Genomic DNA, 144,179 nt, shown 5'->3' with positions numbered 1-144,179 from the left:
AGAGAGACTTAAACATCTCTTTAATCACCAGAAAAAAACTGGTGAATATTTTAAATTGTTATTTTTTTGTTGTTGTTGCTAATTGTGCTGTTTTCATTACAGCTTAAGAAATCTCTTAGGCCTTATCCTTTTCAGACAGTTTCAGGGATTAAAAAAAAAAATCTAAAAATACTTGTGCTGCAAATTAGAATTTCAAACTCATTTGATACTGACCTCTGAAACCCTGTGACATGACATTTATTTGAATTTACATAATCTCATGGATGTAACAGTAAACCTGTTCAGCTCAGAGATGAAGACTAAGCTGTGATGCAAGCAGAACTATTTCACAAATGCTTATAGGTTAATGAAATCATAACAAAACACTTTTAAATTATTTAAGGATTTGGTAACACTTTAAAATAATGTCTCAATTGTTAACATTAGTAAATGCATTGGTAACACTTCATAATAGCTGCACTCCTTAGCTAAGCATTAGTAAATAGTCAGTTCATGCTTTATATAGACTTCTCCCAAAATTTATATTTTAGTAAGCATTTTATAAATACAGCTATAATTAAATTGTTCATGGTTTATATGCACATTTATTTTGAGGAGATTAAAGGCTGTAATCTTCCTAAAATTAAAAAAGATAATAATAATAAATAAATAAACACAGAACTATTTAATATTTATTTCAAGAAATATTTATTTCAAGATGCAATAAAAGAAAACTGTACACTTGAATTTATATATATATATATATATATATATATATATATATACAACTGCATAAGTTTATATTTATTTATTTTTTATCAAGTGTACAGCTAATAATAATAATAGTAATAATAATAATAATACTAATAATGCATTTTATTTAGTTTTAGCTACAGACACCAAACTTGGTACATAAATAGTTCTTATCAAGACGGACAACTTTCTAATTCACAGTCATAAGCTACAACCAACAGGAAGTCCGCTATTTTGATTTAAATATGGATTTTTGGGAAAATTATTTTGTGAATTAATGCATACACCAAACTTTGTCTACATGTTGCAAAAACATTGAGGAACTTAAATTGCGAATGGATTTTGGTTAGCTTGAACGGTTTTGTCGTGGTGATTTTTTGAAATGACAGTGAAAAGGGAATCATTAATTGGCTTGTATTTTTAAATTGCAGCTTCCAAACATTTCAAAGCATTTTTTCATACAGAGATCAAATCATTTTGAGGAAATTTGCATAGTTTCATGACTTTACAACACTGTATGGACAACAGAAAATTAAAAAACTGTCAGACTTCTTAACTGACATGATCTCACTCTGGCCACTCTGTCTGTGTGAGGGAAGGTAGGGGGAGAGGGAGAGGGAGGGGGAGTGTGAGGGGGTTGGTGACTGACTGAATTTTTGGTGACTGACAGTGTGTGTGAATTGTAGGGAGGGGAGGGGCTATCTGGCAGAGAGAGAGACAGAGAGAGAGAGAGACCTAATCATCTCTTTAATCATCGGGGGGAAAAATCAGTATTTTAAATGTTTATTGTTTTTGTTGTTGCCAATGGTGGTGTTTTTTTCCCCCTTTAATTGCAGCCTAAGAAATATCTTAGGCCTTATCCTTTTCTGACAGTTTTAGGGATTTAAAAACATCCTAAGAATCCTTATTTGTACTGCAAATAATAATTTCAAACTCATTTGATACTGACCTACGACATCCTGTGACATGACATGACATTTATCTGAACTTAAGAGTTATGCATCTACATCCGTCTGCTTGGACTCTTGTTTGTAGGTGTTCTAAACTTGCTTACTCCTATTATCAATGGCAACGGCATTGGAAAGCCAGTACATTATATATATATATATATATATATATATATATATATATATATATATATATATATATATATATATATATAAATATATTGCATTTGTTTATATTTCATTTTTGTAAATAACTTAATTTATAAATGATAAAAAGATCCTTAAAAAAGTATGAAAATACAATGATTGAACTTTATAGATGTGCTCAAGAACAAAACATTTATAGCTGTATTTATTAAATACTTAATAATGCCTATGAAAGGAGTGCTATTATGCTGTTTCACACTTTCAACTTTAGTTAGTCTGTAATGTTGTTGTTTCAGCATAAAAAAGTTCTGCAAAGATTCAAAGCTCAAAGTCCAATTCAATAGGAGAAATTTTATTTAACAAAAATCACATTTTAGAAAATAACAAAGAACAACTTGTTTGGACTACAACAAATATTTTCCAGAATTTGTGATATCACAAATACGGACGAATGGGATGTAAATTGGTTGAGCTGCACTAGAGAAGGCAACGAGTGTGATATATACGTAGTTGACAATGAAGACTGGAAAAGAAAAAAACTCCTTATATTCAGGTGTGAAGAATTATTAGGCATTTTTCCATTACTGATAAAATGAGCCAAAAAATGAGCTGAAAATCCAAAATTATTAGATCCCCATGAGAAATATTCAAAATAAGTACAGTACAGTAATTGCAGAGTTAAGACATGACCACTGGACAGCAAAATGCTTACTGGGTCACAGGGGTCAGAAAAAAAACAAGTGGAGAAGAACAGAAACACATTAACTGGAAAATAATTAATAATTAAAGTGAAGAATTAGATGTAAAACTATCAGGGAGCATTTAGTCTACAGTACCACAATTTTTCAGAGCTGCAACTTTCCTGGAGTCTCCAGAATTACAAGGTGTCAGGTTCTGAGAGACTTAAAAGATCCCAAAAATGACTTAATTAGAATAGCATGAAGTATTGTGAAATACTATATATTGAGACTTTATATATAGGCTTTATGAACAGATGGGTTCTGAGTGACTCTTTTACGACACTTTGAGGAATATATCTTCCAGAATCTGGCATTAGATTTAGGAGCTTATTTTTTATTCCATCTCCTATCCTGAAAGGTCTGTCTTGCAGAATTGACTAAAAATTAATCTTCACATTAATTCTTAATTCTTTTGCAATTCTTTTTGTCATTTCTTCACTGTTTTTTTTTTCTTCTGCCCCCGTGACCCAGTCACCATTTTTTGTCCAATGGTCAAGTCTTAACCTAATTATTGTTAATTATCTTAAAATAATTATTGTTCATGTTAACATAGTTAATGTTTATGAATGAAATATTATTGTAAAGTGTTATTAAAGTTATATATATGGTTCTGTGAATGTGATTTCAAAGTCTAGATGATTCGGATTAACCCTTTAACTGCCGTATCCCTTAAAATCTGACTGCCAGAAGGCTATTGTGAATGCATGTGCCCGCTGAGCACAATTTACCTGGTGGCGTTGCACTGATGGCTTGAGCCCGCCATCGCTGCTTGCAGCTATATTTGTAATTATTGTCTATCAGTGAGGACATTAATACAGTCATCAATTCAGTTATTGTTTATGTCAGTTGTCGGTGATCGATTAATTGTTGTTAAGAGATGCAATCGATTAAAGCTATTGATAGTCGGTTAACATATTTAATGTTGGGCTGAGTGCGTCTAATGCTCAAAACGTGCAAACGGTTGTGATTGAAGTTGACCATATATAAATGCATCATCATATGTTCATATTGTACAAATTACGCTTTAAATGTGATTTAAACTTAAAAAGTACTTTAAAATAGAAACAACACAAAGTTCTTAAACATGGAAACAATATAAATGTAGCAAATACAGTACAGAACAAAAGTTTGGAAACATTACTATTTTTTTATGTTTTTGAAAGATGTTTCTTGTGCTCATCAAGCCTGCATTTATTTGATCAAAAATACAGAAAAAATTTAATATTGTGATATTATTACAATTTAAAATAATTGTTTTTACATTTATTATACTTTAAATTATCATTTATTTCTGTGATGCAAAGCTTAATTTTTAGGGTCATTATCACATAATCCTTTAGAAATTTCTAATTTGATGATTCATTATCAAAGTCGGAAACAGTTCTGCTGCTTAATATTTTTTTCAGAACATGTGATACTTTTTTAGGATACTTCGATTAATAAAAAGTAAAAAAAAAAAAAAAAAGAAGCTTTGTTTTTAAAATATAAATATTTTGTAATAACAAAATACACTTCTGATCAGTAATTTGTGGTCAGTATTTTTTTTCTTTCTTTCTTTTAAATAAAATCAATACTTTTATTCAGCAAGGATGTTTTAAATTGATAAAAAGTGATAATAAAGAAAATATATTATTAGAATATATATTATTAGAATTTTATTGAATAAATGCAGTTCTTTTTAACCTTTTCTTCTTCCTTCTTTCTTTAATGATGCTGAAAATTCAGCGTTGCATCACAGGAATAAATTATGTTTTTAGAGTATATTCAAATAGAAAACTATTATTTTAAGTTGTAATAATATTTCACAATATTACTGTTTTTTCTGTATTTTTGATCAAATAAATACAGGCTTAATGAGCAGAAGAAACTTCTTTCAAAAACATTAAAAATAGTAATGTTTCCAAACTTTTGGTCTGTACTGTATGTAATTTCACCAGATAATTATTTAATATTGAGCAGGATAAAGTGACAGGACATTCCTACAACTTGTTAATTCGTTCCAACAACTTATTAATTTGTATCAACTGTTCATGTTTCATTTAAGTGAATTGAGGGAATAAATTAATAATTCTAACAAATTCTTAATTCATGAAAAAATGGGATGCTTATAAAAGCATAAGTAATAGGCCTAAAATAAAATAAAAATGTTTTCCTCCTCCTATTTGTTTGCTTTATTTTATAAATCTTCTGTTTTTATTGATAGTGTGCACAAATAAAAGTAAAAACTCTTGCGGATTACATCTTACTCATCATTACATCTTACATCTTACTTAAATATCTTTAATTTTTATGTCTCAGCTGTTCAATATTCTAGCAATTAAAACTTAAATCAAAGTCTGTTTATTATCAAAATAAAATACAGTCAAACAAACATATTAAAGGTTACACTTCTCAGTTTAAATAGACCGTAGTATTACGATCATCTCTGCTGTTATGCCAAGGACATTTTTGGTCATGTGAAGAGTATGATCTTTTCTGTCTATATGCGAATGTGTGTAAAGGTCAAGCCTAGTAGTTAAAATTATAAATAATAGTTTAACATGCAAATGCATTGTCAGTATGGAAACATTTGGATTTGTGGCAAATGAGACAAGAGCAATAACCTCCAAAATATATCCAGCCAAACCTGTGCTCGCTCCATCCTTGTAGGCCACCACGATCTAGTTTGTGTGATTAATTTAATTTGAGTGAGAAACGCATTTTGGGGAGGGGGTTTGGCGTGGTTCAGTGGGTTTTGCACATCCTGTCATACCAGTGACCACTACGATAGATGCATTTTGCAGCATTAGGGTTCAAGATTAATCGATTAATTGATCATGGAAATGATCGAAAATTTACATCCCTAGTGTGGACACTAATACAATTATTGTTATAGTTATTTTCCATCAGTGTGAATAATACAGTTGTTATAGTTACTGTTTGTTGATGTGGACGCTTATTTAATTAGTGTTTTAGTTACTGTCCATTGGTGTAGACACTTATACATATTTCATTATAGAAATCATCCTTTGGCACTGCTGTTAATGTAGTTATTTTTATAGTTTTTGCCCTTTTGCATTGACACTAATACAGTTATCGTTTTAGTTATTCTTAGTTGTGGATGCTAATAGATTTGGGTGTAAGATTATTGATACCATTTTGACTGGATCAGATAAAAGATCACAGCAATGCCATTCACTGGACCAGAAAGAAGATCGAAGCAAGGAACTTTTACGAGAATCAACACCTAGATTATGTCTCGCAAGCTTAGACCAACGCACCCAACTGAGAGATAAACAAACGGCCCACACTAAATGCATAACCCTCCACCTTCACTCCCTTTACCCCCCCCTCCCCTAATTTACTATCCAAACACAGGACACTAAAGAAGTCACTGAATTACCTTTCTTAATCAGTTTATAACAATGCAACAATTCGTGTGTCATGTTGTTTTAAAAAAGGTCTCTGTGTGTCTGGTAAAGAGGTCTCATTCTCTTAACAATAGAACAGGTAACCATAAATCATAAACCATAAATATTCAGTGTTTGGAATAACAGCGTTTAAAAGAACGGCGTTAGGTAACGACGTTATTTTTTCAGTAACGGGGTAATCTAACTGATTACTTTTCCCGTCGTTACAACGCCATTAACGTTACTGAACGTTAAATGCGGTGCGTTACTATGCCTTGATTTAATAAACTATGCAATCCGAGCGCACCCCTGGCTCACACAGCGAGTGAGCAGGTGGGTTAATAACAAGATAAGCGATTATGATTGGCTAAGGCAGAGTCATGTGTTTCATGGTAGCCAATCAGAGCCAGTGTTTTTACACACATGCCGGCACATGCACCAGCGGCGCCAAACACACACACACACGCATCAGCTACACAGAGATTCGCAGGGGCAGCAGAAATGGCGAGTCAAGGGCAATCAGATGAAAAGTTGCTATTTTCAAGGTGGAGATATAAGCACTACTTCAAATTCATTGTGGTCAAAGGCAAGAACGTGCATGTAATGTGAACATGAAATGTGTGACACGCATCTATAAAGCTAGTGGCCAAAAACACTTTTTTTTTTACAAAGATAATACTTGAAGTGCAGGATAAAACTCTTGCTGTCTGTTGACGTGCAATAAATATCGAAAGTTATGTACGAACACCTGTCTATTATACTCATTTCAACTGACTCGTTAAAACTGGTCAAAAAATACAAATTCTTTGACATATAGCAACTTTTTTTTTTTTTACTTTCTCTGGTAATGAGTTACTTATATTATAGAGTAATTCAGTTAATAACTCTTAGTTAGTTACTTTTTGGAACAAGTAGTGAGTAACTATAACTAATTACTTTTTTAAAGTAACGTTCCCAACAGTGTAAATATTGTAAACAGACTACTCCCAGGTTTTTCACACAAATTACCCCCTGTATGTAAATACAGCCTCCCCTAGAAACCACAGTATTTTTGATTATCTGATTATCAGATAACATTTATACATTCTTTCACTTTGATATTATTGAATGTTTTTATGATTGATTAGTGTTTTTTATATTGTTTGAATTGAATTATTACTTTGATTACCAGATTAATAAATTGTTATTGTTGAATTTATTCTGGTTGTTATGAAATTATTAGTTCTAGTAGATTAAACCGTATCCTTGTTACCGCATTTCTGCATCAGGTTAGTAACAGACATTTAGTTGAAATGGAGCATAGGGCACACCAATTATATTTTTAGAGCTCTGGCTAACTTTTGGCATTAGTTCAAGTGTACTTAAGACTGTAAGGGCTAAAAGGGAATTTCCGTTTAGGTCAACTGGATGTTGTTCGACCAACCTAAATAGGGTGAGCTTAACCTCTGTTTATTGTAATATTATTCTAGTCAAGTATACATGTGAAATCATGGCATGGCCATACCAAAACTACTATTAGGGAAAGCAATATTGGTCGGCTTATGTCTATAGCAGTGGTCGTGACCTCTGACTAATAATAATACTACTTTATTCAAGTGTGTACGAATCTAAGGGGACTAAACAAAAATACTATTAGAATGAGCAAGCATAGGTGCGGCCATCTAAAGTATTAGCTAGTAATTACCTACGGTATGTCTAATAATCAAAGCTGGTGATTATGTAATCGTCGGATACGCTAACGGCCGATGCGATACCCCTGAAAGACTTGAGCATCCAAATAAAAAATAAAAAAATAAACAGATAAATCAAAATCTTTCAAACATTTATCTAAATGTAAATACATTCGTGAATATCACTAAAGGCCTTATTCATTTTTTGGAGTCAGATGAACTGAAATACCTATAAGGAAATGTATTTATTTTAATGAGGTTGTGATGAATAACAGGAAAGACAGCAACGCGCAAGGATCCTTCTGCCGGATCATTGGCTACCGTCATTGGACCAGTGGGTGGACCTTACAGTTGGTAAAGTAAGACCATTTCTGGTTTTGTTTCCAGTTCCAGTTTTGCTAAACGATTCCTGGTTTCTATACCATTTAAATTAACTTTTTTTTTTTCACTATTTTACCTTCATTGCATGTAGTGTTGCTGTAAGGCTGACTGGGTGACCAAATAGTCCCTTAAAGAGGCAGGGTGGCATTTCTGTTATTTGGTTTGTGACATACTTTACAGAAACACCGGAGCAAGGCTGCTTACAGCGCTTCGTCATGAGTTCCTCATGTTCTTAAAAAAAAAAAACGGTTCTGGTGCCCAACCCTAGACGCTAATATAATTATAGTTATTGTCTGTTGTTGTGGATGCTAATATAGTTATCGTTATAATTACTGGCATCTGTTGTGGATGCCAATATAGTTATAATTATTGTCTACTTGAGAGGACATTAATATAAATAGAAAGTCCACTAACGTAACATTTGTCGTACCTGAACATGAGTGACAGAGCTTGCTAATGTCCAAATGTTGAGTCTGGTTGATGATGGGATTGTTGATCACACAGCTGTAACTGTTTTTATCCTGATATTCCACCTCCAGAGGTAGAGAGAGACTGATGCTGAGATCAGACACACTGATGCTGGACAATAAACTGTTTCCTTTGTACCAGGAGAGAGTCACATGACTCACATTCACCACTGAACACAACAGTGAACAGTTTGGAGATGATGAAGAAGAACATTGCGAGGGGTCTCTGCTGATTACAGGAACTGGCAGGTAAGCAACATTTTTTCCCGAAGTATCTGTATAAACAGACATTTCAGATTTATTCAAAACTGTTAAACTAAACTAAAATACAAAATTAATCTGTAACCCACCAATGACAGTAACATTGAATCTCTTGTATGATGTTTTTCCAAGGTTGATGACTGTTAGATCATAAAGTCCACAGTTTTCAGTTCTGATGTTTCTGATGGTCAGAGAACCAGTCTTTTCTTCAAGTATGAAATGTTCTTTACTATCAAACATATAGACGACCTGCTTATGGATTTCAGCAATTAGATTGTCTTTTGATCCAAATGTCCACAGTATCAGGTCATCTCTCTGTACTTCAGTAACATCGGTGTGTAAAGTGAGAGAATCTCCCCTCATCACTGATATGGATTGGATTTCATCAGTATCGGCAGCACCAAACACACCTGAAAATCATTTTGAGCACATTCTCAAGTACATATGATAAAGATTATGCACTTTTAACACTTAACAATACACTGTAATAAAATGTGTGAAGAACCGTTCACACCAAGAACGATAAGTGTTCACACCTATGCACTTTCCACCGCTTTAAATGATTGAGCTCTTAAGCAGGTTGGATTCTGACAGCTCTCATTGTTTGTAAAAAAATGTATCAGCTGAAAAAAAAAGGTCTGAAAGTAATTCAAAAAGTTTAAGCATTAACTGCTATTCTTTTAAATTTAGAATGATTTTAGGTTTTAAAGGTTAAACGCCCTTGGTGTGAACAGGCCTTAAAACTAATTGTTAACTGTTTCATTTAATACAAAAGCATCTGATAAGACATCCAATTAACTATATTTTTTCAGTGACTCACCTGAAAAGATGAAGAAGATAAGCGTAAACAGAACGAAGAAAATCATCCTGACCGTTTTGCAGCCTGTTTATCTCAAGAAGTGCCTTTGCGGATGTAAGTAAGTACACCTCACCCACACACTGTGCTTCAAACATACAGCGTACCAAGAAGATTAAACCACAGGCATAAGTTTATAGGTCCCCGGTTTACTGACCTCATTAACAATTCAGACTTAGCATTTTAGCGCATTTGTATCTATTCAGGGGTGCGTTTCCTAAAGCATTGTAAGCTAACTATGGTTGTTAGTTCCAACTCTATTGATAACGAAAGAACTTGCGACCATAGTTGCTTTTGGAAAATGCACCCCTGGCCAGTGTAAACTGCAGAAGGTTTTCTGCAGTTTACACTGGCCAGGGGTGCATTTTGGCTACAACACCACCACTAATCCAGCAAGATTAATCCAGAGAGACAATGATGGAAGAAACAATAACTTGTTAAAGTTTGGTTTCCTAATCACTAATGCATGAGCTCATGAGCACTCTTTAAACAATTAGAAATCTCTTTAAACGATTCAGTAAATGTTCAGATTCAAAGGAGTCATTTGTTCGTGAATCAAACAAAATGACTCAGCAGGACATAAAAAGCAGCGAGATTTAATTTAAACGAGCATGACATTCTAACCTGTAAAATCTAGAACTTACCTCGTTGGATGAGTGATTTTTTTTTTCTTTTTTTTTTCTCTACATTTTACTTACATCACCACGGACAGCGAGGGATATATGTAGAGCATAGTTACGCCTTTATTGGTCCCAAGCGTGCCTCTGTGATGGTGTCCACCTCCAGTCTGCAGGCGGCGAGTGCAAAAGCAGCGATAAACTCCATCAGGAACGTCCAGCGTGCGATAAACACCCGCACAACCACACTCAAACCAACTATGGCTTTTGTTGCTCAATAATCTTTGTACAACTATATTCAGTATATGCATTTTAAATGCACACTACTTAGTGTATGTATTTTTAATCTGCATTTCTTTCTTATAATAAATTATTAATATATGCGTGTGAAATGAATGGTTTTAAATGTAATTTAGGTATTTTAACTTGGGCCTAAATCTACAATGTTTAAAGTGATTGTTCGCTTTGGCTCCCTCTGTTGGGCGAGGTTGAATCTCATTGTTCATACTGATCTATTGTTTCTGTCATTTTTGTACAAGCTTGTCTTTTGTGATTGTAATAGGTGTTAATACAAACATAGCAAGAACAGAACAGATATTCAAAAATCTGAAGATCTGAAATGCAATGCAAACCAGTTTGGTGGGACAGATGCGCCCCAGCAGGAACATGAGGAGGTCTTGCACACATGGACTTCAGGCCTCGTTGGCGCAGTAGGCAGCGCGTCAGTCTCATAATCTGAAGGTCGTGAGTTCGAGCCTCACACGGGGCAAAATCTTTTGGTTTTTGCTGGAGATTTTCAAATCATTGATGCTGTTAAATCTGTGGAAGGATAGTTTACACACTTTTTACTCTTTGCAGTAAGTATTGTTTTATATAGTCTTTTAGAAGTGCTGCCACCTGGTGGGTGTTTTGCAAATGTCATCATCATTAACTGCAACCATTAAAAATATTTTACTTAAAATAAGTGTTAACTGAAATTATATTATACTTAAAATCACTGAATGCATAAAGACGTGCTGCATGGGGTATGAAATCTCGGTGCTCTCTGGTTGTATGGGATAGTATATATTTAAGGACAAGAACTCCAAGCCACTCGAATTGTATAGTGAAAAGTTAAAAAGCCTTTATTGCATCACTGGCTTTATACGTTAAAACTCTTTTGGTGAGAGGATATATTATATTTATTTTATTTTAGCTAGCAGATTTTTTTCATAGCTAAAAATAAAATAATATATATAACTTTACATATCTTAAAAGGGCAAAAACAAATAATATTGACAAAAAAAACTTGTGAAATTGAAAAGAAAATGGAACATAAAATAGTTTAAAACATCAATTTAAACTATAACTTTGAGTAGACCCAGGGAAAATAAAAAAAAATTACAAAAACAAAAATGTATAAAAGTAAATTATTAAACTTTTATCTAAAATTGAAATCAAACTAAATCTAATTTAAAATATTTAAATTATAAAATTTCTTTGTGAAATATTTAATATTTGAAACATATTTAATTTATTTAAAACATTAAAATAAAATCCAACCCAAAAAAATCTTTAGGTATAGCATTATACCAGTTGGGGGGGTGAATATATTATAATAATTACTGACAAGTTAGTTACACTTGTGTCATTTGTAAACAATCGATGACAACATGCGACACTGTTAACTAACTATAAACAGCACTTCGACATCAATTATTAATCTTGTTCATTTCAAGATTTACTAATATATTTTTAAATACCCAAGTTCTATTTTAACATTAGCAAATGAAACATGAACAAAAATAAAATAATTGTTTTTGTTTTTCAAGATTAACAAAGACTCCATTAAACTTTTTATTTGAACAAAAATAGAGACCTGTTTGTCAACTACATTTTTAAACACTCTACTAATGAGATGTTTTGTCTTATTTTAAGATAAAACAAGTATGTTATTCACAGGCGATCTTTATATCTTACATCAGGAGTCTATAAATGAGTTTTCCTGTGAACACAAAGGGAGAAAAAAAGCATTTTCTCCCCGTCGGGGAATCGAACCCCGGTCTCCCGCGTGACAGGCGGGGATACTTACCACTATACTAACGAGGAGTGAGGGCACACACATTGTTGTATCTATTTCCTGCTACGCCCGACTCACTGTGTGTCGTTTGATCTTAAAAACAAGAGGAACTACAAAACAGGTTTTGTAGCATTGCAGTAACAACAAATCACTGTTTAACTCATATCTTACCCTCATCTTGTATTGCGGTGATTATATCATGGTCTCCAGATGAGTTTATGTTGTATCGCTCAATTACACACAGGGTCTAAAATCAACACCCAAACAGAGCAGTTAGCACAATACTGAACTGAAATATGCTTTGTTGACCGTCAAACTCATTTAAGATCTGTAAATGTAAAGAGACCTTAATAGAAACACCTTACAGTGACGTGTGTTTGGTGAATGAACGAACATTGATGGTGATTCTATCTTAAAGGGATCCCCGAGTATTAAGACTTGTTTAGCTTAAAACATAAATGATGTCCTTACTAAAAATATGTAGTGGAAAACCCATTAAAGATTTGTTTATGTTTAAAAAGTCATAGATTTATACATATTTTGGACTATGGGGGCGCCATTATTCTGATGACGTCAAATGGTTGCACTCCGTGAGCTGCTGCTGAATGTTTGTGGTCTATCACATTTTGTAAATCTTTTAAGCTGTAAAAAATCTTTTGTCGTGTACCCAGCTTTATGTTGCTTCTCTTGTAGCCCTCCAACTGAAAATTACAACCCAAAGCCACACAATGTGGTATCATATCAGTACTTTATGAGTTCTGTCGCGGTCAAAAGTGCCAGAAGCTCACTGAGTGCAACCATTTAACATTATCAACGGAGAATGTACTGAGCACATAAAATAATGCCCCCCCCCCTCATAGTGTAAAAAACGAATGAGATTTTTTAAAAATAACTTACATCTTTCGTGGGTTTTCTATTACACATTTTAATACGAGACATCATTTACGTTATATTAAGCTAAACATGTTTTGATACCCGGGGATCCCTTTAAAAAGTTAGGTTTGCTTCCTGTTGGTAGATCACTTCATAACAAAAGTATTGGTGCTTCAGTGTGTAAAATATGTTGAAAAGAAGTTGTTGCATTGGCCGGGAATCGAACCCGGGCCTCCCGCGTGGCAGGCGAGAATTCTACCACTGAACCACCAATGCTCACATGACTGCATTTCCCGCTCAGGAATTTTTGTGATGTCACAACCATCAGTATCCTCTTTAAAACATTGAAAATAGACTAATAAACTAAATAGTCATCCATTCAAAAGGCGGACTAACCCTAAAAATACTCACTTTTAACAGACACCTCGACGTCACAACGAGCCGCTTCCTCTTTGAACAGAGAAAGAAAAACATGAACAAAGGTGAACATCAAACATATAAAGCACAACTGAAACAGCATTAAATATCTACTGACTTAAACTCTGTAGTCCCAGAACTACAAACAGCTATTAAAACTGTAAAAGTGAACTTATATTTGGAGAAAAATAAAAAAAACATTTTTGGACTGAGGGTTTAATATTTAATCAACCACTAGGTGGCGCACCATGTCTAACATTTAACATTATATGCCACACTTCTAATGATTATCATACTACCAATTACATTTGGTTTCAAATTATATATATATATATATACTTCATATGAGTAGTTTTCACACACCAGGGTTCCCACTCTTTCATGAACCCCAGATTCATGGACTGTTAAGGACTTTTTTTTCATAAAAAGATATAATATCTTAAGCATGAGCACTGAGAGAGTTGTGAGTGCACAGGACACAGGTTGAGCGAGAGGAGACAAGTTTCAATGAAAAGCGTGTATCTCTGAGCCTTATACAGTCTATGATCTGAGCACGCGCATCTGGTTTTGTTAACAGAGCAAAGAAAATCTGTGCGAACGGATAGATTTGCGCTCGCGCATTATTGTAATGTGCTTTTGCAGTACAATAATGCGCTCTAGTTGCTGTTTCTGAACCGCGCACACATAACTTAATGTATACGAACTGCAGACAGAGAACGTGTGAACCTTGGGCAATAAATATATTGAGCAAAACATATAACAACTGAGGCACCGCTACAGTGAGCTCTATGACCAATGCATGGCAAAAAATAAAAATCCTTGGACATGGGTTTTATTTTTGTATTATTATTATAATTTTTTGCCATATGTCTAGATATTTTGTTTGACATCTTTACATAAAAATTTATTAAAAAAGGGTCCCTTCTAATACGATGTCACACGTGACTCAAGTGATTTACAGGGGAGTTTTTTTTTTCCTTTGAAATGATTTATACAGATGGGGCACAGAAGAACACAAAAGTGGACTGTAAGTTCCTTTTTTGATGTTTAATGGTGGGATGAGTGTAAATAAATTCACACATTAATGTGGAGGTTAGTTCGCCATTAATTATAATATATTTATAATTATATTGTATAACCACAATCCTGTGCAAATTCAAGTCCTGTTCTGTTTTCTCTGCTCATAACCCATCTGTGAATTATATCGTAAAAAGTTAGGTTTGCTTCCTGTTTGTAGTATTGATGATTCAGTGTGTAAAATATGTTGAAAAGAAGTTGTTGCATTGGCCGGGAATCGAACCCGGGCCTCCCGCGTGGCAGGCGAGAATTCTACCACTGAACCACCAATGCTCACATGACTGCATTTCCCGCTCAGGAATTTTTGTGATGTCACAACCATCAGTATCCTCTTAAATGCATTGAAAATAGACTACTTTATAATAAAAGTATTGGTGCTTCAGTGTGTAAAATCTGTTGAAAAGAAGTTGTTGCATTGGCCGGGAATCGAACCCGGGCCTCCCGCGTGGCAGGCGAGAATTCTACCACTGAACCACCAATGCTCACATGACTGCGTTTCCCGCTCAGGAATTTTTGTGATGTCACAACCATCAGTATCCTCTTTAAAACATTGAAAATAGACTAATAAACTAAATAGTCATCCATTCAAAAGGCGTACTAACCCTAAAAATACTCACTTTTAACAGACCCCTGGACGTCCCAACGAGCCACTTCCTCTTTGAACAAAGAAAGAAAAACATGAACAAATAAGTGAACATCAAACATATAAAGCACAACTGAAACAGCATTAAATATCTACTGACTTAAACTCTGGACTCCCAGAACTACAAACAGCTATTAAAACTGTAAAAGTGAACTTATATTTGGAGAAAAATAAAAAAATCATTTTTGGACTGAGGTTTTAATATTTAATCAACCACTAGGTGGCGCACCACGTCTAACATTTAACATATTCCACACTTCTAATGATTATCATACTACCAATTATATTTGGTTTCAATTGTATATATTTGGTTTTGCATAATAGAACCTTTTCAAAAATATTCATAAGTTTTGTTCCTAATGACTTTGTTCCAATCAGAATTATATTCAAAATGGTCCTTGCTCTTCCAAGTCTTCATTGGGGGTAAGGGGGTGTTTCGTTGTCAACAGTTTAGAAGACATCAAATAAAGAACATTACACATCTAAACTAATCCACGTTCAGCTAAGTAACACATATTCAAAAATCAAATAAAACAAACCAATATAACATTTTATTCATGGGGATGAACACATAAACTAGCTTCATTATGAAGCCTCTTATTGAATGGATGTAAACATGTCCATCATCTCTAAAGGCTGGAATACACTACAGGACTTTGGCTCCGAATTTCCACTGATTTACACTCTAGAGAAGTTGACACAAGACGCCAAAGATCAGAGCCAGTCTGCTGATTTGAGTTGACAGAATCTATAGAAAATTAATTAACTTAAGTGATAACCATCAGTTCATATTTCAGTTATGTTTATGAAGTATTTACATAGATGTTCAATGTGGACGAGCTTAAAGAGAGCACACTGAGCATAATGGGAACAGAAACCATTTTTTTTATAAGTTTCATTATAAAACTTCATTTTAAAAGTTTCATTCAATTGGGAGTCTATAAATGAAATTGTGACCATTTTAGTTGCTAAATTTAATGTGTGCCACCTCAAAATTTATTTGAGAGCATTTTTTGCAAGCGCAAATAATTGTAGAGGTGTGACCTGTTTTCATTTCTCTACAATTGCTGCACAGTATGTCCCTGCTGTGAGCTTACAGGCTCTCGACATTAATAGGTGAGTTTTTATTTTTATAACATATGATACAATAAAGTAACATTTACACAACCAAGAATGCTGTTTTCCTGAATATCCCGAATAAAACTATCAAGACTACAAATGTGACGCTGATTTCATAAAACAGTTCAGTAAGCTGTAAAAAGTAGCTAAAATTAAATGGCTAACATTTCATACGCAGTATTATGTTTTTGTTCTGTTTCAGCAGCGAGAATAATTCCAAACTAAGATCAAAGCAGAACTATGGCGCATTTCAAAAGAAAACAATCGTGCTTCATTATTGAATGATTCAGTACATGTACAAACTGTATCCAGTTGATTGCTGGAACAATCGTTATCGGCAGAAATCCATGCCGATAGTTCTCCGCGTTTTGTCCCTTGCTGGAGCGGTTAATAGTTTCCTGAGTTGAGTCCGTTGCTGCAGTGGCTGAAAAGGCTCTGTTTTCATTATAAAGTGCGAGAGCGGTCTCTAGTGACTGACATCACTGACATCTGTTTTTTTAAGCCCTTTCCGTTTTTTTTTAAACATTGAACTTCAAACTTATCTTTGACTCATTGTTCATTCTTGAAGTCAACTTGTGTCCGTTATTGAATAAATAAACTATTTTAGATCGCTGCTCGAGTTGAACACGACGCGTCTGGAGTGTGTGAGTTCTGCTAGACTCAGCACTGCTCTTTTATTTTGATTAGATAGTGTGACGAGTCCCTCGTTACTTCCACTAAGACCGGTCAGTGGGTGTGGTTGGAAGGCTCGTCAACGGAATTGTGTACACCTGTTCCTTCCCTATATAGTGTCAGCTCTGTTTGGTGTGGATGGTGAACTCCCGGTTGTTTGGTTTTGCTTTGGCTATTTTGAGGTTATGATTAGTTTAACTCGGTTCTGTTGGATGCTTGGAGCATTCGTTTGTTTGAAGGAATCGTGTTTTGGTTTGTTGATTTCTTATTTTATGTTCTTTATTTATATTAATAAATATCTTTGTTGCAACATACCAACCTGACTATGTCCTCCTTCCCATTTGTCACGGCTTTGAGCCGGTCGTGACAAATGTGGGGGCTCGTCCTTAAATTTAAGTGATTTGTTTGGTAAAAATATTACTCAGTTTTATTGATTTGATGATTGATTTGTTAAATTAATATTTCTGTTTGCTCTTTTGGTAATGTTTAATATTTGGTTCTACATATTCTGGAGGATATAGTGGTTGGTTTGTTTGTTTTGTTGCTCTGCGGGAGTTCAGGTTTGTTAAGTATTGGCTACTCTTTGTATATATTTAGAGGGGAAGTTTATTATTGGATTTGCTTTTCCCTGGTTAGGCTTAGCAGGGTATCCTTAACGGGATACTCTGATCTTTTTTATTTTAGTTTATTTTTTTTGTATGGTGAAAGCAGTCAGAGCAGTTGTCTCGGGAACACATCCGTGTTTTGTGGTAGTGACTCGTTAATCGGTTGCTATTGCAAACACTGGTTTATGGTGTATAAGAACCCACTGCAAGTAACTGTATGAAGATTAGGGATGAGTTTATGTAGTTTTGAAGTTTAGTTAGAGGGAATTGCTTATCCAAATTCTACCCCTCAAATATGTTTGGAAAAATTAAGTAGCCAATTTGTTGTTTGACCATGGCCTCAAAAATTGGGGAGTTTATTAGTGCTCCATCTGAAAGTCTGTTGAATAATTTAACTAAGGATCAATTGGTGGAACTTGCAGGTCACTATGAAATTAACTTGGTAAGCCAAGATAAACGTTTAAAAGATAACATTAAATTATTGATAAAAACGGAACTAATTGAACGTGGAATTTTAGACCTTCAGTCTCCAGAAGGTGCTTCAGATTTTGTTGATGCGTCTACAATGTCTCATTTAACGTTTGAGCAACAAAAACAACTCTTGTTAATTCAGAATGAGATGAAAGGGAAGATGTTAGAAGCTCAAAATCGCGTGGAGATGTCTAAAATTCAATTACAACAACAGCAACTTGATCTTGAACGTTTTCGTTTAGATCTGATAAGAGAAGGAAAACTTGGGGTAATGGGAGGTGTAGACCGTGACTCGACTTCGTGTAAATTTGATGTAGTGACTAATATGAGATTGATCCCTAGGTTTGACGAGAAAGATGTCGAACGCTTCTTTTTGTTGTTTGAGCGTGTGGCAGATGCAAGAAAGTGGCCTGATGAGGAACGTACACTTATGTTGCAGTCTGTTTTTACAGGCAAAGCTCAAGAAGCGTATGCATCTCTTGGTGTAGAAGATGCTAATGATTATTTGACCGTTAAGAATGCAGTGTTGAGGGCATATGAATTGGTTCCAGAGGCCTACAGGCAAAAATTTAGGTCCTGGAAAAAAGAAGATAGCCAAACGCATGTTGAGTTTGTACATGATATTTCAGTTTACTTCAGTCGTTGGTGTACTGCTTCTGACGTGAAGACGTTAGATAATTTGAAGGACTTGATGTTGCTTGAACAGTTTAAAAACTCAGTTTCACAAAGAGTAGCAACATATATCAGTGAGAAAAAACCCGCCACCGCATATGAGGCAGCTATTATGGCTGATGATTTTTTTCTGATTCATAAAACCTCTTTTGTTTACAAAAATGTAGGAGAAAGTGTTCAGAAAGAATCTTATGATCCTAGCAGGTCTTCTAAAATTGTGCGTGCTTCATCTGATCGACTACGTATTTTCTCCGTTGGAGAGAAAGATCGAGAAAACCAGTGTAATTATTGCCGTGCGTTTGGTCACTGGAAGAATGAGTGTCCGTCTTTAAAAGCAAAAGATGATGCTTTATCGCGTATTCATATAGTCTAATATTATAGGATTTGTCCTATTTCCTTGTCTTTATCTCTATTCTTTTCTTAAATTGCTTCCTAGGCGCCAGGTTGCTGGAAGGAGTTGGAGAGATAAGACTGCTGGAGTTTTGCGATCTGGATTGAATCTTATTTTATTTTTTTGGACTGAAGCTTTGTGGAGTTATGATTTGTGTAAACTACTTTGTTCCTTTTTTTTAGGGGGGGTGTGTGACGAGTCCCTCGTTACTTCCACTAAGACCGGTCAGTGGGTGTGGTTGGAAGGCTCGTCAACGGAATTGTGTACACCTGTTCCTTCCCTATATAGTGTCAGCTCTGTTTGGTGTGGATGGTGAACTCCCGGTTGTTTGGTTTTGCTTTGGCTATTTTGAGGTTATGATTAGTTTAACTCTGTTCTGTTGGATGCTTGGAGCATTCGTTTGTTTGAAGGAATCGTGTTTTGGTTTGTTGATTTCTTATTTTATGTTCTTTATTTATATTAATAAATATCTTTGTTGCAACATACCAACCTGACTATGTCCTCCTTCCCATTTGTCACGGCTTTGAGCCGGTCGTGACAATAGTCACCTGAATGTTCAATAATAGAAGCAGTTCAAGTGCGAGAGTACACATTGTGCTGGTATAATTGTAGTTCTGTTTTCCGCGATGCAGAAAAACGCGGACTACATTCATAAAAACAGAATTCACTCGGGTGATTTCACCATCTGTCATCTCACTAGAAGATGATGAGAGTCACTTAATGAGCATTTGACCATTTGATTTGAGCAAAGCATCATATCACATGCACAGAACACGGCATCCCGTCAAAATAAAAGTCTGTTTTTTTTAAGTCTATTGTTCAGTAGAATGCTACTACTATAATGAAACCATCATCATTTTTTAAGGATTATTCACACAACATTTCTTCCATGTTTGATTTTGAATAGGAAATCCCCTTTGTTTGCCGAAAAAGGGTTTGCTTAATTTTCAGTAATTAAAAGACAAATAAAATTGATATTGTGACTGACTGATTAACAATAAAAATGTAAATACACACAAAATATAAGGGGGAAAATCATTAGGCTTCTTTAAGAAAAAATAAATTAAGTCGTTTTATGCATTCAAATAAAACAGAATCTGGTAACAATAAAAAAAAAATATGGTGAGAAAAAAAAACATTTCATAGGGCCCTAATCATGTAATTTTTGTTAAACTTTTATTAAATTGATTTGAAAATGTATAAGTTTCATGATTTTAATTAATTAGACTTGCTTTATTATAAAAAAACTTTAATTTAACTATTAAAAAGGAGTGGAGTAAAAATAATAATAAAAAAACAGATTCCAGAAAAATTAAATAGCATATTTTGGAAATAAATAAAAATGGAATTCAGGAAAAGATTAAAGGGATTTCATAGGGCCCTATAAGAGCGTGGTAATTTCAACATTTACTATTACTTTTATGGTTAATATTTTTATTACTACTACTGCTAATAGTTTTGATCCATACTGGGTTTTTTGTTCAGTATCCATTTGAAAAACTATCGGTTAATTAATCTGTATCGGTCAGTGTGGCTCAACCTAGCTATCGGTATCTGCAAATCCAATATCGGTCGACCTCTAAAACAATAAGGCTACAAAATGTGTCTATTGCATGAACGCAGTCACCGGTATGACACGGTGTGTCTAAACCTCATTCAGCACAAATCCAAAATGTCAGTTTTCGGTACCGATACCAGTTAAAATCCATGGTTCTCGGGACCAATTTCGGTAACAGCAAAACATAAAAGTATGCTAATTAAAAAAAAACACATTTTTTTAATCCATCCATCCATTCATAATTTTCCGCTTATCCGGGACCGGGTCGCGGGGGCAACAGTCTAAACAGAGACGCCCAGACTTCCCTCTCCCTAGCCACTTCCTCCAGCTCTTCCTGGGGGACCCCGAGGCGTTCCCAGGCCAGCCGGGAGACATAGTCCCTCCATCGTGTCCTAGGTCTTCCCCGGGGCCTCCTCCCGGTGGCATCCGAAATAGAAGCCTAAGCCACCTCAGCTGGCTCCTCTCGATGTGGAGGAGTAACGGCTCTACTCTGAGCTCCTCCCGAGTGACCGAGCTTCTCACCCTATCTCTAAGAGAGCGCCCAGCCACCCTGCGGATAAAGTTTATTTCGGCTGCCTGTATCCGGGATCTTGTCCTTTCGGTCATGACCCACAGCTCATGACCATAGGTGAGAGTAGGAATGTAGATTGACCAGTAAATCGAGAGCTTTGCCTTACAGCTCAATCTACCGTTCCATCCTTCCCTCACCCGTGAACAAGACCCCAAGATACCTGGACTCCTCCACTTGAGGCAGGAACTCTCCACCAACCTGAAGTGGGCAATCCACCCTTTTCCAACTGAGAACCATGGCCTCGGACTTGGAGGTGCTGATTCTCATCCCAGCCGATTCACACTCGGCTGCAAACCGTCCCAGTGCACGCTGAAGGTCCTGGTCTGAGGAGGCCAACACGAAAACATCATCCGTAAAAAGCAGCGATGAAATCGTATGGTCCCCAAACCGGACACTCTCCGGCACTTGGCTGCGCCTAGAAATTCTGTCCATAAAAATTCTGAACAGAACCGGTGACAAAGGGCAGCCCTGCCGGAGTCTAACATGCACCAGGAACAGGTCTGACTTACTGCCGGCAATGCGAACCAAGCTCTTGCTCCGGTCATACAGGGAGCGAACAGCCCTAAGCAGGGGGCCGCCGACCCTATACTCCCAGAGCACCCTCCACAGGATGCCACGAGGAACACGGTCAAATGCCTTTTCCAAATCCACAAAACACATGTGGACTGGTTGGGCAAACTCCCATGAACCCTCCAGCACCCTGGAAAGGATATAGAGCTGGTCAAGTGTTCCATGAATTGGATGAAAACCACATTGTTCCTCCTGAATCCGAGGTTCCACTATCGGCCGAATTCTCCTCTCCAGTACCCAGTCATAGACTTTCCCGGGGAGGCTGAAAAGTGTGATCCCCCTATAGTTGGAACACACTCTCCGGTCCCCCTTCTTAAAAGAGGGACCACCACCCCGGTCTGCCAGTCCAGAGATACTGTCCCCAACCACCATGCAATGTTGCAGAGACGTGTCAGCCAAGACAGCCCAACAACATCCAGAGACTTGAGGTACTCAGGGCGGATCTCATCCACCCCCGGTGCCTTGCCACCGAGGAGCTTTTTAACTACCTCGATGACTTCAGCCCGGGTGATGGACAAGTTTTCCTCCGAGTCCCCAGCCACTGCCTCCTCAACCGAAGACAAGTTGGTGGGATAGAGGAGATCCTCGAAGTATTCCTTCCACCGCCCGACGATATCCCAAGTTGAGGTCAACAGGTGCCCATCTCCACTGTAAACAGTGTTGGTAGGGCACTGCTTCCCCCTCCTGAGGCATCGAACGGTTTGCCAGAATCTCTGAGGCCAACCATTAGTCTTTCTCCATGGCCTCACCGAACTCCTCCCAGACCCGATTTTTTGCCTCCATGACAACCCGGGCTGCAGTCCGCTTGGCCTGTCGGTACCTGTCAGCTGCCTCCAGAGTCCCACAAGCCATCCAGGCCCGATAGGACTCCTTCTTCAGTTTGACGGCATCCTTTACTTCCGGTTTCCACCACCGGCTTCAGGGATTGCCTCCTTGACAGGCACCGGAGACCTTACGGCCACAGCTCCGAGCAGCCGCTTTTTTTTTACTGTGTACTCAAACAGAAACTCCTAAAGTTGGGATATTTTCTTTAGAAAGTTTTGTCTTGGTGTTTTACACTTCCAAATAAATTTTGTTTACATATACCATTCCCCAAGCAAGTTATAGTAATTTATTACAATATTGTTATCGACGCTTTTAAGTGAAAAACAGGCCTATTTCGTTAATTAACAATAGAGGCGTGTCCAAAAACATTTCCATGAGTAAAGAAAATGGAAAGAGTGTTATATAATAACAAAACCAAACAAAACAAGTTTTTTTCTTCTTCTGAGAAATATATTTTCAATCTGAATATGAACAATAAACACAAACTATGCAGCATATAGTAAAAACAACTGCACAAATTTTCTTTAACAATACAGTGAAAATGATTCACAAACTACACACAAAATTACTGAAATATTCAGAGTGCATCAGAAAAAAATTATGCAAACTATCTTTATGAACTATATAATTATATAAACATAATATGCATAATATAAATGATAGATCCGCTGACTGTAATCTGCATCAGCATCGATTTTACCGGGACATCGCCTAGCGACCCAAGACTTAAGTCCCAGTGCTTTATCAGATATGTACCACTGTTTCAGCCTTGGCTTTGATTGGTTTTATGTCAAAGTACTCTGTCGTGTGTTGTTTTGTGCTTTTTCAGAGAGTTTTCTCATGCAAATGTTTTATTTTGTGTTTGTTTTCGTGCACTCACGACAGACTTTACTTTCACTTTGTTTTTGTTCGTATTTTTTTTAAAGAAACATGTTAAGTAGTATTTCAAAATACTACTTATTGGTTTATTATGGAAGAGTTTGAACAAATCTGGGCTCGTGGGTGGGTGTACGTGTCAATAATAATTTCTGTTTGGCTGAGAGAAACGAATGCATTGATTCTCCGAAACGTGGAGAATCTCTGCTTTACATCACTTTTCAAAGCCTTCAGATTGGATTAGCGGTTCTAAAGTTATTAAACATTAAAGAATAATAGCTATTTTTAGCCGTGGGTGGCTGTCTCGGTCTTTGAGGGTTAATTTATTAAATTTAAACACGTTTGGTAAATAAAGGGGATTTGCTATTAAAATTAAAACATAGAAGAAATATTGTGTGATTTATTTCTTTAAAAAAAATAAAGTTTTATAATTTTTTTCAACAATAGTAGCAGTATCGCATACATTCTACTAAATAATAGTAATATTTCTAGCACAATGCCTTTACATAAAAAAATTACTTATTTTGACGAGTTGCCATGAATACCTTCTCACCCAAAACTCAAAATTATGTCATTAATAACTCACCCTTGTGTCGTTCCAAACCAGTAAGACCTCCGTTCATCTTCAGAACACAGTTTAAGATATTTAAGATTTACTTACGGTCTACTGTCCATGTCCAGAAAGGTAAGAAAAACATCATCAGAGTAGTCCATGGGACATCAGAGTTGGTCCAAAACTAGCAAAAACTATGACTTTATTCAGCATTGTCTGTTGTGAGAGAGTTCAAATCAAAGCAGTTTGTGATATCCGGTTCACGAACGAATCATTCGATGTAAGCGGATCTTTTTGAACCAGTTCACCAAATCGAACTGAATCGTTTTATTAACGGTTCGCCTCTCCAATACGCATTAATCCACAAATTACTTAAGCTGTTAACTTTTTTAATGTGGCTGACACTCCCTCAGAGTTCAAACAAACCAATATCCCGAAGTAATCCATTTACTCAAACAGTACAATGACTGAACTGCTGTGAAGAGAGAACTGAAGATGAACACCGAGCCGAGCCAGATAATGAACAATAGACTGACTCATTCATTAGATCGCTAAACTCCAGTTTGTTAAGTGTTTCCTGACCCATTAGCCGTGTTTCCACTATCGAGCTAAGACCGGGCGTGCTAGTGTGGGCCAGGGGCCAGTCGCGTTTCCACTGTCACTTGATTGTGCCTGGTTGGGGCTTCCTCGGGGCCAATGGCCAGGTTTTTTCGGCCCGACGAAATCCTTGGGCCAAAGAGGGCCAGCTGGGGCTAGAGGAGGGGTTATGAACAAAGGCGGAGTTTCTCCGTGTCTGGAGAGCGTCAGCGCGGATCATTTCAGAAAGATAACAGCTTTAACACCAGCATTAAAGACTTTTTAAAATCAGTTGAGCTCAAAATTTACTCTTAGTCAACAGCAAGTGTTTGAAATAACTTGATCCAACGCGGATTATAATCACTAAACAAGGCAGAAATATTTATAAGCGATGTAAAAGACTATGCACACTAAACATTAACATTACAATGGTAAACATGGTAAATATGACCGCTTGGAGAATTCAGACATCAGCTTCTTATTCTCTATCACAATTGTGTATTTATTAAGTAACATTTTATCGGTCCTCTCGTTTCAAGAGTTTAGCTCCACGTAGCCTATCATAAAAATATAATAATGTTTTTGTTCGGGAGCCTTTATAAAAAAAAAAAAAAAGATATTATCATTCATTCTTAATGTGACGTATAGGCTACTGTGACTACAAAAAAAACAGTAACAGACTCAACTGAATAAGCAGGCTATTTTCATAAGCGTTCAAAATAAATAAAATAGATATAAGTGTATTTATGTGTGATTAATTTTGAGTCTTGATAAATTAAATCAATATGATCAATGTATCACTTATTTTATAGTTAAAACATCGATGCTTTTGAATTTGAATATTTAACAAAGCATGCCAACAAACGGACGCTTTTATCATGTTCGTTTTGTGATCGCGCATGTTCCAGTGATTTATTTATTATTCCTTTTCTGATAACTTCTCTTTGTTGGTGAAATAATGAGGTTGCATGACGTTGTTCTGAGAGGCGTGTAAAGGGCGTGTTTTAGTGACGTGCAGCGGAGCTACAGGCTCCACTGTGGAAACCCTGAGCTACTCTGGCCTCGGTGCCACTGGCTCGAGGCTATGAGCATTGTTCTGACCAATGTGTAGTCTAATGTAGAAGATTAGCATCTTTTCGAAAGTTAAGCAATCTACTAATGAGGTGTTTTGTCTTATTTTAAGATAAAACAAGTATGTTATTCACAGGCGATCTTTATATATTAAAGCAGGAGTCTATAAATGAGTTTTCCTGTGAACACAAAGGGAGAAAAAAGCATTTTCTCCCCGTCGGGGAATCGAACCCCGGTCTCCCGCGTGACAGGCGGGGATACTTACCACTATACTAACGAGGAGTGAGGGCACACACATTGTTGTATCTATTTCCTGCTACGCCAGACTCACTGCGTGTCTTTTCATGATAAAAACAAGAGGAAAAACTGGTTTTATAGCATTGCAGTAACAACAAAACACTGTTTAACTCATATCTTACCCTCATCTTGTATTGTGGTGATTATATCATGGTCTCCAGATGAGTTTCTTATGTTGTATCGCTCAATTACACACAGGATCTAAAATCAACACCCAAACAGAGCAGTTAGCACAATACTGAACTGAAATATGCTTTGTTAACCGTCAAATTAATTTAATATCTGTAAATGTAAAGGGACCTTAGAAAAAGCACCTTACAGTGACGTGTGTTTGGTGAATGAATGAACATTGATGGTGATTCCATATTAAAAAGTTAGGTTTGCTTCCTGTTTGTAGACCCTGGAAGTATTGGTGCTTCAGTGTGTAAAATATGTTGAAAAGAAGTTGTTGCATTGGCCGGGAATCGAACCCGGGCCTCCCGCGTGGCAGGCGAGAATTCTACCACTGAACCACCAATGCTCACATGACTGCGTTTCCCGCTCAGGAATTTTTGTGATGTCACATCAGTATCCTCTTAAACGTATTGAAAATAGACTAATAAACTAAATAGTCATCCATTCAAAAGGCGGACTAACCCTAAAAATACTCACTTTTAACAGACACCTCGACGTCCCAACAAGCTGCTTCTCCTTTGAACAGAGAAAGGAAAACATGAACAAATAGGTGAACATCAAACATATAAAGCACAACTGAAACAGCATTAAATATCTACTGACTTAAACTCTGGAGTCCCAGAACTACAAACAGCTATTAAAACTGTAAAAGTGAACTTATATTTGAAGAAAGACGTTTTTGGACTGAGGGTTTAATTATTAATCAACCACTAGGTGGCGCACCACGTCTAACATTTAACATTATATGCCACACTTCTAATGATTATCATACTACCAATTATATTTGGTTTCAAATTATATATATATATATATATATACTTCATATGAGTAGTTTTCACAAACCAGGGTTCCCACTCTTTCATGAACCCCAGATTCATGGACTGTTAAGGACTTTTTAAAGCACCATTTATTTTATATCAAGCACTTAACAAATTCACACCCCAGAGTCATGAAAGTCCTTACGTTACTTAACACTACAGTTTACTTACACTTAACATTTACACTTCAACATTTCAGAGTAATAATGTTTTTAATGTGTAGGTTTCATATATTTAGACCATTCTGAGCAGTTGTGTTCAAAGTAATTAAATGAAATCCACTCACGTCAGCGCTGATAATATAAAAATTCAATTTCTACAATATTGATCAAATATGCATCAAACTGGTTTTTGCTGTAGTTATTGAGCAAGATTTAAATTAGAAAGTATTTCTCAATTTTACAAATTTATAAAAAGTGAGTCAGTATCAACTTATTCTGTCCATACAGCCTATAAAAACAGTATTGATGTGTTTCACAACACTTAAGAAAGTTATTCTTAGTAAGTGTGGGTCATTTGTTGTGATTCTGGAGACTCAAGGTTGCAGTTCTTTCACACTTCACATTTATTCTCAATTGTTTTGCAGTTAACATGCATCTTTTCTTCTCCACCTGTTTTTATTTTTCTGACCCAATGAGCATTGTTCTGTCCAATGGTTATGCCTTAACTTTGAAATGTTTGTAGTGCATTAGTTCTGAATATTTCTCATGGGGATTTATCATTGTTGACTTCTCAGTCTGAGTTCAGCCTCTTTTTTGGCTCATTTCATCTGTAAAATAAAACCTGCTTAATAATTCTGCACACGTTAATAAGGAGTTTCTCATTTCCAGCCTTCATGGACAACTATATATCACTTCTGTATAAATTAAATACAAAAATAATAGTCGTTATTAAGATTGATGTGGTTTGGCATTGGCATAAAATGTCTTAAAGTGTGGTAATTAAAAACATGTAGGACCACTTTCTGTTCAATAATAAAAAATTCAGATCAAGAACTAGCTTTCCTAATCATGTGCACTCAGAACTGAATTTATTTGAACTAAAAAAACAAGTAAATAATAAAATGAGAACACATAAATGAATGACAATCAATAGCACAAAATAAATGTTTTCAGTTAGGTCTAACTATAATCTACTCAAGTGTAAAACTCTTCACTGAATAATGAAAGACAACAGAAGGTTTATTTAGGCTGCTGTCTCTTTAAGACCTAATGCACAGATCAATATACTGTTACACATGGCTCTATATTTACTTTTCTTTTTAGGAGCGCTTGGCCTACTAATAAAAAAAATAGGGAAACCTTCTGATCAATAATAAAAATTTTATTTAAAAAGGATCCCTTCTAATACAGAGGGGCCACAGAAGAACACAGAAGTGGACTGTAAGTACATTTTTTGACCTTTAATGGTGGCATGAGTGTAAATAAATTCACACATTAATGTGGAGGTTAATGTTTTGAATGTCAAATTTTGAATGCAGAAATATTAAATGATTTAAATTACTGAAATAACATCTAAAAATGAAAAGGAAACCCCCAGCAGGTGGCAGCGAGTCACTGATTTTATCACTGAATCATTAATTCAATGGTTTCATTTGAACGGCTGATTCATTCCTTCATCTGTTATTGGGTAATAAAGGCAGAACCTGTGGGGAATAGTATAATTATATTGTATAGCCACAATCCTGTGCAAATTCAAGTCCTGCTCTGTGTTCTCTGCTCATAACCCAACTGTGAATTATATCTTAAAAAGTTTGGTTTGCTCCCTGTTTGTAGATCACTTTATAATAAAAGTATTGGTGCTTCAGTGTGTAAAATATGTTGAAAAGAAGTTGTTGCATTGGCCGGGAATCGAACCCGGGCCTCCCGCGTGGCAGGCGAGAATTCTACCACTGAACCACCAATGCTCACATGACTGCATTTCCCGCTCAGGAATTTTTGTGATGTCACAAAATGTGATGTAAACGTATTGAAAATAGACTGATAAACTAAATAGTCATCCATTCAAAAGGCGGACTAACCCTAAAAATACTCACTTTTAACAGACACCTCGACGTCCCAACAAGCTGCTTCTCCTTTGAACAGAGAAAGAAAGACATGAACAAAGGTGAACATCAAACATATAAAGCACAACTGAAACAGCATTAAATATCTACTGACTTAAACTCTGGAGTCCCAGAACTACAAACAGCTATTAAAACTGTAAAAGTGAACTTATATTTGGAGAAAGACGTTTTTGGACTGAGGGTTTAATATTTAATCAACCACTAGGTGGCGCACCACGTCTAACATTCAACATTATATGCCACACTTCCAATGATTATCATACTACCAATTATATTTGGTTTCAAATTATATATATATATATATATATATATATATATATATATATATAGATATATAGATATATATATATATATACTTCATATGAGTAGTTTTCACAAACCAGGGTTCCCACTCTTTCATGAACCCCAGATTCATGGACTGTTAAAGGCCGTGTTGCAAGGTTAATTTTTTAACGAATTTGAGCAATTTGCTTGTTGGTAATAAACATTTAAACTGTTATCAATTGTATTTTATGTTGTTGGGTATCACAAAACGGAATATAATACGAAAAAGTAGGTACTATCTTACAGGGGTCTCCTTTCCCCCACAATGCATTGCATCACGTCACGTTGGGGAGAGAATTTACCAAAGCACGCCTTGAGAGCATTGAGAGTGACTAGAGAGACGAGTAGTAGACAAGAGTATTCAGATAACGCAGAGTATACATAAATAGATAAATACATAGATATATATAGATAGATAGACTACATATATAGGTAGATAGACAGACAGATAGATAGAGAGATATCGACCAACAGCGACCCAAACGCACTCACTTCCCCTACAGCACATGCTTTTCAGCGCAGTTTCCATGGGACAGCACCCACACAAACACCTGCCAAACACAGCGACACACACGCGGCTACTTTTGCAACAACATTTTCACCGGAGGAAGCGATAAACGCTTAGAAACATCCATATAGCTAGCGTGATGCCTTCTATTTCTAGATGACAAAGACAAAGTTTACCAGTACTTATCTGAACTAACGTCATGATCACTGCCACTAGATATAAATAAAGTGGAAACACGGCTGCTGCTCAATGACAGTAAAAAATAAATAAAATTATATATATATATATATATATATATATATATATATATATATATATATATATATAATGTATGTATGTATGTATGTGTGTGTCTGTCGTTATTGTGCACTGCTGCTCGTAGACTAGCTCCAGTGCTCATTGCTGCGATGCTAAATGATAGCAACTCACCAGGACACTTCAACTCTCCACTCATTCTCCTCAGACCATGCATTTGCCCTGTCACGGCTGACTCGATCGAAATTACACGGCTGCGGGCCATCATACATGTTGGCTACCTCTTCCTCATCCCAGTCAGGCGCTATAACATTAGTTCTGATGCTGCGCGCGTTACAGGCAGGTTTTTGAGCTCGTAATCACTATTTCATACCAACGACTTTGTACCGTTCCAGGCAAGTTACGCCAAACTTTCTGAACGCAATGAATTGTAACTAAATTATTTATTTTATTGCAACGTTACATTGACCTAAAATCGTTTATTCAACGTGTACCACTTGCATAAACACTGCATCCGTAGGCAGTTATTATTCGTAGGGGCTGTCATCGTTGTTTCGCGTGCTGTGTGACCTCGGAACTCTGAGTACATCGATCTAGTACGAGACACGAGTTCACGGGTGGGAAGTCACGGGTTTGATCGCCGTTCCAGTGCACTTTCACGGGTTTAAGGTTGGAAAAACACGGGTTACGGGTTGCCTGGAACGCGGCATCATACTAAACTCAGGCTACCTTTCCTCGACTTCTCCCCAACGTGACGTCATCGCCGAGTTGCGTAAAAAAAACGTTAATACCAAAAACCTTAAAAAAATAGGTCTTTAAGAACATTTTTGAGACATTTTAAAAATGATATACATATCTTGAGTGATTTATGTACCCATTAGTCGAAAGTGGTGGTTAACCTGCAACATGGCCTTTAAGGACTTTTTAAAGCACCATTTATTTTATATCAAGCACTTAACAAATACACACCCCAGAGTCATGAAAGACCTTACGTTACTTAACACTACAGTTCACTTACACTTAACATTTACACTTCAACATTTCAGAGTAATAATATTTTTAATGTGTAGGTTTCATATATTTAGACCATTCTGAGCAGTTGTGTTCAAAGTAATTAAATGAAATCCACTCACGTCAGCGCTGATATTAAAATTCAATTTCTACAATATTGATCAAATATGCATCAAACTGGTTTTTGCTGTAGTTATTGAGCAAGATTTAAATTAGAAAGTATTTCTCAATTTTACAAATTTATAAAAAGTGAGTCAGTATCAACTTATTCTGTCCATACAGCCTATAAAAACAGTATTGATGTGTTTCACAACACTTAAGAAAGTTATTCTTAGTAAGTGTGGGTCATTTGTTGTGATTCTGGAGACTCAAGGTTGCAGTTCTTTCACACTTCACATTTATTCTCAATTGTTTTGCAGTTAACATGCATCTTTTCTTCTCCACCTGTTTTTATTTTTCTGACCCAATGAGCATTGTTCTGTCCAATGGTTATGCCTTAACTTTGAAATGTTTGTAGTGCATTAGTTCTGAATATTTCTCATGGGGATTTATCATTGTTGACTTCTCAGTCTGAGTTCAGCCTCTTTTTTGGCTCATTTCATCTGTAAAATAAAACCTGCTTAATAATTCTGCACACGTTAATAAGGAGTTTCTCATTTCCAGCCTTCATGGACAACTATATATCACTTCTGTATAAATTAAATACAAAAATAATAGTCGTTATTAAGATTGATGTGGTTTGGCATTGGCATAAAATGTCTTAAAGTGTGGTAATTAAAAACATGTAGGACCACTTTCTGTTCAATAATAAAAAATTCAGGTCAAGAACTAGCTTTCCTAATCATGTGCACTCAGAACTGAATTTATTTGAACTAAAAAAACAAGTAAATAATAAAATGAGAACACATAAATGAATGACAATCAATAGCACAAAATAAATGTTTTCAGTTAGGTCTAACTATAATCTACTCAAGTGTAAAACTCTTCACTGAATAATGAAAGACAACAGAAGGTTTATTTAGGCTGCTGTCTCTTTAAGACCTAATGCACAGATCAATATACTGTTACACATGGCTCTATATTTACTTTTCTTTTTAGGAGCGCTTGGCCTACTAATAAAAAAAAATAGGGAAACCTTCTGATCAATAATAAAAATTTTATTTAAAAAGGATCCCTTCTAATACAGAGGGGCCACAGAAGAACACAGAAGTGGACTGTAAGTACATTTTTTGACCTTTAATGGTGGCATGAGTGTAAATAAATTCACACATTAATGTGGAGGTTAATGTTTTGAATGTCAAATTTTGAATGCAGAAATATTAAATGATTTAAATTACTGAAATAACATCTAAAAATGAAAAGGAAACCCCCAGCAGGTGGCAGCGAGTCACTGATTTTATCACTGAATCATTAATTCAATGGTTTCATTTGAACGGCTGATTCATTCCTTCATCTGTTATTGGACGGGCAGAACCTGTGGGGAATAGTATAATTATATTGTATAGCCACAATCCTGTGCAAATTCAAGTCCTGCTCTGTGTTCTCTGCTCATAACCCAACTGTGAATTATATCTTAAAAAGTTTGGTTTGCTCCCTGTTTGTAGATCACTTTATAATAGAAGTATTGGTGCTTCAGTGTGTAAAATATGTTGAAAAGAAGTTGTTGCATTGGCCGGGAATCGAACCCGGGCCTCCCGCGTGGCAGGCGAGAATTCTACCACTGAACCACCAATGCTCACATGACTGCGTTTCCCGCTCAGGAATTTTTGTGATGTCACAACCATCAGTATCCTCTTAAACGTATTGAAAATAGACTGATAAACTAAATAGTCATTCATTCAAAAGGCAGACTAACCCTAAAAATACTCACTTTTAACAGACCCCTCGACGTCACAACGAGCCGCTTCCTCTTTGAACAGAGAAAGAAAGACATGAACAAAGGTGAACATCAAACATATAAAGCACAACTGAAACAGCATTAAATATCTACTGACTTAAACTCTGGAGTCCCAGAACTACAAACAGCTATTAAAACTGTAAAAGTGAACTTATATTTGGAGAAAACCGTTTTTGGACTGAGGGTTTAATATTTAATCAACCACTAGGTGGCGCACCACGTCTAACATTCAACATTATATGCCACACTTCCAATGATTATCATACTATCAATTATATTTGGTTTGAAGTAATATATATATTATGTGCAAAATATATCTGACTTTAATAATTAAAATAACGTATTTAATACAGAAGTGTGGCAACGCTCCATAAGTTCACGAAAAAAAAGGATTCTGTTTGTTTGCTTTATATTACAAGAGTACAAATCTTCTGTTTTTTTGTTTATAGTGTGCTCAAATGAAATTAAACAGTTTGCTGAAAATATTTTAGTTTTTTCTGTCTCGGAGCCTGGTTTACACGTATATTCTAGCAATTCAAACTTACATCGCAGTCTGTCAAAATAAAATACTGTCAACTAAACATTTAAAAGGTTACACTGATCAGTTTAAATAGACCAGTATATAGGGCTGGACGATTGATCGAAAAAGTAATCAAAACCGAAATTCATAACCTCTAAGCGACGTAATTTTCCCATGTCGTTTATTTCATTGTTTTAATCCTGTTAACACTTCCCCCTTAAAAGCACACTAGCGCGTGTGTAGCCACATGACTCTGCCCCGTCCAGTCAGTGGCATAAAAGCAAAACACGGAGGTGAACACCAGTTCAACACACAGTGATGGCACGTGAGCAGTGAGCTGTGTATTATTATATCAAGCTACCATGTTCACGCAGCTGCATTCTGGCACAAACACTCATATAAACAGTAGCTATGAAGATCGCGAGCACAGAGGAACGTAGAAACTAGTTGTCAGCACTGTCCTGTGATTTATACAACTTAATATAGCATGTTTGTGTGCAGCGCACATTATTGGGAAAAAATGACATTGCGATATTTTATTTTTCTACGATATATATTGCGATATGAAATCTAATATAATTTTTTCTTACAACCAAAAATGGGGTGAGCACACTTACATTCTCTATTTAAATGATTTAAACATCGACACCATTGTGTCAATTGATTAATATGCGCGAGGGAGAGAGAGCAAGACAGCACTCGTGTTGTTTGAAGACGGTGAGCGTGCAGCCAGGGCTCGCTCGCTCGCTCTCTTTCTCTCTATCGCACTCTCTCTCTCGTGTGCACTCTCTCTGTCTCGCGCGCTCTCCCTCTATCTCTCTTGCGCGTTCTCTCACTCCCCTCTCTCTCTGTGCCCTGTCAAACTGACAGGACTTAAAAATGCATGCATAATGTGTTTGATAAACATGATAAACTTTCACTCTATGATGGTTAAGATGTGCAATTAATTCGCAAATCACATCAGCTGGCCCGTATGGTTAATGAATAACGTATCAACTACGACAGCCTACATCGCACATCCTGCGATGTGACTATCCTGGATTCGTGCATCGCAATATCGATGCTTAAACGACACATCGTGCAGCCCTAGCACACATGAAGCACAAGCGCGTGCATAGAGAGCAGTGGTTGGCGGTCGCGCTGCGGGTTCCCGGTTTGTGTCCGTTCTCGGACTGTTCTGTGTATTTTAACTGTAGAAAAGGTTGTTCCGAGTCGAAACTACGATAGAGAAAACTACATCAGTATATCATCATAAACACAGCCGCTTTTGTCTTACGTGAACATAAACAGATGAGAAAGAAAACACATGTGCAGTATTTTTGCTTAAAGAGACAACAGTCTAATAAACGCGCTGCCTGTCATTAATGTTAATCAAAGAACAAAAGAAAATCATCCACTGATCTTGACTGAATATATTTAATAACTTTACTTGATTAATCTTTATTTTATTTATAAAAAGAAAACTATGCAGTGTTTTTAAACTTTTAATTACAGTTTCTGTACCTGAAATTTTGCTAATTGATTTGTTTGTTCCTATCTTATTACTGACTGTTTACTTGTCTTTAACACTTTAATATTTGAAATTTATATTAATCTTGTTGTTTTTGCTATGGTATTTTTTTAATCACAGGCAAAATTCCTCTTGCATTTTTTGTAGGCTGCTGATTTTTGCTCATGTTATTCAGCTGCAACAGAATGCTTTGTAAAAATATTTGACATCTAAATGTTTGACAAACTTTTTTTTATATTGGATTTTTTATTTTATTGGAATCGAAATTAGGAATCATTAAGAATCGGAATCGATAAGCATGTGAAGAGGATTATCTTTTGGAAACATTTGGATTTGTGCTGAATGAGACTTGAGCAATAACCTCCAAATAGGGCTGGATGATTAATCGAAAAGTAATCAAAACCGAAATTCAGAACCTTTAACCGACTTAATTTTCCCATGTTGGTTATTTCCACTGATCAATATTTATAACTGGATCACTCATCGCGTTCTAAACTGCCAACAGGCAGTGAAGCCACCGGAAGTGTTCAATCCGCCATCTTACTAATCCCTACCAGCAGAGAGCACCATTGAGTTACATTCAAACCGCTGTCCTAAAATAACTCGATTAGAAGCTGATCAGCCAAACGGGACTCGTTTAAATGTTATGTGTAATAAAATAATGTTTACTTCAGATGTTATCTGCAGTGTTTCTGGTCTTTTGGGACAGGATAAGCGGTATATTTAAATCGTGTTGGTGGGTGTGTCTGCTGCGCACTGACGACACAGGTAACTGATCAAACACAAAATAGGCTTATTTCTTTATGAACAAAGTTATTCAGGAATTATTAAACAAACGTATTAGCATCAGAAATGGATTTTAATATATTACAATTAATTACACAATTATGTTGTTATTATTTCTCTATAATGAAATAAAAAAAAAAAATTTACTATCTGGGAAATAAAGCTTTGTATTTATTTCTTAAATCCGTACTGTATATAGTCAGTTATTTCTCTGAATAAATTCAGATTTCAGAACGAACACTTTGTAGTTTTCTCATTAAAATCATACAAATTCCTATTAATTCCTATTAAGAACTTTTTCGCACACTAGGGATTACCAATATGGCGGCGCAGCGGCTTCACTTTAATGACCTCATGAGCAATCCAGTTCTATATTATAGATCAGTGGTTATTTCGTTTTTTAAATTCTGTTAATACATCCCCCTTCAAAGCACACTAGCGCGTGTGTAGCCACATGACTCTGCCCCGTCCAGTCAGTGGCATAAAAGCAAAACACGGAGGTGAACGCCGGTTCAACACATAGTGATGGCGTCTTGCGTCTTCACTAAACTTTGTCAGTTGTATTTGTTTTATAGTTTGGACGTTCAAGCGATTAGACAATCTGATGTGTATTATTATATCGAGCTACATTGTTCGCGCAGCTGCATTGTGGCACGAACACTCATATAAACAGTAAATGTGAAGATCACGCGCACAGAGGAACGCAAAAACTAGTTGTCAGCACTGTCCTGTGATTTATTACTAAAGTAGCTTAGAATCTCAAAACTTATTATAGCATATTTTTCTAATTTTAAGGAACTAGGCTATTTACAACCCACAGCTTCACAATAATATAGAGACAGTATGACTAATTCACACACGCAATCACTTGTACTGGTACTTGTGCCAATTTATCTTTATCTGATATTTATTTATCTCTTACACCGAGCAATAATCTATAAGAAATGTTACAAGCATAGATAAAATAACTTCTGATAGTGAGCTATGATGTCAGATCAATAGGACAAAATAACCCACCTTTAATAGTCGATCTCAACCGTCTGGCTGAGGCCAGTCTAAAAAGACGATCAGGAAAGTTGACAGAACGCTGCTGCATGTCGTCATGAGAGCGTATCTTTTTCACGTGTTATTAAGCCTGGCCACTTCCCAATTTTACCTTTCAAAAAACATTAAAGCATTCAAACACAAGACAACCTGACCCCAGCTACGGCCCTGCTTACAGTACAAACCTTGCCAGTGAACTATGAGGGCAAAAAAACAAAACAGAAACAAAATGATCATTCATTAATCGTAATCGAGGTAAAATGTTCAATTAATCGAGGTTTTGACTTTAGGCCATAATCGTCCAGCCCTACCTCCAAATAAATCTAGCCAAAGCCACGCTTGTTTGTCCTCATCTGCACACATGTACTGTGACGATCTAATGCACTGTAAATGCCGGATTTTTAAGGAATACCAAAGACTTTTGCACTGTCTGTTTATATTATGAAAACTGGTAAATATAACAGTGAAATTCCTTAACCCCTTTCTAGGCACCTCCTTTTTTGGCATGGAGACAGAAATGACATACCCAAAATAAAAAGGTTTCTGCTCATGATTCTTTCTGACTAGATACATATTCAACATATGTTCACAAAGCTGACACTTCAAAGTTTACTGTTCAGGAATCAGAATCACTCAGACTGTTATGATAATAGAGATATATAAGCTCAAACATAAAAACAAAAATAAAAATATTAAAAACATATTTTTTAAATGTATTTAAAAATGTGTTGATGTAAGATATGAGTTTAGAAATAGAGTGTAGCTAAAGCCACAAGTCTTTCAAAACTTCATTAGAAATTTCATAATCGAATCTGTAAAACTGTGAATTTTATGAAATATTTTCTAAGGCCATGTCATGTGTGTTTTTTAGAGAAGGCAAATCAGATTGATTTATGGCCCTTGTCATCTCTGTAAGATCTCATATGTAAACTCTTCTGTGTATTTTGTATGTGTGTTGGCTTTGCAAAACTCCCCGATTTGTTGTATTGTTCTCACCAAACGAGTCTTTCACACCTCCGCCAGGTACGACACATTATCCGCATTATTCTTTTATCATTATTCTTTTGTTTTTATTCCACCTTTATTAGCATTGATTGTGGTTTTTCAGGCTTTATAAAGCAACAAAGCAGCAATCTCACTTCAGTCTCTCTTTGCATTTAGCCCTTATTTATCAAAAGTCTTACTATAAAAATACAACAAAACATTTTCTTACGACCTTAAGTGAATTATTGAGACAAAAATGCATTATGAAGAAGAAAAGCACCTGCTATTAGTAGCATTAGAGCTACGTTAGCATCAAGCTACATCACACAATTTATGAAATTATTAGTACACTTTTATACAAAACTCACTTTAAACTCCGATCGAGTGTTTATAATAACTTCCTTTAGCGATCAGGGGTGGAATTTGGTCGTTTACTATTGTAAAAATATGTTATTTGTAGCCTTTTTCATCGCTGCACAAGTTAGCATTTCCGATGTACATTTTTTTTTATATTTTATAAAATGCCCCAGATCTCAAGAAAATCTCATACCAAGCTTTTCTATCGTAATCGCGGGTTTATTATTCGGATATTTCGTGTATACAGAGGTGTTTCAGTGTTGTTGTGAGCAGATATGAACCAGGAACTGTTCACGAACCATGTGACACGATCTGACGCTGTCTGGTTTTGGGACTGTCAGATTGACAAGCCGAACGTCCAATCAGAGTCTGTCTGGGTCACAGCTCGCGTACACGGAAGTAAACACACAGAGACGGCTCTGGAAGAGGCTATTTATCATCAGATCGCGTAAATCAGTGGAAAATGAATAGAAATGACGATTCTGTCCGAAGAAATATGAAGTAAACATCAGTAAATATATCCATATATCTCCGCAGATATGCATCTTCGGTCTATAAATCCTTATTGACGCTGTTCAGTGAGTCTATGTGAACACAAATAAACCGCTCTTGACGTGACTGAATATGAGTGAGTGGTGAATTTCTATTCAAAATGGGGCATAATACGGATTTATTATTTTGCACTCCTGACATAAATCACTAAATATCTCTCACTGCAACAATGTTGTATCAAAATATAGGTCAAATATCGAAGCTAGAGTCTTTAAACTTTCAATAGATGCACAGTTTGTCCAGATCAAGTAAGAGAGTGATGTTTAATGTGCTGTGAAAGTGAAACAATAATAAACTGGGGCCGTCAGCAATGTTTGCACGTAAAGGGGTTAATAGTAATTCCAAATGGCCATCGTCCGTTTCTCTATTCATACAACAGCGGTCAAGTAAGTGCATTTATTCTGTGATCTCAATCGCAAACAATACAGTCGAAATGTTATGACAGAACACAGACCGGCTGAACGACGCTTTAATTAGATCGCTAAACTCCAGTTTGTTAAGTGTTTCCTGACCCAATGAGCATTGTTCCGACCAATGTGTAGTCTAATGTAGAAGATTAGCATCTTTTCGTAAGTTAAACTATCTACTAATGAGGTGTTTTGTCTTATTTTAAGATAAAACAAGTATGTTATTCACAGGCGATCTTTATATCTTACATCAGGAGTCTATAAATGAGTTTTCCTGTGAACACAAAGGGAGAAAAAAAGCATTTTCTCCCCGTCGGGGAATCGAACCCCGGTCTCCCGCGTGACAGGCGGGGATACTTGCCACTATACTAACGAGGAGTGAGGGCACACACATCATTGTATCCTTTTCCTGCTACGCCCGACTCACTGCGTGTCTTCTGATGTTAAAAACAAGAGGAAAAACTGGTTTTGTAGCATTGCAGTAACAACAAAACACTGTTTAACTCATATCTTACCTTCATCTTGTATTGCGGTGATTATATCATGGTCTCCAGATGAATCTCCTATGTTGTATCGCTTAATTACACACAGGATCTGAAATCAACACCCAAACAGAGCAGTTAGCACAATACTGAACTGAAATATTTGTAGATCATTTTATAATAAAAGTATTGGTGCTTCAGTGTGTAAAATATGTTGAAAAGAAGTTGTTGCATTGGCCGGGAATCGAACCCGGGCCTCCCGCGTGGCAGGCGAGAATTCTACCACTGAACCACCAATGCTCACATGACTGCGTTTCCAGCTCAGGAATTTTTGTACCATCAGTATCCTCTTAAACGTATTGAAATTAGACTAAAAAGTCATCCATTCAAAAGGCAGACTAACCCTAAAAATACTCACTTTTAACAGACACCTCGACGTCCCAACAAGCTGCTTCTCCTTTGAACAGAGAAAGGAAAACATGAACAAATAGGTGAACATCAAACATATAAAGCACAACTGAAACAGCATTAAATATCTACTGACTTAAACTCTGGAGTCCCAGAACTACAAACAGCTAGCTATTAAAACTGTATTAAAACTGTAAAAAAAGTGAACTTAAAAGTGAACTTATATTTGGAGAAAACCGTTTTTGGACTGAGGGTTTAATATTTAATCAACCACTAGGTGGCGCACCATCTCTAACATTCAACATTATATGCCACACTTCTAATGATGATCATGATACCAATTATATTTGGTTTCAATTGTATATATTTGGTTTTGCATAATTGAACCTTTTAAAGTTTTTAATTAATATGAATAGTTTCCACAAACAGAACACGGATTTGACTGAGATTAACTTCTGTTAAGATACAGGTCTTTATCAGGTGACGTCACACTCACGAGAATCAAAGTGCATTTTGAGTATCGCAGCCATTTGTAAGGTATCAAAGTTTGTAAGCAGGGTTTTTCCTGGGTCAGAATTGGTCTTCGGTGGTGGCTGACCGACATGGTCATCCACACACAGCAAAGAATACCCTAGTACCCACATGATCGCAAGCCCAATATTGACAATAAATGTTAAATTTAATATAAATACAAAGAAACTAGGGGTGGCACGGTTCAACTTTTTCACGGTTCGGTTTGTTTCACGGTTTTAGAGTCACGGTTTTCGGTACAGTTTGTTATGTGCTATGTTTATGGAAAAACTATACTTTCTAATAATAATAATTAAAAAAAATTCTACTACAAGCAACTGCACAAATAAATACAATAGAGCAAAGATACAAACAGTGATTTACCTTTTTTTTTCTTGGGCAGGTCTAGCATAAGTTTTTAGGTACAGAAATTGAATAAAGTAATCAAATGTAAAACAGCATTGCATATTGGACTGTATAAATTAAAGATTGTTCTTTAATAACATTATAAAAGCTCTTTAATCAAGAGTTGAACCCAGTTTGTTTTACGTGCTATTCATAGCAAACCATATTACAGATGCTTTGTCAAATTTAAATTGAACCGCGGTCCCAGCACGAGCCGTGTGTGGTGAACCAAATGGCTTGGTTTAAAAAAAAAAAAAAAAAACCTAAAAGCAACAGTTTTTTTTTCCTATTTATTCATGAAAAAGTTATTATTGTCATCCTTTTATTGCCCTCTTTACAAAAAAAAAAGCTGTGATTTTTTTTCCATGACTGGCTTTCATAGTTTAGAAAGATAAAATAATTTTTTGATAGACCTGATAATAATTTTAGTATAACCATATCAATTGAAAACGTAGCGTTAAAAGGTGTAGTAGTGTTATTTTTTACCATATAAAATGTAATAAATTAGCAGCTAGCTAGCAACAACTTTCTTTGTGCTTTGATCTAGTTTCATCTCACTCCAGTCTAACTTTAAACTAAATGGTTTTATAGGTAATTAAGTGCACATTGTCTTAGGCCTATACATACTGAGGATTATTAAGGCTAAATTTTACTAAACACTCTTGCTAAATGTGAGTAAGCACACTTACTTTCTCATTTTATTATTTTTGCGTTTATTTTAAGTTATGTCAGCTGCATGTGCGGAATGCTTATCACAAGTTGTAAGAGAAGATAAGGCAACTTTTTTTTGACTGTAATTCACACCCAGCGGTAATTCAGCCAAAAATATTTTCCGAATGCACCACGTGAAACGTGAATTTGGTCTTCGGTCATTCCGACTAGGATGAGTAGATTTTGATGCGAGGAGAGAGCAAAGACAGAACTGAAGACGGAGAGTGCGCGCGCGGGGGGAGGGCGCTGTGCTCGTTCTCTCCGTCACTCTGTCAGTCGCCTGCTTCACTCACAAAACCCAATTACAGATCAAATTAGGCTTTGGCGGAACAAAAAATAGTTTAAAAAAAATTTCAATGTAGGAAAAACCCTGGTAAGGTACCATTTGTAAGGTATAAGTAAGTGGGGGTGGTTAAGAAAAAACCCATTGCAGCCAGCTGAGACGATGACCCACCAGACCAGAGGAGATGAGCTTCACACTGAAGTCCGAAGGAGAGTTTAGATCCGAGCCTAATTAAATACTCCTGAACAGACTAATTCAAGACCTCTATGATCAATAGAAAGTTACAAGATGAGTTTGATTGAGATTTGAGCTAAATTCTGTAGTAAGTGTACTCTAGAGTTGAGAATCCCTGCCATAAAGTTTTTTTTTTATTTCCTTATGCTGCTTTTCATGTCAGACATAAGAATATTAAATACTCGTGTTAACCCTTTGCACCTCAGATTGGATCTGTTTACATGGACACTACTAATCTGATCGTAATAGGACTAGAAGCACAATCAGAATAAAGTCACATGTAAACATGTCAATTGGATTGAATTGGCCATATCTGACTTAAATTTCTCGATCAGATTGTAAGGGGTGGTTTATTCCTTTTATAATCGGAGCGAGGGTATATGTAAACACTTGATGGGATTGTAAACCAAAACTGGAAAGTACTGCGCATGCGCAGTGATGTAGAAATAGCGTAATGACGTATGACGTGCGGAACGAGCTGTTCTTCCAGGTGAATAAAGTGTCATAAATAAGTGTCCTGTCATTATAAATCTCCCCTTTCACTCAGTGTATATGTAAAGTGGAACAGGAGTCCTTGTTTGATGACTCGTTTTGGGTGCAGGAATGTTTTTTTAAGTAACATTAAGCAGCACAACAGTCCATGCGCTGGTTGTCGCCTAATTAGGACCCGAAGTAGATGTGCTTTTAAAAACAGCATGCGGCAGCAGCGGGAAACTCTGTATATTCATGCAGTGCGCATATCTCAAAAGGGTAAATCCGATCAAAAGCTTGTGACATAAATGTGCACATAAACCCAATCACTTTATTTAGCATTCATGTAAACACTACATTCAGCTTCGTCAATCAGAATGAATTTCTTTCGGATGGAAGCACAAAGTGTCCATGTAAACACACCTAATGTTTTAGACAACAGTGACAGAGACAAAAATATGCCTCACTAGTTTGTGGAGTCCTTTGGACAAAATAGCATTTATATAGACTGTTTTGAGATTTCCACAGAGAAACCATTCAGTGTGAAAGTGTGTCAAAATATCTTCTACCTACAAGCACTGTTTAGTGTTTGACAGGTCGTTTAGCACTTTTAAGAACCCAAGCAGAAAGGGTTATCGGAAATGTTTGGCAGAAGCATCAAATCATCTAATTATTATTAATAATGTATTCAGCTTTCTTTTTAGTACATGCACTATGTCCACTTAAGAAAACAGTGTGTTGATGATTCATCATGCTTCTGTTATGCACTTTGAAACTGATTTTTATCACATTGTAGCATTAATAATAAAGCATGTAAGCCATTTTCATAATTGTGTTTTTGATTGTCTCCTTGTTATCAGCCAAATGAAGTATGGGAAATTGTAAAGAAACAGGGCAAGGTTTAATGGTAGAAACTCACATGATGCAATTACTTACAATTGTGCAAATTGTGCAAATAAATGGTAGACAAAAGCAGTTTTTGTATACTGTAAGCAGAGGATAATCACATATCCAACGGGGTTGGAGGCACTCAAACTTTTTGCCTCAGGTAGTATGGATTAGTATTACTTTTTAATCATCAGTGACAAATTATATAAATTACGATTCCTAAAAAATTGCTGAGATTATATCAGTACCTTACCTACTTGGTTTGCATCTGTTTTCTCCATGATGACGATTAAATCGTTTTTTACTACATGGCTCTGTCCACTTTCAGTTCACTGCTCAATACAACGATACCTTCAAATGCACCTCGGTGACGTCACACACAATATACATACGACACGTGACTGACAAAGAGCGATTAAAGTATGACGGTTAATAACCCCATAAAGCCTGATGTCATTAAGGGAAAAAATATATATATTACATAAAACTTAACGTTGGAAGACGTTCTTGTGTGGTCACTAGAGTGCACTTCAAACCCAATAGTCTTGAAACTACGTTATACCGATGGTTAAAAACGAATCAATTAACGTTAAACAAATGCAAAGAAAACTAGCGTTTTAATTTGAAAAGCGGGTCTATTTGGAGAACTTACCTCGATCGTGATTTCGCACTGAATAAAGACAACCATGAGCAAGAAACGTGAAAACAACTTGGTATGACTTACGACGTAGCACCAGCATAAGAAACATCTTATGAAAATAACATTATCTTCTTGTAATAAATGAACGATTATTTAATGTAAATCTTAATAAGTACGTTAAGATAGTAAATCGTTAACGTTACACGACGTTATGTGGAAATAAAAAAGCTACTCACGTCTTTTGACATACGCACCATCATTTGAGCCTAAAATTACGTTGATTGTGCTTTTATCAAATAAAGTTCGGGAGAAATATTTCGATTAACAAATCTTTTTTTTTTAACGTCAACTTAAAACCTGTTTAGGTAAGTTTTCGACCAAACGTAGAAACTTAACGATACTCACCAACAAGACGGAGCGGTGCATAATCTTCAGATATCCTTCATATTCTCCCAAACGTTGATTTCGACGCCAAACTACTTAAAACACGTTAGAATTTCGTTCAGGATTGTATTCGACATAAGAATGGACAACTTTTTGCAGAAATAATCGCTAATTATCGTCTTCTCCGTCCTGTGGTGAAACGCGCTGTCCTCCTCCTCACTCTCCTCAATGGCGTCCGTTGAGATTTGAACTTTAAGTGGCGGGAAATAAAATTTAAATTAAAACCGAACAAAAATGATTTTTTACAATTTTGTTGTATTTAATACTTTGTATTTTTTTGGTAGGTGAAAACTACAGAACTGTAAAGAAACCCCTTACGTCTAAATATTTGACAATATTCAGACCCATTTACACCGATAAAAGAAGTTCCCTATTCAGTGGTGGATTAGATTAGTATTAAAATTGATTATTACGCAGTTTTCATCTACGCAATACTTTTTCACGCCCCTGAAATATTTTAATAAATTAGAATAAAAATATTGAACTGTGTAAATACAGAAATCATATTTTTAACAGTGAGTTAGTTTGCAACTATACAAAAGGTCAATAATGCTATCAACCACCAGGAAGTGGAATAAGTTTTCATGGTAAAACAACACAAACATGAATAAGTATGTGCTGTAATTTAAGTGAAAGAACTCAAATATCATTGCAGAACAGGAATGACCCCATTAACAACATGACAAGGTTCACACAGACTATAAAAGTCCCCCCAGAGAGAGTTTATTCTAATCTCAAGTTTCAAGTCCTCTTTTAATGAAGAACAAGAGATGTACACAATGTTGCAATGACTGTATTGTTTACAGAAATTTGCAGGAATCCGGCTTTTACTTGCTAAACAATAGTGACTGAAAAGCATAAAAATAGTTATCAATTCTTACATCATGACTTCTCAACCACTGCCTTTACTTCATCATAAACTGTTAGTTACTAAAACAACAAGAAAAGTGTTCATGTACACAAACATACACCTATCTAAATCTACACATCCTGCTTTTGGTTAACTACATCAACTTAAATGCTACGCTTCTTCGAAGTATGTCATATACAGATTTCATCACATGAAAGATTCGTCTCAGGGTTAGAGGAAGTTCAATGGCAAGAACCTGCCCCTTCAGACAGAGTATAAAGGTGTTTGCTGGAATAACAACAAAGGCACAAGTGACTACAAAAATCATTCACTGCACGCAGTTGCCGTGTATCAGTAAGGTGCTCTTCCCATTGGGTCAAGAACAGGAGTAGGCTACACAGTTTTCAGTCGTGATTCTGGCTACAGAAAAACTAACAAAAAGATTTCCAGCTGGATTTGAAATCACCATAATTGATTCTGGTCACCAATTATGGAACAAAAGAGGTCTAGAGAAGCCAAAGAGTGGAAAAGTTCATACATAAAACACAGACAAAGTCCCACAAGAATCTAATGAGAGCAGGAGGACGAGGAGAACATCTAATGTCCTCCAACACCACGGCGTCAATACAGGTTTAAAAACAGGCAAAGACCCAATTGAAATGCTTGGAGTTTTGTTTTGGCAACACTGATATGTTGTTGACACACCGGTAAAAAAAACACCTGGCACAGATTTCGAGAGTGTTCAGCAGTCCGTAGCGCTCGTGGGCACAGCTAGCGGTTGTTCTTCATAGCGTCCTTGGCCGCCAAAATCAGAGGAGTTAGACTCGAGAGAGGCTTGGCCAACTTCAGGAAGGGATGCTGAAGACGACAGCAGGATTGATCAATGAACAAGTTCAACCAAGTCACGCTTAATTCCTTAATTGCTAGAATCTGTTGCTAACTAACTGGTTTACCTGCAAAAGCTCTTTGCTTCCACCCCTCTTCTCCACGTCCATCTCCAGACAGCGACCCAGGAAGTCTCGGAAGATAGGTGACAACTTTTCAGGACTTTGCAACTCTGGAGTCCCATTGGTGGCAATCAGGTAGAGCGCCTGAGCAGCAAAGTGTTCGGAACTTTAGTTTCTGTAGTTGTCACATTGCTAATTTCTTGAAGAAGCAATGATACCAACGTACCCTGAGTGGATTCTCGTTGAGGTACGGTGGTTCTCCTTCCACCATCTCAATAGCCATGATGCCCAAGGACCAGATGTCGACTTTGGGTCCGTAGGCTTTGCGTGTCACGACTTCTGGAGCCATCCAATATGGCGTTCCCACCATTGTGCTCCTTTTATTCTGTTCGGGAGTGATCTGAGCACAGAATCCAAAGTCCGCTGCGGAGTAGGAGATGAAAAAATGGTTTAGAGACATTGCCTGGTTTGTTTTCTTTCATTGATGACTTAAATGTAACTTATGTACCTCAGTCGCGTTAGATGCCATTTTTAACACCAATGACAATCAGGATGTGAGCACTATAGAACAGTGCATTATATGATTGTGTAATTTGGTGTTGGATCAAGTAAATGACAAATGCCAAAATACATAACTCTAAAACAATTCCAGTAAACTCTTAAAAACTAGACTGAAACAAAATATTAAATAACCCAAGACCTCAAGGTGTAACCTCATTTTGTTTATTTAGACACTAAATATGGCATCTAGCCTGACTAAAGTAAATTATGGATCTTATTGTGGACTAGTTTGATTCACACTGCATGTTCAGGGTGCAAAACTTCAGAAGAAACGTTGGTATAATGAAAAGACATACAGCGTTGACTAAATGTTATCAGATTTCATCAAAATACTAATGAAATTTCTTCAAATGAGTGCTGCTGGGTGAAAACCAAACAATTTATTCACTTGAACGTCTATTGTTGGAACAGTTTACTTGCAGGTAGTCATCAAGTTTTAGCTACTAAGAGCTCAATTGTTCAGAACGATCTTTAAAACCAAACCAAACATGAAATTAACTAATTAAGCGAGAACGTACTCAGCTTGACAGAACCGTCCATTCCCAGAAGCACATTGTCACTCTTGATGTCTCGATGAATGACCTGATTAGCATGCAGAAACTCCAGTGCCTGCAAACACTGCGTGAGATAACAGACAAGAGGAAGTTCATTAGTTAAGCGACAGGGTTACTTCCTGTTAACGCATACAAGGCCTGACAGAGATCAATAGTGCATTTATTGTCAGGGTTTCCACCAAAAAAACCAAAGCGGGTAATTCAGTCTATGAGTTTGAAGGGAGGATGCTTTGACTTCAACGCACCTCTCGGCAAACAGCAGCGATCTGGGCCTCGTCCATGCATGTCTCGGTTACGACGTCTGTGAGAGAGCCACCAGCCAAGTACTCCATCACGACAAACAGCTCCTCACCAACCAGAAAACTGTAGCAGGGACAATTAACACTCATGAACCTTCATGGAATCATTAACTATGATTCCACCCAAATTTACAAATTTAAGTTAAGCTAAAAATGGAATACTGCATTGAAAATTTACAAACCTTCATTGTATCATTGACTAGTTTTCCAAAGTTACAAATTCAATTAATTTTATGAAGAAAAAAACTGATAAAACTTCCCAGAATCATTAGCTATGTTATGTTTTCAACCAGTTCTAAATTAAAGTTGTGTGTAAAAACTGGAAACTTGCTTAAAACATTTGCACAATTAACACTTCATGGCATAAATAGCTATGTTCCCATTGAATGTTACCAATTAAACAAAACAAAAATTATATTGCATACAAAACTTGCAATTAACACTCAAAACTTCATGGCACTATTAGCTGTGTATCAAACCAAAAATATGAATTTCATTTGTGCACAAATTTGAATATTGCATAAAACATGCACAATTAGCACTCTTGAACCTTCATGGCATCTTGTAGCGGTTTCCATTGAAGAATACAAATTTATCACAAACATATAATATTGCATTTGCAAAATTTACCATTTCCATTGAAATTTAGGAATTAAACTTGTGTGAGAAATTAGAATATTGCATAAAACGTTCACAAATAACAATCTCTAGTCCTCATGGCATCATCAGCTATTTCTCCAATCAAAGTTACGAATTTAAGTTGTGCGAAAAACTGTTATACTACATAAAACATATGTGCCATTAACAATATGAAACCTTCATGGCATCGTTAGCTAGTTTTACAACCAAAGTTACTAATTTAACGATAAAAACTTCTACATTTAAACCATGAGTAATCAATTACTTCTGAAACGAAAATTACAAAAGTTAAATTACGGATGAAACGATAATAAACGCTGTTGTGCTATCTTGCATTTGTTAATTTCAGAATAACTAAAACAACCTTCTAGATGGTGTGCAATGAGATTTGTTCACTGATTAGTCCAGTTATCCAATCACACATGCTGTTGAGCCAACGTCATGAAAGTTTGTTAGGCATTGAGAAATGTATTCCTTTAACACATTTACATCACAGTTTCTGCGCATGTCTTCCTGTCAGACAGTAAATATCCAAATATCCACTTCTAAAGTTTTACACAGACTTTAAGCTGTGCTATCCCGAAATTTGCTTAAAAATGCTAAGAGATATCTAATTATTAGTTTAAACTTGGAAAATCCCAATCTGGAAGTGAAGGCCAAGTTTACAAAAATATACCTGTCTAAGAAGTTGACAATGTTTGGATTCTTCAGCTCCTTCATGACGAGAATTTCATTGATGATGAGCTCTTTCTTGGGCTGCTTTTGCAGGTTGATCTGTTTGATGGCCACCTGAGAGACAGAAACTCGTTGAGATGACAAAACTGGGAAAAAGGAACATCAATGAATGCATTTCTCTCTCTTGCATTACTTCTTGTCCAGTAGCAACGTCGATGGCAGTGAACACTGTTCCCGAAGCTCTGTGGAAAGACACAATTATTGATCATCATCCATTAACAAAACAATAACATGTTGCAAAGAATCGCGGGACCTACCCTTGTCCGATCTTCTCGTATCGTGTATATTTCTTTTTTGGATCCCCAATACTGACTATAGTTCCTGTTGGAGAACAAATAGAGGACATGTGGTCTGAATCTCGCAAAGCAATGAAATTGAGCATAGAATTTGTACAGTGACGTACGGAGCTTGTCCATGATTTCCTCATCCGTCATCTTGCCCTTTTTGGGTCTCTGTCGGTCGCCGGCCTTTGAAGCGACCTCTGTGTCCGGAGACGTCACTGGAGGAGGGATGGGGTCGATGACAGAGGGTCGAGTATAAACCTGAAATAACAAGGGTCATCACACTTAACTGGGAGCTAGAGAAATTTAAATACATTTTTGATACTTGAAAATGTTATTTTTTTGTGTCAGATACTTTCGAAATCTAAAATTGTATTTCAGTTGTAAAAAAGGAAAATAAAAATATTTTAAAAAACTATACAAATTTTAAAAGAACAAATATTACATAAAAAGCCCAAAAAAAAACATTTTAATCAGTTTTTTATGCAATATCTACAAAAAAAACTACATAAAGAAAATACTAAAAAAAACAAAAAAAATTACAAATTAAAATGAAACCTATAGTATCTCAATACTACCAGATCAACACAAATTTTAAGTTCATTCTGGCATTTCCATCAAGTGGTTTTTGCATTTTTATACTTTATATAAAATCTATTAAAAATATATATTTATACAAATAGAGCATTATTTTGATTTTATATACCAAAATTCCCATACCAATAAACTTATTTTTTGTTTCAGCTACTTGTGAAGTCATTTAGTTTTAATAAAAAAAGGAAAAAAAATAAAATAAAAAAATTCTGGTGTTCTTGATGCAATATCCAAAAAAAAATAAAAACCTACAAATTTTTTTTTTTTTAATTAAAATGAAACCTCAATACTACCAGATCAACACAAATTTTAAGGCATCCTGGTATTTCCACCAAGGGTTTTTTGCATTTTTATACTTATAAAAACTCCTAAAATCTACAAAAATATTTCTACAAATAAATAGAGCATTTTATTTAACATTTCCATAACGCTATTGTTTAACTGAACAGACATGACATACAAAAGAAAACAATGTTTAAGGGGAAAAAACTACATTACTAAATTCTTGAAAATAAACTGAAATCCAATGCTAAATGAACAGTGTAAATAACCACATATCTGGAGTTTATTTATATACAGTCTACTTGTAAAGTGTAGTCTATAATGTACATAAACACTATGTTTAAAGTGTCTTTTACGCTCTTAGTGTGTTCTGGCCGAGGTGCGACAACAGGCGGCGGCGTCTCCTCATCGTCTTCATCTTCATCGTCATCCACCGCTTTGACTGGAGACGAGGGCTCGGGGGACTTCTTCACAGGCTTGGGTTTAACGAAGGAAAGCAGGACAATCATTATTGATGCCAAAGCAGCATTAAATTTAGTTTTACTTATGCATTAACATTAATAAAGCTGAAATAAAAACTAATAAAGCCTATAGAAAAATAATTTAAAAACACAAATAATAAATGTGTTGTAAATAGTTTACAATAAAGTTTACTTTGCAAATGAGTCTAAAATAAAAATGCACAACAAAGTCACTTAAACTTAAGAAATTAAAGACTAATAAGGAGGAGGAGGAGTATCTCCGTGACGGTACAGTGAAGCAGACGCACCGATTGTTCACCCGAGGGAAAGCCGTCCTTCTCTACAGACAGACAGGAGGAGAGAAGCGGTCAGTATCAGGTGAACATGAGCGTAATCTAGTATATAACGAGTCGTCGGCAGACCTGAGGAGAAGCTGAGGTACTTCTGCCGGCCGTTCCCCGTGGAGTCGTAGAACTTGAGCACGTCCAGCACGGCCTGCGGGTTCTTCTTCTGCTCGGATTTGGTGATGTTGGAGGTCTGCAGTAAGCGCGCCCACTGCTCCGGCATCCCCTGAGACAAACACAAACCCCTGATCAAACACAACCGCCCACCCGTGATTCAGATATCAGAGCATGTGGCCCATGTCTGCAGAGATCATCACCAGGTTTGAGTTTCGCTTCATTTACCAGGTTTCAGCCATGCATCATTTCTGCTAGACATTACAATATTCGGTCAAAAAAACGTAAATTATCCATTGTGTCAGTTATAAATCCAGAATAAAAATCTTGCTTTAATTATTTCGTTCATTCATTTAATGTATCAGCTTCATTTACTTTTACACATATAATTATAATAATAAAAAAAATAGATTAAAAAGTTTATTTTTTGGCAACTTAATGAAAAACTATACAATTAAACTTTCTTACTACTATACATTCTTAATAACAACCAAATAAAATAATTCAGATTAATGTCTAATAAGACTTTAAATTTAAAAAAAGTAATTTTATATTGGATATATTTTAAATACGTATTGTTAAAAGTGTTAGTGCAATCTACAATTTAAAAAAATATATATTTACAATTTTATATTATTTATATATATATATATATATATATATATATATATATATATATATATATATATATATATATATATTTAAAAATCTTGCAACATTATAGTAACCATGATCTTAAATCATTCAGTTTGATATCCAATAAAAATAAAAACGTAAGTATTTCCTTAACCTAAAAGTATTTCCTATTAACATAAAAAGTAATAATATTATAAAAATGTGGTTTTATTTGGTTACATTGTTTCCAATATTCATTAGTAAAGTTCTCATAGCAATATAAGCTACAAAATATAAAATAAAACATCTCATTACATAACATTTCAATAGAAAATAGATAAACGTTTCATACGTCAAATTCAAACATTTTTTCACACTGAAACCAAACTATTTATTTAAATTGTTTTTATATTCTTTACATTATTGTAAATATTTACCGGCAAAGTGCAAATAACAGTACAAAAACAGGAAACGCCTTACAACAACAACAACTATTTAAAACCCCTCAGTTTAATAATTAAAATGCCTGAAAAATGTCAATTTTTTTTCTATATATATATATATATAGAGAGAGAGAGAGAGAGAGAGAGAGAGAAACAAATTGACATTTTTCTGGCTTTTTGAAAAAAAAAAATCATTTTTTTCAAAATGAATTTTGAAAAACAACAACAACAAAAAACTGAGTTCTCTGTTTTTGCTCATATATAAATATACATGTGTAAAATGACACATTATTTTTGCTATTCAGAGACGGATGGAGACAGATATGCCTAGCTTTACAGTAATGTAAGTAGATGGACAGATGAGCTGAATAATGTGAGTAAATGTCTGTTCAGTCTTACGGTGAACTCTCCGGTGACGGCGTCGAACCCCACGTGGATGGTGTGCTCGAAGTCTGACGGCGGAGAGATCTCGGGACGCTCTTTATCTCGGTCCTTCCTTCGGCCGCCTGTCACAAGACACACACACAATCTCTCACGGTCACGATCTTAACTGAGAGTCATCTGGACGCTTCACACTGGAGCCGGGTGTGAAACCAGCTGATGCATCTCCACACACACACACACACAACACCAACAGAGCTCTGCAGACCTCACACTTAACACTACTGATTTACACATCAGCTTTTTAGGTTCAAACGCTGATGGATTTGAGTGTAATGTAGGTGCATTTAAAGCATCTTTTTCAGTTTGATGAACTCAATCACATTTTCAGAAGTACAAATAAAATGTCAATTGGTGCAAAATAGTAACAACGTAGAAAATTTTAAATAATAAATAATAATAATGTATTAAAATAATGTATATAAAATATAAAAAATATCCTGCAACTAATATTTAATGTTTCGTTTATACGTTGTTTCAATATATATTTTTAGTTTAAATTCGTTTTAGTTTTTTTTGCATTTCTTAAAATGTTTTAGTTTCAATTTAAAAGTTAACAAATTTGTGCGTTTTACATTTTTATTATTTTTACTTATTAAATGTCTATATAGTTTTTATTTGTTGCTTAGTTTTTACTTTCAATAACATCTCATTTAATTATTTATAACAAGTAAACAAATTGAGAATTTAAACATTTATGTTTCAGCTAATATTTTTTTATTTCTAGTAATTAACACAATACAACCATCAGTGTTATTTTACTATGATTCTATCATTAATATTATATTAATAATTCATAAATGTCTTAATTATATTGTATTTCCATTTTGTCAAAGTTTCAGTAATTTGTTGTGTTTTTGTCATTTCTATTACTTTGTTATATACATCTTTTTTATTAGTTGTTGTTTTAATTTAATAGTTCACTTTAACCTAAAAAAAAGTCATTTTGGCAACTAACTGAATTTAAATACTTAAAAAAAATAAAACAACAAAAAGTGTTTATGTTCACTTATTTCAAGTAATAAAAATTATTTTTTAGCAGTTCTAATTTAGATTTACAACACTTTACATCAATAACGATTACTGAATGCTAACATTACTGATGATGACTATTTATATTGAATTTTTTGCCTCATAGTTCATTAAAGGTTCGTACTGTAAATATACTCAACTAATAAAAGTTTACGCGCACCTGTAATCTTTGAGAGAGAGACGAATCATACTGTGCTGCGAATCACGTTTGCTAGAATCCAAGAGGAAGAGACTGGTACTGCACCCAAACAAACTCCTACTAAAAGCCCATTTTTTAAGATATCAACTTCAAATCCGGAACACAACTTGTTTGGATTCATGGCTTTGATTTTCTATCAACTTTTGAGTTGTTTTATAACATATATAGTGCTGTCATACATTTAATCGCGATTAATCGTATGACAGCACTAAATAAAATACATATAGCACTATATAACAGCACTAAAATACAGCACTAATTTTATATAAAAATGTCCCATAAACTCAAAAATCTATAACTTTACTTTTTTGGTTTCAATTTTGTACAACCTTTTGAACTTCAACAACAATCTTCCAAAAATGAGACCGAGCGTCAAATGTCGCAGTTTTTGACTATTATTTAAATTGATGCACAAGAGTTAAGGGGAAAGTATTTATAGGATTTTTAAGAATCATCATGGAGAAAATAACGTCTGAATTTGTATTTCGATAGCTTTTGGATGAATTTTCCTGCCCTAGGGTACGCACCCTTCTCGGCTCCGGAGAAGATGGAGTAGATCTTGTTGCGCTTGCGCTCCTCGGGCACCGAGGGCAGGGGCTTGGAGCTGTGGTTAGCTGCCAGCGAGTCCTTGGCGCCGCTGAAGATGGTGCTGCTCATCCTGACGGGCGGAGCGGGCGGCTTGTCCTCCAGATCCCCATTATCACACATGGTCCCGCACGAGCAGAAAGAAAAGAGAGGAGGAGTGGGTGGAGGGGAACGTTTACAGGTGGAGATAAAGAAAAGGAGGAGTTAGAGCTGCAAGAGCAGAAGGGAAGCACAACGGAGAGATGAGCCACGCAGACGAACCAGCGGCATCAGCGACAAACACACAAACACATCACAAACACTGAAGACTGCAGTTATGCACAATATCATTATCCGCATTAACATTTATTTCAAGTAATTAAATTATATTAAATAATGTTTTTATTAATTTGTTTTTTAGTTATTTATTTTAGTTTAGTCACTGACTGATGATAAGTCTGTATATAAAACAAATAAAGAAATAAAAAAATAAAATAAAAAATTTGAAATTTCATAGTTGCTCATCTTTGAAAATAATAACACCATTAATATTAGTTTAAAAAATAGAAACTATATTGATATATTTTTTCCATTATTGCAATTTTAGATTTAATTAATGCGACAATAATAAAAAATATATATATTTTTTGCATAAAGATTTTTTTTTTTTTGAAAACACTTTTTTTTTTAATCAAACTAAACAACGCTTCATTATAATGGAAATAAAATGTGGGAAATTAAAAATACCAACAAAAATATTGCAGTTTAACTATTAGATCAGCATTAATGGGAACCTTTTAATTCATTATATTTTGAGGGGGAAATATTCAGATGATTTAACACACATCATTACTATTTTATGCGTTATTATCACAACAATAATGACAGAATATATAAATAATAATTGTCCTAAAAACAACAAAAACAAAAAAATTAAATTACCCAATGATTATAATAATAATAAATTCGTTTAATTTATCCAAAACATATGAACTAAAATCCCAACAGGCTTTTTAATTATCTTTTTTTTTCCCAGTTAGGTCCCATTGAGATCAAATAAATCTCTTCTTCCAGGGAGTCCTGGCTTCAGGATGGATCTCATCAGCACTAACGTTAGTTGATTAACGAGCGGTGTTTAATTGTTATATGTGCTGACCCGCTCCTGTTGTTGTAATCGATCTCTGTTCTGTGGCGCGAGCAGAAGCGACACACACTCAGAGAGAAACCCGAGCCCAACACAGACCGCACCGGACAGAAGCCCCAGCGCTCGCCTCGAGGCCCGTGGCCGCTCTCCGGCTCTCTCTCTCGGGGGAGGCGGCACGCGGGGGCTCGGGACGCGGCGGAGGATCTCGGGTTCTGTCGCGGCTCTCACCTGCGAAGCGGAGCGCAGACTTCAGTGAGCGGCGCTCCGGCGGGCCGCGGAGGAGCTGCTGTGTCCGGGAGGAGGCCTGAGGCGACGCGGAAGCCCCGTCGGAAGGTTTCTACGCCGTTATCTGCAGCGTATCACTGTAATTTCGGCAGTTTTTTGTGCTGGTTTGGGGAAGGGGAGGCGCCCAGCAGCGTCTCTTTCTGCCCTCGCCTGCAGCAAACAGCCAGAGACTGTTTCCGGTGCGACCGGATACTGAGGAAACGAGCGACAAAATAAAAGTCCGGCGATCGCATACATTATACATATTACTTATATTTTTTTATATTATAATTATTAATCGTATATTTGCTGATAAGAATATATATATATATATATATATATATATAAATAAATAAAATAAAAAATATATATATATATAAAATATATATCTCAAAATCTTGATGACACATAACAAGCATAATAACAATAAGAAAAACTGTCGTAAGATTAATATTTATTATTACTATTAATAATAATAAATTATAATTTGCATTAATATATTAAGGTGATTTTAGTATCATAACCATTTACGTTATCAACTATCATGAAAATAGGGTCAGAATCAGGGGCGGATCTACCGGGGTGACCCCTGCTGCCACCCCAGTTGGCTGCAACGAATTAAAGGTTATGGCCAATTTGAAAATTTACGAGCGCGAATCTTTCGTGATTCGTGATCCCCCTCTGAACTCCCGAACTGATTCAAATGATTCGCGAACCCGCTCCGACCTCTCGAATTGATTCAAATGATCCGCGAAGCCGCTCCGAACTCCCGAACTGATTCAAATGATTTGCGATCCCCAAACTGACTCAAATGATTCGCGAACCCGCTCCGAACTCCCGAACTGAATCAAATGATTCGCGATCCCCAGACTCAAATGATTCGCGAACCCGCTCCGAACTCCCGAACTGATTCAAATGATTCGCGATCCCCAAACTGACTCAAATGATTCGCGAACCCGCTCCGAACTCCCGAACTGATTCAAATGATTCGTGATCCCCATAACTGACTCAAATGATTCGCAATCCCTCTACGAACTCCCAAACTGACTCAAATGATTCGCGATCCCCATAACTGACTCAAATGATTCGCGATCACGCTACGAACTTCCGAACTGATTCAAATGATTCGCGATCCCCAAACTGACTCAAATGATTCGCGAACACGCTTTGTTAATAATTAAAATAAAAGTTAATAATTTTCGATTTTCAAATATTGCACCTGTCAAACATAGTTGCCCACTTTTAAAAAGCGTGAGGATACGTAACAACTTTGTTTTGTGTCCGAACTTTCACACTTTCATCCCGTTTGTGTTTCAAAAGTGACAGGGATTGAATCGTGGAAATGGAACTTGCTGTATAAAGCAGACCGTCACGGAATTCGGCCATTTTTGAATGAATAAATGAAAAGTATAGCATTTAATCAAATCTCGATATGGACTAGTGTCTGCAATATTAAAGGTGTTTAGTAGCAGAGTAGTGCACCAACTCCCAGAGGGGGCACCATCCCAGATGCTCAAAAAAAAAAAAAACTTCTTCCATTCTCCCATCCGCGCTCGCGACCGCTCGCACCTCATGTTTGCTGCTAAATGTTCATAATTGATGGATGAACATCTATGCCCGGGTAGAGTACATCAGCAATCCAGCAAAGAGAAAAGAAAACTAAAAGTAAAAAAAACATTGGACGTTGGACGAGTCTCAATTTAGGGACCGTCTCTAAAGTTACATGCGATATTGGTATAGACTTTGGTGGTGCTTATGGGGTATGGTCACTTATTCCTTATATGAACTGTTTCAAATGCAAGACATTGATTGCATGAGATTAAGTTTGTAAGTGATAGCCTGTGTCCTTTTGTAGTGTGCACATATATTTATCATCAATCTGTGATAACTGTGACTAAATTCAGTATATATACTTCTGCCATATGTTGCCACCCCTCAAAAATTCCCGCCCCCTTCTCGCCACCCCATCAATATTTTTCTAGATCCGCCCCTGGTCAGAATAAATTAATAACTATCATGATTTTAACTATACAACTGTTACAATTAAACAGTTTTAAATCAGCAGCAATGGGAACTTTTTAATTCTTGTTTTTATGACGATTATTCATTTTTTTATGTAAATATTAATACATATATAATATATATTTGTATATAATAGCAATAATCTTACTGCTTATAATTCCACACTTATTTAAAATATTATATATATATATATATATATTTAAAATACTGATGAAAAAACCATCAGACACAAAGTATTTTTTTAAACAAAGTAACATTCAGCTTTATTTACAATCTCAGTATTACATTATAATTAATCCCCTGTGATGACCTCGTGTTCATTGCAGGGTTTCCTCTGACTCTGGTGTGTGCTCAGAAGCTGCCGTGTCTCCAGATGTTTCGGAGCAGGTACACACAGCTCAGGACGGTGGTCAGTACAGTAACCACACACACGCTGAAGATCATGGAGGAGTCACCGACCGGCAGCTCCAGACTCAGCCCTGCATCGCCCTGAACCACACACATCAGAAACAACACTCAACTGTCTGATTATACACATAAAACTACCTGCACATATTGGGTATTGTTATATTATAAGATGTTTATTATTAAAAATAAGTATTAGAAATCTACAAGTTATTAAAAATGCATGAAGTTTGCTACAATAAATGTGTATTATTATAAATATACATTTTAATAAAGAATGCATGAACTTTGCAACACGTTATATATAAATATTAATGATAGTAAAATAAATCAAAACATTTGGTTTTATATTATATAAAATAATATTCCTATTATAAATAATGCTATTATAAATATACAACTGAATACAAATTTTATGTTTTATAAAGTATTATATTATGAATAATAATATTGTTATATATTATTATCAAACATATATGTTATAACTATAATATACAAAATGTATTATTTAAAATTATATCATTATGAAAATACATTTTATTAAAACATGCATGAACTCTGACTATGATATATTTTATTAAATATCAATAAAAAATAACATTTAAATATTTATTTATATATATTATATAACAGTATCTTATTATAAGTATGTGTGTGTTACAGTAAAGTACAGTATGCATATTATAAATAATTAAAAATATATTACTTACAAACATGCATAGACTTTGCTATAATATTGTATAGCCCTACTACTGTTATAAATAAAAATTATATTTTACTATAATTATAAATAATTTAAATTAAATTATGTATTACTATAATACATATTTATTATAAACATTAAAAAAGGCTATATTAAAGCATGTATTATTATTATTATATTGTGCATGTTTATATAAACTCTTATCATTATAAGTAATAATACTACATATTATTTATTAATTACATTAAAATATGTATGATCTTTGCAGTGATATATTATTAGTATAATTATATTTAACATTCTAAAGATAAAATGATATAAACACGTTACTATTCTTATATAATGCATAAAACAGTACTCAAAAATAATATTGTTATGACACATACTGCATCATACACTCAAATATTATTGATCAAGGATGCACAGATCGTGTTCTTAGCCCTTAGTCTTTCTAAGCATCACCTCCAGATCCAGGATCTCCCTCCAGGAGCAGATGCTGTGGTTGCTGACGGTGCAGGGAGCATCAACCACCACCCCACGGACCCCAGGACCTGTGATGGAGAGGAGCACAGACACACGCCAGGAGGTCAGCACACAGACCAGCTCTGAATCATTCAGCGAGTGTGTGTGTGTGTGTGTGTGTGTGTCTCACACTGGTCTGATCGGAGCAGCAGTCTGGGCCTCTCGAGGTCTACTCTCACGCGCTCGCTGGAGTCTGAGGGTCTGTGATATCGGCCGTGAACGGGGACCACAGCCTCGCGTGCTCCTGAGAGAAACACCAGCGCTGTGAACCCAGACGACAGATACTCTGGAGCCTCCAGATCAACCTTCGAATCCAGGAGAACCTAGAAAACAACAATCAGTAAAAACACGGACACACTTTCAACAGGAACTGCTGTGAAACAGTGCTGACCTCCAAACCGGTGTCCCGTCTCAGGGTCTCCAGCTGGTACTCGTCCAGATAGACTCCGCTGGGCATCTTCTGAAGCAGTAAAGCCTGGACATCATGATCCGTGTCGCTCCACTCAACTGTGTACTGAAGATCTCTAGAAGACAAACATCACATCTAACCATCACAACACCATACACACACATGAAAACACACGTGAGGAGCTGGAGGACACCTGTGAAATCCTGCTTTGGAAATCTTCACGGACAGCGACACTGACTTCAACCACCCCGGAGGAAAACAATCTGCTGAATGGGAAATAAAATAGGCTAAATGCAAAAAGTTGTTGCGGATTGGTGACTAATAATAAATCAAGCACGTGTAGCATTGCAAATACCTTCTTTTGAATCCACATGATTGATAAAACACAAAATAATTGCTAATAAATAAACCCTAACCATGGTCGATCGGCGCTCATGGTTTGATCCCGGTTCCACTTCCGGGTCTGGTGACGTCGCTCCGGCAGCAGGGGGCGCGCGGGAGCGTCGCGCGCGGAAACTCCGTCAGCAGCAGAAGAAACCGTTACAACAACAACAGCAGCAGCAGCAACATGTCGATAGTAGCGAAGCGATGTGGAGTGAGATTCATCCCTCCTTCCATCATCCTCATATACGAGAACAAAAACACGAGCAAGACGAGGAAGAGAGTGATACCTGTGAGGAACTTCTCTCAGTACTCGGGTGAGTCTGTCTGAGAGCCGTCAGCAAACACTGTGTTGTGATGTAAGGCATTAATCAACCGCCATTCGCACTTAAATACAGATTAAATACTGTCTTAAAGAAACAGTGCTCCTAAAATGAAGATTATCTGGAAATGTCCTCGACGTCAGGTCATCTGAGAGGTAGATAAGTGTGTTTCTTCATCAGGTTTAGAGAAATATAGTATCGCATCGCTCGCTCACCAGTGGATGTGAATGGGTGCCGTCAGAATGAGAGTCCAAACAGCTGATAAAGACACCACAGTAATTCACACCATCAGTTTACATCTAGAGAATCCATTGTTGAGATGTTTTTAACTTCAAACCATCACCTCTGTGTTAAAATGTGTGACCCTGGAACACAAAACTAGTCTTAAGGGATCGTTTCTAATAAATAAGCTTTACATTGATGTATGGTTTGATACGATAGATCAATATTTGGCTATGGTATATCGTAGATATGACGTGATATAGAAGAAAAATCAATCATTTTGACCCATACAATGTATTGTTGGCTATTGCTACAAATATACCTCTGCTACTTAAGTGCTCCAGTGTCCTTCTCCTGTTGTCTTTCACGTCGAAATCCAGCCGTGTGTTTGTTTAGAGCTGTTTTGGTTTGACTTTTCTCTTCTCAAGATGTGAACTGATGGACTGGAGAGGTGTGGGTTACTTCTGGATTATTGTGACGTTTGTATGAGCTGTTTGGACTCTCGTTCTGACGGCACCCATTCACATCCATTGGAGAGTCAGTGATAGATTGCTAAATTTCTCCCAATCTGATGAAGAAACAAACTCTTCTGCATCTCGGAGCACACTTCATCTGTTTGTTATGTCTGGCTGCACTATTGTATGTGGATGTAAGTCATGACTCTGTCTCTAGACTGCAGTCGAGCAGCAGAGAGGCTGAAGCATCACGTGCGTCACAGCGTGTATCTGGAGTCGGTGTCTTTAGCTCAGCTGGAGAGGCTTCACCTCATACTGCGTGATCACCTGAAGGGTCTCAGTCTGGAGGAGAGCCTCGCCGCCCGACGGGCGTCTGACCCCAGCGACGAGGACCTGAACAAGCTGAGCGACGAGGAGCTGAACCGCAGGAAGGCCCAGATGGACCAGCTGTTCGAGCGCAACCGCAAACACAAGGACGACCCAGACTTCGTCTACGACCTGGAGGTGGAGTTTCCAGAGAACAGCGTGCGAGAGACGTGCAGCTGGGACGAAGAGCCGTCCGACGAGGGGTTCTAGAGGACCAGACGAAACGACACACGGAGAACTGGTGCATTATGGGGCTTTTCTGATGATGAACCATACATTTGCTGCTACATGTTGCTTTAAGGTCACTTCCTCTATATATATTTATTGGTGTTTTCCATTCGATTCTTTTACATAAAGTAGGACATTGAAACCCTAAGCCTGAATACTTTAATTTTTTGTTAATTTTGTGTGACTTAAAAAAAAAAAAAAAGATTAACTTTTAGTCAAACCAAAACATCAACAAAAACTAAACATGCTAAAACACATTCAACAATAAATGTACACATTTAACATTAATAAAAAAATCATGAAATGCTAACAGAAATGTGTAAATTGTGATTAATACAAACTAAACAAACATACAGTATTTAACAATATAATTATTCGAACTTTACAACTAAAATGAAGAGAAAGACAGAAGACAATTTATTATAAAGACAGGGAAAAAAACGAATTATTAAAACTTTTAAATAAAATGAAAATAAAAAATATATATAAATGAAAACTTAATAAAAATATCCAGAAATACGAAGATAGAAGCCATAAAAAATATATAAAAAATTATGAAAATAGTAACAAATAAGATTGTTTTTAAGATTAAAAATTACTAAAATGTATTACAACTTTAAAAATAAAACGAAGAGGGAAAATCTAAAACTAAATTCTAAATATTAATAAAACCACATACTAAAACACCACTGCTTCATATTTCAAAATACTTAATACATACATTTCCAACGACAGAGGAGATGTACTGGTAAATATTTATTTGTTTTACGAAAAGCTGTATCTAGTCCATATATTTCAGGATAGTTGAACATGAAAATACTTGATTGTCACAGACTGATACAGAGTACAGGTACATGTGTTCAATAAGGTAGTCTCACGTCAATATGATGGAGGAAATATTTCATGTTTTATATTTGGATCACATAGAGAATGATAAATAACACACGACCAGCGTTAACACCGCTTGATCTCACTTTGGTTGATCCACTGACAGTTAGTTTGCTCTTCCAACCTCTACAGCCATAAAAACAGCAGTGAATCTGAAAGCGCTCTGGTCATAAGTGCCAAATCTGGTCATTAAAAAGTGCATCAGAGCTGCTGGAGAAATGATGGCAGATACTGCCAAAACCACACGCTTCAAACATTCAGAACTGGAGCAAGACGCTTCTTCAGGATGGGCTTTGAAACACGGTGGTTAATGCTAACCTGTTTGAGCGCATGGGATAAAAACATAAAAAAAATTAACTGTGACCTTTTTATCTCACTGTTTGGACTTTATTCCTGCCATTTATGAGTTTATATCTCACATTTCTCAAACTAAAGAATTGCTATTCTAAGAGGAAAAGTCTGAATTTTACATAAATTCGCAATTGCGTGCAAAACATTGAGTTACGAGATAGAAAGTCACAGTTACATTTTTTTATTCCAAAAAAAAAAAAAAACACAATTGCGAGATATAAACTAAGGATAGGTAATCAAAAGAAAGTAAAATTGATCTCATAATTCTTTTTTTTGTGTGCCCCACAATCAAAAAGGTAATTGCGACATTTTATCTCAAAATTCGAATTTAGTTTCTCGCAATTAAGAGTTTATATCTCACAATTCTGAGGGAAAAGTAAGGACTGTGAGATAGAAACTAAAGAACTGTGAGAAAAGTCTAAACTGACGTATAAACTTCCAATTGCGAAAAAAAAATCTGAAATGTGAGATATAAACTCAGAAATATATTTATTGTTTTTTTATTCCATGGCAGAAGCAAAATCGCGAGATATAAACTAAAGAAATGCGAAAAAAATTAATTAAATTAAATTAAATTTGCATTTGTGAGAAAAGATTCAGAATTCCAAGATACAAATTAAAGCATATAAAATTGCAATCGCAAAAGAGTCAGAATTGTGAGATATAAACTCAGAATTAAGATACAAATTGCAATTGTCTATTTTTTTTTTTTTTTACTTTACTTTTTATTACATAGCAGAAACAAAAAACACTAAGAAAATATAAACCTTTTTTCTGCGACAAAATAATTTTTTGGGCTTTATATAAACTAAATATATAATCTAAGATACAAACTCATAATTCAGAGAAGAAAAGTTCAAATTGCGATACATAATACTCGCAACTGCAAAAAAAAAAAACTCTTATTTCTTGGTGAATCAGAAACACAACTGCAAGATATAAACTAAAGAATTTAGAAAATTGTGGAGAAAAAACTTACATCTTTGTACATTTTATATCTCGCAATTCAGTTGTTGTTTTCCTGCCACAGAATAAAAAACATTGTGCGGCTCTGTATCTCACAATTCAGACTTTTCACATGATGAGAAAAAAAGGCAGAATTGCGACAGGACTTCTTGACTTGATTCAAGTTTATTGCCACATTAGCTTCAGAATTTGTGACATTTGGAGAATGGCTTGAATGAAGAATAAACTTTTATAATATTTTAATTCTGAGGTGGAAACAAGCTTCCACAGTAGTTAATCACTTTAAGTTCTGCAAAATATAATTGCGACCAGCGAAAGATAAAGCAGAATTTAAATGAAAAAAAAAGACACTTAAACACAGCACTTATGCTGCATGAGATTTTGGATTATCTTCTGGAATTACAGAATTATAACAATAAAACGTATCACCTGCACTTCAAAGTTTCACTTTGCTCCAACAACAAGTTTGAATTTCAAAGCAAATCAATAGTTGCAGAAAAAAAGTAGTCGCGTTATACTTTAAGTGCAAGAAAGACAAACACATATCCAATGTTTGATGCCAAATTCAGCGCGTTAAAAGTTTGTGAAATTCGTTCGAATGACTTGTGCCACGCTCAAAACATTTCACTAGCAAAAGCACAATGACATGAAATTTGCTTGAAGCTTCATAGAAATGGAAATACTAATCAGTAAGTAAAGAGAAAAAAATATATATATATCATATATAATATATCCTAGATTGTCTGAAAATGACAATTTGACAACACAGAGTGGAACTTAAACATATGGAAACATTTCAAGTACTTTCAAAAATAAAAACTTTGTTTTCTCGTATTTCATCACGGCCATATAAAGGAGTATATATATATTATCCTATTTTACTACTTAGACAAAATACATATATATATGCATACGTATATATTCATATAGAAATGTAATCTCTCGAAGTTACAAAGGTGCATCTCATTTCTTCTTTCGATCCTGGGTGCATCTCGGACAGAACCTGGAAGACAGAAAAGAAACGTTGTTTTCTACCGTTTCCAAACTTGAGATATTGGCGTTTTCTCTGGCGAACGGACCGACGTACCATTTCCCCTTGGGTTTCGTTGTCAGATCAACGCAGGCGAAGTGAAACCACTCAATGGGACACTGTTGACAGAGGCATTCAGGTTAGATAAATGCTAGGAGGAAATGCTAGTACACTGTTTGAAGCGTTACGCCGTACGTCTGGGTTGTCGCATCCGATCATTTCTCCGTATGACACTTGGTGGCACAGGCAGTACGTGGGCTCATTGGGGTCGACGGGCATGTCTAAGACGTCTGATGGGTGAACTGGAAGAACGGAGTCGGAGAACTCAGGGCTGCCGAAACATAAAAACAATGAAAACGTCACATCACACCTGTATGTTTGAGCAAACATGAGATGTAGATGAGTGTGTTTCTTCATCAGATTTGGAGAAATGTGGCAATGCATCACTAGCTCTACAATGGATGTGAATGGGTGCCGTCGGAATGAGAGTGCAAACAGATGATACAAACATCACATACTAACGCTTCCTCCAGTGAAAAGTCACATGTTTGTTTAGAGCGGTTTCGGACTGGTGCTTGATCCGTGCAGATTTCTCACCTGATTCAGTCCAGCACACTTTTTCACTGGAGGAAGCGTTATTATGGATAGTATTTTAGTTTAAAGCGTCTTGATGATGGATTTGTTTCAGCTTTTGATTTCTCCAGATGGACTGGAGTGGTGTGGATTATTGCGATGTTTTTAATCAGCTGTTTGCACTCTCGTTCTGACGGCACCCATTCACATCCACTGGTGAGCAAGTGATGTAACGCTACATTTCTCCAAATCTGATGAAGAAACAAACTCATCCTAACAAGTTTTTATTTGATGTTCCACCTGTTCTTCATTTTCTTTTTCCGCGGCGAGTCGTCGTCTGAAGGTTTGCGTCCTCTTCCTTTCGGCCGTCGTTTTTCCTTCAGACTTCCTCGACCGCTAACTTCTACGAAAGGACAGCAGTTTGGTTTTATTACCCTCGTACATCATGTTGATTGTGACATATGTTATATTTGGCCGAATCGAGCCACCGTCTGTCTTACTCTTGACCGATCTGTTGTCTGGACTTTCGTAGCCACTGACGTCCAACTTTTCCTTCAGCTCGTTCTCAAAGCGAGCGAGATCGGCGTCCAGCCTTCGGATGTGTTTGTCCACCTGAAGAGAAAAGACTCACGCTATTTTTAATAATAATACCAAGAACAAAATGGATGCAGAGTCCCAGTGCAAAGGTACGGTACTTTAATAAAACAAGGAGTCATTTATTATTATTTATAAACATCTTTCTTTTTATCATGATTCAGAGAGTGAGAAATACTTTTGTCTAATTTCATTTTGGTTAGTTAAAATCTCAAAACAAAGTTGTATTTATTGCTGCTTTAAAATAAAGGTAAACTAAAAATCATATAAATATTTGCGTTTAAAAACTGCAAATTCTACTCAATTAAATATTTTAAAAAATATATAATATATCAATCTGATTTTTGATAATACAACTGAGTGTAAAATACAGATTTTATTTTTACTACAAACATCGTATTATTTTGACTATAAAATCATTTCTGCTAAATTAAACATTTTATGTTGACTATTAAAGAAATTCTATGATTTTGGCAATACATCATTTTTTACTCAATTCAATATTTCAGAGTATAAGAATAAATAAATAAATAAATAAAAATAAAAAAATCTGATTTTTGACTTTAACTCAATATTTTAGAGCGGAGTATAAAACATATAAAACTTTGTTTACTATTAAAAAAAACTATGATTTTTTGACAATAAAACAGTTTCTACTCAATTAAATATTTAAAAGCCAATTATAAAATACAGAAAATTACATTTAATATGAAACAAACTCTATGTTTGACATTTGTTACTCAATTAAATATTTCAGATCTGATATAAAATCCATAAAATCATGTTTACAACAAGAAAAAGTATTCTAGGATTTTTGCCAACAACCAAAAAAGAACATTTAGAGGCATTTTCAGTATAGAAAATCCTGAAATAACAAATAGAAAGGTAAGTAACATTGATTAATTAAAGATATTTCTCAATATTTGCAACTGCATTACTGACCATCTCGTACGTCTGCATGGCGAGCTGCACTTTGTCGTCGCTGTATTCTTTGCACTTGCTGAATCCGCTCTGGATCTTCTGCAGGTGCTCCACTCTCTGATCCGGAGCAAGGTTTCGGACGCTCTTGATGTATTCTTCTGCCAGCTTATCGATCTCACATTTCTTCTCTGCAAAGAAAGAAGAAGAAGAAAAACCTGTCACATAACCATTGATGTGCGGTAATAACAAAAGCAAAACACAACCATCCCGCCCAAGTTGTGTTTATTGTAACTCATATTTAAATTTAATGATGTCCAGAAATGCTCCCTAGGTAGACAGGATCTCACCCTCGGCTCTGTTGTCCAGTTCCCGCATCAGTGTGAAGTTTCTCTGGAGATCACAGGGCAGGTTTTCAATGCCTGCGATCATCACAAAAACACATTCACAATTTAATACGTTGTTTACATACATTAAGAAACTTCTGGATTGAGTCGGTCACTTTATTCTCAAGCAGGAAACATACAGAAACCTGTTTAACACGTGTTCTGTCAATACACCCACACACACATACAGACATCATAACAACTTGGGTTTGTTTACTTAGCATGTTGTTAGCATGCTGGCTAACTACTGTCTGTACTGTGTTTAAAACTTGCTGTGGCTTTACAGTAGACGCGTATATATATTGACCTAACAGTTAAATAAAAGAATAAATTAGATTTACGCGGTTCTTTAGTGTCGAAATGACGCTAATACGCATTTTGGCTTACTAGCTGCAGCTGGCTAATGCTAATCTGACATTAGCCACCTAAACATCCTCAAACGGGAACTTTCTGAACCCTTTCCTCCCGCGTAAAGAGCCGTTAAATCGAGAGTAATTCTACAGAGGTGAATTCTACTCACTGTCGAGATAATGTTCGAGATAGATCGCTGTCGCCATGGTGACGCTCTTCGCTCGCTCGCGGCGTGTTGTTCTCCGACAGCCCGCGTGAGCTGGAACAACATTGGCATGTCATGAATAATTAATGAGGCAGCTCCTGTGCTAGTGGCTGGTTGGTGACGCTTTCGAATGCCGTGTTTTGATTGGCTGGCAGTGGGGCTTGGCTCATTAACGTTCTTTCGATGTTCACCGCAGATCGATAGAGAGAGAGAGAGAGAGAGAGAGAGAGAGAGAGAGAGAGAGAGAAAGATGAAAATAAACAAAATATTGATAAAAAATATATATATTGTAATAATATTTTACATTTTAAACAATAAAATAAGTATTATTGTCAGCATAAATAATTTAATTCAACCTTAAATATAAAAAACTATATATATTTATATATATGTTCTATCTACTTATTTTTTCATTGTGTGTGTGTGTGTGTATTAAAGTATCGCATTTAATATTGCATTAATTTAAGGTAATACAAGATGTTAGTTACATGAATGCATTATCATAACATTTATTAAATGTAATATGGACATTTTTAATAATCCAAAACACAAATTCATCATATTTATACATTATTATATATTTTATTCTATAATATCAATCCTCAAATATATACTTTATTTATTTAGAACACGTCAAGAATTTAAAATTGAACCAAAATATAATATATTAAATATATTCATTTAGTGATGAATAAAACATTATTTTACAAAAGTCATTAAGTTATTTAGCATTATTTGTTTAATGAAAATAATAAAATAATAATACAAATGCTTCTATTGTCCTCATTTGCAAGTCGATTTAAAAAAAACATCTGCTAAATTATTAAATCTAATGTAATAATATTAATAATCAAACACAAAAAATATAGTAATTATATAATTATTCTATAAAATTATTTTTCAAATATAACGCACTCTGTGTGTGTGTGTATATATATATATATATATATATATATATATATATATATATATATATATATATATATATATATATTACATTTATTAAATATCATCTAATAATAATAAAAAGATAAATTAAAAATAATAGTTGTATCATTTAATCTTAATATTCATATAGTGCAAAAACAATATTCAAACACGTGGTGCCCGCGTGACTATGCTCTAACCCGGAAGTACTGTGAGTGGCTCTGACGTGTGTGAACAGCGCTGAGTGTGAGTTGTTTTGGAGTTTTTCCTCCTGTAAGATCACACGTGCTTTACACTGGACACTTTGAACTGACGACTCTACTTCTCTACTGCCTCAATACTATATGTATATCATAACGAATCAGAACGACTAACTGTGACTATAACTCTTCTCAGTTCAGCGATGCATGTGTTGAATTAGATGGACGCGTCAGAGGAGCGTGATGACGCGGACCTGCGGGCTCAGGTGAGTCGGTCACGTGATGTGCGTGCGTGTGTGTGTGTGTGTGTGTGTGTGTGTGTGTGTGTGTGTGTTTGTGTGTGTGTCTGTCTGTCTGTCTGTCTGGTATTTATCATATTATGGGATTAAATGTCCAAGTTTAAAATAAACTAATTTATTGGTGTTACTATACTTGAGAGCAGATTTTGTCCCCATAATGTGATAAATACCATACACACACACATACCTTTCCATAGACTTCTATTACTTATATAGTGACCAAACAATATCTTCTATCCCCTAACTAGTGGTCGACCGATATGTGTTTTTTATGCAGCCGATGCTGATATCTTGGAAAGCAGGGGGGCCGATAGCCGATATAAAGCTGATATGATTTAAAAATAATAATTATTAATATTTAGGAAATTGACATTGGATTAAAAAATAAATGTGTATAAAGAAACATGATTATACTTTAGATGAAAGTTTTTTTTCATCAAAAAAAATTCATGAAAAATGCCAAATATCGGCCGATATATCGGTTGACATCTACCCCTAACCCTAAACCTACCCCTTACAGAAAACCTGTTTGCATTGTTACACTTTCAGATAAACATCATTTACTACTTTGAATCATTTTTTCATCATGCAACGGCAAAGATTTCAGGTTTTACACACACACACACACACAATGTGCTTCTATTTTTTACATGAACTCCCCATAGGCATAACGTTTTTTATACTGTACAAACTGTATTTTCTATCGCCCTACACCTTACTGGAAACTTTCTGCATTTTTAGATCAAGCTTGTTTTCTCATGGTGCCCTATAATGTGTGTGTGTGTGTGTCTGTGTGTGTGTGTGTGTGTTGCAGATGGAGGAGATCGAGGCGCTGTCCTCCATCTATGCGGACGAGTGGTGTGTGATCGATGAAGCGGCCAGAGTTTTCTGCATCCGAGTGTCAGATGACTCGCAGCGGCCCACACTTACGCTCTGTTTACAGGTGCGAGAGTCACACATCTGACTTATCAGTGTGCTGAATGTGACCCTGGGGCACAAAACCAGTCAGAAGGGTACATTTTATGAAATTGAGATTAATACATCATCTGAAAGCTGAATATTGAGCTGTCCATTGTGGTATGGTTTGTTATGATCGGACAATATTTGGCTGAGATAAAACTATTTTTAAATCTGGAATCTGAGGGAGCAAAAAAATCAAAATACTGAGAAAATCATCTTTACAGTTGTTCAAATGAAGTCTTAGCTATGCATATTATTATTCAAATAAGCAGTTTTTATATATTTATGGTAGGAAATGTACTAAATATCTTCATGGAACATGATCTTTACTCAATATCCTGATGATTTTTTGGCATAAAAGAAGAAGTGTTATTTTTGGACCCATACAAATGCACCTGTGCTGCTTATGACTGGTTTTGTGCTCACGGGTCACAGATGTGTTCATGAATGTCTAATGTGTGTTTCTGTCTGTTTGAAGATCATACTTCCTCCAGATTACCCGAGCTCGGCGCCTCCCGTATATCAGATCAAGTAACGTTGACGGTTGACGTCTGATTGCTTGCGGTTTGGGTTTTGTGTTGGGAGCTGAATAGCTTGTGTGACTGATGTGTTGTTTGTGTCCTGACAGCGCTGGCTGGCTAAGAGGAGCAGACAGAATGACTCTGGCCAACAGTTTAGAGGAGCTGTACGTGTGAGTATGTGTGTCCGTGTAATATCTGCATCAGTCACTACTGACACTTCATAACCGTCATCTGTATTCAGTATAATTTCTGTCACATCTGTTTCTGTTTTTAATATAGGGAGAATACAGGGGAGAGTATTCTGTATCTGTGGGTGGAGAAAATAAGAGAATTCCTTGTAGAAAAATCACAAAGTGCAGGTAAGAGCTAGTGGAGCTGAATTAGTCTCACCTTCATTGTTTCTTATAATGATTGGTAAGTTATGAAAGTGGCTTTTCAGAAGTAATATGTGAGCTGATAAAGGGTTGTACAGTAGGGGGCAGTAGATGAAATGAGATATGAGAGGCTCAAATCAATCTTTATTATGCAAGACTGATCCATATCTAGCGACTGTATAAATAGGTCTGTCATGGGTGAGAGATTAGATGGTGGAGTCAGTAATTAACATGATTGCACAGCTCACACGACCCATGCACAAGGCATTATTGGTGGATCTTCCCCACCTTTCTTCAGTTTTAATGTGGTGTCAGGAATGCCAGCGATTCTTGCAGGTCTCATGAAGCAAATGTTGATTCAGATGCAGTGAAACTTTTCAGCTTTATATTCTGTAGAACATAGACGCATTTACAGAAAGTGTTTCCCCAGACATCTTCTCATTACAGACACAGACGGCGGAGCGTTTGTGCTTTTGGATTTTGTCACCGCACCAGACGCTCCTTCTGGGAACTAATTGCGCTCTGTTTTAAAGCCCCACGAGGGGTTTGTTTTGTTGTGTTGTTGTGAGCCCCAAAGCGCGCTCATTTTTGTGTAAAGTGAACTCTGGGAAGCGGGAGAATTAGAGTCAGGAGGGGAATCACGCTGTCATTTATTTCCTCCGGCTTTTAAGGAACACGGCGTTCCACCGGCGAATGGAAATTACACATGACCGTCTCTGTATCCAGATGTGAAAACACAAAAAAAGCATAGGTGCTCGACATCGAAAAATCAAGCAAATGTTCGGGTCTGTGGTTTCATCAGCCCTTTGAAAAGAATAGGAGGCATACAGAGCTCTCTGCGGCGATATACAGGAAGGAGGCACAATTGAAACAGGTGCACGGGGCCTGCTGGCAATCAGGTACACGGCCTGTCATTAACCTAGAAGTAATAGACCCTTCAGCTCACGGAGAGCAGCCTCTTTTGATTGTTCGAAACTGGTAGGTGGAGAGCAGCATCTCAGTAACCAAAGAAGTTATAAAAACTCGGCAGAGTCCAGAAGTATGTAGTTACAGTGCATTGAAACATATGGCTTGGACTGGGTTTCAGAACACATTTATGCTGATGCCTTTGTCGAAAGCAGTTTCCAAATGGGAATGTCCCAAGAATCTTATCATGTGAAAAAAAACTGGGTTTTTTTTATCCATTCAATGAAAATCAATGGGGTCCAAAGTTGTTTGGTTCCCAACATTCAACGAAACAAATATAGCTGCCGCTTTTAGCAAAATGTTTTTCCAAATGGGAATATCCCTAGCAATTTATCATATTTCACTAAAGAAGGTATTTTGAAATATGTTCAAGTGTGTTTTCCATCCATTCAATGAAAGTCAGTGGGGTCCAAAGACGTTTGGTTCCCAACATTGTATAAAACATCTAGCTGACGGTTTTATAAAAAATGGTTTCCAAATGAAAATATCCCAAACAATTTATAATAAATAAACACACACACACAAATGTTCATACAACGAAATTGAATGGGGTCCAAAGTTGTTTCCCAACGTTCTATAAAATACCCATATAGTGCTTTGATAAAAATTGGCTTCCAAATGGGAATATCCCAAATAGGGCTGGACGATTAAGTGAAAAGAAATCAAAACCAAGATTTAGACCTGCTAACATAATTTTCCCGTGTCAGTTATTTCGTTGTTTTAATCCTGTTAATATTTTCTTAGTCTGCCCTCTACGGAGGTTTATGACTGTTGAGTCTTTTGAAGCATCTCGCATGCGAGTGTTGCGTTAAATAATTAAAAATGTTACACCAATCAAAAGACCCCGGAGGCGGGTCAAGTGGTGCAAGCTTTAACATGGTATGGCAACTTTTGTTTGTAATGGAAACATGGTGGATTCTGTGCTGTGAATACCTATTTATAAAAACCATTGCTCAAACAAAACGTCTTACAAAAGTTATACTGGTTTGAAATGGCTTAACAAACTCATTTTTGAGGTTAAACTGTGGTTGTGGTTAATACTTGTGCCAACATCAGGTTACTTTTACATTTATGCATTTGGTAGATGCTTTTTATTAAAAGCATTCAAGGTACAATTCTATCATCTCTTGCCTTCCTTGGGAATCAAACCAATGATCTTGTTCTTGTTAGCTACTTGTTTGAGCTACAGGAAGCTGCTGCTATCATTATGATAAAAATAACCCTGTAGATACTGAGTGGGCAGTTGACAGGACCTCAGCACCTGACAGGATAATATCCCACAAGTCCAATCTCTGGATGGCAACGTTCACACGTTTTCCCTGCACATTGAAATACTTCTGAATCGCCACACAATGCAAAAGGTTGGGATGCTATTCACTTGAGTAGCCCAGTCACTTTTTCCCATGTCATTTCTCCTCGTCTGCCTCAAATATCTCTTGCCTTTGAACATAATGTTTGCCAGAATTATTGCACGCTGGATATTGGATCCATGCCTTTGATCTCGATAAAGTCGAATTGTTTGGATCAAATGAACACTGCAGCCTGCCACGGCGAAGGTAGATGGGTTTTTTAAGAGCGCTCCTTCTCCCTCCTGTCACAGACCTCGGCGTTGGGGAGATCTAATCGTAATCGATGAAGAGTCTTGTGCTGCCTTGACAGAACCTGTTAATCTTTTTCACCAGGGCTCTAAAAGTTCCCATGAGGTCAGTGGCAAGTCCAAGAATTGACCCTGATGGGTTTTGACACTCAGATCGTTTTCTCGGCTCTTCTTGGAAGGTGGAGAAAATCTTTTTTTTTTTTTTTAAACCTTTTTAGAGGAGGGAATTAGCTTTGTTAGCTTGGATCAATAATACTTTTTTTTTTTCCCAAGTAGAGTTCATCTGAGTGTAGACAGGTTTATTTGTTGCATGTAGGCATTTTTCTGTCACATAAAATGTCCCTGTTACCCAAAAGCTCACAAGGTGTCCTGAGAAATCACACTGCATGACAGCCCCTGATTCCTTGCTAGCTGTGCTTTTCATTTTTGGCTCAATCAAAAATGTGTAGGTAGTGGATACCTGTCTGTCATTTTTGCATGTTCTGGATTGACAGATTTGGTTGGGAGAAAGACATTTTGAGAGGACGCCAAGTCTGCAATGGTGTTTTTTTTTACAGATAAACTATCTGCATCCTGCTCGTTAGAACTTTAAAGTATATCTGTTACATAATCTCCTGTCACGTAATTTCATATAGAAACTTCTCATTGGTATCCCATAATATTGTCAAGTCTTTGATTTGTAGTTCTGTCTGCCAGTAATGTGCTACAATAGAAACTAATTACCCATTGGTGGTATGTCGATGCAAAAAAACATTGCAATCTACAAATAACGTCAACTGGCTATCAATTTAAAGTGCTACTTGTTGCTTGTTGTTCCATACTAGTACAAGTAGCATGCAATTTTATCTAGGCTTATCACTGGTTAACGGTCAGACGATAGTCCACTACCAAACGAATCCTTAAAAGCTATTGTTTTTGAAGGACAGCTCACCCACGCCTTTCGCTGAATGTGATAATTGCGACTTGAAATTATGTATGTATGTCAACGGTTTTAATATGCAAATGAGTTCCCATGAATGGTGCACTCAAGAGGGAAATGGATCTCCAACTGAATGGATGGGGGAAAAAATGGAAATGTGCGCGTGACTAGCCAAGTCCCATTAATTATTTTAAGTCTTGCCTTGTCACAAGGTCTTCGTAAGGTGCCACACTCCATAAAATCAGATGTAGAAAGAAAGACACTCAATTACAGGAGTGTGGGTTGGCGAACATATCAGATCTTGCTTCATTAGAACCCTTTAATAGAAACAAAATTGCACGTTTGTAGACGTAGCAAAGTTTGAGTGATAAGTGTTGAGAAGGAGTGCAGCTTTACTGTCAAACGGTTCAAGGTGACAAAACTAAATGATGGTAATCAGGATGTAATCACAGTGGTAAACAGACCCTCTGATTTGACCTTCACCCATCAGTAAGCGTTCTGCACATTGAGTCTTGACATCCTATCACAACACCTTGTATACGAGACACATCCCTGCTGACAAAATCAATCTTGAGGTGCAGAGCAGATGGTGATCCACTGCATGAGCACTTACTAGAAACCATCAGGGCAGAAACTGTGAATGAATGCAGGATATTGCTGGTTTAAAGCCATTTTTCTTTGCATTTTCATTGTTGTTGTTGGTTAAAGGATAAGTTTACCCAATTTCAACCAGCTTCGTATTGTAACAGTGTCTGTAGTAGATGGAAATGAACTGTCGAATTTCTCCTGCACCCAGATATCAGTGTTTATTTATCAGCAGATGTCTGTAGGATGGAAATGACATAATTTGGATCGACTTCTTGAGGAGAAACAGGATATGATGTTGTTTTTACATCGATCTGTTTTTCCACATGTATCATTATTCTCTTCATTAGGCCATTGTAGGAGTCATTAGACCGCAGGGCCGTGACACCATCAGAAATTTGTCCAAAATCTGTCTCGGTTGACAATCGTAGGCTGAATGTAGTATGTACTTGGTTTAAGTTAGATTAGCTCATCTTTTGGAGTAACCAGTGGACCAGAAACCCTCTAAAAACAACATATTGCAAACTAGACACCAGCTAAGCACCATAAATAGTTTTTTGGTAGTGGTCCCATGAATTAAATTTCTAATGTAACTAGTGTGAGCAGATGTAAAAAGATTTGTATTCAGCATGTCAAGCAAATTGGAAGCAATTGACGACAGCGACCGTGTGTTGTTTACTACACCGTTCGTTTAACTCCCAATCTCGAGATCACGACTTCGACAGGTTGCCCGTGTCCTACGGAGAATCTGTCTTTTGAATGATTCATTAGTGTTTTGAAGAAACGAACGCCAAAGTTAAATCAAGCCCTTGATTACCTGTTTTGAACATCTGTCTTGTTCCAACTTGATTTCTTATGTTTTCAAATGAACGTTTCGGCTTTGACGACTCCGTGTGCGATTCCGAAACCCCATTGTTTCACTGTGATGTGCTCTGTGTGCGTGCGGTTGTTTCTTTTTTGTAGTGTGAATATTACATTAGCGATGCTAATTTGTTCCCCCCACACGTTTTGGTAAACAAACAGGTCTAAATACACCCGGCTCCCAATACATGGCTAACGTTGACGGTAACATCACTTTAAAAGAAGTAACTTAATCTAATATCAAACTTCAGAGGGAAGGTTATTAGCGTCTTCCCTCATTAGCTGAATGATTACAGGCCTAATACTCAACATTGTCATGAAAAGTGGCACCTCCCTTCACACTCAGCAAACATCAGCTCTGTTTGTAGAGTAATTATGCAGATGAGAGCCTAGTTACTGCAGGTTGTGCAGTGAAGGCCCCTCAGAGAGATCAAAAGGTTGTGTTTTTTTTTTTTTTGTATTTCCTCGGGGCATGAATATTCACATCTGACACTGAGAGGTGGGGGCGGTTGAGGAGAAATGGAAGGAAGTCAAAATTTTGGAACCAGTTACATTTTTTGACAAGCTATAATTAAATTCCCATATCGATGTGCCTCAGATTTACTGAACTAAACAGGAAAGAAAAGCCAAGCGCGATTTCAGATGTATTTTCTGATTAGATTATTTAAAGATTATTCTGATTAGATTATTCAGGCGCTTGTTTAAAGATGAGCTTGAGGTTAATTTTGTGGTCAGAAGGGTTGTAATATGTGCTTAACTATACTGACCAGGGTATGGCAACAGTTATGGAAAACCTGGTGATTAAAACATGTGATTTACAGACATGGAATAGTCATTGAAATCCTTAGAGTCACTGAAATTTCAAGGCATTTGGAAACCCAGAAAACCAATTCTCCCATTGAGATGTGTTCGGATCTAAGGATGTTTTTTTTTTTTTTTGTACGTTGACATTTAATCGCAACCTCTTAAACTTTCAGAAACTGGTCTATTTCCCAAATTTGGGTGCATAGCGAGATATTTTAATGAGGTTAATTTGGTTTGATGGGGAACGTCAGCATTATGATCAAGCAGAAATCTCTGCCAACGGTCACATAATGCAATTAATATTCATTATCCAGTCCACATCTGGCACAGAGTTTGTGTGCTGAACAAACTTCCTGAGGACACAAGATGTGAACAACAGATGAAAAGAAAATAATCTTCAGCAAAAAATTAGCACTTTTTAAAATTCACAGAGCTTTGGCTCTAATCATTGAACTAAGCATTTAAGCTTTCAAATAGTGTCTCATATGAATGTCAACTAGGCATTTAAAAGCATGTCGTGTTTCATGAAGAGAGGCTGATGAGATTCAGAATGTCTTCCTCCCACTTTTCCCATTGTTACGATGCCCCGGTGCCAAGACCTAGTACCTGACAGGGCATACAAATGAAAATCATCCCTAGCGATCTCTGAAAAGGGATTTTGAAACATTTTGAGCCTCTATGACCATGAAAATGGAGAAGTCAAGGAGATTCCTTGGTCGAATGTGTGGGAAAGCTGTTTCTATCACTGAATCTTAATGCCGTACTTCAGAACAGCTGGAACGGCTGATTGCGACTTAATTTAGGTCTCATTTAATTCCTCGTTTCAAGATTTCAAATGATTTCAACGACTGACAGTGATTAGAGTCCGAATGTGTTTTTAGCGTATACTCTTAAAAATAGGTCTCAGAAATGGGTATTTGCAGTGATGCCATAGAAGAAACATTTTGGGTTCCCAAAGAACCTTGCAGTGAACAGTTCTTAAAAGAATCAATTTGAAGAACATATTAATAATCTAAAGAACCTTTTCCACTAATTTAATATATATATATATATATATATATATATATATATATATATATATATATATATATATATATATATATATATATATATATATATATTAGGGGTGTAATGATACGCGTATTCGTATTGAACCGTTCGGTACGACGCTTTCGGTTCGGTACGCGGTACGCATTATGTATACCGAACGGTTCGTTGGAGTAATTAATTATATTTGAAAAAAAAAAAAAAAAAAAAGAGAGAGAGAAATATAATGATATGCGTTCAACAAGGTAGCCCAATAACCCAAACAACGTAACGGGCAACGCCCCTGACACTCCCGAAGAAGAAAAAAACACCATCTTATATGTTTATGTTAGGCTACTCAGCAGGCGCTCGCTCACTCAGTACGCGCTGAAGGCTCGTTGCAAAATAGCCAATGCGTTTAACAGACCAGAAATGAGAAGATCCTCCAATAACCAACAGGTCTGGTGTTTGGGTGCACTTTGGATTCCCTTTAAGCTATAATGGTGATGGCAAGAGAGTGGTGGATAAAAAAACAACGGTATGTCGCATCTGCAACATGACAGGGTACACCAGCGGGAATACAAAAAAAAAAAAAAAAAAAACACCAGCGGGAATATCTGGGATATATGTGTCAGTATCTGGGAAAAGACGAAAAAAAGGAGAAACATGCACGCAGCAAACTATCCCTGCAGCATTTAGACACTATAGCTTACAGGGAATCCAACCCAAACACCAGACCTGTTGGTTATTTTAGGATCTTATATTTCTGGTCTGTTAAATGCATTCGACATTTTGCAACGAGCCTTCAGCGCGTGCTGAGTGAGCGAGCGCCTTAGGGGCCGTTCACATATCGTGCCTAAAAACGCATGGAAAACGCTAAGCGCGTCTTTCTCCTCCTTTCTAAAGCGCTTGGGCAGAAGCGCTCCTGAGGCGTCTGTCTTTGCTAAGCAACAATGACGTGCTCTCTCCATGAGACGCGGAAATTTCAGCGAAGGATAAATGGATTTGCAGCTCTAAAAATCGCTTGCAGTAGCTCTGCTACTAAATTTATTTCAAAATTGCAATCCATATACAACTATGATCAGCTGATCCTTCATCTTGGCTGAGCTCTCAACGTTGTTACGGGAAAGGATGAAGCTGATTGGTTGGTTCTTGTCACATGACCCGCGGTGCGCTTGCGGCATTCTGAAAAGTTTTTACATTTTGCTGTATCTAAAACGTATCGAACCGAACCGAACCGAACATCAGTGTATCGTATCGAACCGAACCGTGAATTTTGTGAACCGTTACACCCCTAATATATATATATATATATATATATATATATATATATATATATATATATATACATACACACACACATGTGTGCAATGGTCTGTTCAATTATTAGTTTCCACTACAATTCATTGTCCTGCGCATGTATCTGTATTTTTAGATGGACAAGAAATGGGTAAGACGGTAACAACAGAGGAAGAAGGTCATGACTACGACGAGGACGATCTTCCAGACTACAGCATGCTAAAACTCACCAACCAATCAGCTCAGCTCCTCTCCAGTGCTTCTGATGGTACGTTTCAATATATTGACATTTATTTCCATTCTCCAAAGGAATTCCTTAAGAAAGAAACACTGGGTCTTAATAACTAACAATTGTGTGTAGGGATGCAACGAGACCACATTTTCCAGAATGAGGGCTATTTTTTTGGTACCGAATACTGATACCTGAATTTTCATTGCTTTTGTAATTTGTAAAAAATATAGGAAAGTTAGTTAGCAAATAGACATTCCCTTCAGTTATTTTCACACTTAATTATGCCAATTAAAATGTATTTGACAAGTTTTTGTTACTTTTGATGGAACATTAATGCACATATTTCAGTTTATGCGTATACTAGGGTGATTATGTGTTTATAGTGCTTAATAATGGCCAAACCATTCTATTTTGGAGTAAAATGGGAAAAATAATACCTGTCAAAAGACACTTTTAGTAGACATATAATAATCCATGCTTTTTTCCAGTGTACAGAAGTTCACAGGAGTTTATTATATTAATCTGTTGCACTAAACACTCCGAAATGAACTAAAAACCATTCAAAAACTGAGGTATGTATGTATTCAACTGTATTGTTGCATTCCTAGCATATACATGCTTGGTAAATGAGACCCATTGTTCGGGACTCTTTTTAATTTATCAACACGAAACCGATTAGATCATGAAAAGTAGGAAGTTCTGCAAGCACCTGAGCTTTGAGAAAGTAAAGTGTTTGGTCATATTTGACTCTAAAACTTCGTTCAAAGTAGCGATGACAGGCACGTCTTGTGTAAAGCGATCCAAGTTAATTAGTCATTAGTGGCTCGCCAGTCATTCAAAGGACTGCTTTTATTTGCTTTTGTTGTTTGTTTTTTTGTTGTAGATGAAGAGTTGCCACTGATTAAACACGGGGAGACTATCACGGATAGACGGAGCACGTTCCAGCCTCATTTAGCCGCGGTGGTGACTCCTAAACAGGTGTGAGTCATTACCCGTGTTCCTTCTATCAGACTCTGTGTGCCAACTAAACCATTTTTCTTGCCAAAGATATCAGGCCTGCAGAATCTGGGTTTAATAACAGCCGCCATTGTTTCACATATCAGCGCTTGACACTGTTTTTGAAACGCCGATCACTCGGGTCTCTAATGCCCTCAGCGCTTGCTTTCTTCTCTTTTTAACTTGTGGAGTTGACTGTCGAGTCCCTCCCCCGTGTGTCGGAGCAAACAGACACTTGACGTGTGACCGCAGCATCATCGTTCACCGTGCCCAGCTGGATGTATGGCGTATGACTCACGCACAGCTGCCCCTGACGCCGCGGCTCTTACCACATCATTACAGGCTGCATAGAAACCTCCCTTCCCCAAACTTCATTGTCTTCCACATTCCTCATCGAGGTCTGTGGCCTGCACAGGTGTCGGTATTGTGCATCAGTTACAGCGCTCTTGATACCGCGAATGTTGAGCAACAGAAGAGCAGTCGTCTTCAATGACACTCTGCCCTTAAGTAAGACGTTGGCATTTCCGCCACTTGTTCATGCATAAACCAATTTTCTTTGTCTGATTGACAGTTTGAAGCCAAACGCTGACTATTTAAATGTTCAGCCTTCCGCCGGCTTTATATATAAGTGGATGCATTTGTGAAGCACACACTGGGTTTATGAACCCATACAGCTGGTGTTTTCAAGTGCTGGAGTGTTTATTACGTAGATGTGTTTACATTTGGGCTACTTTGTTATCCAGGGTGATTGCTAGGACGGTGCAACGTGGGAAATAGAGTGTTCTGGGTGTTTAAACATGTGGTTGAGCAGTTACTAGGGCATTCTGGGAAGTCCAGACTCTTTTTATGAATATTCAAACTTTTCTGCTTCCTCCATTTGAGCATTTAGATCACAAAACAACAATTGCTTTTACTGCCTAACGCTTATTTTACAATTTGAGGAAATCAGTGAGTGAATAACGTATTGTTCCCATTTAAAATGAAGATGAAAAATGTATCTTAAAGTTCTTGAAAATGTCTTTTTGCTGAATGGAGTGGCATGAGGCATAATTATGCCTCACTATAAAGTAAATCCGTCACGCCGTATTTTGTTCAAATTGTAAGTGTGGTGAGTGCTGAATCTTGTTCTTTTCTTTAATGCCGCGTCTTTATGTGCAGGTGTGTTTAAAGCATTTGCAGTTATGAACCTGAGATGATTTTCAGTATAATACAGCTAATGCAAATGAGGAGCTTTATATAAACTCGTTTGAAATCCCCCAGACAAGTGAGGAATTAAATTACAGTTCTTTGGGTAAATTAGATGGTAGATGATGTTTCAGACAGACCGAGTGCTTGATTAATGTCATCTGCTGTAGATGTTTACTCTTTAAAATTCATTCTGACGGAAGTGCATTAATATAATTTTTTCTCTTATCATTTCTTTTCTTTCCTCTTTGTCTTTTTTTGATTAGCTTTTTCCATTATCTTTGCCTCTCAGGGCTCCAAAAGGGATGTTGATATTCATGTGGCTAGCTTTAAAATTAGCTTCATCCGTGCCGTAACTTCACTAAAGTCTGGACTATACTGCTCAACTTTTGCACCAATTTACACCAATTCTGCACCAATGAGCAGAAACTTGTATTGTTAAGCATCAGACTCTGATTCTATCTAGTCCAAATCATCAAACATGTTTGATATTTAAAGCCAATTTTAAAACTTTTTAAAATTATTTGTCATGTGTTTCTGCAGGAGTTTGTTATGTTGAAGCACATTAAAGTCTGGTAGTGTGTGATCCTCGGTCATTTAGTGTATGATGCCCAGTTTTTCCTCTGTAATCATTAGTAAGTATATGATGTCTAGAGTTTTAACCTGATAACTGTCACTCACGTTTTTGAAGATAGACTTGAATGTGCATGATACAAACCTAAATTTTTATATTTCATGACTGAAAACATTTTGTAACATGATTTTGATGTGCCATTTACATGGTAATGCAATGTCTGATTTTAAAATGGGTTTTAAAGGATGAATTTCGAGATTTTATGTTTTCAAGTGATATATAACTTCTGATGATTTCTAAAATGTGATAGAGAAAAAGGCAACGAGGAAGTCTTTTTTTTAAACAAAGGTCAAAGCTCCTTTTGTAATGTAGATTTCTGAGGGTGCACTCTTGTCATAAATTGATCTATTACTTTTCCTACATAATTTTTAACAAAAAATATTGGTATAATATATATTTGGGAGTCTTAGACCTTTCCAACGATATATAGTTTGTCAAGATTAGATTAAATTTGATTGTAATATAGTATAGTCAATGTAGGCGTCCCGTATACGGGACGGGGTGACATTTAACAGGTTAAAATCTGTAGGGCTGCAACAAATGATTATTTTGATAATCGATCAATCTAACGATTATTTGAATGATTAATTGACTAATCATTGATTATTTAACTTATTAATCAGTAGACTTTAATTAGTCAGTTTTTGCAATTAGTTAAAATATTGAGTTCTACATATTCAGAGCTTGTGCAAACATTCACATCGCTGTAATCTGATGCTTTCTTAACTGCTGCTTTCTCACCGCTGTCAGTTTTGTTTTTTGTTGTTGTTATTGAGAGGAAAGCATGCAGCATATATATACATATTCATCCAAACACTGTGTCTTCTCTTGAATTGCATTGAATTGCATATAAAGAGCCACACTGGTCTAACCACATTATTTCACACTCTTACATTAGGATATATGAGATCAAACGACTACTCAACAAAAGTATTTGTTGTTTACATCGTCGAATCATTTCAGCTCTACTTTATGGGTGAACTATATATTTTTTTAAGTAATCAGCATTACATTATTTTCCCGTTATATGGACAACCCAAACTGAATCTAGAGACCAGAATATCCCTCTTTTCACATTAGAAAACAGTTTGTGGTCTTGCTTTTTTCCTCATGTAAGCCTATGGATTCTTGGTTGACAATCAACAGTTATGGCGCATTGCGCCTGCAGTGCTATACAGATGCCCTGAAGCGGACTAAACAACCTTATCAGTCCGAAAATTAGCTAGACAAGCTTGATATAAAATCAATGGACATGTTTAGCTCAGCAGAACAGCGGAGAGGGTCTGTCTGAGTGCATTAGACGCACTCTTCGAATTGTTCCATACAAACAAGGCCATGGGAAAGGGGGGAAAAAAGCATTCGCAGGCACATATCTCTGTCACTTTGTAGTTCTATTGGGATTTCAGAGGCCATTTTGATGCTTTTTGATCTTTGATATTGTGTTATCAGCAGGAACTTCAAAGTTTGGCCGTGCTCTAATTTCCATAAAAGGTTAGTGTTGACAGAAGTTTGTAAATGAGTTTGTCTGTGAACCCAAGACGCCAGACTCTGGTGGGGAACACGCACCTGTTTGTGTTCAGCATCTTCACAAGCTATAGATCTCAAAACATTTAATTAGATTTCCGCTCCACACAAAGATGGTTTCACAAAAGCCCGACACAAAACCCAAAGCAGCCTCCGAGGAAATATCAACGGGGTTTTTACGTTTTGGAGGATGTTGCTTTGTGTTTCCTGCTATTTGCTTTAGATCAGCACTGATAAAAAGGCAACATTTGCACACAGCATTCAAAAGATATCTCATTAGCCTCAGCCCGACACAGGTGTTCACGACGAGAGTATTAGCTGGAGAGAAAACAGATGAATCGCACTGATAGGGGCTCCAATTCGTGACAACTCTTTCTTTAGGGGAGCGCGCTGCTGTACATATTCATTAGCATCAAGCTTGCTGCTTTTCTCGACTCGTGAATGAAACTGTAGTCGAGAAGACGGTTGCATTTGTCTGTCGTTCTTTGGCTTCAATACAGTCCAACTCTGCAGTACGAGCAAGCACTCTGTACCTATTTTTGACTCTCTTTCTTGGTAAATAATGGAGGGACACTCAACGCAAATAGGCTGAAACCCATTTTGATGGACAGAAACAACTGGCAGAGTCCTTCCCAAGGGTCTTACAGCAATATTTGAAGTCCTTGGTGTTGTGTACAAAACAGATTTACACTCAATATCTGCTCGCTCTCGCCCAGCTGGATCTTTTAGCAAAGCCAGATATTGCCTGTAAAGCCATGAAAACCCAGAGCCGCTGTGAAGGTTGTGTGAGTCTGTTTTTCCCTGTATTGCATCAGGGATATGTCGCTTCTTTCGTAAGCACCTAAACCTGTCCATAATTGACGGTTTCTAAGCAAAGTTGTTGATATACGTTGTTTATGGTGAATTAAATATAATTCTCTTTCTCTGCTGAACTCACGGTTTTGGATCAGGGATTGGATCAGATTTGGTTTAATAACACCCAGCAATATTCCAGTTTTTGATTCACGCTGGATGGCCAAAATCAGGCAATCAGAGCAGACATGTTTGCACATAAAACTAAAAATGGGTATCGCAATTGATACTTCCCAAGACGGAGATGTAGAATTGGAGTAGATTTACCTTTATGTGATGTTTTTCCTCTGTGAAGTCTCTTCCTTGGCTGTAAAACATTATAAAAGAGTATCCTGCTTTAAATTACACTAGGAAACGTTTTTAATCAGGAAGTAGGTTAATAGACTAATATCAGATTAGACTATTTTTATGAAACATAAATTTAAAAGTTTGTATTTAATTACTTTTTATATTTAGTTTGTTTGCAAAAACGTCCAGTTATAATCGAATGGGCTAATTGATGAAACAGTTTCCCATTTCCTGCAATCAATCTTTCTTCATTCATGTGTTTAATATACATGAGTAGCTTGATTGTGGACCAATCAGATTACACTGTGGGCGGGGCTTCTCTCCAAGGCTAAAATAAAAAGGCCAACCAATTAAAGTGCTGGATATCAAGTAATCGAGTACAAATGCCATCTACTGGTGAAGAACAGATGTTCACCAACAAATACCTTGTCAATTTTACTGTAAAAATACTTTTGAAGTAGTAAAACTGAAGTTACATTTTATTTTTTTATCAGTGAATCAGCTTTTTGCTTGCATACGCAATTGTCTAATGATTGCAACAACTGCGCCAACTTTTTAAATTGAAATGCTTTCAGCTGTGCCCGTATGTGAATAAAAACAGGCTTATATTTCTGTATAATTCGAGGTTGTGAGTTTTAGGTTGCTGTTTTTAAATAAATATTTCATATGCTCAGATTCGTCCACGAGTTGTTTACGGCCGAACCTGTTGTGGCAGGACTTGGTCTGCGTGGCAGTAATAAGTTGCGCTTCAAGTCTGCTCGTGTCCTTTGAAACAGTGTTTTATTAGCGTCAATATGTAATGCACACACCCATCTAACACATACGTTCTCCAGATGATTCTTAAACCAGCCCGCGGTCCTTTAAAGACGAGCAGGGACTGAGAAATGAGCCTGTGCTGGTGAGCGTGTGCTTGTTCACGTGTTGCATCACTGTGAAATGTTCTGTTGCTTGCAGCCTCTTTCCAGCAGTTTTAGTTATTCACATATTTTTCATATTCTGACGGCAGGTATGTTGGAAACAGTATCTGGTTTGGTATGCACGTAGTTTTCCATGTTTTTGTTTATATTTATTTATTTACTTGCAGGTTCAAAGGGTTCTGAATCATTTATATGAAAACAAGAAGATCGCAAGTGCCACTCACAATATCTATGCATACAGGTATTTCAGTTTTTAATTCATTATAAAGATTTAAACTTGTTAGGCAAACACTAATATATATATATATTTTTTTTACAGATCCATTGATTCCATAATTTAGTTTTATTTCTACCATAAATGTTTATCTTGTAGTTCATACCTCGTTATTCTAGCTACTTTTTAAGATATTTAAAAGAAAGTAATCTCCCATTGAGTTGCATTAGTAAATGCTCATTGTAGTATTTGCATACTGATAGAAAAGGTATTAAAGTGAACATTTTACAAAAATTTTTGAGGTTTAAATTTAAAACAAGAAAAAATAAATCACTGTACTAAAAAAAATAGTCTTAATTCTAGGTACATTCTCTGAAAATTGATATCTTATGGGATTTCTTACAAGTAAATGTATCTTGTTCTAAGGATTTTGAGATGTTTTTATCACTAAAACCGTCTTTAAAACAAGATAGATTCAACAGTTCAGTTTACATCAGATTTACAGATATTATGCATTTTGTTAATATTTTGAGTGAGATTTTATATATATATATATATATATATATATATATATATATATATATATATATATATATATATATATATATATATATATATATATATAATAGATATAATTTTGACCCATACAATGTATTTTTGGTTATTGCTACAAATATACCCTAGCGACTTAAGACTGGTTTTGTGCTCCAGGGTCACATTATGGTTTTATTCCAGTTAACATTTTTAATTAGTAATAAAGTAATAGAGTTTCCTTTTTTTAGTTTTAGTTGACTATGATAAACATGTTATGCATTCAGCAATTGCTAGGGGAAGTTTTTCTTAGTATGTTATTAGATTTCAGCCAGTATTTCAATTATCGATGCGTTTAGGTCCATGCATTGACATGAAGACTGTAACGTCAATGCGGTACGTGTGTGTGTGTGTTTGAGCGAGCGCTGCGGCAGGGTTTCTTCATGACATGATCAGTGACATACAGTAGGGGTGGAGTGGCTGAGATTAAACCGCAGGTGATATTGACATTCAGCATGTTTCTGAAGCCCCTGCCGAATGAGGAGAGCTGGAGCACAAACACACAAAACCTCAAAAGAAAGCTGGTGGTTTCATTAAAATTTATTAAATTAATCAGTTATGATTACTTATTGATTGCTGTCGGTCATTACTGCGGACAGTTCTTTATTAATGGCTTGCGGCAGAATATTTTGATCAGATGACTGGTAAAGTACCATGTAAATGTGTGGAATATTTCAAATGTATAAACATTTTCAAGGTCTCGTCTGCTGACCAAGGCTGTATTTATTTAATCAAAATAAAAGAAAAATGTGAAATATTACTTCAATTTAAAATCACTGTTTTATATGTGAATATCTGTTAAAGTGTAATTTATTCCTGTGATGCGCAGCTGTATTTTCAGCATCATTACTCCAGTCTTCAGTGTCACATGATCCTTCAGAAATCACTCTGATATACTGAATATAAATACTCACTCATACAGTTTATATTTTAAAATTGCTTTTATTTATATTTACATTGATTTATTTATATTTACATAATAAATATATATATTATATATTTATAATATTATTATATTATATACATGTATGTGTGTGTTTATATTTACATAATAAATATACATGGTACACGTATATTATGTAAACTAAAACTTCTATTTTGGATGCGATTAATCGCGATTAATCGTTTGACAGCACTCATATTTACATAGAAAACAGCTATTTTAAATAGTAAAATATTTCACAATGTTAACGTTTCTTACTGTAATCCATAGTCAAAACCACTCGGACAACCTTAGAAACCATTAAACCATAGTTTTCTTCTTCTTCTTTAACTTTTGCATTTGATCTGGTGAGGTCTTGTTGTTTTATCAAAACCCTGAACCGTGCACTTTGTGATTTAGTACCCATTGGCCACTTTATTCACACCAGATACCCAAAGAAAGCATTCAAAATCCCATCATTCCCATCTCTGACACACACGAGGAGCCATATGTGCTCTCTGGGCAGCGCTTCGTCTCTTGGCTGTTAGTAAGTGACTGTCAACTGTGTTCATCTGCTGCTGCCTTTCATTCCCAACAACTGTTCCCCAAATGATGGACCTTGTGCGCTCAACACTGAAAAACCCTCAGCGGGGTGTCCCGGTTTCCCACACTCCTCCCTGTGCCTGATATTACGCCGCATCCAAATCCTTGTCCAATTTTGCTCCGAAATACACTACAAAACCCCAGACGCGGTGTAATGCGAGAGCAAGTCGCTGCCGTTGGGATGGGCACTTTTTGTAAAAGTGGCCCCTGTGGGTCCTCAGGGCAAAGAGCTGTGATTTGTTTTCTGACATTTACTTAACAATGCCTTCATGTTTTCATCAGGATCTACTGTGAGGATAAAAACTCTTTCCTGCAGGACTGCGAGGACGATGGAGAAACCGCAGCGGGGGGGCGACTTCTCCATCTCCTGCAGGTAAATGTGTGTTTGAGTCAGGAGATCATCTGAAATATTGGCTCGTGGATGTCTTCATGATATGGTGACTTCCTTGTATTGGGATCATGTGTTTTCATAATTTATGGCTTTCTTCTGGAGAATTTCTGAATGTTCTTGCTGTTCTTAAAAGCAAATCGTAACATGGGCTGTCTAGTTTGGAAAAAAACTCAGCTAATAAAAATAATTATATTTATTAATCTATATATTTATATAAATGTATTTTTATTTGGTTAATTTTTTGTATGCATTATTTAAACCAAATTTCATTGTTTAGCATAACTGAGTCAACTAAATGCCTTAATTTATATAAGTACTGTTAAACGATTAATCGCGATTAATCGCATACAAAATACAACTTTTTGTTTACATAATATGTGTGTGTTGTGTATATTTATTATTTATATATAAATACACACACACATGTATTTATATACTTACGAAAAATGTTGTTTATATTTTTATATATTTATATATATGTAAATTACATGAATATAAATGTATGCATGTAAATACTTCCGAAATGCATACTTGCATATGTGTATTTATATATAAATAATAAATATACACAGTACACACATATATTATGTAAATGAAAACTTTTATTTTGGATGCGATTAATGGTTTGACAGCACTAATTAATACCAGCAAAACTATTTTTAATTAGTTATACAGAAATGCAAACAATTGCAGGTTAACACTTTTTACAGTGAAGTTAATATTGAGTTCAATTTTAAACACAATACTGTCAATATCATCCATTTTGCTCATTTGCAAATAACAATTGTTTGAATCAAAGCTACAGCAAAACTGTTGTACAGGTCTAAACCAGACACAGCAGTGATTCATTACTTAATGAATCATTAGCGATTCATTCATAAAGATTCTTGTATAACAAATAGCCATTCAAAATGAAACGGTTACATGAATGATTCAATGACTCATTCATTGGGACAGTGACTTGTGCTTTTAGCTTCATATTTAGAGTTTCTACTTTTTTTTATTTAGTATTTCTAAGTTCTTATTATCTTTATGCAATATTGAAGTAAAATGTTTTCATTTCTAAAGCTAAATGAATGTTTGCATTTTTTTTTTCAATGCAATCTAGTGCTTTACTCATCTAACACACTAATGACTTTAAATGATCTTTTGGGATTTCTCAGCTCAAACTGATGTGTTGATTAATTAGATAAAAAATAATTAATTGCTTGACATTTCTAATACTTGGGGCTTTTTTGTCATCAATTTTATTTACAAAAGCAATATGCATCATTGTCTTTAATCTGTGATTTGAAGTAAGCTGTGCACGTGTCAAACAACTATTACACATTTCCAGCATCCCTCCTCCTGTCCTGATCCTAGTGTCTTTCTTGCAGTGTCAGATATTTGCACAGTATTGTGTTTAAAAATGTGTCATTCATCTTCGTGCTTATCTCCTGTTCTCTGATTAAAAGGCCTTGGAGCGCCAGCATCAACACCCTCCGGTGTGAAATATGACATGACACTGTAATCTCTACCCACTTTCATTTAGACTCGACCAAAAAACCCATACAGCATTTCTGTCAATAACCCTGACGGGAAATAAGAACACGGTCTGCTGCGACATTCCTTAAATTTATCAGGAAACGTAGCTTCTGTGATGTTGTTTTTGAAATTATCTCCTCTCAAGTGTGATTTACTTCCAGTATTGAAACACTGTACAGTTACTTCGAAAACCAAAAATTTTATCTGAGTGAATGTGAAAACTAAATGATTTTTGTTATATGCCGATATGGAAATGATTACATTTGTATGTTTCGTTAAATATATAATTTAATTCTGTGTCCATTTTAATGAATATATAACTGATTCCGAATGTCATTTTCGTTTCACCCATCACGTGTTTTTTAAAATCATTACAAGCGATTATGAAATTTAAAAATGGATGGCTCTTCTGATCTGTTTTTCACTTGAACGAATCATCGAAGTCAAGAGTTCGAATAAATCAGAGTGCTCCCAGCATAAATGACTCATTCAGTTGATTCAGATTGTATCGCATTTGAATCAATCTGAGCTTTCCCAGCATAATGACTCATGCAGTTGATTCGGTTCGTCTCGAGTCTGAATCAATTGGAGCGTTCCCAGCGTAAATTACTCATTCGGTTGATTCCGATCGTATCGAGTTTGAATCAGTTGGAGCATTCCCAGCATAATTACTCATTCGGTTGATTTGGATCGTATCGAGTTTGAATCAATCGGAGCGTTCCCAGCGTAAATGATTCATTCGGTTGATTCAGATCGTATCAAGTTTGAATCTATCTGAGCGTTCCCAGCGTAAATGACTCATTCGGTTGCTTCGGATCGTATCGAGTTTGAATAAATCGGAACTTTCAGAGTGTAAATGACTCAATCAGTTGATTCGGATCGGATCGAGTTTGAATCAATCGGAGCGTTCCCAGCTTAAATGACTAATTCAGTTGATTTGGATCATATCGATTTTGAATCAGTCGGAGCGTTCCCAGCGTAAATTACTCATTCGGTTGATTTGGATCGTATCGAGTTTGAATCAATCGGAGTGTTCCCAGCGTAAATGACTCATTCAGTTGATTTGGATCGTATTTTGTTTGAATCAGTCGGAGCGTTCCCAGCGTAAATTATTCATTCGGTTGATTCGGATCGTATCGAGTTTGAATCTATCTGAGCGTTCCCAGCGTAAATGACTCATTCGGTTGCTTCGGATCGTATCGAGTTTGAATCAGTCGGAGCTTTCCGAGTGTAAATGACTAAATCAGTTGATTCGGTTCGTCTCGAGTTTGAATCAATCGGAGCTTTCCGAGTGTAAATGACTCAATCAGTTGATTCTGATCGTATAGAGTTTGAATCAGTTGGAGCGTTCACAGCGTAAATGATTAATTTGGTTGATTCGGATCGTATCGAGTTTGAATCTATCTGAACGTTCCCAGCATAAATGACTCATTTGGTTGCTTCGGATCGTCTCGAGTTTGAATCAGTCGGAGCTTTCCGAGTGTAAGTGCTCAATCAGTTGATTCGGTTCGTATCGAGTTTGAATCAGTCCGAGCTTTCCAAGTGTAAATGACTCAATCAGGTTATTCGGTTCATCTGTTCCTATGCTTTTCGCGTCTTCAGCCGTTTACAGTCAATTTTCCATTCCAAAGATAACTTTCAACATTATTCAGTTAAACATAGTTGAAGGTAACCAGTTTACTGCTAACTAGTGAAACACTCAAATTAATATGACGATTTGACTATTTTTGTATTTTACTTACACAAATGGATGCATTGATATGTTCATAATTTGTAACTCTTGTCCATGAAAGGTTTTGGATGGGGGGAAATGCTATACTAAAGTAGAATATGGCCGATTTGTTGACCTCTTCCTTGGTGCATGAATGGAAATACAGCAGCGAACACTAACAGCCGTTCACACGAGCTCATTTAGCCGGTTGGAGTTCGTCCCACTATTTCCTGGTTTGCGAATCTGACTGCATGTTTGGAAAGAGAAAGGACTATTAATAGAGGTGGCGTGTGCAGATGGCTGAGATTTCCCTCCCCGCCGCGCTGCGGGAAAAAACACAACGCTGTAAAGACACTTGAGAGCTGTCATTCATCCCAGAGAGCATATTCAGTCTATTCTGCGCCTTTGAAGTGACTCCTTTCCCAAACAGGGACTGACAGGCTGTGCAGAAACGTCTGTGAATCAGTGACGTGTCAGCCAATGTTATACTGTTTTAATGAAAAAATCTTTCAGCTAATACATGTTTTGCATTAAGAAGTTGTGTATTTGCTGACATGCAACAGGTTTCCTAGCTAAAGCCAGGATTGACTCTCATCTGATGTTTCAGACTTGTGCCAAAGACTGTTGGTTTACATTTAGATGAGAAATGTGGTGCTGTACTGGAAGGGTTCTGTGAGCAGCACGCCGTCAGAGATTGCCTCAGAAATGTTGAAATGTGTTTTCTTTGGCTTCTGCACAGATCCTGGACGTGCGTAACGTGCTGGTGGTGGTCTCTCGGTGGTACGGTGGGATCCTGCTGGGGCCCGACCGCTTCAAACACATCAACAACTGCGCCAGGAACATCCTCATTCAGGAGGGTTACACCGACACTTCAGTAAGAATGAGAACAAACATGCTGCTTCCCAGACTGTTTATCACTCGTACAGTTTAAAGGCTTGTGTGCTGTGTATTTATGATAGGACAATATTTGGCTGAAATACAACTCTTTGCAAATCTGGAATCTGAGGGTTCAAAAAAAATTGAAATATTGAGAAAGTCATCTTTAAAGTTGTCCAAATGAAGTTCTTAGCAATGCATATTACTAATCAAAAATTAAGTTTTGATATATTTAGGGTAAGAAACTTACAAAATATCTTAATTGAACATGATCTTCACTTAATATCCTAATGATTTTTGGCATAAAAGAAAAATGTATATTGTTAATTGAGATATATATATATATATGTATGTATGTATTTGTGTGTGTATGTATGACAGATTAATACATCTAAAAATATTAATAACTGAAATTAATTTAAATAGGTAATTTCTAGACAAATGTATACAAAGTTAAGAGAATCCGTCAGTTTAATCCACATCCGCAGAAAGTCATTGAGTTCTTGTGATATCTTTTTATTAAATGTAAAGTGGCACAAGTCTCCTGTCGACGTGTTTGTTCTGTTCCTTCTGAGCTTCGTCTGGCTGCATTCATCAAGTCCTAAATGCTCTCTATTCCTGTTTTTTTGGTCGCGTCTGTGAACACGTATGGAGAGAAGCTCTCCTCTCGAGTGTCCGCCACTTACTCCGTGATAAGGTCACACAGAAACTAGTTGTGAGGAGATTTGCCGGCATGCGTCTGACTTCTTCCGAGGATTCATTTGTTTGTTGTTTTCTTTCATTTCTGTGCAAATGAGGCCTCGTGCTCAGCTGCGGGGCTGCTATGGTTACCCTGATAATAGGGACGCGTCGTCACATCGCAGACATACAATTACACGCATGTGTGATATGATTGTTTAAGGCTTTGCTAGAATTCATTACAGAAAGCTGGGGTCAATTAAAGCAGCATGTGTTGTTTATCACAGTCCGCTTTCTTCACGACTGAGTCTGTCACGATTCAGGAGCTCGAGCTCAGGCCCTCAGATCATTTGTGACGTGTTTCGAAATTGGTATCCGTCGCGCCACATGCCATAACGGTGATTGGCGTTAAAAGCACTTTTCTTCTTCTGCTTCTATTCTAAGCCACGGTTTTCTATAATTCCTTTCATAATGGACGGAAAGGGTCTGTTTCGCAACTCAGCGGCACCAAAACTTGTTTACTTGACAATCTCACAGCATTACGCAAAACTGCTTATTAAAGACTAGTGGGTCTTTTGTAAAAAGACGTAATCACTGTAATTTGAACATTTCGCTAATTACAGTTTTATTTTGTCATGCCACTCCAGAACTATAACGCATTAAGTGAAGATAGAGACAAACCTCGGCTTACAAGCATTAGCCGTGGACAGAGTTTATTTCAATATAATTATTATTTTTAAAAAATCTTAAAATGTTGGTGTGAACGGAATGCTTAATTATTTTTAATTCAGTATGTAATGTATAGCTAAATGTAGATTAGATGTATACAAATGGTGTGTGTTCTATAATTCCTGGTTAATTAGTATTTATTTATATGAACAGTAGATTAATACATACACAAATATTAGTTGTTTACTCGCACCACTAAAGAGACATTACAGGAACCTGCCTCTTAAAAAACATTGGGTCTTTTGTAAAAACACTAATTACTGTGATTTGAGCATTCCGCTAATTACAGTTTTATTTTATGCCACTTCAGAACTGTAACACAAAGTGAATGCACAGTCAAACCTCTGCTTAAATGCATTAGTCAAGAGATAAATCATCCATGCAATGCTAACTCGAGAGTCCTCCTCACTGCCATAATTTCCAGCCCATTTAGCATTGCATGAACATGGTGGTTCTTTATGAACTTAAGAACTCAGTAATGCGTATTGGAGATTCTTCACGGCGCACGTTTTGAGTTTGTAGTTTAGCTGTCTGATTGGAGCCATCAGCTTGTATAGATTTCCTAACACCGTGCATGTCTCAGGCTCAGATGTATCACGCTGTTCTTTCAGGGTGAAGATGAATGTTGTGTTATCTTCGCAGTTTGAGCCGGCTGACTCATTGTTCACATTCTGTCCACTGCGGCTCAAGAGTAATTAACATACAATGCATAATAACGGCAGAGTAGCCGTGGTGCGAGCATGTCACGTGTGGAATAATTAAACCAGACTTCTTCCCAAACACTCATTTGGACACCATCGGGTCCCTGGAGACGCGGTCTAAATAATAAAAAACAGTCAGAGGAATTTTAACAAGCCTTCTACTCTACTGGTAAAAATGACAATGATATTATTTATGGCACAGTTGCTTTATATTGCATCAGGGAAACATGCACTATTTGATAAAAGTCTCAAACTCAAAGTCTTCTGGTAGCCTGATTGCTAAGACATGGTGCTAGCGACGCAAAAATTGGGTTTCAATTCCAAATCTCAAATCCATGCTTTGAATGCTCACAGGTAATTGTTCACAGGACTATGAAGGAGTTGGAAATTGTTTGTTTTCATGGACGACTTTGCTTTTATTAAGCTATTTTTTTTTCACTTAACCTGACACATTTCCAGTCTTATTAATTGTCTTTCATGTTTTCCCTTTCAGGAGGAAGCATCCAAAGCAGGAGGCAAGAATAAAAGACCTAAGGGCAAGAAGGCAAAATAAAAAACCTTCCTGGAACAGAGGAGACCTGGAATAAAGACAGACTTGGGACTGTGCTAAAATCATTCAGAGTTGTGATGAGGGTTAAACAACTTGGAAGTCAAACCAAAGATGGTTTCATAAGCAATTGAGTTTAATGGTCTGTTGCTACACATTATGTCACCCTAAGTGCTTTGTCTTATGAATAAAGATTTTTATGAAGTACAAATTGATTTGCAAATGAGGGTTTGAGGCTTGCCTGAAGTCAAAAGGACAAACGAGTGAGAAACAGGTAATGAATACCCCTGACATTCATCAGCGACCTTTGATCCTTTTTCCGGTTTAGCGATGCTCTAATAAAGTAATTTGATAAAGCTTGACAAAAGCAATTTTAGCTTTTCAAGGAGCGTCATACCAAAATGTCAGATTAAGGGGACTTTTTACGTCAAGTATGAAAGGATTGTCATTCCCATGTCTGATTGTCAAACGCCCATTATTTAGTCCTGTGGAGAGTCGCTCTCCAATATTGAGTTTTTCGCTCATACTTAACCTTTTGAATATTGCATGCTATATTTACCATTCAAACTTTGCAGGGCCAAAGTCCACTGCCACCTGGTGAGTTTGCAGAGCTATGACTTGCATACTAAGTGTCCTTAATGAGCTCATGTGAGAATAACTTGATCATTTTGGCGCATGATGTTCTAATAAGCAGATGCTAGGTCACCGGAAAACCATCTGAATACCAAGTTGGAAACGGTTTGGTGGCGTGTCTCGGAAAGCAACTAGTTGGTTTGCATTCTAGCCTCCCTGAGTCTTTCCATTCTGAGCTCATGAATGGTTCGCGAGCGGTGAATTCTTCTGTGGGAATGAGTCACCCAGAAAAAGTACTCAAGTGCTTTTTGACGTCTCGCCTGGGTTCCACTCTTTGTCTAAGGCGCACACACATATCGTTGCTGTCTTCCTTTTTAAATACCTTGGGGTCTTTGACATTCTGGCCTCTTTCCTGTCTGCAGCGATAGTCGTAGTCTTCTCACTTTCATCCTCTCTTCATGCATCTATTCCCTTTTCTCTGGACTATTCTTTCATGCCTGCCTCTAGGTCTCCCTCCCTGTGTTCCCACTCTATTTCCTTTCAATGAATATTAACACATCTTTTGACTGTCAGCACCTACCCTTTCAGATTCAATTGCTTGCTTCGACTCAAGGGGCATTGCTAAATGCTTTGGTGGTGTTTTGCTGTGACATGTTTTCTGAGTATAAGTCTAAATCTGCCTTGCATGCAATACTGTTTGGCACCTAATATTTGCCCTGAAAAATATTTTATTTGGTCTACAGAATCATGCAGCAAATGTGAAAACTGTTTTCCTAAAGGATGAATCTCAGTTAATATAGTTTCTGACAGGGAATCAAGCTTCTTTTCAAATAATGGTGCTGTGCACTGATACATTAAATTGGCTAAAACAACTTACTAATTGTCCATTTGATTACTCAACAGTCCAAACTAAAATTGCTCAAGCATCTCATCTCAACTGTACCCAATGGATGGCTTTTATTTTTGGCCAGAACATCAAATTAGTGTTGATGTTGAGGAACTGCGCTATAGATATGGATAGAAATACCCTTTTCAAAACGCTTTTTAAGTGACGAAAATAGATCTGTGACTATGCTAATTGCCAATCTAGTTTTTGGAGGAAAATAAATCTGTTATGGCGTGCAAATAAATGCACCTTCGAATTCTGCAGAAGAATCGAGCTAATTATTAGTTCAAATAATTGCAATGCTTGTGTTTTGGCAGCATAAACCATATCTCCAACAAGCTAACCATTGATTTGTCTGGGCAAAATTTGCTCAGGGCCTGTTGGGCACCTAATCTTTGCCCTCGGTAATGGATGTCTTTGATTTGGTCTACAGAACCATGGCAGCAAATGTGAAAACTGTTTCCCCAAAGAACGACTCTAATATAGTTTCTGATCAAGAAATAAAGCTTCTCTGCAAATAACTGCAGTACCTCAGTAAATGCAGTGCTGTGCACTGATACTTTTAAAGTTGACCCAAGCAACATGCTAATTGTCTATTTGACCCCACAGTTAGTCTGAACAAAAATCTGAACTGTAACCAAAAGACCTCTCTAATCTTGGGCAACAGTTTCACATTGGTGTTGATTACATCTGATGAGGAATTGTGCTATATGTATATATATATTGATAGAAATAACTCCTGCTCAAGACAATACCATGCTCTTTTTAAAGTGACAAATAGATTTGTAATATGCAACTTGGCAATTAGATGTCCAAACAGTTCTTGTAGAAAAGATTTGTTATGATATGTAAGGTTAACTGAACCTTTGATTTCTGCAGAAGAATCAAGCTAATTTTTGGTTTGAATAATTGTAATGCTGTGTTTCGACAGTTTAAACCATAACTCCAACAAGATAACCATTGATTTTGACTGGAAAAAAATTAATCCGGGCAAGTCTGGCAGCTCATTTTTGCCCTGGGTAATGGATGTCTTTATTTGGTATAAAGAATCATGGCAGCAAATGTGAAAACTGTTTTCCCTAGGGATGAATCCCAAAGCATTAAATTAGCATTGACTAAACCAACATGCTAATTTTCTATTTGACCACCAAACAGTCTAAACACATCGCATCTGAACTATAACCAGAAGATCTCTTTTACTTTGGGCCACAGAATCATGTTAGTATAAATGACATCAGGTGAGGAATTGCACTATATTTGGATTGAAATTATTCCACAATACATCAGACAATGCCATGCTGTGCATTGGCACTTTTAAAATTGTTGAAGCCAGTTATGTGACATGAAAACTGCCAATTTGATGGCTAAAAAGTTTTGTGACGTGAAAATTCATATCTGCCAAAGAGGAGTTGTTGTTGTTTTTTTGGTACAGAAAGTTGGACTGTAGACTTGAACATGCAGTGCTGTGTTTCGCCAGCCTAAAATGTATCTCCAACATGCTAATTATTGATTTGACTGGGAAAAACTTGCTCAAGGATTGTTTGGCATCTTATCATTGCTCCAACTAACTTTCTTTCAACCACAGCAACTCTATCACACACCACTAATGCCATGTCAGAAAAACCTTAACTACAAATATCTTTACAGTATGTTAGAAAATACCATGCTTTGTTTAGGTACATTTTAAGCAGCCTAAGCCAGATCTCCAACATGCTAATCAGTCATTTGGTGCATTGTGAGAATAAATGCAATATTGAACTTCACAACTCGACTTGACCAGATAATATCCCTCCAAACATAGACACCAAGAGAGAACCATTAGCATTGCATGAAAGTGTCTAATTTGCATGGTGGATAAGAAACACTTCCCTCTTGTAACCTGGCTGACAACAGTATCAATGAATAATATTAATCGTGGGAGAAATCAAATCAGCACATTAGCTGTCCTCCGTTGAGGCCTTGGGAAGCAAGAAGACCAGAGCAGAATGATAATTCATGTTGTTTTATCGTCTCAAGTGGCATTGGGAGATGGCCGTTGTTGTTTGTTTTAAAAAGGGGTCAGGCCTCTTCATCTCTGGAGATCAAACATCAGAAGGGAGCAGACAAAAGCTTATTTCATAAGAGTCTCTGCTACTTCTTTAGAAGGTGATGGAGCAGATCCCAGTTGAAACGAGTTGTAGCTCTCGCTCCGGGCTCTGGGAATACACGGAATTCTGCTTCCTCTGCAAGAATAATACAACAAAGAACTTGATTGCACTTAGCCTCTTTCCATGTTATCTTCTTCTGGCACCTGCCTGAATGTTTTTAGTCCAAACGCTTTAATGTTTGAAATCCCTGCTCATTAGCAACATGAAATGTTGCAAACTGAAACAAGACTAAGGAGGCTTTAACCCTTACAACAACACAACTCGCTAAAAAATGGTGAAATGAAAGCTTTTCTTCTTTAGAATAAAATGCATCAATCCAATAGCATCCGTTTTGATCTCATGCTGATTTTTTAGGCTTTAAACTAGTTGGGCACTTGAGTCAGATTTGGCATTGAGATCTTCCAGGAATTAGATGTTTTACTGTGCTTTTATAGCATTTGTTCCACGTTTTAACAACACACTTAAGCTAATCGAATCACTCCCCAGCCTCTCAAGTGACCCTCTTTGGAAGTGATTGGTATCACTGTGGGGCCTAGATAAGAATCCCTAGTTTAAGAGCCCAGGGCTTAATTAGCCCATCGTAATTAAAGTAGAATGACACATTTAAAAGGGTTTTAGATAGAATTTAACTGCACAACTGCTGGACTAATGGAAGTTAAAGGAGCTGCACCATGCAATGCCACTAAATTGGATTTCACAGATGCACCATTATTTCAGTATCAATGTCACGCATGTGTGTGTGAAATGCAGGGGCAAAGTGTCTCCTACCGTCTTGCTCTGGTGCACAGCTGAGGAAGAGCACACAGGGCTAAAGTCGGTCTTTTGTGTCAGTAGGGAAATGACTCACGCAGGAAAAGAAAACCACATCTCTGACAGCGAGAGTAATTAAGATTTTTTTATACCTAGAACACAGACTTTAGGAAGAGGAGGCGTACTGTACATGGTGTGCAATTTAAAACTTAAAAGTGCAATTAGGATGTTTATTTGTCATGCCTTTAACGCCATGTACTCTGATTGAGGCATTAACCTTTTTTTCTCTCTTAAATGCTTGAATTTACAGTCTGTTTTTCCATCATGCCTTATAAAAGGCGACATAGTATATAATGTAGTTGAGGCACAGCCACTGGGTATGGAAGGAATGCTTTGAAGAAAATAACCTGCCTGAGCTTCGCCTTGAGTGGATGGCAATAGCTGCTGTCCATGGTTCTGAAACCACTGAACAGTACAAGAGCACTAATACACTAGTCAAAAAAGGTGGACAGGATTCATGTTGGAATTTCTTTCATCATTCAAAGCCAGTCCTAAAGAGTGGGAAGGGGAATTGGTTCAGAGGTTTTTAAATAGATTTTGAATGACATGCGTACATGATTTGAATTTTGGGTTAACTTGAAAAATACTAAATTATTGCCATTGTAAACAAATTCATGAGTATCGTTGTTATTTTCTCTTAAAATGTCTAAACATTCATAAAACGCAATAAAATACTAATTTATTCCGTTTTCAGGTGATGTATTTCAAAAACATTGTGCCTTATTACTGGTTCGTTGTCCAGGGTCACAATTGTATTCAAGATAGAATATCTGAAAAAAACTTATACTGTCTTTGCTTTGTGTTGATTCTCAATGCATGTGTCATTCAAGTGTGTATAACAACTATTTAAGCAGAGCTATACAAATAATCACTGTGTGTTTGAATAAAAATAATATTCTCTGTACTTGGACAAATGGAGGGAGGAAAATGTTGTGTATGCAATTCTGGATATCATTCTGCAACCAGATCCTCACAAAGGTAAGCTGCAAAGTGGACCGCGTTCATCTCGTGTCTGTCTGAGGACAGCGCGCAACCCAACGGAAGGCGCGAGAGCGCAACAGTTGATGTGCGCGCATGACGGGAACGCGCTATTCTGTTGGAAAATCGTAGAGCACAAACTTTGCGCTCAGTCTCAGTGCACGGGCTTGGAGTTCCCCTCAGGAAGGAGTCATTTCACCTCATGTGTTTCTGGTATTGCACTGGACGCTTCAAAGATGCGCGCACTCCTCAGGCGTTTGGAGACTCCAACTGGATGATGATTCCGCCGCGCGCTGAAGTTAATGCAGCCCTAAAGGGATGAAAACTCTGCTGTCATCATCGTCAGCGGGAATAGGTTCACATGATGACTTCAGACCTGTTGCTGGTTCTCCAGAAGTCCTCGATCTGACAATGGTTAACTGCTTCAATTCCTCTAGCTCCAACAGCACGACCGTCAGCTCGGATGGGGCTCCGTTCCCAGGGTACACGATGGTCATTCTGGCGATCCTCATGATAACTCTGGTGGTCGTGGTGGTGGTCGGGAACGCGTTGGTAATTCTCGCGTTCGTCGTGGACAAGAGCCTCAGAAATCAGTGCAATTACTTCTTCCTTAATTTGGCTATATCAGACTTCCTTGTTGGTATGTACAAACGTGCATTTGAATTAACTTCAACTCAAAATGCTTCATAAGCGCTTGATTTGGCATTGTATTTGTGCATGTGAATATAAGATATTATATCTCTTTAAAAAATGATCAATGTGTCATCGAGCAATGGGAAGCCCTTTGTTCTACAGGATCAAAGCGTTCTGGAAATCCTATATACTGTACATCTGATGAGATCTGTGGGAATATTGGCTTTGATAGACACCCAAATGAGAGGGCAAAGAAAAGTTACATGTATTAGGCTTCACCTTACTTGAGAAAACACGCAGGTGTAGCTGATGAGCAATGCCGGATCGATCAAACACATGTAGTGGATATGCAACAGAGAGATCGATGCCAGACTAGACAGACACATTTTATCCGTCCAAGACAGACTTTTTCGAGTTCTGTTTTGCACAATAAGTACCCGAAATGTACAAAAAGAACATATATAACTATTATCATTCAGTGTTGATAATCTCTAAATGGTCAACAATGACCAACATATTGGGGTCTAGGTATTGTGTAATGCTTTCTCGCTCAGTTTTACAAGTCAGTACTCATCAGAATGACCTGTCTCCACATGATAAATGTCAATTATTATAGCTGTGCTCACTTTTAGAGAGTATGTCTGTATGTTCATAATCCTGATTATACATGGTCTGCAGTCCATACCACATCACTACTTCGCAGGAAATGGATTCTGAGTGAATTATTACATAAACCACATTTCTCCGGTTTTGTCTGCTCTGACCTCATCTTGGAAACCAGGAGAGTGATTAGACCACTCCCAACAGCAACCTCAACAAAAGTTCATTTTCTCAAAACCTCTCAAAACCACAGAAATGGTCCTGCATCCTTATTTTCCAATTCTGACTTTATTTGCATTGGTTTAATTTTTTATATTATTTTTGCTTGTGAATTGTGAGTAGTTATATAGGGTGAAATAAGTGTTTGTCTTATTTGCTGTCATTCAATTATATTTTGTGTATTATATCACCATTATATTTGGCAATGAAAACCCCACAATGGTTGTCCTAAAGTGAATCAGTTCCAAATCTCCCATTACGCCATCCATTTTTATCCTTTCCAGTAACTGAAAGAGTGAATGGGCATCCAGGTTGTCAAGCTCCAAGCGTAACTATTATTATCAGTAATTTTCAGTATTGCATATACATGCATTAACAGGTGATGTTTTCTTGCTTCATCCGCTATATGGACGAAGACTCAAATTTCCCAATGAGCCATATATTTCGTCTTTTATTTCTAGACCATATTCCTGTCATGCTTTCTTAGCAAAGCCGGTTCTGAGGTGGAAAAAGCAATGATTACACCCATCCATCTGCAGCACCAAGACAGAGACCTATAGTTCTCTGCTGCTCTGTGGTGCGCTGGCACCATCAATTATTGGCTTGGATTAAGAGTGCATTAAGAAACGAGAGCCACAGCCTTGTGGTCTGTTCACCAAACCCTCTCTGCCTGCTTGAGTGTTTATTTGCGGCTCACAGGCATTAGTGCTCAGCCGATGTATTGCTCAGTGGAAGTCCTTTGAAAAATAAATAATAAAACAACTTGGTTTGAGAGATAAGAGGTGCCGCTCTACCTGAAAACATGCCCACGTAGTTTAGATAAACAAAGTGCAACAAAGCACTGCTTTTTCTCTTTGTGGATACCAACCAGCTCAAAGGCTCTAAATAACAGAGCCATGGCTGTGTCTTTGACAGTATGATAGACGTGAAATCTCAGCGTCCTTCAAGGACTAGACAGTGATGAGATTGCGGTTTTGTATGGCTTTGTGAAAAAGCTTTCTCTTGATGCTTCTAGGTGCGGAGAAGCAAGAGAAAGAGCTAGAGAGCTCAGAAAGCAGCCACCGTTCCCTTTGCAGCTCGATGGCTTTTTGATAATGGCTCAGGTTTATTGGTCACGTTGTGAAGCGACTCCTTCGTGACATGATCCATTGATTTTGTGCTCTGAAGGACCTATTATATCCTGACCAGGAGAAGCAGCCGAGGACTGTATATAATAAAGTAAAATGTGATGTGTCTCTCTCTTTCCAGGGGCTTTTTGCATCCCCGTCTACATGCCCTATATCTTGACGGGCAGGTGGATGCTGGGACGTGGACTGTGTAAGCTGTGGCTTGTGATGGACTACTTGTTGTGTACGGCTTCCGTCTTCAATATCGTCTTAATCAGCTATGATCGCTTCTTGTCCGTTACCCGAGCTGTAAGTATCAACATCCAATTAGTCTACTTAAAGTCATAGTCAGTAAATGCCAGTCCAAACCTGCATGTCACGTTTTCAGTGGAGCACAAAATGAAAAATGGTATTGTACTGGCCACTGCTTTTCTAGAATTTGAAAGTGCAGCGTTGTCAAGCTCCAGACGTTAAATAAGATATCATTATTTTTTATCAGGACTCTTCAGTATTGCATTAAATATATTAAAGGTTGACATTTTTCTTGCCTCGTCCACCATACTGGGTTTATGTTGTCTCAACACAATGCATTCTGGCAAATCTGTTCTTCCAAAGACAATATCGTAGTAGTTTTTCATCAAAATAGACCAAAAATAAGCCAACCTCTGCTCTTCGACTACCTGCCTCAAACAAACCAGGGATTCTCAATCACAATCAATTCCTAAAAGACAAAATTAAGTCTTGCCCCTTTTTTCTTGTACAAATTCAGTTTTTTGTTTAAAAGATAAATTTGCAGTACACATCTCAAAGCAACACAAAGCAAAACTTGTGAGCAATTACAATATTCAGTGTTTGCAACCCATTCTTTTGTCCATAATGTCAGAAACATTTGATGTTTTTCAAATATTCCAATTGTCTCCCACAAATGCATAAAAACCAAGTTTTCGCTTGGTGCCTCGGATGAGGCACTGCAAATTTCCCTTTTGTCTGAAACAAATGAGTTGTTCACAAAACCCACAAGACACCGAAGACGGTGTTTTTGCAATCAGATGAATAATAAGCAAATGACTTGCTGCCCCGGCGACAGATCTTAGATAAGAGCAGCCCACCCAACGGATGAAGCTCGCATCCTCTGCGGATCCAGCCTTCAACTGCTCTATGCTCATGAATTTTTCAGTGCAATTTACTGCAAATATCTGATTTGTTAGTCATGGACGACATCATCAATTTATATTCATACTTCATAGTGAGTCAACCTTAAGACCAGTGGGTTTATTAAAAATCCAAACTTTGAGCTGCTTAGGTTAGAAAGGACGGTTTTCACAGCATTCGCAGATCCAGTTTTGGTGGTTTTTAAAAGAGCAATTATTTCTTAGACTGAGTAAAGAACATTTGAGTTATCTAAAGAAGCTTTTGTGGAATGGCATGTTTCCTTTGATGTTAAAGCGATAGTTCACCCAAAAACAATGGTCTTATTGGTTTGGAACAACATGAGGAAAACTTTCATTTTTGGGTGAACTAAGCCTTCGATCATTCCCACTGATGCCAATAAAGAGTCATGAGGATGAGTAATTAATGACAGAACTTTCTTTTTTGGCTGAACTAAGCATTTAAAGATTCTTCATGGAACCACTGACGCCAATAAAGAATCTTTATTTTATAGAGTTTATGAAAGACTGCCATAGAATTTCATTGCTTTAGAATTATGCTTCCTATCTTTTAGAACAGCTTCTGTGTCGGAAAGTGCATAGACAATGCCTTAAACTGCTTCCTACATGGGTAGCTCACTAGAAGATGGGCTTGTTTCGTAACGAATGTAAAAAGTACAGGAAGTACTCTTTGGTCTTGTATTGCAATGCACTGCTGTTTTGTTCCATAAGTGTTTTTTGAGTGTCCCTCTCAATCTTTCTATTGGCTTGACTGAATTCTGGTTTATGACTGGCGTGCTACAGACAGCTATTTTGGACATGCAGGCAGCTGCCAGTGATTCTGTGGGGCTGTATTAACTCACGCGGAGCGACTATAACAAGGCTGCCCCCTCTCCTGACCTTTACATACTGAGAGAGGCCTCTGATGAAAACCACACGGCTAAAAATCATGTCTAAAACAGGCACCTACCCACCAAAATGGCTACTGTAAAGGAAACCACATGTGTGTCTGTGTTACAGTTTAGTTGGTGATCTAAAGAGGGTTACTCTTAAAGTAAAAATAAAGTATACCTCAATGCACTAAACAATACTTAAGTACAAGCAAGTACATTTGTGCTAAATAAAATTGTGAAAGTTAGACACAACAGTACTTCAGTGCACTTGAAAAAGTATATTAAATACCACTGATATAGATTTTTGTGCATTAAAAAAATCTACAGAGGAGTTTTATTAGAGTATTTCTGAAGTGCGCTCTGAATGCTTTAATAAATTATACATTTAATAAAATCAATTTAATTGTTAGTGCAAATTAGTGCATTTATATTAAGTGCACTTAAGTACCACAGTTAACTTATGACTAGTAAATTTTCCCAACTGTGGTACTTAAGTACACTTAATATAATATAACACTTGAATTGACTTTATGTGTAGTAAGATACTGTACACTAAATATATAGAAGTGTTGGTGATGAGTATATTCAAAAGATGTGTTAATGTGTACACTAAATTCATTTTTAATACAAAGATAGTATGATAAAAGCGCATTTTAGTTCATACACATGGTGTCTCAAAATAGCCCAGTTGAGTACACTTTAAGATTAGCTTAAGTGTATTTTAGTGCACTTTTTTTCACCTGGGTTGAAGAGTAAAACCATCTATCTCTTTCAGTACCAACTTTATCCAAAGTCACTATTTTATGCATGTAATATGAGGAAGATGCACTTTTACCTCTCTTAAATATAACACTGGCACGACTTTATATACTGAATTGGTTAATTTGGATGTTAAAGTGTAAATTTTATCCGTCCAAGTTTAATGCTGTCACTTTAATCAAGATTCATTCATTCAAATCCATCGTTTCTGAGCGAGCTAAATACTTCTCTGATTAAATTATTAATTATATAGTCTGAAAGTTATATGTTTAAAAAATATCACCCGTTTTTAATTGCTTTAATGTACTTTTCTGCTTTTTGTTGGTAGCTTGTTGTGTATCTAACTGGTTTTTAATGAGTAGCTGCCCATCGATTAACTACTTTAAATCATGTGTTGCTTGTACAGTTTTAAAGTAGCTGGATCTGAAGTAGCTTTGAAAACCACGTTGCTGCACACCAGCTCTTTTGGTGAAATCATAAAAGGAAGGAAGGGGAAGGAAGTTCAATATTTCTTTCCATTCAGTGTGTGCATTTATCTCCATTGCAAACAGCAAAATGATGTTGAATTTGGGTTCTTGAGGTCCTTAAATAACCTCTCTTCACATTCAACGAAACTGTTGAGTAAAATAAGCTCAGAAAACATGGGATTGATGCGCTACTGTGAAAGACGAATGCGCTGAGCGAAAATGGCGTTAAAGCCCATTTCCCAGTCCTTTAACAGCTTTTGACGTTCCAGAGCAGGGTTTGGGCGAATTATGAAACGCAAATATTGATTTCCTGTGGAAAATATAGTATCAAGATTGTTAAGAAACATTAAGGCATAGATATGCCCTACAATAACAAATTTACGAGATCTTGCAGATGTGTTGAAAGGTAATTTAACTGCTTGTGACTGAATATCTGGAGCATAACTTTTAATAGATTATGCAATGACATCTCAGTAGTTTATTCCACTGCGGCTTCATGCATAATGTATTGAAATTTGCATATTTAGCAAAATACATTTCTTATCCAGCTCTTCTGAAGTACTCATTGTTTAATGCCGTTACTTCCTGTTGACAACATGTCAATGGGCTTTATCTGAGATTGCTTTTGAAAGAGTAACGATCTGTCATCCGTCATGAATGACAAAGTTAAATGCTTTTCAAACCTCAAATGTCATTTCAGAAAGACTTGTCAGTAATCGAAAGTAGTGGTTTATGTGATAGTATCAGTGGCATTTGACAAGCATGTCTGGCTTTAATTATTCTCCTTGGTGGTGAATTATTAAAGACAGAGATGCTTCTTTCCTTAGGTATGTTTTGAACAGAATAAGGTTTAGGAAAGGTAGTGTGTTTTTCCAAAGGGTGTGTGTATGGGGATTAACATACCAGCAATCCCCAACCTTTGAGGTCAACATGACGTGTTTTCTCATAAGTACGATTAAATATTATTATTATTTTGCAAATTGTTTTGGCCAAGCTGTCGTATGTCATTGCAAAGTAATTAATAATTGAATGTTTACGTGTACAAGGAAATAAAACCAATTTTTCGTGGACATTTTCATGGAATTGAACATCTATTATAAGGAAAAATGTAGTAGTGGCCGGCACATCAAAACTGAAATGGGCATTGTGTCAACAAAACTGCATCTCCAGCGTCCCAGAATTCAGTTCAAGGGCTATAGAAGGTGTGAAATACCTTGATGTTTGTCTGAGGTAGTTACAAATATATTCCCCACTCCCTAAAGACTATTATTTGCTGTAATTTCAGGGCTGAAATGGTATTAGTTCATAACAAGAAAACACCCTTGAGGGCTCCTGTCTTTTTCGAATAGATGATTCCTTTCTCTGGTTGTCATCTTTCCAATTGTCATTTTTAAATTACTGAAATGAAAAGTGTTTCGGGCCGGTCTCTAGAGAGTGAGGTGCTATGGCGAAGACAGCCTTATTGTCACAGTGTCCATCAGCGGAGACGATTACTCCTGTCAATTATTCATTGCTATATTTCAGAAGATTTAAAGTTAATTTCAAAAGCTTCTGAATTATTTACATGATCAAAACTTTGAAAAACATGATTGATAGTTGACTTTTTTTTATCCAGTAAAAGCTCTTTTAGTGTAATTGTTCAAATGTCCACGCCTATATCGCTTATATTTAACTATATGAGCCATGAATGCCTGATGGATCAAATATGATACTCAACAAAAACATATATAAAATATTTTTGATATATTTCGGCCTATAATTTCATATAGGCTTTACAGGGTAATAAATCTGAAACTACTTGTGTAAATCCTCCTATTTTTCTCCTAAGGCAGTAGAAAGAAAGGCAGCTTGCTAGGTTTTGAAACAGAGAAACCAGAACTTGTTTATAAAAAAAAGGGTATTCATGTTGTAAAGTGATTTAGTCACATGTCTTGATCTTTTATTAAATGTAAATTGTATTGTCATGTCATCAGATTAATCAGACACGCTGATTAACTTTTAAAAGCCACATTAGTCGAACTGGTCCAAATCATTAGCTCACAGTATAACCGATCAGTTCTGCAGAACTAAAATTGGTTCTTTTCCTCGCAGTGCTCTGAATCCTAGGTTGTGAATTGAATAAATCATGAAAAAGAAGAAGCAGTCACACTGAGTGTGCATAGACTTTATTGAGTGCGATAGCTGGCAGGGATCCCTCCCAAACCAATTTATGACTCTGAACTATGGCTATTTTATGTGTCTCTCTCGTTTGACTTTAATCTTTCGTCTTATTCCATAGGTGAGGTACCGGGCCCAGCAGGGCGTCACTCGTCTGGCAGTGGTCAAGATGTTGGCGGTGTGGGTTTTGGCATTCCTCCTCTACGGACCAGCCATCATCTTCTGGGAACTAATGGTTGGAGAAAGCATCGTTCCGGAGGACGAATGTTTCGCCGAGTTCTACTGCACCTGGTACTTTCTGCTCTCCGCGTCTACCTTCGAGTTCTTCTCTCCGTTCATCTCCGTGGCCTTCTTCAACTTCAGCATCTATCTCAACATCCAGCGGCGGAACCGGAGTCGCATGGCGCATGTGGAGGCCGAGAAGGAGGACGGCTGGAGGGTCATCGACGGACAGGCATCGTCCGTTTTCTTCGTCAAAACACGCAAGGTGTCTTCTAGCGAGCCAGCGACCGTTTCGGCCGTGATCAAAGATGAGAATGAGGTTTCGCCGTCCTCCAGCGGTGATCCCAGCAGCACCCACTCTGTGTCTTTGACAATGGAGACAACCATTAAGAAGCGAGGGTTGCTGAGCAGATGGTTAAGGACGCGAATAATACGAGCGCAGGAGGCATCAAATCCGTGCGCACCATGCAGAAGTGGAGGACAAGCGCGTCTCTTGAGAGATAAGAAGATTGCCAAGTCCTTGGCAGTCATAGTGTGCGTTTTTGGGGTGTGTTGGGCACCGTACACCCTCCTTATGATCATACGGGCGGCCTGCAGCGGTAGCTGTGTGGAACATCATTGGTACGAAGTCACTTTTTGGCTCCTTTGGCTCAACTCAGCCATCAACCCTTTCCTCTACCCTCTTTGCCACAGCAGCTTTCGCCGGGCCTTCGCCAAGATTTTGTGCCCCAAGCGGCAGTCTGTTCGGCCACACGAGGAAAGCCCTTCCTGCCAGTGACAATATGACAACAGCTAAAGGGATTTTATTCTTTCACACTGAATATTGAAGGATGAAATAAAAGCACCAAGGCAAGAAAGCGAAACATTTCCACACAAGCGAAATCTGTAATGGAAATCCATGTCATTACTTGATGCATGTTTTATTCTTCTTTGATGAAATTCCCAAAATAAGATTCTTTATGAAGATTTGACCTTTTATCGATGGATATAAACAGTGCAACTAACATTGCTGTTGTTATTTGTCTATCTTTTGTCTTGCAGTAACATAGGAATGGAGTTGTTTCACTCTTGTTAGCTAATATAAGTTGCATGTTCTTGGACATCTGTGGTGAAAAAGTAATGCAGCTTGTGTTCACATCACTCATATCAACATTATTGATTGACTGGACATTCTTCTCCATGGACACAGTTCAGTGATGAAGAGGTGATCTGTGAGACGGCATTACAACTCAAATGAGAAAGGAAAAATATTAAGTGTTTTCTACCATTAAAATCATGAGCTTCACAGTGACTCTGTTCAGAGTTCAGACTCTGAAATCAATATCACCTGCTATGAACAAGATTGAAACTAATAATGTTGTTGAATGGATGTTTTGTGAAATGTGAATTAAGTTCTCATCATTTTTATAAGCTGATAATCTTGAAAATGTCAATCAATTCTTATATGAAAGAATTGGAATGTAGCAACTGTGTCATGTGGACAATTTATATGGTGCTTTTTTGTTTTTGTTGGTCATCAGCACTGATCCCGTTCTTTCAAGTGCTCTTTGGATTTCAACGTCTTTCTTTTTGTGTTTCACATAGGAAATTGAGTCATACAGCTTTGGAAAGACAAACAGTTTTACATTTGGGGCATATCTCTTTAAGAAGGTAATTAGTTTCTTCTTGACTAGATTCATGGTTACAGAGTCATTGTCGTCAACACTGAAATCTTTAAAATGGCTTTATGAGTATAACTGTATAACTTATAATGTTTTAAAACTTGTTTACAAAAATGTTTTTTTGTTGTTTTTTGGGGGGAGGGCTTATAAAATCAATGCACAAATATTTTGTGGTTTTGTACATGCCAAGTTTTGGAGCAGTCAGACTGTGCATTCAATTCAAACCTCGTCAAGAGACTTTCTAAATTATGCTTTTTATGGATTTAAACAAGTTATCCAACTGAGGCCAATTTCATATTTGTAGTTATGATTCAGTGCCTCCCAAGATCTTTGAGATTAATTTGACTGAGTTTGTTCATATCACATGGATAATCTCCCAAAAGCTCTAGACAATGTTTAACAAGATCCAAATGCACGGTTTTTGTTTCCCCCCAGAACAGGTAACAGAATGATCTTTTATTTGATATTCAAACCATATTGGTCAATGATTATAGTCTGAATTAAAAAGGCCCAAAACACCTAGCAATCACAATAGTATTTTGCATACACCTCTAAAAACTCAGGTCTTATCTCTGGAGCAGTCGCCACACTTCTGCGGCTCTGATCTGCTTTTTGCTTCAGTGAATTAGTAATTTTTTTTATCCAGATGGCTTTGAGTGCACTCGATTTATCAGTGCTGTTTGGAGCTCAAGTTAATTAAACCCCAATAACAAGCATCCTCATCAGATCCTTGAATTTGAAAATCTCGAATCTCTTAACCAGGTGATGCTGTTGCACTAAATGGTGTCTATGTAAAGTTAATGAGTGGACAGACATGGTTGTTTACATGATCAATTGTTCGAGCATTTAGAGAGCAGCGTTTAAAGTGACTTCTTGATATTTTCTACTTGAGAGTTCAAGAAAAGATGTGGTTTAATGTATTACTATTGCATGTTCCTTTTGTGGCTGTCACAACAGTCGGGGAGCGGCAATGTTGGTTTTAGATTATTAGGCATTGTGTATAAGCACACAATTTTTTCAAAAACTATCAAAGAAAACTGCTGGGAACCATCGAAACAGATCAGCATGAACCTTGCCTCTAAGCATCCCATTGCTTAGGGATGATAACCTCCCACATAAATGTGTGGATGTCAGGCTGTCCTGAATTTACGCTGATGGAATAAGACACACAGAAATACATTTGTGGCCAAACTCCTTTGAAGATGTTCCACTGAATTGCGGAAGTCTGACTGACTCAAGCTGTTAGCAAGAACCAAGCTCAAGGGTTTAACAGTACAATGCAATGTTGGGGACAAGTTTGATCGGGGGGCTTATATCATAATTAACGCCCTTACAACTATAAGAAGGTAATTTACTTCACTGAAAAGACCAGCTTAGACCACTGCTCTTTAGGGGTGCAGGCTGGTTTATGCTAGTTTGGTGCTGGTCTAGGTATTGGAGCAACCGGATCAACCATGTTGACCACCTACAAAACTCATGTAAAACATACCAGCATGGTCTTTCTGATAAAGCTGATTGGCCATGGTAGTTTTGTTGGCTATGCTAGTTCTGGCACATGTTAATTCCAGCAAAACAGTCACCAGACAGAAGTAGATAATTAATATGAACCTCTCTCTGGTTTGATAGTTGGATGTACTTGACAATGCATTGGATTGGATCAAGGTTAATGTGTTTTTGACCATGATTTGTTGTCTTTAATGTGGTAAAATTGAACATCTTGAACCATTAAAATCACCTGCACAACTTAAATGGTAAAACTTGTCTAACAGCATGTTTTTTTGAAAAAGAAGAAGCTAGTTGACCATTTCAATCTTGCTGGCTATGCTAGATAGGTGTCTTGGGGTTAGATTTTTGTGGGTGATGTGCTCTGGCAAAACAGTCACCCAATAGAAGTATATTAATTAAAAGGAACCCATCTGGTAGCTTTTAAAACTTGGTTAGGGTTAGGTTAGAGTTAGTTTAGGTTAATCTTGGTGGAAGGTTTTTGTGGGTAACTTGTGTAGTCTAATTAGATTAAACCTATTTAGTTGATATAGCCTGACTAGATGGGACTTAAGGGGTACATAGATCAAAACAGGTTAGGAAACACCGGACTAGATGCCTGTACTCAGATTACTAATATGAAAATGCTCAGTCCCTGGGCTTCCACAATCCCAAAGATTGTATCACCTAATTACCTGCAGCTCCTATAGATTATGACCCAGATTTTGTGAGACCTTTGCAGTGAATGTCACAGGCGTTCACCCCATTGTTCACCTTCCGGCACAGCAGGCACCACAACAGTCATTAAGGCTTAGAGACAGCGGCATGATAAAGTCAGAGGCATGGTAGGGCACTAAAGGACACAGTTTGCACCAATTTAAAATCATACACTCACAACAAACTCGACGGGAGAAAGCTGTCCTGCACAGCAACCTGCTGTGCTTAATGTGTTATCATTTTCATACCAATACATTATGCATTGTATTTTGTCAAGACGAATCTGTTTTTGACCATAATTTTTTTTTTGTTTTGTTTTAGATTAGAGCTTCTGAGCAGATGTGAGTATTATTCTGGTGTCAGTTTGATTTCCTTCTGTCACGCAGTGTTTGCTGTGGTAAAATTCAAGTTTGATTAGATTCATGGTGGGTGATCGAGTTTTGCAAGTCTACACGTTTCAATTTCATCCCCCGAAAAACCCATTTAAGGAGTGTGGATGTTGTCAATGTGTGGCTATATTCCCCATCAAGAGAATTACTTTTAAAGTTAAGCTCCAAAAATGAGAAATCACAGAAGTGCTCCAGATGTCTTACACTGTATTAAATCCATTCTTCAACTTTATGGCAGTGCACTAACGTCATATTCTGAATGAATTCTAATGCAAAGAATACAGATTGACACCATGGTAAGTAAACGTCAGAATTGTTGGATGTCAGGGTCGCTCGGATAAAAACATATACTAAATGACTGCTGGCTTCCAACTGTTAAAAGACTACTGGTATATGTATTTCTGTTTATGAATGATGGGAACTTATTCAGACCCCTTTACAAACGCACAAGATCTTCTACACATCCATCCACCCTCCCACACACACTCTGCTGCAACAATTAAAAAAGAAAGAAACAGACTTTCTTTAGACAGATGGACAGTTAATTTGTTCCAGGTCTCTTTTGTTCTCTGTTAGCTACAGGTTAATCATTTTAAAAGATTAAAAAATGTTGTGAATCAGTGCTTTTCATTCCTTTGAGGTGAAGTACCACCTTTGATCAAATCAGAACCTCCAAATTCCCTTTCATTTCTCAGCATTGACATTTTTTGTGTAAGCGTAGAGCTGATGCAAGTTTTAGTGTAAAAATACTGTCTTGTAATCTTAATACGCCGAGACAGCTACAAGTAAGCCTTTTGCAGGTGGATTTCCTCTGAAGTGTGGCTCTATCAAACCGTTGCTCTTTTAGTTTGGGGGATGAGAATGTGTTTGTCCAGCCAGGGATAAACAGGGAGCACTGTTTGTAAAGAGTCATTATTTATGCATTATTTCCAGACCTTAATGTCAATGTTCTCTGGGTCCTTATGTAATTATACTTAAAAGTAAAAAAAAAATAAAAATAACATGTTAAATCGAAACTACAGTATAAACTCTCTTGTGTGCGCATGGAAAATGTGTGCATCCAAACATGTTTTATAAAAATAGCTAGAAAAATACTTGTGAACTGCTTTTAGGATGTCGAATGTCAATGTACCAGCGAAACCTGTTGAAACTAAAATCATAGTTAGTTTACTTCATCATTAAGACTTGGAGTCTGCATGACTTGACTTGGCCTGACACAAACTCTTTAACTTCCACTGTCATACAGGGAGGGTTTTTCTCTCTCAAGGTGAAAAAAGTTGAAGACTTCGTCTTAACAGAAGACATGGGCGGATTTACTGTGCAATGGAGCGGAAAGTGGTTAAGTGCTGTTCCAGGGAATACAATGAAAATTAAGGAAATATGAATCTAGGTTATGGAGATTCATTTAAGAGTTCTTAGCATGGCAGCGAGTTCCAAGGCATGTTGTGATAGCAGGTGAAAAAGGTTAGCATACTGTTGTGTTGTGTGTCCACGGCGAACTTTCTCAACAGGAGAACTGTCCACAGTGACAATGGCACAATTCGCCCCATGCTCTCGAGTCCAGCTATTTTTAGCACTGTGCTGCTGCTGCAGTGAATTTTATGGTTGAATAACCAATGCATTTTGATTCATGGTCCTAAATTAATTCCCGGTCCTCTTTTTGGAGATTATGGGATCCCAATTTTAAGTTCATATTTAGATTTAGAAGAAATTGGTCTTATTTTCTGATATTGAGCCTTTAAGAGATAGGCTGTCTGAAATTGGACCTTTGGGACCAAAATGCAATCTGTGAGAGGCATTTGGTTGTGCAAAGCTCAGGGTATTTGAAAGCCCACTGGATAAAAAATGCCATTAATGTGTGAAAAATCCCTTTTAGATGACCTTTATTGAGGGAATACATAATTAACAGTAACTTGTCAATAGCACTGAAGGTTAGAGAGCACCAGGTGAAATGGGAGAGGGTAGAATAATGAATGGGATTGTGAAATAGTGTTTCGCTGTGTTGTTTTGTTGGCGAACAGCAGGTGAAAGACGCCCCATTCTCACTCGCAGTGGGGGTGCTGTCAGTTGGGTGGTGGGTGTTCAAACTGGACAATTGTAGGAATGTGACAAAGTCACAACACAATAGCATTCAGCTGAATTTTTGATGCAATTTGCAGCAAGATGCTGGCAGTCAACTAAAAGGCTCAGATGTTCTTTCGCTTCAGCTGGCATTAACAAGTAATTGGACGTTGGACGTGCACTCACAAATAAAACGAGCACAGTGCCACTATGGATTAACCCTTGCAACTTCACATAGTACACACATAGTACTTAAAGGGGACATAACACACAGTTTCTGGGAGAACTGGCCATAAAAGAAATTCCACCCTTTATGACATCACACAGGGCCATACTCATTATTGGTAAGAACGTTTAACATCCGCGGAACACCTCCATTCTTCAAAAGTTCTATTAAGAATTGTTTACTGAAATGGGAAACCAAAATGGTTCTTCTGTTAAATTGCTGTGAAAGCCCCTTTAGAAACCTTTATTTTTGACACTGTAGGATAATACAATGGTACTACTATGCTGTTTGGATGTGGTACCAAGGTACAACAATGATACTAAATGATAATAGAATTTAACTCAAACTCCAATTATGCATGCCTGAAACCACTAATCAAGGTCTTATTAGGCATACCATAAACTTCCAGGCAGATGTGTTGAGGCAAGTTGGAGCCAAACTCTGCAGGACAGTGTCCGTCCAGGACCTAGTTTGTACACCCCTGCAAAGAGCTCATTAGATCAGCGGTTCTTTGGGAAACCCAAAATGATTAATCAATTGCAAGGGTCTCTAATACTTCTCCTGGAGAGCTAGGTCAAGGTCTTCAAGGTTAATTGATAATTACAGGCAGGTGTGTTGGACCAGGGCTGGATTTAAAGAATCAAGTTTGGATTCCTTATTTTTAACAGTGCATAGTAAAGTCTGTGCATCTAACAAGCAATGGTACAGACTCCTCCATTGATTTGTTTACTGTTAGAGTCGCCTGGTACATGTCAACGCAGAGTACTTAACACTCTCTGGCTATCAGCGCACAGAGTGTGGGTGTTGAAACGGTGGGTGGGTGGGAGCCACAGCCAGCATTTGTTTGATTGGGGGTGGGTGGGAGGAAGAAAGACCCTTCCTCACTGCAGGCACAACAGAAAGGGCTAGATGGCCGGGTTGCTCCTGCAGGCAGTGGCTCAGCACACTAATGACTGAGAGACAGCGGCAAGAGCAGAAATTGAGGTGTGCGTGGGCAGTCTGGTGCAAACACACCACGCATGGAACCGAAAGCCCTTTTCTTCTGGAACACTGAAGACGAGCTGTTGATCTCTTTTCTAGCACTGTCTGTGTGAAGAACGTAATATTACAGTTTTCAGAGGCGTTGCTGGAAACAGCCCCCGACATACAGAGGTCACAGAGTGAAAACAGAAAGAAAAACAGGCAGAGATATCGCATGTGTCATCCACCGAGTGATCAAACGTTGGAAAACATGTACTTTAGGAGTATGGTGCACTCTAGTGGTGAACTGGCTTGTGGGTAAAGAGTAACTAGATCAGACAGTAATGCACAACAGATAAACAACTGATTGATCCTCGGATGTATGTCGTATAAAGTATATTATTTGCAATGACTTAATTTAACTACGGCAAGTGTTTGGTGTATCTGCGTATTTCAAATAAACAGCAGTTTCCTGAATTATTCATAACTGCAATACATAGATCCTTGCATGTATACACACATGAATAATTCACGTAGAAGGCTCAATTTGAATGTCACAGGATCTCTGTAGATTGTGCCATATATCAGCAAGACTGGAGTTTTATTTAAACCGTGTAAAACTGATATTACCATCTTGATCCTTTGCTTCCATATTATAAAAATAAATAGGTGAATAAGCCAGCTCTAATTTTAAAACTTACCTGCTGTTCCACCCCGTTTTATAAATAAAAACCCAAATAATCCACAGAGGCTAACTTTACAGTGTAAAAAGTGAGTGTTCCTTAGCACACTAAGCAAAGTGCTTAAAAGCCTTTAACCATGTTTAAAACTACAGCCAAGTGTTTCATTGCATTCATCTACCGTCCTCCAACTACAAAAAAAAAAAGGGGAAAAAAAGTTGTTTACTTTAGAGCCAGGCAGTGTTTTGCAGAGTCATTCAGAGTTCAACAATGGCACAACTTAATATGTAAAACATTTATTGGATATTGCATACAAAAAGACAAATCAAAGTAAAATAGAACACAATTAATGAGACACTTTTGGCATGCGCCCTCCTCTTGTAGGCCTTCAAAAGTCTTCGTACAATTTACCCCCCAACAAATTGGATTCATAGTTCACAATTTATGGCTCAATTTTACAGCCTTAGACTCACGTTTGTGTGCTTTTGATGGTAGTTCAAATAGCAATTTTTACAATCCTGTAGATTATTACAACGGATTGACAATTTCATCGCCTATTAAATAGACCAAAGCACATTGTATCCGTTACACAAGTCACAGCCCTGTCTAATAAAACCTGAAAGAACAAGGAAATGACTTTCCTCTCGAAAACAGTGTATGTAACTAAAAGAAGCTAAATTTTTAATTCACAGATGTGGACGTGTTTGGCAAAGAAAACAGTTTCCATTCATATCACATGATGTTTAAATCTAAACAAAAAAGGTAAGATTTTATTAGCTCAGAGGCCAAGTAACAAATGTACACAAATACAACTTTACTTGAGCTTAATTTCACTTAGATTTTACACAATTCTGTGCGCCCCAATTGAAACATTATCAAACAATTCGTTCTTGCAGAACCTTGAAAAGAACCCTAAAAATTAAACATGCAGATAATGATAACCCCATAAAAATAACAAAATAGTTCTGCGCTGCATTAACGTACAAAAGAAAAATTGTAAATATTTTCTAGGTCAATTTTTTTCTTCTTCTACACACTGCATTGTATATATTCACAAATTTATAAGACGTATAATGTAAATTTTAAATGCATTTAATAAGATTCTTGTGAACTAGGGTTTTAAAAATCCTGAGGAAAAAACCATCAAAAATATACGATTGTAGCTAAAAAAAACAAACTACAGTTTTACGCAGGTTGTCTGAAAAATTTAAACGTCAACCCTAGAGCTCAGATCAGTTTCTTATAAAAAATATTATCTGCATGCATAATGGTCTGAGAAACATTTAAAATAAAAAGTAAGAGTTTTAAAACGTAAAATGCAACAGAATCGACAGGGTGGATGGATGCAGATTACTCACTGGATTCGACAACTAAAAGGATTTAGTTTATTCAGTCTCATGTTTGCAAATTGCACAAAGCAAGCATGAACTAAAGGGAAATTTGAGAAGTCAAATTGGTTTCATTCGTCGTCCATTTCTTTGGTTAATCTGCACAAGCATCTGTGCTTTTGTAAAATTCAGATGCAATTTCAATGCAGAATCTTTTTTCGCATGCTAAATTCATTCAAATTTAACATTCAACACTACATTCAAACTGAATATTTGAATAAACTGAAAATGTTTTGACTATTTAAATGAACTCAAACTCCTTTGAATACTGAATTGAGTAGCTTCTCAAAGTCTTTTTACATTGTACTCATCAGAAAGCACCATTCTGGTTAACATTTGTGTGTGTTATGTATTTAGGTTGAGCAGGGATCTCAAAAATGGCTCTCTGATTCAAACATACATAATACTATGTAAAGCATGAATCAAAACATGACGTTTAGACGGTCATTTAGAACAATCTAGCTTAGTTTCCACCCTGTTCATCTGGTTGGCGAAGCACAAAAACAATGTACGCTAAGCACAGCTGTCAGTTACGGGCTATAGTGCACTACAGAACAATAATAATTCCCCATTCATAACCCCACGGTGATCAGAAAGTGCATGATTCATTGACGTGAATATGCAGATTCGTTAGTCACCGGCTCGCACAAATACTCTCTGATTTCTGGCCGGTTGACTCATTCTCGGATGGCATTCGCCAACGGTACGTAATGGGATGTCGAAATAGCATCGCAGCTCAAGATTAACTGGCTTTACAATTGAGGTCCGTACAAATAAAGGATGGAGGGAGGGGCATTATGAACTCATGATTTGAAGAATACAAAAGTAGTGGCTCTACAAAAAATAAAAAAAAAAGACTGAATGGTGGGAAGGAAGATACTAAAGGTGTGCGGCTCCATCACATGACGGCACATTCTCTGGGTCTCCTTGGATCGCCCTGGGGAAAAAAAGACACGATTTGGTTAAGGATATAACTCAACATCTCAAGATCGCGGTTTTATAATAAGATCTTCTTTAACCTTCTGATGGAAGAGATCTTCTTCTCCGAAGTCTGCCTCCTCATCGTCGCCGTTCTCCATTTCGATCACGCTTTTCGTGACGGTTCGCTTCGCCACTTCCTGGAAACCAACGTTCAAGTTTCATAATTGGATTCAAAAAGAAATGAAAAGCCAGAAACATGTGACCCTGGAGCACAAAACCAGTTTTAAGTCGCTGGGGTATATTTGTAGCAATAGCCAAAAACACATTGTATGGGTCAAAAATATAGATTTTTCTTTTATGCCAAAATTCTTTAGGACATTAAGTAAAGATCATGTTCATTTAAGATATTTTGTAAATTTACTACCTAAAACTTAATGTTTGATTAGTAATATGCATTGCTATTAATTTGGACAACTTTAAAAGGAGATTTTCTCAGTATTTAAATATTTTTTGCACCCTCAGATTCCAGATTTTCAAATAGTTGTATGTCAACCAAATATCGTCCGATCCTAAAAAGCCATACATCAATAGAAAGCTCAAAATGAGGCGATTTATAGACCTCAATTTCATAAAATGGCCCCTTATGACTGGTTTTGTGCTCCCGGGTCACATAAGATCTTATTCTTCATACCTCTCCGCTGGAATTAACCAGCAAGGTGAGGATCTTCTCTCCGGTGCCCCAGGAGCTCTGGCTCTTCCACAGCAGGTCTGAAGGAGGACTGTGGGACACGCCGGCATCGGCGCTCCACACCTTTCACAGAAATCAACAGTTTAACATCAAGTCAATGTACCGAGGATGGACCTAAATGAAATACAGCCCTGTTGGCTTACCGTCACCGTCTGGCCGGCCTTCAAAACAAACTTGGGACTGAATTTATAGACTATTTCCTCTCCATCGGCAATTTGTCTCTTTAGTCGCCAACTGCCCAAAGATTGATCCTAAATTTGGAATAAAAAAATAAAAAAACATTAGCTAATAAACATCATCATACCATTGAAGCCTGTTTCTGCCATTGAATAAACTTTTTTTTTTTAATGTAATTACAACTTCTCATTATTTCGACTTTCAGTAACTCACAATTTTGAGAAATTAGCAATTGTGTGAAAATGCCAGAATTTTGTGAGGCATACAAAACTCAGAATTGCAAGTTTATCTCCTAATATTTCTGACTTTATAACTCACAACTGGGAGTTTACATCTCACAATTCTGTGTAAAAAAAAAAGTTATAATTGCTAGTTAATATCACATAATTGAGAGAAAAAGAAGAAGCCTTAAGTCTCTCGCAATTGCAAGAAAAATAAAAAGTCAGAATTATGAAATAAAAAGTTGCAACTATTATTAATATATTTTAATTCAGTGGCGAAAACGTGCTTCCATACCATACTTCCCCAGTTGAATGATTACATTTCCTTAAATGTTATGTTTAAATATGTAAACGAGGCATTATCTAATTAAGTTTGCGCTAACATGCATATATTTCCAGGACATTAATGAATTAAGCCAGATTCAAAGTTTATATTTATAACAATAAGAAAATCTAAGAAAATACAGGAAAAACTACATTGAGGCTTAAAATTTTATAAAGTCAGGTGACTGATATATGAACCAACCCATAACAAAAAACCTTCAGTATAAAGATATAATAAAAGTTTGGTGTTTGTGCCGCTGAGGTGCAGAAGAAAAAAAACGTAAAGTTAATGTATTGCAATTGCAAGTGCAATGACGCTTGAGAGTATTTTCTTTCTAATCTAATTGTGTTTATTTCCCCTCCCCGAGCGTACCTTGTCAGAGTTGTTCCTGAGGGTCACGGACTTCCCCTCCAGGTCGATCTCCTCCACACTGACGCTGCCCGTGGCCTCGGCCTCCTGACTGATCTGCACTTTAGGAGCCACGATGGACCCCTCCTCCAGCTCCACGCGCTTTCTCTTGGCACGGGTGCTACGTGAAGACATCGAGGTGCTGCTCGCTGTGCTGCGGGACACCGTGACCCGAGAGGACGGGCTGGGGGACAACTTCAGCCTACAGGAGACGGGACGCATGTGTGTGTTAAATCTTGTATATGTTAGCAAAAAGTAAATGGGCAACTGCACCATGAAAACGGTTGTTTGTGAAACTACTCTGTCATCTTACCTTTCCTTCCTATCATCTGTGCTCCAAATATCTCAAGTGCAGACTATCTTTAACTCGTCCCGGTCTTCAAGTCTGTGTGCTAAATGAGCTCTGACCTCTCATCTTTCGACAACGCCGCTATCAGTTCGCTCACGCGCGAGCGAGACACATAATTATCATTCCAGCGTGACATTTTACAACCTACCGTACTCCTCCAGCACGCATGCACCGAGTATGTCAAGAATGAAGCGCAAAAATGTGAAGTGTGTTTGACGAACGATGATAATAACCAGCTGCCATAACACAAGACACTCAAAAACACCTTGTTTGTGTGCATCGCTCCCTTAAATGCGTCACAAAAACCCAGTGAGCTTCCTACCTCGATGGCGTTTTACGCCGCATGCTTGTCCAAACATAGTAATCTGAGTGTTCGAACAGGTTTCAAAAGCTAACAATCTGCCTAAAAAGTCACCATTTGTAGAAAAGGTACAGCACTCTTAGGTTTTCAAGCTAGTTTTGAAGCACTTTAGACATTAGAAATGCGCTCTGATGCCCAATATGCTCACTTGGGCTGCCTTCCTGTCATTTGTTCCTGGCTCGAGTGACTCAGACATGTGTTTTAGACTCTCACCGGTCCTCCTCGCCCTCCAGCAGCTTCCTGTAGGCGTTGATCTCCATGTCCAGGGCCAGTTTGACGTCCAGCAGCTCCTGGTACTCGTTGAGCTGCTGCTGCATGACCTCCCTCAGCTCGGCCATCTCACGCTCCTTGGCGTCCAGCTGTCGGCGGTACTTGTCCCGGTCGCTGGACAGCATGTTCTCCAGCTCGCGGATGCGCTCCTCGGCGGCAGACGCCTGCGAAGGGACAAAAACAGGTGCTGAACGACAGGATGCTATTCACCTCAGCTCAGAGTTACAACAGTGTGTGCTGCTTTCCTGTGAAACTACTGAGAGAACAGAGGTTTCAACTTGGACATTTAGACATCAGCTTTGGCTTTCTGCAGATTTTAAGGTTTCATTTTTTCCCAAAAGCACATGTGCCCCAGATTCGAAAAACTGTAGGGGCTAAATTAAAATGTATGTAATTTATTGTCCCTAATAAACAGTTCAAATGTAATATTATGTAATTTATAGCCTTTATGACTTCATAACTTGATGTGTATCCCTATAAACACAATTACTTTTAACTTAATTCTACTATATTTCTTAAAAACAACAATAAGTTGTAACGGGATTCGTTTTTCTATCCATAATTTTTTTTTAATCTTGAATATAAGTCACTTAAAATATTACAATAAATATGAAATTATAATCTTTATTAGGCTATTAAAGATTTATAAATGTAAAATACTCCAAAAAATTGTTAAATAATAAAAAGCTATACAGTTCGACAATATAAAAAAATATATAAATATAAATAAAAAAATTTAAACAAAATATCAATTATATTTCATAAAAATAAGAGATTTTAAAATGTAAATATACACTTGATGACAAAATAAAAATAATGTTATAAATATTAATTATAATAAAAAATATGTTAAATAAAAATTATAATATATATCATTAAAATAAGAGATTTTAAAAAGGTAGCTATATGCTGTAAAATGTATTAAATTGTCATTAACGAAATAAACAACTTAATTAGTATGACCTTTAACCTTTTAATTGTTTTTAAGACCCATGGTCACATATGCGAGTGCAAACGTTCACTCTCAAGTCATTATTACGCAAGTAGTGCACTGAAATGGAAACTACTCTAGTCATAGCGTCACTGGTGCACGAGTGTATAAATAACATTCACCCTAGAAACCACGCACACTTGACTAATCAGGACGTGCACAGGAACTAGTATTACGAGTGATGCTGTATCGTTATATAGGACACGGCAGGTGGTGTGTACCTGCTTCTGCAGAGCACTGAGCTGATAGCTCAGGCCCTCGATCCTCATGTGTGCTTCCTGCAGCTCCTCACGGGCCGTGAGCACTGCCTTATCGTTCATGTCCGACGACACCTTGGCGTTATCCAGCTGCAGAGGGAAGAGCTCAGTTAGACCACGCTCCCAAAAGCAGCGTTACTTGTGAAGCCAGTGTTTCTGACCTTGGCCCTGAAGGTCTGCTGCAGCTCGTCCTTGTAGATCTGCACCTGCTCCTCGTGCTGTCTGCGCAGATCCTGCAGCGCCTGCGCCAGCTTGAACTCGTAGTCCTGCTGCAAGCCCGAGTCCACCTCCACCGTACGCTTCTCACGCCGATGACGGGTCTCACGCATCTCCTGCAGCACACAACAGCATTCAAATCAGCAGCTCGCGTTTAGTTCTGTGGGACTTTTATGTTGAAGCAAGTGGGACTTTTATTTTGAACGCCTTTTTTGGGGACTTTTATTTTGACATGGCATCATCTATCGAATCAAATTCTTTAAAAATGTCATTAGTCGATTAAAATAACAAGACATTTGCGATGCTACCAAGCAAATACAATCAGAATCGACAGTAGACAAATCAACACAACGAATGCGGAGGAAACGCAGAAGCTGCATCTGAAGTGGCATTTAGACGCATTTACACACGGTTTAATGCAGGACGCGAATGCATTTAAACTGACGTTACACACACAATGTTTAGATGTATTATACGTAGCAGGTTTAACACTGATATTTGACATTATTTAATTACGCAATACTTTAAAAGTGAAACCAAACCCGCCAGTAGGTGGCAGTGAGTCACTATTAATAAGTGAGTCATTGTGATTGAACCGAATCATTTAAACGAACGATTCATTAAGGAACAAACACCGTCAAGTCGCTCTGAGACACAAAACAGTGCGGTGGCTGTGTTTGGCGTTGTTTTTAGTGTCGAAATAACGCAAAAACAGACAATATGGTGTCTAAACCCAAGTCTCTTAAATTTACTTATTACTTATTTACTTATTGCCCCTATATCTTGAATTTTGTGATAATTTTAAACCTACTAGCGTGCACTCTGTAGACGTGTTTGGTTTGGTTTACGCAATATACTCGATAACGTCAAATCCCACATGGTTAAAACAACGATATATCTATCTATGGTACAGCACTGACCTCCTCAAACATGTTCTTCCTGAACTCCAGCTCCTCGATCAGACTCTGGCAGCGGTTCTCCAGATCCACCCTCATCAGGGTCTCCGCCTCCAGCTGTTTCTTGGCCACGCCGTGAGCGTCTTCAGCCTGAAACAAAGAGAGAGAGAGCAGCACCTCGGTTACTCTGAAGCGCAGGAGGCTGAAGGAGCAGCAGGGGACTTACTTTGGCCAGCTGAGCCTTCAGGTCGGCGAGGTCTGCGGAGAGAGACTTGTTCTCGCTGAGAGCCGTGTTCAGAGACGCCTCTTTCTTGTTGAGCTGCGCTTCCAGCTCCTTGATCCGAGCCTGAGCCAGAGCAAGGTCTCCATCCTTCTTCTTATAGCTGGAAAACAAAGTCAGACGGACGATCTTTGGGTGAATAAAGGATCAACACCAATCTTTAGGAGTGGGTTTCAGTGCATTACACTCATTATGACTGATCTATTACTCTTCAGTGTGCTTCCTAATGTCTTTTCACATCAACATCTATTGTGTTCAGGTTTAATACACTGCGTGTTTGTTTGTTTTTAAACATAAGATACAGAAAATGTCTGATAAAAATATTTTATTGATGCCAGAGATCGATAAAAGATGCTTTAGTATTTGTTTATTATGTTAGTGGACTAAAAGAGTTTGATCTCGCTAATCCCAAAGAGTTAAGCGTTTAATTTAACAAATATTCAATATGATAATAATGGATTAGTTATCAAAAAAAAAAGAATATATATATTTAGTTATGAAAATGTAAATGATATAAATCAACAAGTTACAGTAAAAAAAATATATATATATAAATATGCAAAAGTTACTAAATGTAAATGTATAAAAGAATAAAAAACATTAAGTTATACAATTTAGGGCGATAATTAAATTACAAGAAAAAAGTTACGGTAGAGAAACAAAATGTTAAAAATTACCAATTTTTTTTAGAAAAAAAAAAAAAAAAAGGTTATATAAATAACCAATAAAATAACCAAATTATTATATAAAAAATTACTTTATATAAACTTTATAGATTGTATAAATAAAACAATGCTGTATTTTTCATACTATAAAATAACATTAGCAATAGAAAGGTATGAATTACATTAAGACATTAATTTAAAAAATATGTAATGTAAATCTTAATAATGCAAACCATGTACATAATAGTAAAATTATACAAATAACACTATTGTCTATTTATATTAAACTGAGCCCACTATAGAAGTGTGTATAAATAATAATAATAATAATCCGGGCTGGGTTTGGCATGTTTCTACAAGCCCATCACTGAACAAAACATTTAATCCCTCCACAAATAAGTTCTTGTATTTTGTTCAGTTGCTACAACACAAGCCCCGCTAACGTTTCGTATGACGTGATCGAGATCTCCTCAGTCCTGCTAAAATAGATGAAAAACCCCCCGAGTGCAGATAAAACTGGTGAAATCTGCGTGACAGAGACGGGCCGGTGACACACTCCTGCGGTTAAAACAGTCACCACACAAACCAGCACCAGGCGACAGACTTCCTGTTTACATTAGCAACCAGATCAACCCAACACACGTCTGAAGCCAATGTGGAGACGACCCTGCTGCAGCAGATGGAGCGGATCTGAGCCGGGTTCGTTAAGCCTTAACTTAAGTGTAAGACCACCACTGACTTAAAGCATTATGGGTAATTAACAGAGGATCTTTGTGTCTGTCACCAGTGTGTTTTTAGAGATACTCACTTGCGGGTGACCTCCTCGAGCTCAGAGCTGGCTTTTCCCAGATTGATCTGAAGTTTGGCTCGTTCCCGCGCCGTTTCGTCAAGAACACGCCTGGCGTCCGCGAGCTCGGCCTCGTACAGAGCCTTGATCCCAGACACCTGAACCACACACACACACACACACACACACAATCATTATCGTTCAATAACAGCACTAAAAAAAACGGCAGCTTGAAATAAAAACACACATCAACTCAAACCATTTTTAAACTTAAGCTTTTCAAGTTTATGCAAAAAGAATACGAAAACGCACTTGTTTTAACACTTAACTCTTTTTTTATTTAAGTTAAGCTGAAGTACTAAAACAAAACAAAAAACACTTTGAAAATACTATTTTTAAGTTGAAGTACAAACACTAAAATGAAAAACATTAATAAATGCAATATAAACATTAAAACTAGGGATGTAACGATTCACTCAACTCATGATTCGATTCACTTTTTTTTATATTTTGTCAAATTTTATTAATGCTTGGACAAAATGCTGCACATTTCTCTGTGAACATGAAATATAACACTATAATAATAATACAGCACTTGCATATTATTGCTCTTTTGTTGGTTTTGATTGCTTCTGTTGTAAGTCACTTTGGATAAAAGCATCGGCTAAACAACCAAATTTAAATATAACGTAAATAACATAACCAAATTGAAATTTTAAAACAAGCCCAAAATCAACGAAATCTCTTCATATAAACAAAATAAGGTTTTGTGTGCTCCTTGTATTAAAATTAGTCAACCACTGCATTTTAATCACAATCCAAACAATTATGCTACATGCATGCATCACGAGCAGCTCTTAATCTGAATCAAATTGTATGGTTTCCAAATTTGAACTAAAAACCGAATGATTTGACTTCAGTTTTGTGAAACCATCCACCTTTTTCCTGACGTATGAACGATGAATAACTTATTTTAACAGCTTTCAAGTGACCAAATCTAGACATAACTGTAGTTTATGCCCAAAGAGGAATGAGGCATGCCATCAGAAACCTGCGTATCTGTCCAGGAAAAACTAAAACGGACTAAAGGCTAGAATAAACTGCACGACTTTTTAAAATGTGAACTGTTTTATAAAACACTAGGCTTCATACACGTGCCTGCTTTGTTAATAGTCACAAAGGAAAACCGTGCATCAATACACTACATGACTGAACATTACCCAATTTTTATTGGTCTGTTATTAGACTTTTGAATATGTATTTCTCAACTGAATGTGGACTAGTTTAGATGTTGCCTAAAAGAAGAAAACCCACAACATGTGCATGTCCCAATGCATGTTACACTGCATTCAAAGTCTTTCTATTCGCGTCGAGTTTGACCTGGTCTCCGTTCAAAACAAAGGCAGCAGATGGTGCAGATTAGATTCAAATTTGAAAAGAGCATTTCTGGCCACTCCCAAACTCTGAGGAAAACGCCCAAGCACGCCAGGACAACTCTCAAAGTCCGGGAATCACGCGAAACACACACTAAACACACACTTTAGAGCGGTTTAACGCGCTTTTGCGTGCATTTTAACACGCGCGCGCGTGACTAAAGCGATCAACGCGTGCACAAAAAGAAAAATAAATTGCACTAATTACAAACACATGGACACCGTTTACTGGCCACTCCCTGAGAGTGTTTACTACAGCTCCCATACATTCGCTGTTAACGTTACATGCATTAATAATGTAGAGATTTGTGCGTGGATTTGCTTAAGTTACGCAAAGCACGTTTCTCAAAGCACAGGGCTCGATTGTGTCAAAATGCATGACTTCCTCGCGCGATTTTTAAAATGTGTAACAGGCTTTAAAAGTTTTAAACACACATTAAAAGCACAAAATGAACGCTAAACGACAGCAGCATCAACTAGAAGTCCATTTAGACAGAAAAAAGGGACACCTCGCAGCTTTAAAAGAGAAAATGACACGCTCCGCGGGTTTATTGACCGTAAAGCAGCACAAAGGAGCGGCTCGGTAACGCGGTTAGTTACCTCTCGGGTCGTGACTTCCTCCTTCTCGGAGACTTTGACGAGCAGCCGGTCGTTCTCGAGCTCGAGGGAGCGCACGCGGTCGATGTAGACGGCCAGGCGGTCGTTGAGCGCGCTCAGCTCCTCTTTCTCCTGCAGGCGCGAGATGCGCGCGGGGCTCAGCGGGGTCTGCGCGGCCGACGCGCGGCTCTTCTCGCGGCTCGGGGTTGCGGTCGCCATATCGCTTCACGCTTAGACAGCCACTTCAGCTCAAATAAACACTCCTCCGAGTTCAACTTCGGCCCGGTGTACGCAGCGGCCTCCGAGTCGCGCTTGGAACGGATCTCCGGAAGCGTTCGGGAGTTTTAGTTTGAGGAGTTTCTGAATGAAACTGTTTTGTAGTCCGAGAGCTGGTTGGCTGTCTTTGAAACGGAGGTGTGAGGAGAAAATGGCCGCTGCTTACGTAAAACCGCGCCAAAAATCAGCCCAAGTGCTCATGGGAGATGTAGTCCGACACGTAAAAAGCGCCATGTGGAATATATTTAATCTTCGATATTTTTATACGGTTTTATAATTTTTTTTTACTTTTCGAAGAGCCTTAGCAACTTTCCTTTTCCCGTTGTGTATTTTCATATTTCGTTTTGAAGTTTTCTCCGTATTTGTACGTTTGTGTGTAGCTCATAATTCATGAACAGGGTATTTAGTTTTAATATTATATTATATTATACGTTTTCCACTTTTTTTCTTTTCTGTTTTCTTTTCTGTTTACGTTTAGATTTTTTACACACACACACACACACACACACACACACATATTGTTGTTGTTTTTACTTTAGTTTGTGGCTTATAATTTATGCATTTATATTATTATTATCAACCTCAGTGCAATTTGAAAACAAAAATAGACTGGGTAAGGCACTAAAGACGTTTAAAAATCTAAACAAATCTTATAAAACATTTTATTATTATTATTATTGTTATTATTGTTATTTTAAGAATTACATTGCCATATACAACAAAATAATATAAACATAAATAAAAATATACAAATAAGTAGAAATTTTCTGATATTTTTATTTCAATGGAAAATATAGAAGGACATAAATTTGTCATATTGATTTTATTACTCGATCGAAAGGTTCTATTATTAAGAAGAAATAAACCATGCAATTAAAATAAAAAGTTTAAAATAATCTCTTGTTGTTTTATAAATTCTTCGCTTCTAGGCGGCGCCACCTATTTTTCCCGCGAACTCCTCTCTTGTCTTCGCGTGTGAAAGATCAGCTTCCGCCTGACAGCGGTCCTTCCGGTTTGGACGCCATTAGCGAAACGCAGGTATGAATCTCCGGAGAATCTCACGCGTTAAAATCTTATTAATATCTTATCCATCGCGTCTCAAATCAACACACAGGCGTTTGCTTCTGTAAATATAAACTATATTAATCCGTTTCCAGCAGCTATTGTGAACTTTAAGCCCGATGTTTGTGTGTTTTTAAGGCTTTCACTCCGAGTGGATGTCACTCAGCGCTAATACGTGGTTCTCAAACGCTGTTATTATAAATAAATCATAATATGTCTTCTCCACACCTGAAACGAGTAGAAAATGTTCATTTGTATTCGTTAGAATCATTAAATATTGTTATATAATGACGTTAAGCCATTATACAGCCAGCTAACGCCTAATCTTTCCGCACACATGACCGAGTTTTAATATTTAATCTGTTTATGAACGCATATTAAATCCCATCTCTCTCCACAGACATGGCCATCAGGTATCCCATGGCGGTTGGTCTTAACAAAGGCCACCCAGTCACCAAAAACGTTGCCAAGCCCAAGCAGAGCCGCAGACGAGGAGTAAGTCTGTGTTTGACACCCTTATGAATAGTTATTATTAATATTGCATGCTCTTACTCAGTATTTATATCTCGTTTTACAACACTAATATCCAAACATGCTAAAATCAAGTAACCGGAGATGCAAATGAAGCGAGTTTATGCATCAAACAAGAACAATTGTCGGTTATGGAACTAATTTTGGCTTTGAATTAAGTTTATAGATATTTATTCTTGGCTTAATCATAAAATAACTTGGGTTTGCTTCGTTTATTAGATTTTTTTTTTTTCAAACACATGCGCCTTTAGACATTTGCACTGGAAAATGAGACAAAAATATGACCGGTGATCAATTATTTTGGTGTTATCAGAAGGTACAGTTAGTTGTTTCCATATTTTAATGTTTTTCTGTTTGTAAAACTAATTAAATAGTAATGAAAATCTATTGAAAGTAGCATTTTCTAACTGTAAAGTGCCGGTGTCCTTCAAATTGACTTTATTTGAACCCAAATGTCCACAGTAACCATTGGGTTTCTCCCACCATGCATTGCCATATGCTCAATATTATATCATTGTTACTGTGTTTAACGTGACATTGCTCTTGTGTTTCAGCGTCTGACCAAACACACCAAGTTTGTGCGCGACATGATCCGCGAGGTGTGTGGTTTTGCGCCATACGAGAGGCGCGCTATGGAGCTGCTCAAGGTGTCCAAGGACAAACGTGCTCTGAAGTTCATCAAGAAAAGGGTACGCCTTCAATCGGTCAAGTTTACCTAGTTTGGTATTGACTTTGAGAACTGCTTGTAAATTCCTCGTTATGTTATATTATGACCAGATATTGACTTTTGTCAACCTGTTTTCTTTCAGTCAACACAGTTTGTTTGTTTTTAGCGACTGTTGATTGTAGGCCTCAATGATTGGACAAAAATTTTGAGTGATATTCCCAAAATTATCCACACGTGATGCTGTTATTTCCCTGTCGCTTATTATCTCAGATCTATGGAAGCCCATTTCCACCACTGAAAAAAAACAATTGCGACACACTATCATGCAATTCTGACTTTTTTTTTAATCAGAATTGCTCACAGTTCTGACTTTATAGCATGCAATTGCGAGTTTATATTAAGTGATTCTAAGAAAAAGTCTATTGCAAGAGAGTCAGAAAGTTTTTTTTTTTTCTGACAATTCTGAGAAAAAGTGAGTTCTGATTCTATACATCGCATTTCTGACTTTATAACTTGCAGGAAAAGTCAGAATTGTGAGATAAAAAGTTATTTATATATATATATATATATATATATATATATATATATATATATATATATATATATATATATATATATATATATTTTTTTTTTTTTTTTTCTCAGTGGTAGAAACGGGTTTTCATACAGCTCAGTGCAGCCTTCGCTCAAAAAAAGAAAATACAAAACCTTTGCTAATCGAAAGAAAAGTTGGCAAAAATGCTGTAATGTAGCATAAGAAATTGATTAGCAATTAGCAAAAGATTTTAAGTGTAACAAAGGGGGTTTATTCATTTCAAGTTCGTGCAGCGCTTTTTACGAAATAAATAATTGCAAAGCTTTTTTTAAATTGCATCATATAGATTAGGTTTCAGTAATTGTGTTCAAATTTACTTAAGGTGTAATTTAGTGTATTAAATGAAAATTAGATGTTTTAGCTGATTTAACAACTTAAAATATATTTTAGATTTGGTTTCAGTTGTACAAGTGTTTTTTTTTTTCTCAATTAACCATTTTTGATCACTATAATAATACAACATCAGACATTGTTTTACGTGATGAAGCCACTAAATGATATTTTAACAGCATGCAAAAGTGCTGTTGTAGAGGCAGGTTTGATCCTCACGTTATCCTCATGATCTGATTGTGTGTGTGTGTGTGTAGGTGGGAACTCACATCCGCGCCAAGAGAAAGAGAGAAGAGCTCAGCAACATTCTGGCCGCGATGAGGAAAGCTGCTGCCAAGAAGGAGTAGCCTGTGTAATGACAAATAAATGTGTTTGTGTAAAAACCAGCTTCTGACTCTTGAGCTTCATTCAAACCTGAGTAGCTGATGTTTGCAGGAAGGCACTGCGGTGTGCATGTGTGTAGATATGATCATCAGTGCAGGAGATGAACCCAAGCGGCCGGTATTATACACTGAAATACATGATGAAATCTCAACTAAGTACTGTTTGAAATGCTGGATTTAACATTGTCAAACTCGTGTTTCAATCAAATGAGTCAAAAAGATGTTAAATGTAGCTCAATACACCTGCTTCTGGGTGTTTTATAGATGCACAATATGTGAAGTTGTAACATTTACAGAGTAATGTAGAACACTATAATAAGGTAACCGGCAGAATCTGATCATGTTTAAAGCACAAGATTGAAAATACACATCTGTTGTCACATGATTTTTGCAGAATGTGATCTTGAGATGTCTTTATAGAGAAAATCATCTGTTCAAATTAATTCTTAGCAATGCATATTACTAATCAAAAATTAAGGTTAGATATATTTATGGTAGGAAATCAAAAAATCTTAATTGAACATGATGTTTACTTTAATATCCTAATGATTTTTGGCATAAAACAAAAATCAATCATTTTGACCCATGCCATGGTTTTTTTGGCTATTGCTACAAATATACCCCAGAGACTCGAGACTGCTTTTGTGCTCCAGGGACACAAATGTTTAGTAATGTTTATATACCAATTTCTTTTTAAATGATTCCGACCTGTCCTTGCCTTGAAAATAGACCTTTTTTTTTATCCAATGATTTTATTCAGATCATATATATTCCTGCTGAGTAAACATCGACTCAAGATGTTCCATTATATATATATATATATATATATATACAGTAAATGATTTGAGAGAATACAATTAAAGCAGTTATGTATAAATATGACACTGGAGATGAAATGAAACACGATGTGAATATGAAATCTTCACTAGAGGCTTCAATCTCTGGATCCCAGAGTCTCAAATGTTTCAGGAATCTTGACTTTCTGATCCACGTCCTTCGATTCACGAGGCAATGGACGACGAGCCACTTCTGTGTGATAAACACTCACAAGGACAGAAGGGGTTAACCCGGCTCTAGCCCCTCTTCGGAGGACTGCAGCGACCGAAAGATCAAACACCAATAGATCAGCACTACACTCTTCGCCTGCCAGAGGAATTCACACAATTAAAGAAAAACTCAATGAATAGTAGCTGAAAAGTATCATTTTGGGGCAAAATTATATTAGCCGAAATGTTTAGCCCAATGAAACAGTCGTATTTTAAAGGAACAAGAAGTGACAGTGTGGCCTCGCTCTCTGGTAACTTACAGCAATGGTCTTCTCCTTGATTCCTCCAACAGACAGGATCTTGATAGTTCACTCAAAAACCAAAATGATTACTACCCCTCAAGCCATCCTATAGGTGTATATGACTTTCTTCTTTTAGACGAATACAGTCGAAGTCATAATGGCAATGAATGGGGGCCGAGATTTTGAAGCTCAAGAAAGTGCATCCATCTATCATAAAAAGTGCCCTACACAGCGCAGGGGATAATTAAAAGCCTTCTGAAGTGAATAATAAAGGTTAAATACTTTTTATACTTTTTATGAAGGATGCATACAATTTTTTGGGCTTCAAAACCTCAACACCCATTCACTGAGCTGCAGTAAAGTGTGTAAACACAAAAACTGCATTTGAAGTGGCATTTATATGTTTCTTCGGCATTGCGAAGGCGAATTTTATTGATATTGGTTTCATTAGCTTAGTAACAACAAATGTAAGAATTTGACTCAAAATTTACCACCACACAGAATATGAAAAATATATTTAAAAAAACTTTAATCAGTATTTGGTAGTCTTTAAGGTACCAGCTCAACAACACACTCTGATGGCGTTATTGATAAAATCCCCCAAAATATCGAGATATAAAATAAAAACACACTACAAAACCATAAAATCTTTAAAGTGCCGCTATTATGCCATTTTAAAGGTAGCAAATATTGTTTCATGAGTCTCATTTGAAACAATTTTATATGCATGCAAGGTTAAAAAAAACACGTTAGTTTTCTCCGAAAATAGATTTAATTTTACCTCATTTCTAAATTATTCGTAAACGACTCGTGCGAAGCAGTTCAAAGAATCAGTCTCTCTAAACCCCTCATCTTTCCGTGAGCCCTCTCTGCTGTGATTGGTCAGAGAGCACAGTCCTTTGTGATTGGTCCAGAGCCATAGAGAGATCTCTCTAGGTAACAGAATAAGATTCATATTCCTGACGACTCGTTTCGGCGTTTGCGAGCCGACTCTTTTTCTATCGTACAGATAGTGTATGTTCACATAACGGATTCTGCGGATTCTGGGAAACCACGGACAAAAAGATCAGAAAACGTCCCTGAAACATGCATTCATCTCAACCAGTATACAAAGAAGCAAAAGATGTGTTTATATATATTTAATAATGAAAACAAATTTCATTTAAATATAATTTTAAATGTAAGTTTGAATGTAAATTGACTTAATTTACAATTTAAAAAAAACTTTTTTAAATTTAAATCTAAATAAACTTTTAATTTAAACTTTTAATAAACTTAAAAATATAATTTAATAAACAAACATTTAATTTACATTCATATTTAATAGTCAGTAGGTGTCAAATTATTAATACCTTCCAAAATAAAAGTTTTTGTTTACATTGTGTGTGAATATATAAGTACACACACACACACACACACCTACACACACACACACATATTTATACTTACGTGCTTCATTATTATGCAAATGTATGTGCATCCAATAAAATAAAAGGCACTAGAGTTTAATATAAACAAAACACCTGCTTCGATGTCCAGATTTGAATTAAAAAAAATCTCAAACATGCTCCAAAGTTCCGATCTGAATCAACCGAGTCGCGAACATGCTCCAAAGTTCCGATCTGAATCAACCGAGTCGCGAACATGCTCCTAAGTGCAGATCTGAATCAACCGAATCGCGAACAGGCTCGTGCCGATCTGAATCAACCGAGTCGCGAACAGGCTCCGAAGTGCAGATCTGAATCAACCGAGTCGTGAACAGGCTCCGAAGTGCCGATCTGAAATCAACCGAGTCGCGAACAGGCTCCGAAGTGCCGATCTGAAATCAACCGAGTCGGGAACAGGCTCCGAAGTCCCGATCTGAATCAACCGAGTCGCGAACATGCTCCGAAGTGCCTATCTGAATCAACCGAGTCGCGAACAGGCTCCGAAGTGCCGATCTGAATCAACCGAGTCGCGAACATGCTCCGAAGTGCCTATCTGAATCAACCGAGTTGCGAACATGCTCCGAAGTGCCGATCTGAATCAACAGAGTCGCGAACATGCTCCGAAGTGCCGATCTGAATCAACCGAGTCGCGAACAGGCTCCGAAGTCCCGATCTGAAATCAACCGAGTCGCGAACAGCTAGGCTCCGAAGTGCCGATCTGAATCAACCGAGTCGCGAACATGCTCCGAAGTGCCTATCTGAATCAACCGAGTCGCGAACAGGCTTCGAAGTGCCGATCTGAATCAACCGAGTCGCGAACAGGCTCCGAAGTGCCGATCTGAATCAACCGAGTTGCGATCTGAAAACTTCGACCAAAGAATGTCTCTAATAACTCTACAAAAGACTCAGATCACGTATCTAAAAATAAATCGCTATAGTAAAAGAGAAATAATAAGAGGAGTGTAGTTTCCTACCGCTCTGCTGTGTTTGGTCCTCACACGCGTAGGATGCTCTGCGGCGCGTGTCCGCCCCTCACACGCGCGTTACAGTGCTAAATTAATCATCTTTGCTAATTATTATACATTTACTTCATTGTCAGCTTCAGGTACTTCATTTATTATTGTTCAATGAACTGTTTGAAACAAACATTTTGTATTTCAGTAATAATTCAAAATTACTTGTCCTGTCTAATTAAACAGGACATTTGCATTTACATTTGGGTAATGCAGTGTTTTAAAATTATATTTTACACTGGGGTGCCTTGAGATTTTATGCACTTTGAAAGGTGCCCTTACTGAAAAAAAGTTTGAGAAAGGCTGGTCTAGAGTGTATCCACCTTTGTGTGTGGGTCCAAGTACATACTGAATCGACAGGTAAAAAAAAAAAAAGCCTCAAGTCCAAATATTCATCACCTGTTTGACAAACACTTCCTGCTTCGATGTCCAGATTTGAATTTTAAAAAATCTCAAACATGCTCCAAAGTCCCGATCTAAATCAACCGAGTCGCGAACAGGCTCCGAAATGCCGATCTGAATCAACCGAGTCGCGAACAGGCTCCGAAGTGCCGATCTGAATCAACCGAGTCGCGAACATGCTCCGAAGTGCCGATCTGAATCAACCGAGTCGCGAACATGCTCCGAAGTGCCGATCTGAATCAACCGAGTCGCGAACAGGCTCCGAAGTGCCGATCTGAATCAACCGAGTCGCGAACAGGCTCCGAAGTACCGATCTGAATCAAACGAGTCGCGAACATGCTCCGAAGTGCCGATCTGAATCAACCGAGTCGCGAACAGGCTCCGAAGTGCCGATCTGAATCAACCGAGTCGCGAACATGCTCCGAAGTGCCTATCTGAATCAACCGAGTCGCGAACAGGCTTCGAAGTGCCGATCTGAATCAACCGAGTCGCGAACAGGCTCCGAAGTACCGATCTGAATCAAACGAGTCGCGAACATGCTCCGAAGTGCCGATCTGAATCAACCGAGTCGCGAACATGCTCCGAAGTGCCGATCTGAATCAACCGAGTAGCGAACAGGCTCCGAAGTCCCGATCTGAAATCAACCGAGTCGCGAACAGCTAGGCTCCGAAGTGCCGATCTGAATCAACCGAGTCGCGAACATGCTCCGAAGTGCCTATCTGAATCAACCGAGTCGCGAACAGGCTTCGAAGTGCCGATCTGAATCAACCGAGTTGCGATCTGAAAACTTCGACCAAAGAATGTCTCTAATAACTCTACAAAAGACTCAGATCATGTATCTAAAAATAAATCACTATAGTAAAAGAGAAATAATAAGAGGAGTGAAGTTTCCTACCGCTCTGCTGTGTTTGGTCCTCACACGCGTCTGATGCTCTGCGGCGCGTCTCCGCCCCTCACACGCGCGTTACAGTGCTAAATTAATCATCTTTGCTAATTATTATACATTTACTTCATTGTCAGCTTCAGGTACTTCATTTATTATTGTTCAATGAACTGTTTGAAACAAAAATTTTGTATTTCAGTAATAATTCAAAATTACTTGTCCTGTCTAATTAAACAGGACATTTGCATTTACATTTGGGTAATGCAGTGTTTTAAAATTATATTTTACACTGGGGTGCCTTGAGATTTTATGCACTTTGAAAGGTGCCCTTACTGAAAAAAAGTTTGAGAAAGGCTGGTCTAGAGTGTATCCACCTTTGTGTGTGGGTCCAAGTACATACTGAATCGACAGGTAAAAAAAAAAAAAGCCTCAAGTCCAAATATTCATCACCTGTTTGACAAACACTTCCTGCTTCGATGTCCAGATTTGAATTTTAAAAAATCTCAAACATGCTCCAAAGTCCCGATCTAAATCAACCGAGTCGCGAACAGGCTCCGAAATGCCGATCTGAATCAACCGAGTCGCGAACAGGCTCCGAAGTGCCGATCTGAATCAACCGAGTCGCGAACATGCTCCGAAGTGCCGATCTGAATCAACCGAGTGGCGAACATGCTCCGAAGTGCCGATCTGAATCAACCGAGTCGCGAACAGGCTCCGAAGTGCCGATCTGAATCAACCGAGTCACGAACAGGCTCCGAAGTACCGATCTGAATCAAACGAGTCGCGAACATGCTCCGAAGTGCCGATCTGAATCAACCGAGTCGCGAACAGGCTCCGAAGTGCAGATCTGAATCAACCGAGTCGTGAACAGGCTCCGAAGTGCCGATCTGAAATCAACCGAGTCGCGAACAGGCTCCGAAGTGCCGATCTGAAATCAACCGAGTCGGGAACAGGCTCCGAAGTCCCGATCTGAATCAACCGAGTCGCGAACATGCTCCGAAGTGCCTATCTGAATCAACCGAGTCGCGAACAGGCTCCGAAGTGCCGATCTGAATCAACCGAGTCGCGAACATGCTCCGAAGTGCCTATCTGAATCAACCGAGTCGCGAACATGCTCCGAAGTGCCGATCTGAATCAACAGAGTCGCGAACATGCTCCGAAGTGCCGATCTGAATCAACCGAGTAGCGAACAGGCTCCGAAGTCCCGATCTGAAATCAACCGAGTCGCGAACAGCTAGGCTCCGAAGTGCCGATCTGAATCAACCGAGTCGCGAACATGCTCCGAAGTGCCTATCTGAATCAACCGAGTCGCGAACAGGCTTCGAAGTGCCGATCTGAATCAACCAAGTCGCGAACAGGCTCCGAAGTGCCGATCTGAATCAACCGAGTTGCGATCTGAAAACTTCGACCAAAGAATGTCTCTAATAACTCTACAAAAGACTCAGATCACGTATCTAAAAATAAATCGCTATAGTAAAAGAGAAATAATAAGAGGAGTGAAGTTTCCTACCGCTCTGCTGTGTTTGGTCCTCACACGCGTCGGATGCTCTGCGGCGCGTGTCCGCCCCTCACACGCGCGTTACAGTGCTAAATTAATCATCTTTGCTAATTATTATACATTTACTTCATTGTCAGCTTCAGGTACTTCATTTATTATTGTTCAATGAACTGTTTGAAACAAAAATTTTGTATTTCAGTAATAATTCAAAATTACTTGTCCTGTCTAATTAAACAGGACATTTGCATTTACATTTGGGTAATGCAGTGTTTTAAAATTATATTTTACACTGGGGTGCCTTGAGATTTTATGCACTTTGAAAGGTGCCCTTACTGAAAAAAAGTTTGAGAAAGGCTGGTCTAGAGTGTATCCACCTTTGTGTGTGGGTCCAAGTACATACTGAATCGACAGGTAAAAAAAAAAAAAGCCTCAAGTCCAAATATTCATCACCTGTTTGACAAACACTTCCTGCTTCGATGTCCAGATTTGAATTTTAAAAAATCTCAAACATGCTCCAAAGTCCCGATCTAAATCAACCGAGTCGCGAACAGGCTCCGAAATGCCGATCTGAATCAACCGAGTCGCGAACAGGCTCCGAAGTGCCGATCTGAATCAACCGAGTCGCGAACATGCTCCGAAGTGCCGATCTGAATCAACCGAGTCGCGAACATGCTCCGAAGTGCCGATCTGAATCAACCGAGTCGCGAACAGGCTCCGAAGTGCCGATCTGAATCAACCGAGTCGCGAACAGGCTCCGAAGTACCGATCTGAATCAAACGAGTCGCAAACATGCTCCGAAGTGCCGATCTGAATCAACCGAGTCGCGAACAGGCTCCGAAGTGCCGATCTGAATCAACCGAGTCGCGAACATGCTCCGAAGTGCCTATCTGAATCAACCGAGTCGCGAACAGGCTTCGAAGTGCCGATCTGAATCAACCGAGTCGCGAACAGGCTCCGAAGTACCGATCTGAATCAAACGAGTCGCGAACATGCTCCGAAGTGCCGATCTGAATCAACCGAGTCGCGAACATGCTCCGAAGTGCCGATCTGAATCAACCGAGTAGCGAACAGGCTCCGAAGTCCCGATCTGAAATCAACCGAGTCGCGAACAGCTAGGCTCCGAAGTGCCGATCTGAATCAACCGAGTCGCGAACATGCTCCGAAGTGCCTATCTGAATCAACCGAGTCGCGAACAGGCTTCGAAGTGCCGATCTGAATCAACCGAGTTGCGATCTGAACACTTCGACCAAAGAATGTCTCTAATAACTCTACAAAAGACTCAGATCATGTATCTAAAAATAAATCACTATAGTAAAAGAGAAATAATAAGAGGAGTGAAGTTTCCTACCGCTCTGCTGTGTTTGGTCCTCACACGCGTCTGATGCTCTGCGGCGCGTCTCCGCCCCTCACACGCGCGTTACAGTGCTAAATTAATCATCTTTGCTAATTATTATACATTTACTTCATTGTCAGCTTCAGGTACTTCATTTATTATTGTTCAATGAACTGTTTGAAACAAAAATTTTGTATTTCAGTAATAATTCAAAATTACTTGTCCTGTCTAATTAAACAGGACATTTGCATTTACATTTGGGTAATGCAGTGTTTTAAAATTATATTTTACACTGGGGTGCCTTGAGATTTTATGCACTTTGAAAGGTGCCCTTACTGAAAAAAAGTTTGAGAAAGGCTGGTCTAGAGTGTATCCACCTTTGTGTGTGGGTCCAAGTACATACTGAATCGACAGGTAAAAAAAAAAAAAAGCCTCAAGTCCAAATATTCATCACCTGTTTGACAAACACTTCCTGCTTCGATGTCCAGATTTGAATTTAAAAAAATCTCAAACATGCTCCAAAGTCCCGATCTAAATCAACCGAGTCGCGAACAGGCTCCGAAATGCCGATCTGAATCAACCGAGTCGCGAACAGGCTCCGAAGTGCCGATCTGAATCAACCGAGTCGCGAACATGCTCCGAAGTGCCGATCTGAATCAACCGAGTCGCGAACATGCTCCGAAGTGCCGATCTGAATCAACCGAGTCGCGAACAGGCTCCGAAGTGCCGATCTGAATCAACCGAGTCGCGAACAGGCTCCGAAGTACCGATCTGAATCAACCGAGTCGCGAACAGGCTCCGAAGTGCCGATCTGAATCAACCGAGTCGCGAACATGCTCCGAAGTCCCGATCTGAATCAACCGAGTCGCGAACAGGCTCCGAAGTACCGATCTGAATCAAACGAGTCGCGAACATGCTCCGAAGTGCCGATCTGAATCAACCGAGTCGCGAACAGGCTCCGAAGTGCCGATCTGAATCAACCGAGTCGCGAACAGGCTCCGAAGTGCCGATCTGAATCAAACGACTCACGAACATGGCTCGTCCCGATCTGAATCAACCGAGTCGCGAACAGGCTCCGAAGTACCGATCTGAATCAAACGAGTCGCGAACATGCTCCGAAGTGCCGATCTGAATCAACCGAGTCGCGAACAGGCTCCGAAGTGCCGATCTGAATCAACCGAGTCGCGAACATGCTCCGAAGTGCCGATCTGAATCAACCGAGTCGCGAACAGGCTCCGAAGTGCCGATCTGAATCAACCGAGTCGCGAACAGGCTCCGAAGTGCCGATCTGAATCAACCGAGTCGCGAACATGCTCCGAAGTGCCGATCTGAATCAACCGAGTCGCGAACAGGCTCCGAAGTGCCGATCTGAATCAACCGAGTCGCGAACAGGCTCCGAAGTGCCGATCTGAATCAACCGAGTTGAGATCTGAAAACTTCGACCAAAGAATGTAAAAAATAACTCGTCATATGTAAGATTTTACTTTGTATTTTAATTATATTTGATTTTAGCTATAACTCAAGTTAAAGATATAACTATATAGAAAAACTGCTTTGTTTCCTTTTGCATGATTTCTGAATGCTTGAGACTATAAAATAAATAAGAGTCATAATAAAGTTATAGCCATAGGTAAATGTCGAGAGCTACAATTGTGATTTGTAAATAATACAATTTATTCATTTAGTTTTTTATTTGATTAAAGTTATTTTTTCACCCCTATAGTAGGTGTTTTTTCCATCATCATATTTGAGGAAGGGGGGCACAACAATACAATCCTGCTCATGGGAACCCTTAAGGTGTTGTCGTCTATGTGTGCTCTACCACACACACACACACACACACACACACACTGAACCACGCGTGGTGTTTTCAGCTCTTCACTATATTGTCGCATGATGTATGCTACACATGTGCACACCAGCACGCTATGAGAGGATTTTATGCAGTTATTTTTGATTCAAAACAACTGAACACCTGTGGCAGTGCGATTTGTAGTTGTAGAGAAAAGCCACACATGTGTATCAGTAAATTTGAAGTCACAGAGAGAAATGTTTTAAGAGATGCAAACCTGTAGACTTTTTTTCTCTCCCACAAACACAACAGTTACACCTTCTCAAATTCTTCATTGCAGGTGCACAAATCCTATTCTACAAATCACACATTTAGAAACTCGTACGCTCACATTTTTGAAACAATTGCTGCAGTGAATGTGGAGCAAAACATATTTACACACCCGCATCAAGAAATGTGAAGTCGTGGAGAAATTTTGAACTTCCGCAAATCAGTACGTGAATTCATCAAATGAGAGTTGCACACTTTTTTCTCAGAAATGTCTTGTATATTTTTCTAACACAAACACAAAGTACATAACTACAGCTGCTTGAATCTGCTGCGATGAATTTCAAACAATGTTTTCGCTTTCAAGTGACAAGTTTCGCGCTCTCCCTTTTGCACCGAGATATTTGGTTCAAAAGTGATTTGTGCATCTCTAGAGGTAATGGGCGGGACTATTTAGAAATGACAGTATTTCAGCCAATCAGAAGAGCTACTGAGCCGGTAGATATACACCCCAAGCAGTTTTACGCCCCTGTTGTTCCTCATGCGTCCAGTAGGGGGAGGCTGCAGACCTATGACCTACTGTAAAATGTATTATTTATATTTATTTATAAACTGTTTTTATATACAGGAGACTGGCTGATATATGATGTTGTGAATTTAATTTATATTTAGTTATATTTTGATATTAACCATATTCAGGCCATTAGACATACAGTACTGTGTAATCATATGGATCCTAAATGAAATATTTGCTTTACAATTCACAATTGCTCGTTATACAGCAACAGAACATGTTCTACATAGCATTTTATGAAGACAAACACAATTTAACCCTTTTCTAAAGTTCCAAGGGTCATTTAAAAGAAAGACAATATTGTTGTTCACAAAAAAAATATTTCTTAACACCATGACTTGGTTATTAACAGCATGACTCCTGTAGATGACTCTCCTATGGCTTGCCACTCTTCTTTAATTGTTTCTTTATCCTGCGGTCAAAGTGATCCCACTCACTGATAAAAATAAATAAAAAAGCAAAAGTTGTGTAGAATACAATAGTGGTAGAAACGATGGTTATTTATAAATAATGGCAGGATGTCATGTTTCAATTTTTTTTTCCTTTATAGGATCCTTACAGTACCTTGCTGTTATGGATAAACTATTTGACATTAAAAACAATGTGAATATGACACCATGCAGAGCACAACTAACACACAAGACCATACCTCTGGAAAAGGGACATCCATAATGAATCGGATCTGGTCACTGTGGGTGTGTGTAGGTGTGCCATCCAGAATTGAAGTCATCTGAGTGTAGATAACATCAATTCGCTCCTGATCTTCAATGAACAATATTGATGGAACACTTGGAAAAAGTGTCAAGCCACTTTGATTTTTTATTTTTTTTTGTCCATTGATGATAGACTGTGGTTAGTTAAGTTTGAGTCAGACAGAACATCTGACTCA

General features: G+C 37.3%; 9 protein-coding genes, 1 long non-coding RNA gene and 11 other non-coding genes across 23 annotated transcripts in view; 5 read left to right on the top strand and 16 right to left on the bottom strand.

Moving 5' to 3' along the window:
- LOC113075417 (uncharacterized) overlaps positions 1–9,690 on the bottom strand; it is a 15,047-nt gene extending 5,357 nt beyond the window's left edge. Inside the window, exons 1-3 of the mRNA XM_026248137.1 lie at positions 9,555–9,690; positions 8,824–9,144; positions 8,437–8,748 (exon numbers count right to left, since the gene is read on the bottom strand). Of these exons, the coding sequence (XP_026103922.1) occupies positions 8,437–8,748; positions 8,824–9,144; positions 9,555–9,600 (679 nt within the window). The 5' untranslated portion in view covers positions 9,601–9,690. The remainder of the gene's footprint in view (positions 1–8,436; positions 8,749–8,823; positions 9,145–9,554) is intronic.
- Positions 9,691–10,903: 1,213 nt separating this feature from the next.
- On the top strand, positions 10,904–10,976 carry trnam-cau (transfer RNA methionine (anticodon CAU)). The gene has a single exon. It is a non-coding gene; the product is annotated as a tRNA-Met (tRNA).
- A 1,247-nt stretch (positions 10,977–12,223) lies between these two features.
- On the bottom strand, positions 12,224–12,295 carry trnad-guc (transfer RNA aspartic acid (anticodon GUC)). Its single transcript has one exon. It is a non-coding gene; the product is annotated as a tRNA-Asp (tRNA).
- Positions 12,296–13,344: 1,049 nt separating this feature from the next.
- Positions 13,345–13,415, bottom strand: trnag-gcc (transfer RNA glycine (anticodon GCC)). The gene has a single exon. It is a non-coding gene; the product is annotated as a tRNA-Gly (tRNA).
- A 1,420-nt stretch (positions 13,416–14,835) lies between these two features.
- On the bottom strand, positions 14,836–14,906 carry trnag-gcc (transfer RNA glycine (anticodon GCC)). The gene has a single exon. It is a non-coding gene; the product is annotated as a tRNA-Gly (tRNA).
- A 138-nt stretch (positions 14,907–15,044) lies between these two features.
- On the bottom strand, positions 15,045–15,115 carry trnag-gcc (transfer RNA glycine (anticodon GCC)). Its single transcript has one exon. It is a non-coding gene; the product is annotated as a tRNA-Gly (tRNA).
- A 10,901-nt stretch (positions 15,116–26,016) lies between these two features.
- Positions 26,017–26,088, bottom strand: trnad-guc (transfer RNA aspartic acid (anticodon GUC)). The gene has a single exon. It is a non-coding gene; the product is annotated as a tRNA-Asp (tRNA).
- A 186-nt stretch (positions 26,089–26,274) lies between these two features.
- On the bottom strand, positions 26,275–44,962 carry LOC113075422 (uncharacterized). Its single transcript, XR_003280932.1, has 3 exons — positions 44,753–44,962; positions 40,216–40,254; positions 26,275–26,304 (listed from the first exon to the last, which is right to left on the bottom strand). It is a non-coding gene; the product is annotated as an uncharacterized LOC113075422 (long non-coding RNA).
- trnag-gcc (transfer RNA glycine (anticodon GCC)) lies at positions 26,553–26,623 on the bottom strand. Its single transcript has one exon. It is a non-coding gene; the product is annotated as a tRNA-Gly (tRNA).
- trnag-gcc (transfer RNA glycine (anticodon GCC)) lies at positions 28,931–29,001 on the bottom strand. Its single transcript has one exon. It is a non-coding gene; the product is annotated as a tRNA-Gly (tRNA).
- Positions 32,923–32,993, bottom strand: trnag-gcc (transfer RNA glycine (anticodon GCC)). Its single transcript has one exon. It is a non-coding gene; the product is annotated as a tRNA-Gly (tRNA).
- On the bottom strand, positions 39,622–39,693 carry trnad-guc (transfer RNA aspartic acid (anticodon GUC)). Its single transcript has one exon. It is a non-coding gene; the product is annotated as a tRNA-Asp (tRNA).
- trnag-gcc (transfer RNA glycine (anticodon GCC)) lies at positions 40,027–40,097 on the bottom strand. The gene has a single exon. It is a non-coding gene; the product is annotated as a tRNA-Gly (tRNA).
- Positions 44,963–45,474: 512 nt separating the features above from the next.
- On the bottom strand, positions 45,475–56,346 carry LOC113075416 (serine/threonine-protein kinase PAK 2-like). Of its 2 annotated transcripts, none has more exons than XM_026248136.1 (15): positions 56,119–56,346; positions 54,710–54,866; positions 52,910–53,016; positions 51,417–51,564; positions 51,303–51,334; positions 50,890–51,009; positions 49,780–49,918; positions 49,634–49,697; positions 49,510–49,558; positions 49,318–49,430; positions 47,949–48,066; positions 47,668–47,767; positions 46,815–47,011; positions 46,595–46,732; positions 45,475–46,499 (listed from the first exon to the last, which is right to left on the bottom strand). In XM_026248136.1, exons 2-15 carry the CDS (start codon positions 54,837–54,839, stop codon positions 46,413–46,415), a joined length of 1,542 nt encoding a protein of 513 aa, XP_026103921.1. In that variant the 5' UTR covers positions 54,840–54,866; positions 56,119–56,346; the 3' UTR covers positions 45,475–46,412. The 2 variants fall into 2 exon arrangements, with proteins under 2 accessions (XP_026103921.1, XP_026103920.1); XM_026248135.1 differs by having other exon boundaries at positions 54,710–54,977; positions 56,119–56,345.
- Positions 56,347–58,444: 2,098 nt separating this feature from the next.
- Positions 58,445–60,680, bottom strand: LOC113075414 (phosphatidylinositol-glycan biosynthesis class X protein-like). Its single transcript, XM_026248133.1, has 6 exons — positions 60,571–60,680; positions 60,409–60,478; positions 60,198–60,330; positions 59,937–60,129; positions 59,747–59,835; positions 58,445–58,665 (listed from the first exon to the last, which is right to left on the bottom strand). The coding sequence occupies exons 1-6, from the start codon at positions 60,632–60,634 to the stop codon at positions 58,528–58,530; spliced, it is 687 nt and encodes a 228-aa protein (XP_026103918.1). The 5' UTR covers positions 60,635–60,680; the 3' UTR covers positions 58,445–58,527.
- A 45-nt stretch (positions 60,681–60,725) lies between these two features.
- On the top strand, positions 60,726–62,338 carry LOC113075415 (centrosomal protein of 19 kDa). The gene is made up of 2 exons (XM_026248134.1): positions 60,726–60,913; positions 61,814–62,338. The coding sequence occupies exons 1-2, from the start codon at positions 60,784–60,786 to the stop codon at positions 62,170–62,172; spliced, it is 489 nt and encodes a 162-aa protein (XP_026103919.1). The 5' UTR covers positions 60,726–60,783; the 3' UTR covers positions 62,173–62,338.
- Positions 62,339–63,976: 1,638 nt separating this feature from the next.
- LOC113075413 (inhibitor of growth protein 5-like) lies at positions 63,977–68,660 on the bottom strand. Its single transcript, XM_026248132.1, has 8 exons — positions 68,417–68,660; positions 67,861–67,932; positions 67,535–67,701; positions 66,499–66,610; positions 66,299–66,401; positions 65,621–65,756; positions 65,483–65,544; positions 63,977–65,398 (listed from the first exon to the last, which is right to left on the bottom strand). Exons 1-8 carry the CDS (start codon positions 68,451–68,453, stop codon positions 65,359–65,361), a joined length of 729 nt encoding a protein of 242 aa, XP_026103917.1. The 5' UTR covers positions 68,454–68,660; the 3' UTR covers positions 63,977–65,358.
- A 902-nt stretch (positions 68,661–69,562) lies between these two features.
- Positions 69,563–96,116, top strand: LOC113075412 (protein IMPACT-like). 2 transcript variants are annotated; one of them, XM_026248130.1, is made up of 12 exons: positions 69,563–69,625; positions 69,776–69,845; positions 70,693–70,821; positions 71,317–71,369; positions 71,467–71,529; positions 71,639–71,718; positions 79,927–80,058; positions 80,906–81,000; positions 86,586–86,659; positions 89,031–89,121; positions 93,114–93,248; positions 95,852–96,116. In XM_026248130.1, exons 2-12 carry the CDS (start codon positions 69,801–69,803, stop codon positions 95,909–95,911), a joined length of 957 nt encoding a protein of 318 aa, XP_026103915.1. In that variant the 5' UTR covers positions 69,563–69,625; positions 69,776–69,800; the 3' UTR covers positions 95,912–96,116. The 2 variants fall into 2 exon arrangements, with proteins under 2 accessions (XP_026103915.1, XP_026103916.1); XM_026248131.1 differs by lacking the exon at positions 69,563–69,625 and adding an exon at positions 69,636–69,652.
- A 5,435-nt stretch (positions 96,117–101,551) lies between these two features.
- LOC113075423 (histamine H3 receptor-like) lies at positions 101,552–110,281 on the top strand. The gene is made up of 3 exons (XM_026248140.1): positions 101,552–101,939; positions 104,000–104,166; positions 109,403–110,281. The coding sequence occupies exons 1-3, from the start codon at positions 101,618–101,620 to the stop codon at positions 110,279–110,281; spliced, it is 1,368 nt and encodes a 455-aa protein (XP_026103925.1). The 5' UTR covers positions 101,552–101,617.
- Positions 110,282–118,706: 8,425 nt separating this feature from the next.
- LOC113075411 (lamin-B2-like) lies at positions 118,707–129,407 on the bottom strand. Its single transcript, XM_026248129.1, has 12 exons — positions 128,973–129,407; positions 126,961–127,097; positions 125,434–125,590; positions 125,232–125,357; positions 124,257–124,427; positions 124,060–124,185; positions 122,791–123,011; positions 121,832–122,069; positions 120,880–120,987; positions 120,680–120,799; positions 120,087–120,185; positions 118,707–120,004 (listed from the first exon to the last, which is right to left on the bottom strand). The coding sequence occupies exons 1-12, from the start codon at positions 129,186–129,188 to the stop codon at positions 119,966–119,968; spliced, it is 1,758 nt and encodes a 585-aa protein (XP_026103914.1). The 5' UTR covers positions 129,189–129,407; the 3' UTR covers positions 118,707–119,965.
- Positions 129,408–130,184: 777 nt separating this feature from the next.
- On the top strand, positions 130,185–132,816 carry LOC113075410 (60S ribosomal protein L36). The gene is made up of 4 exons (XM_026248127.1): positions 130,185–130,283; positions 130,708–130,802; positions 131,393–131,527; positions 132,688–132,816. Exons 2-4 carry the CDS (start codon positions 130,710–130,712, stop codon positions 132,775–132,777), a joined length of 318 nt encoding a protein of 105 aa, XP_026103912.1. The 5' UTR covers positions 130,185–130,283; positions 130,708–130,709; the 3' UTR covers positions 132,778–132,816.
- Positions 132,817–144,179: the final 11,363 nt, after the last annotated feature.

Source organism: Carassius auratus, unplaced genomic scaffold, assembly GCF_003368295.1.
Source record: "Carassius auratus strain Wakin unplaced genomic scaffold, ASM336829v1 scaf_tig00017056, whole genome shotgun sequence".
In the NCBI taxonomy this organism is placed as follows: Eukaryota; Metazoa; Chordata; class Actinopteri; order Cypriniformes; family Cyprinidae; genus Carassius; species Carassius auratus.
This window is presented reverse-complemented; position numbering and strand designations above follow the sequence as displayed.

Bases quoted from the DNA above. Each gene is read 5' to 3' on its own strand.
- LOC113075414 (XM_026248133.1), bottom strand. From the start codon at position 60,634: ATGGTTAGGGTTTATTTATTAGCAATTATTTTGTGTTTTATCAATCAT. The intron at 60,130-60,197 runs GTCAGCACTGTT...GTTGTTTTCTAG, and splicing joins GACGGGACACCGGTTTGGAG to GTTCTCCTGGATTCGAAGGT. The intron at 58,666-59,746 runs GTGATGCTTAGA...TGTGTGGTTCAG, and splicing joins GGGAGATCCTGGATCTGGAG to GGCGATGCAGGGCTGAGTCT.
- LOC113075416 (XM_026248135.1), bottom strand. From the start codon at position 54,890: ATGTGTGATAATGGGGATCTGGAGGACAAGCCGCCCGCTCCGCCCGTC. The intron at 53,017-54,709 runs GTGCGTACCCTA...GTCTTGTGACAG, and splicing joins CTTCTCCGGAGCCGAGAAGG to GCGGCCGAAGGAAGGACCGA. The intron at 51,010-51,302 runs GTGCGTCTGCTT...GTTAAACCCAAG, and splicing joins TTCCCTCGGGTGAACAATCG to CCTGTGAAGAAGTCCCCCGA.
- LOC113075410 (XM_026248127.1), top strand. From the start codon at position 130,710: ATGGCCATCAGGTATCCCATGGCGGTTGGTCTTAACAAAGGCCACCCA. The intron at 130,803-131,392 runs GTAAGTCTGTGT...CTTGTGTTTCAG, and splicing joins AGCAGAGCCGCAGACGAGGA to CGTCTGACCAAACACACCAA. The intron at 131,528-132,687 runs GTACGCCTTCAA...GTGTGTGTGTAG, and splicing joins TGAAGTTCATCAAGAAAAGG to GTGGGAACTCACATCCGCGC.
- LOC113075411 (XM_026248129.1), bottom strand. From the start codon at position 129,188: ATGGCGACCGCAACCCCGAGCCGCGAGAAGAGCCGCGCGTCGGCCGCG. The intron at 125,591-126,960 runs GTGAGTATCTCT...TTTGTTTTCCAG, and splicing joins CTCGAGGAGGTCACCCGCAA to CTATAAGAAGAAGGATGGAG. The intron at 122,070-122,790 runs GTGAGAGTCTAA...CGTCTCCTGTAG, and splicing joins CTGGAGGGCGAGGAGGACCG to GCTGAAGTTGTCCCCCAGCC.
- LOC113075412 (XM_026248130.1), top strand. From the start codon at position 69,801: ATGGACGCGTCAGAGGAGCGTGATGACGCGGACCTGCGGGCTCAG. The intron at 71,370-71,466 runs GTAACGTTGACG...GTGTCCTGACAG, and splicing joins CCTCCCGTATATCAGATCAA to CGCTGGCTGGCTAAGAGGAG. The intron at 71,719-79,926 runs GTAAGAGCTAGT...CTGTATTTTTAG, and splicing joins AGAAAAATCACAAAGTGCAG to ATGGACAAGAAATGGGTAAG.
- LOC113075415 (XM_026248134.1), top strand. From the start codon at position 60,784: ATGTCGATAGTAGCGAAGCGATGTGGAGTGAGATTCATCCCTCCTTCC. The intron at 60,914-61,813 runs GTGAGTCTGTCT...CTCTGTCTCTAG, and splicing joins GAACTTCTCTCAGTACTCGG to ACTGCAGTCGAGCAGCAGAG.
- LOC113075423 (XM_026248140.1), top strand. From the start codon at position 101,618: ATGAAAACTCTGCTGTCATCATCGTCAGCGGGAATAGGTTCACATGAT. The intron at 101,940-103,999 runs GTATGTACAAAC...CTCTCTTTCCAG, and splicing joins TATATCAGACTTCCTTGTTG to GGGCTTTTTGCATCCCCGTC. The intron at 104,167-109,402 runs GTAAGTATCAAC...CTTATTCCATAG, and splicing joins TCTTGTCCGTTACCCGAGCT to GTGAGGTACCGGGCCCAGCA.
- LOC113075413 (XM_026248132.1), bottom strand. From the start codon at position 68,453: ATGGCGACAGCGATCTATCTCGAACATTATCTCGACA. The intron at 66,611-67,534 runs GTCAGTAATGCA...TTTTCTCTTCAG, and splicing joins CCATGCAGACGTACGAGATG to GTGGACAAACACATCCGAAG. The intron at 65,757-66,298 runs GTGGAACATCAA...ATGTTTCGGCAG, and splicing joins AAAAAGAAAATGAAGAACAG to CCCTGAGTTCTCCGACTCCG.